The sequence below is a fragment of the Heterocephalus glaber genome, unplaced genomic scaffold (assembly GCF_053883595.1).
Source record: "Heterocephalus glaber isolate CG9 unplaced genomic scaffold, H.glaber_assembly_v1.0 deba00001531, whole genome shotgun sequence".
NCBI classification, from domain to species: Eukaryota; Metazoa; Chordata; class Mammalia; order Rodentia; family Bathyergidae; genus Heterocephalus; species Heterocephalus glaber.
Genome location: NW_028258329.1, coordinates 9,771,997 through 9,916,175, shown reverse-complemented (window position 1 = coordinate 9,916,175; position 144,179 = coordinate 9,771,997). Strand labels below are relative to the sequence as shown.

The 144,179-nt window shown below is 41.7% G+C and overlaps 2 protein-coding genes and 1 long non-coding RNA gene across 48 annotated transcripts; 2 read left to right on the top strand and 1 right to left on the bottom strand.

Annotated features, from left to right (window-relative positions):
* Positions 1 to 51,994: 51,994 nt before the first annotated feature.
* Positions 51,995 to 130,129, bottom strand: LOC101712748 (uncharacterized). 43 transcript variants are annotated; one of them, XM_087188323.1, is made up of 13 exons: positions 126,686 to 130,124; positions 92,189 to 92,288; positions 91,778 to 91,930; positions 86,338 to 86,445; positions 83,799 to 83,928; positions 82,357 to 82,487; positions 78,949 to 79,079; positions 67,983 to 68,136; positions 66,103 to 66,340; positions 64,180 to 64,288; positions 63,802 to 63,893; positions 60,055 to 60,217; positions 51,995 to 58,793 (listed from the first exon to the last, which is right to left on the bottom strand). In XM_087188323.1, the coding sequence occupies exons 1-6, from the start codon at positions 126,896 to 126,898 to the stop codon at positions 82,397 to 82,399; spliced, it is 795 nt and encodes a 264-aa protein (XP_087044449.1). In that variant the 5' UTR covers positions 126,899 to 130,124; the 3' UTR covers positions 51,995 to 58,793; positions 60,055 to 60,217; positions 63,802 to 63,893; positions 64,180 to 64,288; positions 66,103 to 66,340; positions 67,983 to 68,136; positions 78,949 to 79,079; positions 82,357 to 82,396. The 43 variants fall into 43 exon arrangements, 30 of the variants coding, with proteins under 30 accessions (XP_087044449.1, XP_087044453.1, XP_087044446.1 ...); XM_087188327.1 differs by having other exon boundaries at positions 64,167 to 66,340; XM_087188320.1 differs by having other exon boundaries at positions 60,055 to 63,893; positions 64,180 to 64,291.
* On the top strand, positions 117,011 to 121,728 carry LOC110350725 (uncharacterized). The gene is made up of 3 exons (XR_002397504.2): positions 117,011 to 117,294; positions 121,039 to 121,181; positions 121,312 to 121,728. It is a non-coding gene; the product is annotated as an uncharacterized LOC110350725 (long non-coding RNA).
* Nr2f2 (nuclear receptor subfamily 2 group F member 2) lies at positions 125,190 to 139,825 on the top strand. 4 transcript variants are annotated; one of them, XM_087188309.1, is made up of 4 exons: positions 125,190 to 125,316; positions 125,873 to 126,071; positions 133,758 to 134,285; positions 136,996 to 139,825. In XM_087188309.1, exons 2-4 carry the CDS (start codon positions 126,029 to 126,031, stop codon positions 137,268 to 137,270), a joined length of 846 nt encoding a protein of 281 aa, XP_087044435.1. In that variant the 5' UTR covers positions 125,190 to 125,316; positions 125,873 to 126,028; the 3' UTR covers positions 137,271 to 139,825. The 4 variants fall into 4 exon arrangements, with proteins under 4 accessions (XP_087044435.1, XP_004852766.1, XP_004852764.1 ...); XM_004852709.4 differs by lacking the exon at positions 125,190 to 125,316 and having other exon boundaries at positions 125,731 to 126,071; XM_004852707.3 differs by lacking the exons at positions 125,190 to 125,316; positions 125,873 to 126,071 and adding an exon at positions 131,734 to 132,298.
* The last annotated feature ends 4,354 nt before the right edge of the window (positions 139,826 to 144,179 follow it).

Genomic DNA, 144,179 nt, shown 5'->3' with positions numbered 1-144,179 from the left:
TCGTCTTCCTCCAGATGAAACAGGTGTGTGTGTTCAGAGCATTGGGAATCCAGCAGAAGAGGCCTGGAATTCTGTTCCCCTGCAGTTCTGCTGCTGCTTAACTTACCCAGGTACCGAGTCTCACCAAGTCTTACTTTTCTAATCTGTAAAACTGAGGATAAAAGAATCCCCCAGCACACAGCATCATTAAACATCCATAATTGGGAGCTCAGGTTGTGAGGATTTTCTTTTGCATGCTTAGTCCTCCAGCTTGCTTGGCCTCCCTGGCTGCTGATTGAGTGTCTCTGTATGTCAGTCACTGAAGGCTGCTAGGCTTGTTCAGAGATTCCCAACCTTGGTCCCTGACCATTCAGGAACTGTGCACAGAACAGGAAGTGAGCAGCCACAGCTGCAAGCTTCATCTCTATTTACAGCTGACTCCGTGGCTTACATTAGTGCCTGAGCTCCTCTACCTGGCAGATCAGCAGCAGCACAGACTCTCATAGGAACATGAACCCTACTGTGAACTGCACATGTGAGGAATCTGGGTTCCACACTCCTTTGATTCATTCCAAAATCCATACCTTTCCCTCATCTGTGGAAAAATTGTTTTCCACGAAACCCAACCGTGGTGCCAAAAAGGTTGGGGACAACTGATCTAGTTGGAGGAGAGACTCATGAGGAGATCTTTTGGTGCAATGTGAAAAGTGCTTCCTCTTTCCCCACAGCCCCGCCAGCATTTGTTATTGGTTGATTTCATGATAGCAGCCATTCTTTCTGGAGTGAAGTGGAATCTCAGCATGGGAGTGTACACTGATGCAACCACTGTGGAAATCAGTATGGAGATACCTCAAAGAACTAGGACTGGAAGTCCCATTTTACCCCACTATTCCATTGCTGGGGATCTTCCCCAAAGAATTAAAAGAATAATGCCATAGTGATATATGTGCACCCATGTTCATAGCAGCACAGTTTGTAATAGCTAAAACTTGGAAGCAGCCCAAATGCCCATCAACTGGAGACTGGATAAAAAAAAATGTGGGTTTTTTGTTTGTTTGTATTTTTGTTTTTATTTTTTTAAATGTGGTTTTTTTATAAAATGGAGTACTACTCAGCCATAAAAAATGAGAAATTAGAGACATTTATAGCTAAGTGGATGCACATTGAGGCGATACTCTTAAGTGAAATAAATAGGACACACATGAATAAATTCCAAATAGTTTCTCTGGTGTGAGAAACTGAAAGTGTAAATAAGGACTAAATGTATAATAGGTAATGTGAAATAGGAAGAAAAGGGGCAAAGGGGAAGGAAGTGGGAGGGCTAGAGGAAAGGATAGAAGGGAATGAGATGAACATGAGAAAATGGAAAAATAGGAAAAAAATCTTTGTAAATAGGGAGGAATGGAGGGGTGGAAGGGATGGCTGGGCAAGGGTGAAAAATAAGAACCAAGAGAGACTATGTAAAGGTGCAAATTTCCAATGATGAATGTCATTATATTGTATACCTAAAATGTAGCAATGATTAGAATGAATAATCAATACTGTAAAATAGGAAGAAATGGTCTAAAGGGGTAGGGGTAGTGGGAGGGGCAGGGGAAAGGAAAGAAGGGAAAGGAAAAATGCTGAGAGATGGAAAAAATGGAAATAAAGTCTTTGTAAATAGGGAAGGGTGGAGGGCATAAAGGGAGGGCTAGGAATGGGGAAAAAATAAGAACCAAGATGCATTATGTAAAGGTACAATTCCCAATGAGAAATGTAATTGTGTTGTATACCTACAATGTACCAATAAAAGAATTTAATAAAAAACAAAAAGAAAAGAAAAGTGCTTCAAATGGAATAATCCAGTGTCCCACAGTGCCCAGGGCAAGGGCTTTTAACCATACTGCATGGTGGGCACAAGGGCAGTTTTGCTGCAGAAGTTAATGGACCAAGTCTTTGCAAACAGCAGTCACCTCCACTTCACCGTGACAGGAGAGCTCAGGAATGGCTGCCTGGCCTAAGCCTACTCCTAACACTCCAGGAAATTTGAGGCTCTGAGCTACGCACAAGTTGCATCATTCTGGGCCCTGCACCAAGCCAGCAGAGGGGAAACAAAGAGCTCAGGGCTGCTGGCACATTCCCTAAACCCAAATTTCCAGTATTGCCTTCAGTGGGATGTGTAAAGGAAATTTTCCATGTGTCAGTTAAACTCACTGACCATGTGACATAAAAAGGAAATGTAAATGTGGGATTCTGATTGGCAAAGTTCAAAAGCCTCTGATTCCGATACCCAGATAGAGATCTGCAAGCCATTAAGAGTATATACTCAACTTCCAGAATCCAGGGGTTGTGAAGAAATGCCTTTTTGGCAACTTAAGGGAGAAAAAAAATACAGTGCTGAATAGCAGTCTTTGGAAAATACTTAGTTCCCGAAGCAAAACGTATACATTCCAAAAGACTGAGATGCCCCTCCACTGTTATGCTCCTGTATAATTCTAAAGTAGTCCCATAGTAATGTTCAGGTTTTAAAGAAAATGATGTAAAATCTGACTGTGTTTCCCCTAGATACACTAGACTGACATGTGCTTGTAATACCAAACTTGCCTTTGAATTGTTTCTTCAATTCTTCTCATGCTAAACTTAGCATAAAACCCCAGGCCCTGTATTTCCTTTCAAAGTGTGTATTCTGTTGCTGGCACAATGATCCGGTCTCTTCTAGGATGGGAGAGGATCTAGCTAAGTCAGAACAACTCACGTTTAACGCATATACTTATTTATTGCCAAATTCACTGGGAAAGACAAGCTGAGTTATCATTTAGCTGAAAAACCTGAGAGGCATTTATGTGCATGAAGAAGAGACACCGAGACAGGCTTGAAGGAAACACATTACACACACAGCTCCACAAATCCCCTCAACCACACAGGCAGCTAGAGAGGAATGAATGGCCCAGGTGAACCAGCAGCTCCAGAAGGCTTATCTGCAGCCCATCCTCCAGCCCAACCCTCAAAGATTAGGAATACAATCGCTTGTGACAGATTGCTCCCCGGTCTCCCGCCTTAAATTCTATATGATAAATTCAACGCGAAGTGACAGTCACAGCAAGTGTTCAGAGCGCTATCTAAAAAAACTAATTTTACTGAAGTTAGGACTCAATGAACGAGAAAATGTGAATGTACACCTAGGGCATATCTCAAAACTTGAATCTCTATGAGAGCCATAATGGTTATTTATGGCCCAGATGATATTAATATTTTAAAAGATTTCACTAAAGAAGCGCTGGGAGACTTTGAAATTGTACTGTTATGTAAAGATAATAATATTTCAATGGGTCCTTCCCTGTACTGGTACATTAATGAGGCAAGAAAAGGAAAAACCACTGCTTTTGTTACTTGAGTTGCAGCCAGAGATGACTGTCCTGTGGTTCATTTCTAAACAAACAGTTCTTCTTTTTTTTTTTTTTTTTTGGAGGGTGAAAAAATGTCTCAGGCTGCTATTGTCTGTTTAAATCAGACAAACGCAATTAAGAAGAGTCAAGTATCCACGGACTCCAGTGATGGGTAAAATTAAGGTCACCATTGCCCCTCTTATCCAGTTGCTTGGCTTAATCTTGGTTTTAGCCATTACGCCTGTGTGGGATGGAAATGTCTTACTGGTGCTGGGGTTAACGTAGACTGACTGGGTAACGAGATAAATCCTGCAGGCTTGCTTCAATGGCCATGTACTTAACACTGACCTTCTGGATCAGGACAGTTGAGTTCTACTCCCCAGGACAAGGTCAGAGTCCCTTCCTCATTCTTGCCAACCTCCTACACCTAAGGCCCAGAAGCAAAAGAAATTTTTTCTTGCCGATCGCCCCCCACCGAAGAGCCCTCCCCTTGCCATTTGTATACTCATTCCAAAAATAAAAGAAATTCTGTGTGTTGATCCTCTGAAAACAATAGTGCTTGTCTTCCTTCTCGCATATATAAAGGTTATATTTGTGTTGCTTGATATTATTTTAGTTTCTTAAGGAGTCATTTCAGGTACTCAGTAGATAGGAAGAAAACATTTAGTATATGAAAACAAAAAAGGTGACATTTACAGCCGGGAGCTAGGTATGCCACTGAAAATGTCATCAATGAGTAATCAGATATTAATGGTTAGCTGGATAACTGGTACATAAACAGGTCACATTAATAATTAACACCAGGAAAAACTAGCACTTTCAACAAAGCTCAGGAACGTCGGGGCTCGCAGAGCACACCTAAGAAAGGACAAGAAAAAGCCACGTAGTGATTTCTGGTTGTTAGAAAGTAGAAAACTCGGTGTTCTGCTTTTACATTACTCATACTCTTCATCCCCCAAAATACAGTTTATGTAAGTGGGACCCATCAGATAGTAAGTAAGTGGGATGATGGGGGAAAACTTCTGGGTTACCATTTCTTTGATAAATAATAACCTAATACTTATGGTTTTCTTGGCTTCTTTCTATAGCAACTTGTGAAAATTGCTCAGGAAAGTTATCTCTAATGTGCAAAGTCTCTCTAAAATATTATCTTTATCATCTCACAGTGATGCCTGTGATTCAGATATAAGCTTCTGAGCTGAGAGGATTTGCACACTGTGAATGGATTCATCTCAATTTTTTTAACTGAGAAAAGTCAAATCTTGAACTGTACATGTGGAGACAAAAGCTTTTAAATATACTCCTATAACTCTTTACAAGAATGTTTTAAAAAGAAAACCCAACACAACAGACCAACCAAAGAATCAGAATATCTACAAGGACCAAAAACTGATCCTTAGAATTGTGTGAATAAAATTAAGATAAAATATTTTACATGTGTGGCCTAATGGCTTGCAGATGTGTGAGTAGCACTGATTTCAAATATAATGTGAAGAAGTATTTTTAAAATAAATATGTAGTTTGGCTATCAAGCCCACAGGAGATATCATGATGTACCCAACCTGAAAATCAAATTATTTAAGGTTGGTTATACTAATAACAGCCTCTAACCAGCTGCTAAGATTGACTATAAAACTGGAGTAGCCAAAGGCAGCCAAAGAGATGGATTTGAGAGAAAACAAGAAGAAATAAGATGCAAGTCTTGCATACTAGGTAAATGTAGGGTGGACCTGAACATACATGAATGGCAGGGAGTGCGTGGGAATTCCTCTGATGCCATCAAAGTCCCTCTCGACTTCCTCACAGCCACATTCCCACCACATGGAATCTTTTCACAGTGGATCTGGTGACCCAGGCTTTCTCCTATTACCACTCTGGACATAAGGTTTTCTCCACATCGCCTTCTTTATTTTTTAATTTTTGTTTTTCGGTGCTGGAGATTGAATCTGGTACTTTCTGCATACATGGTAAACACACACTCTACCCGAAAGCACTGAGCTACACCTCCAGCCCACACCCTCACTTATGACCCAAGCAACTCCTTATTGGTCCCATAAAATTCACCTCAGCCCACATGTCTCCTCTTTTAGAAGGCCAGTCCCATGTGATCAGAGGACTCTCTCTTGTGTTTCACCAGGCACCTCTGCCAACCTCTGGGCTCACACCCACCTCTGAACTCAGTGATGTGGATTTATCTGCCTTCTCCTGACAGAACTCCACATTTCTTGCTAAAGGCAAAGCTACTCTTTTCATCCTTGAACCATGTGTCTTAGTTCATTCTCTGTTGCTATAGCCAAATTTCTGAGACCCGGTAATTTGTACAGAATGTAGGTTTATTTTGGCTCAAGTTTCTGAAGGCTGGAAAGCCCAAGATCAGGAGGCTGCATCTGGTGATGGTTCATGCTGCTTTGCTTCATGATGGAAAGCAGAGGGATATGTGAGCGTGTGCAGAAGAAAGAAAATGGGACTGAACACCAAGGATAGCTAACCCATTACTGGGAGACTTGCTAATCCATTCTTGAGGGTCCATTCCCAATACCTAAACACCTCCCACTGGGCCCCATCTCTCAACACTGCTGCCAAGGTTACCGAGCCTCAACATGATTTTTGATTTTGTTTGGAGGGAAGGGGAACAAACTCCATTCAAATCACAGCACTATTTTCTTGGAAAACAGTACATTAATGTCTAATGAATGCAGAAATGAATGAAATAAATGGATGCCCAAGCAATAATGTTTAGTAAAAAGACTCAATGAGTAAATTAATGAACTAATAATACCTTTATTAGTGAACTAATATCTTTTCTTCTAAATCTTTACACATGTTTACTACAACTGCATTTGTGGTAGCAAGTTTTACTTTGAATAGACCTAGCTAATAATAGTAATAAAACATATACCACTTCAGTCCTTCAGCTTCTACCCCTATAAAGGTGAGGTGGCAAGGCCTGACTTGTAGGCTCAGAAGTGGCTGAGGAGACAGGCTGAAAGGCTGGGTGAGAAGCATCATCCCATGCATGGAAAAATCCCAACTCCAATCTCAAGAGGGTGGTCAGCCTCCGTCAGTGCCACCTTCTCTGCTCATCTATAACTGTCTGACACTGTTAAAATTCCCTGCCTACAGTCTTTGACTCAGACCATGTAGAATCAGGGATTTGCTCCAGCCTCAGAATTCGTAGATGTAGCACAATACTCACCACACAGCAAATGCTCACTAAATGTTTACAATATTACAACAGACATGACAAGCATCATGATGACTATATTAGTCACCTTCCTGCTGCTGAGATAAAATACCTGACACCCACAATTTAAAGGGGGAAAGGTTTATTTTGACTCATGGTTTCAGTCCAGGATCAGCTTCCTCAAAGACAAAATGACTGAGAGAAATTTCAGAGGAAAGATGTTGAACCCATGGTAGCCAGGAAACAGAGAGAAAGAAAGGAGGAGCTAGGGACAAAAATACACCTTTCCAGGTAACACACACCCCATGACCCACCTCCAATAAGGCCCGACCTCCTAACAGCACATTCAGCTACTGAACTCACTGGTGGACAGATCCACTGATGAATATAGAACCCCACATAATGCAGTCACCTTCCAAACACGTGAGACTTTGTAGGAACATTTTCAATCTAAACCATAACATTCAGTCTCTGGCTCTCGAAACATTCTTGTCCATCTCATTATGTAAAATGCATTTAGTCCATCTCTAAAAGTTATCAAAGTCTGAACAGTTGCAGAATTACTGAAAAGCCCAAGTCCAAAGTCTCCTCTGAGACTTAAGGCAAACTCTTAGCTGTGAGCCCCTGTAAAAATCAAATAAAGTTGAGTACTTTCAACATACAACGGCACAGAGTAAACTTTCCCATTCCCAAATGAAGAAATAGAAGGACAGAAAGGGATGGGACCAATGCAAGAACCCCAGGAAGGCAACTTTGAACAACAAATGAGGATTCTAGCCTGGTATTGGTTAGAATTCTCAAGAGGGACAGAATCAATAGAAAATATATGTCTAATTATTACACAAGGGGACATATTTGGTAGGCTTACAGGATCAGAGTTGGGAGAGTCCACAATAGCCATCTATGAGATTAAAAGGGAAAGAGTTCACAGTAGCCACTTGGATGCTGAAGATCCAGAGCACCCAGCAACTGCTCAGCCCAAGAATAGAAAGTTGCAGGACAAGAAACATGAAGGATGCAGCCTCAGTCTACAGTTGGAAGCCTGGAAGCTCACAGGAGGGTCTCTAGTGTGCATCTGTACTGGAAGTCTGGAGAAACTTGAGATCAATGTCCAAAGGCAATGGTGAAGACTGGAGCTCTTCCAAGACAGGGACACTTCTCCTTTCCTTCTTTATTTCATCCAAACTACAAGCCTATTGATTAGCAGCACCCACATTACAGTGGGCTTTTGTCCCTCAGTCTGCTGGCCTCCATGCCAGTCATTCACAGCCACACACAGAACTTTGCTTTACCATTTTGCTAGGCATTTCTTAATCCACTCAAGATGACATGTCATGACTGATGGTCATAATATAGTAACTCTCCAATTTACAAAAGAGTTCTCTTTTGGGAGAATGCCGGTAAGTCAGATTTGTTCACAAGTCTGGCAAAGTGAGTCTTACATGCCTTTGACACAAATATATAATGCATATTGCTTTGCACTTCCTAGCCATCCCCTCCACCCCACCACTGCTTTTCCTCTTGCTTTTGGACATCCTGGTCCCTGATTGAGCCCTGTGCTACTGCACACTATCACATTATACAGCGAGCGCACAGCAGCACAACTGTGACAGTGTCCACAGATACATGAGCTGTTTCCATGATTTGTTTGTATCTGTGAAATATTTTTAATGCAAGGTCTGTTCGTATCTGTGAAGGTTCGCATCTTGAATGTAAGACGGGGACTCAGTGTAACTTCATTCAAATTCACTGGGCAAAAATAAACAGGACAGAACATGAAAGGAGAAAGGGAATAAACACTCCTGGGATCATGTTATTTACTTACAACTCTATATAATTAACTTTATTTCATAGTTGATTTTTTTAACCATATGAAGTGGCTGTGGTGGTCCACATAGCTGTGGTAATTTCACATAGAAGGAATCTGAGCTCAGTGAGTCAGGTATCATGTCAAAGACAGACAAAGCTGACACTTTCACCTCGTACACAGCCCTGGCTCCCTATGAAAAGACCCTGCACTCCAGGAGCTCAGTGTCCAGCACATATGACATCATAAAACCAGTGGTTTCTATAGGCGACCAAAGCTCAGGATCCATCTAGTCCAACCCCAAGATCACAGATGTGAAAACTGAGGTTCAGGAAGGTAAGTGGTCAAGGCTACTGACAGTAAAAAATTGTAAAAAAAGACAGGTAGTTTTAAAAGTACTTAATGTTCATTATAAACAAGATAATTGACCAAGGTATCCACTGAGATGAGTAGATAAAGAAAGCCTGGTGCACATAACAATGGAATATTATTCAGCCATTAAAAAGAATGAAATCTTGTCATTTGTGGCAACATGGATGGAACTGGAGCACATTATGTTAAGTATAATAAACAGGCACCAAAAGACAAACATCACATGATCTCACTCATGTAGAATCCTAAAAAGTTGATCTATAGAAGTAGTGAATAAAGGAGTTGTCACTATAGGCTGGGAAGGGGACAAGAGCATAGATGGAGAGTTGATCGATGAGTACAGAAGCGCAGTTGAAGAGATGAAATGACTTCCAATGTTCTATAGCACAGTAGCATAACTACATCTCAGCCAGCTTTCTGTCACTCTAACAAAATAACTAACATCCAAAGAGAAAAGGGTTGTTTGGGCTCACAGTTTAAGATGTTTTAGTTCATGACCAGGCCAATGTATTGCCTTTAATCCTCTGGAAGGATTGCCATATGGCCGTGACAGGAAGTGCAATATAGAGGAAGCAAGAGGAGAGCAGAAAAAGGGGGCCAGGGTTGCAACCCCACCTTCAAAGGCCATGTCCCCAGTGACCTAAGCGGCTCCCACCCAGGTGGATTCCATCATTGCCCAGTAGCACCAGGCCAGAGACAAAGGCTTCAGCACATGGAGATTCAGGGAACATTCAACATCCAGATTACAGCACTAAGGCTGACAACAAGTAATTTTGTATTTCCAAACAGCTCTTAGAGAAGATTTTGAATGGCCCCAACACAAAGAAGCAATAAGTGTTCCAGGTGATGCATTCTCTAATTACTGTGATATAATCATTACACATTGGAAATATATTTTGAAATATTACATTATAACCCATAAATACCAAGAATTATGTATCAGTTAAAAATTTTCAGATGCCTTCTTAAAGGCTCTAATGTTTTGCATTTACAAGTTATGTCATATTTATACACTATTTTCATTAAACTTACAAGTATATTTTATAGCTCATAATTGTTTAATAATTATAATTTTCATCAAAAACTGTACAGAAATAACGTACATTTCCAGTTCTCACAGAATTGTACTTTACATAACTAGTTTCCCTTTCCTCACAAAATACCAATGGCCATTCTCTTGGACAACAAGACATGATTATTGAACTAAACCCTGGCAGTGAAAGTAGCACTGGACAGAGAGAGGTTCCATAAACAATAATTAAAGTAATAATTAAATGTCAGAAAAAGGCAAAGGTATGTGCTCTTTTAAAACTCTACAGAAAGAATAAAATAAAAATAAGCCTCTGTGAAAATCACTTCAGACATCTTTAAAAGGTTCCCCAAATTTCCAATGCCTCCATTATTAGCAATTCTTAATGCATGAGGTAGTCATTTAAGAATAAATCTCTCAGTAATTCCAAACAAGGACTCTTCAGTAAATAGTCAAAATTAAGGGGGGAGTGAGAGTCATCTGGTTTCCATTAGGATGATAAAATAGTTCACTTGAAACCTTTTACAATACGCTTTGTTAAGGGGAGGCGTCCGAACATAGCACTCCATCACCAGCCATTTGACACTACATAAAAAGCATCAAAAGCCATGTTAGGCCTCTTAATCAAAGACTAATTGTAATAGATATCGGGGAGTGTTAACATGGTGACCGTTAGGTTGTACCGTGGTATGGAAGCGGCAGCGAACATTAACCACAACCCCTGGGTTGATAGGGCTTATCTAAGTTGCAGAGCTAAGTGCTAAGTACTAGAGGCCAGTATCTCCTTGCTGTTGCTTTGTATCACTTTTGGAGTTAATTGCCCCATAAGGCTCCGTCTTCTTAATGAAATTTATAACATTGTCAGAGAACTTGGAAGATAATGCTGCAGTTTCAGACTTTACAGAAAACAGAGACATAAACAGTGGAGAAAAGAAAATACATACTTGGAACCTAATGCATTCTGGTCAGGGCTGGTGCAAAACTCCCCAGCAGAGGGGAGGTATTTGTAGAGCATTAACTCCTTCAAGCCTGTAATGGAATAATTGCTGAGCTCACTCTAATGGAAAGGTAACAATTGGCATCATAGGGTTAGTGGTTGGCATTCAATGAAACCTTAATGATCAGCATTACAAGGTTAGAACTGCCAGGAAGCAAGGACCGGAGTCTTTGTTGTACGTGCTCCATGCTGAACGCAGCATCTAACATATGGCTGGTGCCCAAGAAATGTTTTCTCAACAATTAATGAATGAATAAATGATACTACCAGAATAAAGTACTTCAGAGTTTTCACAGTACCTTCACATCTGATCTCTATGACTCTCCACTTGACAAACCAAAGATTTCATTAATGACAGTCTGATCTCAAATGGGCACTTTGTAACACCCTCTCAAGTCTTCTTGGCTTCAGATGAACTACAGAGATACTTTGTATGACTGTGTTTGCTACATCTCACCATGGAAGACTTTAAAAGTCAAAGACCACAGGCGATTCTAGATCATGGGCTAGATCCTAGAAGAGAAGCAGGAGAAGAAGATGAAGAAAAACACAAAGAAGAGGAGGAGTACGAGGAGGAGGGGAAGAGGGAGGAAAGGAACACAGTGATATTTAATAAAGTCTGGAGTTCACATAATAGTATTGATTGTAGTTAAATTTCTCAGTATCATGATTTTATAAGAGGATAATACTAGGGCAAAGTGAGTGATGGATATATAGGAAATCTGCATAATTTTGAATTTTTTAACTCTAAAATTGTTTTAAAATAAAAAGCTGTTGAAATAACTAATTCAATTTTAAAATTATGTTATTGAATGCTAAGTTGGCATTCAATCATCTAAATAGTCTGGAGAATAGCAAATCATAATTTTTCAACTAACCAGTTGTCAACCAGTTAAAAGAACCATTCCCAACTGGATGAAGGTAACATAATTTCTCATTCATTTTATACGTTCTGGTTTATATCACACAAAAACTATAGAGTTTTTAGAGTTTTATAGAGTTTTTAATAGAGTTTTAGGTGGAATTATTTTCTAATCAATGCACAACTGTTTTCCTACTCATAAAATTAATAACATTAAATGTCATTTCAAATTATTTCATTTTTTAAAATGTTTTATTTACAAAAAAAATAAAAAGCACACAGGAAATTAAAGTAGGAGGCTAATCCTGATGATAAAATGACCTATGTGGTTCTGAAGTTTTAGGCCCTTCCTCCCAGTTCTTCAACCACTATGCCATGAATGGCATTGTGGTTGACTACATTTTCCTAAAGACTAGTCATACTGAGCATCTTTTCATGTGCTTGTTGGCCATTTACATGCTTTCTTCAGAGAAAAATGTCTACTGAAATCCTTCACCCATATTTAATTGGGTATTTGTCTTTTAATTTTTTCACTTGTAAGTGTACTGTTTTATAGTCTGCATACCAGTCCTTATTGGATATACGATATGAAAATATTTTCCTCTCATTCTGCTTTCCCTTTTCTGATGGTGTTTTCGAAGCACGAAAATTTCTTGCTCACTTTAATAAGGTCAACTTAACCTGTTTTTTTTCTTTACTTCTTTTTTGCTCTTTGTGTAACATCTAGGAAGCGATCCTCTAATTCAATTTCAGTTTCAACTCTATAATCCATTTTGAGGCTATTTTTTGACATGGTGTGTATCTTAGTCACTTTCTCATCACTAAGACACAAGATCTGAGTCCCACAACTTAAAAGAGAAGAGGTTTAGTTTGGTTCGTATTTCAGTGCAAGTTGGCTGGCTCCAAAGAAGAAACAGCATGGCAGAGGGGCGTGGCAGAGGAAACACTGCTCCATTATGGCGACCGGAAAGCAGAGTGAGAAGGGAGGAGCTGTGGAGCGATACATCCTTCCTGGTCACATGACCTGTGACCTCTCTCTTCCAGACAGACCCTGCCTCCTAACAGCTATATTGCCCGATCATCCAAAACTTTTCAAATACTCCACTTATGAGCACATGAGGCTCTTGGGAGACATCTAGATATAAATCATAATAGTGTAGGATGGCAGGTATCTAATTCTATTCTTGTGCAAGTGGACCAAGCACCATATTTTAATAGTGTTTTCTTCCTATGATGTGTCTTGTCAACCTTGTGAAAAATTAATTGACTTGCCAGCCTTAGTGGCACATGTCTGTAATCCTGGCTCTCTGAAAGGGTAAAGCAGAAGGATCACAAATCTGAGCCCAATCTAGGCAACTGAGCAACTTAGTGACCGTGTAAATAGAGGTAGTTTTATTTCTTTATAATAGCAATGTCTTTTTTATGGATTGACTTTTCTATTATTTTTTTTCTATTTCAATAATTTATTTGTGTTAATGACAGGAATATACTCAGTAAAATCAAATAATTTTATAATTGCAAATGGTAGGATAGAGCTAGATCCAGAATGACCTTTCTATTATTACAAAATGTCCTTTGTGTCAAATAACAACTTTTGTCTTAAAATCTATTTCACCTGAATAGAGCCACGCTGTTGGTTACTATTTGGCTGGCATACTTTTCTACTTTTTAATTTTCAATTTATTTGTGTCTTTGCCTCAAAAGTATGACTTCTATAAATAGCATAAAGTTGAATTAGGTTTTTAATCCATTTTACAAATCTCTGCCTTTTGACTGGAGTGATTAGTAGTTATAGCAATTACAAATAAGGTTAAATTTATACTTGCCATTTTGGTATATATTTTCTATATATTTTGTCTTTTTATGCTTCTTTACTCATCCATTACTGCTTCTTTTGTGGTAAGCAGATATTTTACAATTTGCTATTTTAATGACTTGGCTGTTTGCCTTACTATATTTTTATTATTTTCTTAATGGTTGCCCTGGGTATTAAGATCAACGTCCCAACTTAGAATAATCTGTTTGTATTAATAACAATCTAATTTTAATTTTAACAGTATACCAAAATTTTGTTCCAGCATAGTTCCATTTCTTCTCCTTTCTTGTGCAATTATTTTCACATAATCTATATATCTACACATAATAACAACATAAGTATAATTATTGCTTTATGCAATTGGCTTTTAAATAAATAAGAAAAGTGAAGATTTACAGACTGAAAATGACTTGCATTATCTTTTACATTTACTTATGCTCTTCATTAATCAGTTAGCCTCTACTGTCCTTTTGTTTCCGCATAAAGGTCTCACTTTAGTACTTCCTGTAGGGTAGCTACAATATTTTTTTCTCCAAGAATGATTATATTTCCCATCTATTTTAGAAGATAGTTTTGCTGGATATAGAACTCTTGATTTATCATCTTTCTGTCATGTGTCTGAATATGTGAACCATCGCCTTCAGCTCTTCATATTTTTGCGTAGGGAATCAGGTATCAATCTTACTGAAGCATGCATGATTCCCTTACTCCTGTCAAGATCCTCTTTTCTTCTTTGTCTTTTAATAGTTTGACAATGAAGAGATGGTCCTTTTTTCCAAAAGCAGGTTAAATTCACTCCTCACCCTCTTAGTGTGGACTTTGAACTTCAGCGGACAAATTTCTCATCCTAACTCTCCCTTAGCCTCAAAATTTTGGACAATATTCATTAGTTTATATGTGACATGTAAAATGGGAATAATAATATCTAACCTTAGGAATTAGATAAATGTTGAAATTAGCTGAGTCACATAAAACATTCTATATACACTTAATTCTTCTTTTCAAAGCATGAAGCCATTTAGTGGAATATCTCCAGAGGGAGGAGCATCAGCCTCATGGTTTTGTGGATACATGAAGACAGCTTTTAGATTCAAACTTTCCTAGACCACCCAAGAGAACCTGTCCACTGCTTACTCTTTCCCATTACAAATTGAGTGCCTTTTATCTGTGTGTTTGAGCCCAAAAATGTTTCAGATTTCTGACCTTTTTTGTATTTGGTAGTATTTGCATATACATAATAGGATTTTATAGATGGGACCCAAGTCTAAATGCAAAATTTAGTTTTGGTTTATATATACCTTATCCACATAAACTGAAGATAATATTATGCAGTATTTTCATGGACTTTCATTTTGCCTGTAACCTGTCATATGAGGTCAAGTGTGGAAATTTCTACTTGTGATATCATGTCAGTGATTCAAATGTTGAAGTTTTGGAGCATTGTGGATTTTAAGTTTTTCAGATTAGATTTGTCAACCTGTACTTGGATGACCACATACTCTAATTTGTCTGAACAGGGAGATTTCCTGAGGTACAGGATTTTGCATGCTATAACCAGGACAGTGGGAGGGGAGGCAAGAAAATTTGGTCATATACCGTCATCCTGGTTTATTTGTGCTTTTGTTTTTATAATACTATCACTGTCTGATATTCAATTTACTTTGTTTTCTCACTTTCTTTAAATGAAAATGTAAGCCCCATGAGGGTACACACAAGATTTTGTCTATGTGGTGTGCCACTGTGTTCAGATTCTGTATTACTACCTGGAACATCATTGGCATTAAATAACTGTTCAAAAACTGAAAGGATACTTGACTGATTGATCAATTTATTTTTTAAAATTCCCATCTCCCTATTCTTAAGTTTAACAACCTAAATACATAAGCAATACAAAGATATATACAACATTGCAATTAACAAAAGAGCATTTTATATGACAGTAATATCTGCATAAGGTATAAACAATTGTATCTATGTGGCACTGAGAAACTCAAATAGCTGAGTTCTTTTTTTCTGACCTGAAACATATAATGAAAATGAATCGTAGACATTTCTACCATTTACCTTGGAATGTTGGCTCTAACCAATATAAACCAGTCTGTAAATACAAGACTAGCATCTTGAAGGGAAAGACACTCTCCATCCACAAAAGTATATTCAAAAGGAAATCTCCATTTTTTCTTCCCCTAATAAAAGCAGAAGCATTACACGTATGACTCATAATCACTTTAAATATTCCACAAGGATGTAAGAATACAAATGTTAAAATACAATCTGAGACCACATCTTTGGACTCTAAAAGGACCCAGATGAAGATGATGCCCTTTCCCTCACTATCAGTTTACTATATAAATGAAAAGACATAAAATAGTTTTAGATTTAATTAAAGTAATTGACTGAATCACATTTTGTAGTCATGGTCGTCATTAACATTCTTGACCTCTCTGGCACATAGATGTGCCAGAGAATTTTTCCAGTGGATATTTATTATGAATAGTATCATCAATAAGCGCCATCAACATATTAAGATTAATTTTAACTTCTCTATGGAAGACTGAAAGCACAACCAGCTTTTGAAAACCATCCGTTCTAAATCATTTTTTATCAATTCAACATGGCTAAACCTCAAGTACAAGTAATAGGGGATTTTATGTGTGTAGGCAAGTTTCTATATTATATATATAATATTTAATTTTATTTCATATCTAAATCTGGTTACATTAATCACATAAGCATATTTTCCAGAGCCCAAGGATTCACTTGCTATTTTAAGAACTTACTGTGCAGTGCTGGAGCTGGTCTGTTTGGTGTCCACGTGGACATGCAGTGACACATGGGCATTTGGTCTTATTTTGACTGCTTGCAAAGAGCTTAATAAAAGGCAGGCTTTGGTGCATCCAAAGAACTTAGTCCACAGGTGTTCAGAGCTGGGCCAACTTGTATGTCGAACAAACAATTAAGCTCTGGAATTTGAGACCCTAAATTGTATCAGTTGAGCACCTGTCCCAAAGGGAGGGGGCAAAACACCTTTCATTACATTACCCCGGGGCATGACAGGCTTTGGGTGGTGTAAAGTTACAGCTGATGCTATTCAGACCTGCGAGCTGAGAGGTTGTTGCTCTGTCTCTGACTACTGACAGCCACGGGCTTCCAGGTGAATGTCTTTAAAGAATATTTCCATCTCTGTTTGCCTCCACAGCTATATGCCTCTGCAGATCCCTTCCCATATTTCCTACTTTACCCGATACTTACTACTGTAAGTCAGATCTATACTAAAGATTTCCAATATAACACTTCATCTAATCCCTCCCAACAACATAGCAATCCTTAGAAAGGTGAAAGTAATCTTCCTGAGGTCATGTAATCTCAAGTGATGGAGCCTGGATTCAAAGCCTGGCCCTCTGGACCCCAGAGCTTCATCTTGATCCCCCAGCTATCTTGTGTGCAGTATGCAGGCTCCCAAGCATCTTCTGCCCTCCATGCTGGCCCCTCATTCAGGCTGTTGAGCTTTAGGTTTGTCATGACTCTGTCCCCAGCCCTCTTTGTCACTCTGAGTGGTCTGATTGATCCCATCCATTCCCATTAAGGCTCCCATCACCATCCATGAGCCATTAGCCTTAAATCCTGTCTGTCCAGGAAAGCTTTCCTGCATTCCAGCACTAGAACTTCACCTGTTGCTTCCAGCTCCACTGGAGGGGGTGACATGGGCTGCCCCAGGCTGTGCTTCCAACTGATCCATGTGAGCAATGTTCTTCGCAACCTGCTTCTCCCCCAGTGACATTTGTCCAGTTTTCTCATAGGAAACGAGCCCAGTCCCCTGAGCTCCTCCCTTGTTCTCTTTCTTTTTTATTGTCATTCTGGTCACACCACCTCTCATTAACTCTGCTTTCTAGTGGTTAAGATCTGTCCTCTTCTGTCCTTCTCTACTAAAGTGTGGTCCAGTCCAACAATATTGGTCTAGAGTTGGTGTAACCAGAGGCAGGGGATGCTAGTGAAATTTAGTTGGTAGTGATCAGAAATACTGCAGTGTATAGGACAGCACCAAAACAAAGAATTATCCAGGTCCAAATGTCACTAGTGCTAAGGTTGACAAACCTGTTCTAGTCCAAGCTAGCATCATCTCTTACCTAAGATGTTGCTATAGCAACCAATTCATCGCTCCACCCCTTTCTTTCCTCCTCCACCCATGCTCCACTCTGTGATGACTAGAGATCTTTTAGAAACACAAATCTAATGGCTGGGCTTCTGCTTTTGAGTGTCCCATCAACAAGCACATAGTAAGCGCTCAAAAAGGACTTCTGGGTGAGCAGACAGATGGACCACTCATCCACTGGAAAAGATGAAGTGTAAGTTGGGATGTTTTCCAGTGGATCCTGTTAGCGTCCAGCACAATTCCCCAATATCAGGATTAGCACATTATAACATAAAACCTTTCTGCTTAACATGACCTCTTGTGTTTCTCTGAATCAGAGCCTCCAGCTGGCTCTGATCCTACTCGTCACTTCTAGCAGGGAGAACCCCAAAGGCCACAATACTTGGCTGCTTCTCCCTTTTTCCTCTTCACAGATCATCCCAAGGGAGGCATCACTTACAGTCTCCCTCAAGTTCATCTTCAGCATCTTGATTTACCTCCCTGACTCCCAACCCCTATTGAATTATGAAACAGTCCATTTCCACTCAGAATTCTTAACTTTACGCGGCTAAACTTTCAGGTTGCATTAGGTCAGGAAGGTCATATCAAACACCTTTGCCCACATCAGTATCTCGATGAATCAAGACCCCACTATGGAACTGCCATGGTGAAACTACACCCTCGGCTCTCCATATTTCAAAAGAATACTGCAAAGCCTTCTATATCTGGCCCTAAACCCCTTTTTCTTCTCACATCCCACAGTATTCCTCATTAAATGTACAGCTCAGCCACTCTGAGTTCTAACAAGTCTCAATATTTAGAATCTCTCATCTTTACTGCTGTTCACCCTTGCTCAAACTCTTTGCCATCTCATGGGGTCACTCGTGTGCTGTTTGTTTCTTCTTCCAGCCAGTCAACTCATGTTACAAACTCTCTAAAACATACTTGGGCCTTTTACGGGTCATTCTTCCTAAAATTCATGGACCCTGTGAGTCTCCTTCAGAAAAAAATCTCTCCTCGTTATGCCAGATAGAAGCCCAAGAACATAAGGGTCTTATTTTGTTGGTTTTGTCTTTGTGGTGCTGAAGACCAACCCAGTGTCTTGTGCATGCTAGGCAAGAGCTCACCACTGAGCTGTATCCCCAGACTTCTCCTAAGGCTTTGAAGACTTATCTGACCACTGTGCTGGGCCTGGAAACCCTTCCTTGCTTTGCTTCCAGAGGGTCACCTCCCCTGACATTCAGCCCCAGGCACACCCCGTGACTGTACTAAACCAGACATGGGAAAAGACTGTCATCAAACACCTTTGGCCATATGAGCTGTTCTCCAACTTGGCTTATGGAGCCTTGTCTTACAGGCTGTCTGAAACGAATGACCTATTTGGCTGCTTCTGCTTTCCTTCTGTCTCTCAGAAACATGTGGAAGGTTCTCTGAGCCTTCTGCAGGCAAATTCAAAGATCCACTCTTTTCTGTTTGCCACCTACTGGCACTCAGTCAAAGCAACACATACCTTTGGACACTACCAAGAGAAGTTATATTTGATCTAGTGACCTAAAGGTGAATTGTAGGTTGTATGTAATTATACTCATGAGGCAAGTGTGAGTAACAAACCTTCCTATTTCACTCTGAAATACCATGAAACCCCTTAAGGGAGTCCACTGATTATACTACAGAGGTTTGTACGAACCAGCTGGGGTAAATAATTAGACTGTATTTTTAATTAATATTGCAGTGCCTTCTAGCACGATATTTAAGATTATGAAAAGATTGGAGGTAAGTGGAGAAATAGTCTTACTCTTGATGAAGGCAGAATGAACAAAGAAAGTTTTGTTAGATTGACAAGAAATACTCTGCCATTTGGCCCTCTGATGTCAAAAGTTTCTAGTGTGCTTAAAGGAAGTTTTCAATTTAGCAAATGCTCTGTTTGCCAAGGTGAATGTTGGTCTTCAATACTAAAAATAAATCCAGAGAAAATGAAAGGCAGTTACTGTGCATTTCTAGTTGGCATAACTGCAAAACTTTTTTAAAATCATGTGAACTTTATGGGAATAATAACAATTAACACAAATTTCATAATGGGCACCGTTTCAATTTTTGTTTCATGAAGGTTCATAAAAGTATAGGCTCATGAAAAAAAGCCAGTTCAATTAAACATGAACTTTTCATTATTTTTAAACACATTTTACCTATTTTTAATTGATGGAAGTGTTACATATTTTACCATATGAAGAGTTTTTCACACTTTCTTAATTCAAAACAGCTGGATTTTTGCAATTCAAATATACAGGTTATTAGTTGGTCTGAACTGGAAGCCAAATAAAGTAATAGTGAAATGCATTAAATAGATCACAATGCATACATTATTCCCTAAAGAAATTTATTTTATACACTGAAAAGATGGAAAATTTTTTGTTTAACTCTGGCTGATCCTCACAATTCCCTAATGATGAAGATACTTATAGTCTACAAATAATATTCTATGAAGAATATTTTACAAATGAGAAATTCAAACTTTAAAAAGTTATGTCACTTGTCTCAGGTCAACACAGCAAGGGACAGGTCGGGACCCTAACACGGGTATTCTAATCACTTGTAATATCTTCTGCCAGGTTCAGTTAGAGGGTTTGTCTTTTTAAGTTTCTTTATTTGTTTGGTTGGGAAGATTTTGTTTGCTACTCCTTCTTGAGCTACTGTTGCCATACCAGGCATATATTAATAGCTCAATGAATATAGTTAATAAATCATTTATTTGTATTCAGCTTTCTATTCAGTGCAGCTCTCTGCAACCTACAAGTTTTTATATTTAGAGTCAAGCAATCCTTGATATTAATTATGATGACCTCTGAGACACTGCAAGACAATAAAGAGTCACCTGAAGCATCATAGAGAAATAAAATTTTGTTCATGTGTGTCCTGATAAGCAGTTTAGTATCGTCAATTGTTGGCTCTGAATCGACCAGCTCTGACCATCTTTCTTACAGACAGCTCAATTATAACATGTCCCAAATTAAATTAAACTTCTCATCTCCCCAACATTTCACTGTTCAAGCTTCCCAACTGGAAACTTGGGAATCCCCCTAAATCTTTTTTACTCATTCAACTTCCTTGTAGTTACAGAGCATCCATTCTGAATAGCTCTCAATTCCATCCTTGTACTGTTTTTACTGCCTTCATTCGAACTTCTTTTATTTTATGCAGAAGATTTTACCAGCCTCCTTATATGTTACCTTAGGTTTCCTTTCTCCTTACTAGCATTTTTCCTCCAGGTGCCCAAAGTTACCTTTCAGAAACAGAAATCATTCATGTGCTAATGACTGCTGGTACTGCCTCTACACAAAAGCAATATTTTCCACCATGAGATGCGTGCATACACTACACAAGGGACAAGAATTAGATCCAACTCTTGGAAATTTACTATGCAAAGTACATGTTATCACTTATCAAAGGCCCCTGAAAAGTCTTACAAGGAAGAACTGGTGTGATTGGTCTATCCCAGAGTTTTCTGCATTTTATTTGGCCCCCAAATCCCCTCCTCCATTGGACCCTACCTTCCGAAACCAAACATCCCATGTTTACATTGCTATTTCCAAAGCAATGTACTCTTGTTTTGTCAACATTAAGTTTCTTCAGAGTAGTGTATTCTTTCCCAAGTGCTCACTCTGAAGAATAGCTAAGAACTTTCAGATTCAACTCCAATGTGACTGCCTGGCTCAGGCTTTCCTCGGGTGGCTCCTTTGTTCTTGCTCTGCAGCAGATTGCCTCTCTGAGTGCGCAGGCATCCTAAGTTCAACCTTCCCTACAAGGTTACTATACCCTTCCACTTCGTCTAGAGCACTTAGCACAATACCCAGCAGGTAGTAGGCACTCCACAAATATTAGTAGAAGGTATATTTCACTGCTTTCTAACTCAATAACCTTCCACACAGTAGGTGTCAATGCACATTAATATACACTTCTTCCAGAGAGGTCGAAGTAACTTTCAAAAACATGTAACCATTCCCTCACTACAGCCCAGAGAAGGAAATTTCCTAAGGGAGAGTGAATCTGTATATTGTCATTGCTATAATAAAGCAAATTCTGAAGCAAGTATTTTAGTAATGAAATACTACTTTATAAAGAAGCTGTTTATTTTGACTCACAGTTCTGCAGGTGGAAGGCCTGGGGGCCTCATCTGGCCATGGCCTTGTTTTGGACACAATGCCCAAGGCAGCACAAAGTGTCACGTGGGAAGGGACGAGGAGCTGTTTACACCTGAAGCCTTGAGGCACACTCAGCCATGTGACAACTGTAGCAGAGATGGAGCGTATCCCTGCTGTATCTCAGGAGACTGGGTTCTCTGGGACGGTCTACCCAGTCGTGTGGCTATTCCTCCCCACCCTGGCTGGCTTCATGCATTTGTATCTCTAGGAGAAGATGACCTTCCCCAAGAGTGAAAGAGAAATTTTCAGGCACTTATCATGTGCTTACTCGTGAGTACCAGGTATGACTCTGGACACCGCCGAGGGGCTATCCTTGTCTAGGGATTTACTGTGGCCTCAAGAGTGACAGGAACTTCCTTGCTCCTGACTAGCAGAACAAGGTCCATAAGAAAGTCTTTAATTGTACATAGCTCCAAATAAGTTAATTTTCAAAGAGTTGCATGAAATATATTTTTAGTGGTGAGCCAGATCGGTAAATGACTCTGCCACTTTCCAGCTGGGCAAGCTATTTCACCCCTTCACACCTCCTTATTCTTGTCTGGAAGATGATGATAAATGAAGTAGCATTTGAAAACATTTAACACCTTGCTTGGCACATAGCAGGCCATCAATAAAAGGGGGTTGGGCTTGATTCTGCTTTCTCTTGAATTTCACAGTTTATAAAAATAAAAAGAGGAACCACTTACATAAAATTAATAACCAAGTCAAAAATCTGTTACTAAGTATATTTTGGACACTTCTGTTTGTCTCTGCCACTCTCTGTGTTAAATTTAAATGAAAACACACACTTTAAAAAAAAAAGTCCTCATTCAGCAGAATAGCATCCCACAATATGCATCTGAGCCACCCATTTTAATGCTGACTGACTCTATTTACCATTCAAAGTTTAGCAATTTGAGACCCCTAGTCGTTGAGGCAAGGTCTAGAAAAGCCATGTACACCCACGTATAGTTCTGTCCTAGGAGAGTTAGTCTGGTTCGCATTGAGCAAAATCCAAGTATTTCTATAAAATCAGGATTTTTCAGATTCTTCTCCCATTGTTTTGTCAGAGACTAAAATGCATGAGGCAATTTAAAGAGACCAGAGAGGAGACAATCCATAGCTTCCACAGGGGACTGGACTGAGCCACACACAAAGAAGTCCTGGGCCCCTGTAAGCCTAGGACACCAGCTCTACCAACGTGATTCCCCCAGCATAGGAGTTAATGAGGCCATTGGTTCATTTCTTTTCCTTCTCAGAGATTATCATGATCAATCTGCATGATCATTATGGAAAAAATTTAAACACTATTCCCAGAGATCGAGTTAATAAAGGCCTTTGAGACCTAGCACTTCCTGAAGGAAGGGGGTGTGTTTCTCTTCAAAAAGGCGTAAAGCATGTGAGACAAAGTTTGGTTCAATAAACCAAGAGTGAATGCCCCCGCTCATTTCCAGTGTTTTTTATTTGTAGTGTCTTACATCTCCATTAAACCCTTGAGAACCTTTCTCCCTTAAGAGTAGGTAATGAATTTGATACAATAAGGAAATAAAAGAACAAGGAGGAAAAATGCCAGAATGAAGCAGAGGAAACAGAAATCTATAGAATACACTTGGAGTTGAAAAGTGATGTGGTCCTCCTTCTGCCCATGTCAGAGTCCACATTTTCTAGATTCATGCTAGCAAACATTCTCCTTTGATACTTCAAGCCAGTCTAAGATAGAGATGTCTACCCCAAATCACCTTGCTCTTTTATAAATCTAATCTTTAGGACCTTACTAAAGGCAGCTGCAACTCCTCCTGAGATCATACTATATCGACTGCTTTCTTTTATGTAAAAGAAGTTCTACTTTCTCCCATGTACAGATATTAGAACTCTCCGCTCCCTAGAAAAACATGTAACTAATCTGGCAGTTGCTTTGCTGGATAATACCCTGGAAATGGTGTACAGGCCCCTCTCCTCTGTGTGGGAAGCAGTGGTCAAAAGTCCAGTATTTCAAGAGGGAATAATGTCAAGCAAATAAGCTCTACATCCTACTGATTGTTATTCATGATCCCACTCCAAAAAAGGATCAAAACAAAAGGATGTCTAGCTCTTCATTAAGAATTTGGGGGCTGAGGATTTAGCTCAGTGCTTTCGCTGCCTGTTGTGCAAGCGCAAGGACCCGAGTTCACTCCCTGGTACCAAAAAAAAAAAAAAAAAGAATTTTGCTTGCAGCATCTAACAAATTATTACAGAATAAACAAAAGATAGTTAAATCAACCAATATTCCCTATCACAACTCATGTTCCCTATGAGTTTTTCTTTCATCTTCCTTACCTAAAATGCTTTGCAAAGAATTGACTATAATAAGTGAAGTTTGAAAGCATTTACTGAGTATGGACATCAGGCCAATACTGTGTTCTTGCTGTCACAGTGCAGTCACCACAAACCAATGTGCAAGTTGTACCCAGCACCCAGGCACCCAGTAGCACCAGCAGCCCCAGCTCCTACGGAGCACCACACTCTGGTGCTGACCATGGCCACTGGAAGAAAGAGCAGGCTTCCCACAATCCGTCTGTCCTCAGGAGCAGTTTCCTGCTACCCGTATTTGACAGAAGATGCTCAGGATATAGGAACACAGAGCCTTATAATGTAATGGAAGATCGTTTCAGTGAAGGGTGATATGAAGTGCCTAAAAAGCACTATTTTTGAGATAAAAGTCAAACCGTTATTGCTTCTCCCTTTATACTTTCTATGTCAGGCCAACCTTTGGGTTTCCTTATTCTAAATAGGGCAATCTTTTTTCTCTGCCATCACCATTTCTGCCTCTTTGAAGTCAACTGGAATCAGAATTGTTGGACCTCATTCAACAGAAGGAGCGTATTCTGAGAACTGCATCATTAAGTGATTTTCTCCTTGTGTGAATGACATCCCATACTCCTGTGAACCCAGATGGTCAGGGTCACCACTCCCTGCAGCCTCCAGATGCAATCAAGATACATAAGCCCTGCCTCCTCGTGGTGACACTGCCGCCACGGTCTCTCTTTCTCCACACAGAAGAGCTATGGTCCAGGCATCTGTGCTGACAACTGTGCAGCAGCTTCATGAAGGAAAGAAACTGTTCAGTGACTGACAAAAACTCCCACAATGGAGGCCATTTTTCAGAGTTTTTTTGTTTGTGCCTGTTTTAATATCTCACAACCAAGAAAACCATAGAATAAATCCTCCTGTGTGTGTGTGCGCTAGTGTTTTCGCAGCCTTTTGAAAATAACAGTTCAAGTTTTACGAAAATGTTTTTAATTCCATTCAAAATATATTTTGGCATACTCTTCTACTCAGTCCTAAGACAAATACAATGCAAAGAAGAAGAAGAAAGAATTGTCTCGACCTGTTGTTACTTGAGTTTGAGAGGAAGTCATTTCTTACTACTCCTCTTGCTTTTGTGGGGAAAAATTTTCTCCCTCAGATGAATTAGTGGTGGAATGTTTAGCTCGTGGCTTAGATATAATGTATAGGCACAACCACTGCTTTTTCAAGTATTTGCCTAACAAAGGTTTTGTTTTATCGGTTTTCTCAGGTAGATGATACAGTGGACAACTGTAGTGACAAGGTAGGTGGCTGATTTGGTGGGAGCAGGTATACACGTAGAATGGCTGATATATTTTAGGGAATGGGATTCATTGGAGAGGAGGTCGAAGCGTACTGTGATGTGGAACTTGAATAGCACATATTCTCTGGTTTGCTCTAATAAGTTCCATTTCCATACACTGATGTATAAATTTCATTCTTGTCACTTAAAAGAGACTCCTAGGATTATTATGAAAGTCATCCCTGCCACATTTGTAAGATGGTGGTTTCATCCCTGCCCTGTCTTTAGGACCCTTGGGGTTTAAGAGCAGTAGACAGGAAAGAAGCTGCTGTGGAGGAGTTCCTCATGCCAGTGGATTGCAGACCTCCTGCTGATCAGCCGAAACCTCTGCCTTCCCCTCCAGCCTCAGTTATGCGGCCCAGCCCAGTCACATGGTGACTAAAGTTTCCCAGATTTGCTCTGAATTCAAGGTGGTAGCCTAAATAAATTGGAGCCAGAGCGGGTCGAGGAGGAAACTCTGTGGAAGATCTTTCTTCTGTCAAAGAGAAATACACACCCTAGCGCTGGCCCAACACCCTGGGTTTCTGATTTTTTTTTAAACATTGAATATGGTTTAGAAGAAGAATGAGATTAGATGACATTTGACTGGAAAAAATGTTTCTAAGCAAAAAACCTTGCCTTCTTACATTTTGGTATAAAGTTGTGAACTTCATAACTTTGTAAAGCAAGAGAAACAGTGAATACAAGAGGAAAATAAAGTACTTTTACTAAAAAAAAAAAAAAAGATATGTAAGCCTCCCTGGGTGTCTGGGGCTGGTGTCACCCATTCATACAGTTTACAATAAATCTTTTTTTAACTGAGCAGAACAATCTACAAGAAGAAGAAGAAGAAGAAGAAGAAGAAGAAGAAGAAGAAGAAGAAGAAGAAGAAGAAGAAGAATGGTATTGTAAATGCATAGACTAGTAACAGTCATTTATTATCAATTATTGCATACTATACATGATTATAGTGCTATCCTTTTATAGGACCAGTGGCACAGTATGTTATTTTACAGCATTTTACAGCATTGTCACAAATACATAAGCAACGATGTCACTATGGCTACAACCACACGGGACCATGGGAATTTTTTCAGCTCCATCATAAACTCATCGGACCACTGCTGAACATGTGGCCCACCACTGACCAAAATACTGTTATGTAGCTCATGACAGCATTGACTTCCCACAGCTCTGACAGTTGTGAGCAAGGACTGGAGGATCTACGAGAAGTGCTGTATGGGTGACAGGCAGTACAGATGTGGTCTGTCCCCTCCTTTCTAGTGCACACAGGAGGCCAAGCATAACATGCTGCTGGGTTCAGCCCTCTCAACTCTATGAAGCAGGAGTTCTCAGCCATTTCATCCACTCAAGGAAATGTGACTTGGAGAAGTGACCACATTCTACTCCATTCCACCCAGTAGCTAAAAAGTGATCCAAGAGCTCTTGCCCTCCAGTGTCCCTGAGTTAGCAGGACCTGGAGGGAAGGATCTGGGAGCTGGGGCAGGGGCTCTGCGGTACGCAGGACTAATTTCCAGTGTCCAGTACATCAGTGGGTGCATGGAGGACACTCAAGAAATATCTGTCACCCTGACCTCAGGAAGCAATGCTGGAGAACAAACATTTCTTGGGGTCCCAGGGACACGTAGGTGGAGCACCCAGGGAAGTGCACCCTGTAGGGGTGAGCTCCCTCGCTGAACACTGGTCCCCACACTGTTCTGTGCTCACTCCTCCCCTACAGTCTCCCGCCAGCCTTCTGAGAGTCAGGGCCTTTGTTTCCATCTCACCGGGAGACAGAGACTCAGACTGCTTTCCATAGTGTCCAAGTTCCCCTGCCCAGGGGCCTTTCAGGCTCTCTGCCACCCAGAGTCCGTACCTACACAGAGAGATGAGAAAAGCCTGGGAGAAAGCCCCTCATCCATCTTCCCGGTGGTCTTTCATTTCTTTGCCAATAAGGTGATCTGCTTCACAACACACTTCGATGTATTTGACATCTGTCATAAAACCCGGGTCAGGCAGATCTGTCTCCTGTTGAAATAAGCCATTTGCCAGAGACACTTCCTCTGTTGTTTGGCCCCACCAGAAATAATTATTGACATATTGTCTGCACATCTAGCCAACCCTCTTAATGGGAGCCATAAATTACCAGTTCTGGTTTCCCTGTTCCTATCAGAGAAGCAAGGTAACACTTGGAGAACCAGGAGGAGACCCTGCAGTATTAAAAACTGAATGGATGCAGTGGGGGCTCTAGCTGAACTGACTGGTTTCAAACAGACACCTTCCTTTAACATCCTTCCAAAGTTAATGACTGTAGCGATACACAGCTGTTTCTTTGTGATGAGGCATGAATTTTCTCAGAACACATTACTAAGATGAGTCTTATACTTCCACAGCACAGAAGGAAGCAGGAAATAGTTCTCTCCCCTCCAGACTTACAGTGGGCTCAGCGCTCTTAGGAGATGCGATATAGAGGAGAATTCTGAGCCCAAACACCCTCGGCCTAGCACACAAGTATAGGAGAGAAACACCCATCACTCCTTCTTTTCATTCTAACTCTATAGAACCCATTGGAAAATCAGATCTCAGTGCCCCAAGAACCTGCCAGTTGGGAGACTTATTACAAGATTACTAAAGTCACCACTATGCTGAAATGTGTTATAGCCCCTTTGAGCCTCCCTGGGTCAAATACATATTGCAAAGTACATATAACAAAAATAAGTAATGCTTCGCCCTCATGCAGAGAGTGTGGTTGCATGCAATTTTCCCTGTTGGTTGCAAAATAAGTGGCCTGTCTTTTTTTTTTTAAACTGCTTTGCAATACTGAGGATTAAATCTAGGGAATGATGAGCTCTATCCCCAGCTCTTTTTCATTTTTTATTTTGAGACAGTCTCACTGAGTTGCCATGGCTGACCCTGAACTTGCGATTCTCCTGCCTCAGCCTCCCAAGTAGCTGGAGTTTCAGGAGGGAACCACCATGCCCAGCTATGGGCTAACTTAAAGGAAGGAAACATTTAGAAACATGTGCTGACTTATCTCTATTTTTATTGGGGAAAGGGATAAGGTTTCCTTTCTGAAGACATTTGCAAATATTTCCACAGAAGTGACACTTTAGGAATTGAAATGTGCCACACTGGACAAAACATATTAGCTGAAAGAAGTGTTTTACTTAGGCAAAAGCAAACTTTGTTGGGATAGATGAAACTGGGAATGCTTTCTGGATTCAACAGCAGCTTACCCACACAGGTAGCTCTTTGGTGAGGCGGCTGGAAAGACAGATCAATTCATCATGAGTGAAGGCAAAGATGAGGAAGTAGTGATGTCCTTCAGTAGGGTTACCAGAATGAGCTGAGAATATTCAAGGACCACTGGTAAGAAAGTTCACTCTCTTGGGAGCTCCAAGCCCATAGCTTCTAAGCAGGACTTTTAAGAACAGAGATTTTGGCAGGGGATTTATCTCAGTGGTTCCACTGCCTGCCTCGCAAGTGCAAGGTCCCCAGTTCGATCTCCTTTAAGGACAACAAAAAAAGAACAGAGATTTTGCGGACAGTAGAGACGCTCCCAAATGTCAAATGGTGGGCACTAGGAAATACTATTTCTAGCTACACAATTCTTCCAAGATCCTTCTCTTCACCCAACTCTTGGATGGGCGCCAGGCATTTTTGTTTGCTCACACGTAACCCGCCGGCTCCATGTTTAGATGAGAAATGGTCTGTCTCTTTCAAACTGGGATAAATTGTTGAAAGAAATACAAGTGCTTAAGTGTCTTCTTCAGGACCGGGAAATCATCTATCATTTGGACTTTGAGTTGGAGCATTCTGAAGAAGAAACTTGTTTTTTGCCGTTATGCTGTTAAACTAGGGGAAAGAAGGCTGTTGAAAGATGCGTTAACAGTATCTGGAGGAGAGATTAACTCTACAAGAGGCAGAGGAAATCGTCTATTTCCCCTTGTCCAAGCCACTCAGCTCAAAGCACCCAAAACTGCCAGTGGATTTGAAATAAGAGGAAGCAGCTAATTTTATAACCAATAACAACATTGATGGCTAAGGGTGTTAAGATAAGGGTAATTTAGCTCATGTTTCTGACTATGAAGAGATCAGTAGCAAGGATCAGAAAAGTACCCGCAATGACAACTGACTAGAAATGCTCAATCTCAGATGTTCCAGACCACAAATTTTCAGAGAAGAGTAGTTCCTCTTTTCTCAAGTGGGCATCTATTTCACCATGAACTTGGTCTTGTGTTTTTTTTACCAAAGTTTGAGCTACACACATGTGTGAGTGCCGAACGAGTCTCGCCAGCCTTCTAAGAGAGGAACGGCCCTGGATCTCTGATCTCAGCAAAAGGGCTGCCTCCAGCTGGGTGAGGAGTGGCAGCACACAGAGTATCCCTTTCAGGGACTCTGAACAGCAGCCCCCAGCAAGCAACCTGGGATCCGGAGGAGCTCTGGCTTATGTGGGTTCCCTGTCCCTTGCACATGTAAGGTACCCCAACGGGGTGCCCTGTGACAGCGGAAGTCTCCCTGGGAAGGTGGGTCATTTGTGCTGGTAGCCACTGGATGATTGACATACTCTGGAACATTAAGTACTTTTCACATCTAGTCTTTGGTATGTTGCTTGCTTTAGAGGAGCTTCTATTCCGCTGAATGAATACACACATAGCAGATGTGCGGTGAGAGAATTAGCCCGACTTCTTGCCAGATTTTGACATGTTGCCTAATGGCCACATTCATTGGGAATTGGTGGCTCTTTTCATATGACTAAATATAAGGCAACCTTTGGTTTCTTCTTGAAAAATGGCTCACCTCCATTCCAGACAGGGAGCTGAGTTCTGGCCCCAGGGATTGCTCAGGTACTTGCTACCAATACGCAAAGAACAAAACAATCTCCTATCTAAAATGAAGTCTTCTCATTTAGCTGATATCACTTCCCCGTGCAGATCTGTAAAATCCTTGGCATCTCTTGGGGATGTTCAGTTCTGAAATTGCCGTGCTAATACTCCTACCCCTTGATTTGCAGGGACTTAAACATTCTAAGACCACACACCTCCACAGAGCTGTCTTCATCTGCTTAAGCCTACATTTGTGCCTGCAGGTGAATGACTGGATACTATTGCTTACTGGCCAGTGATAGTATTTCTACATCCATTGTTAAGCTTCTTATGTTTCTTCTTCACTTTAGGAGCGTTTAGCATATCATTTCCTGAAAACCGTGCTCACTGTGCCTTAGGTAAAGTAAGATTCAATACCATGTTCACAGGAGATTATCCAGGGCTAAGCTGCCAAGGGAGTATCTCAGCCACGCTTAGCCAGTCTCTTCACAAACACACCTTTAAAAACCTCTCAGGGCTAAAGTGGGTCACTTGGTGTTGTTTTAAAGCATCTGGCAAAGTCAGTGGGGGTGGGAGCGCTGTTAAAGCTCTCTGTGCTGAGACCCAGGGGAAGCAGTGCAAACATGGCTGTGACACATGCCAAGCACTTCCAACCCCTCCCCTTGTTAGAAGCCTCCAAACTCCTTGTTATCTGCTTGCTCTTGGAATAAGAAAGGCTCAGCCGGGACCCTGAGTTCACATGGATGTTACTGATCTCGCATGGCCCTCAAGTCCCTTGTCGGGTATTTTTGACAATCAGGAACCCAACTGTGGCTGAACTGAGGGTCCGTCTTACACCCCTCACCCAGGACAGTCCTGGAAGCCAAAAGCAAGCAGAGAAGCAGAGACAGGATGGTGGCTGCCAGGGGACAAAGACATAAAACGTTCAACTGTGTGACATGACGGAAAACCCTACCTTGCATGTCTTGGATACACAGTCATTATTTGTCAGTGACACCAATAAAACTGGGACTGGTAGGAAAGGGAGTAGAAGACAGAGCCACGGAAAACAGGAGCCCATGAGAGATCGCTAGCCTCCCACACGACGCAGGACGTAGTCTCCATTTGTAGCTATTCCCAGAAATACCAGAAAACCCTGTGTACATTTCGAGCACCCAGCAAGCTGCATGACCTTCCTAAACTTCTTCAGTCCTCAGCTTCAGCATTTTCCATTTGCAGAGTGTGGTGGCGCAGCACTGGGGAGGCTGAGGCAGGAGGATCACCACCAGTTCAAGGCAACCTGAACTACATAGTGAGACCCCAGCTCAAAACACCAAAAACATTTTTTTTCCTGTTTGTGTGAGACAAGATCTCACTGTCAAGCCCAAAATGACCAGGTCACTGAGATTACAGGTGTGCACCACCACATCCGGCCCGCAATACTTTTTATAGGCAGAGATTCAGACTCTTCAGGCATGAGAATTCCTTCCTTAAATGGTTTTACTTCCAAGCCATGGAACTTCTTAAGTAGTTGAGCAATATGCTCTATGGTTCTCATTTTCCTTAAAACATGAATTAAGAAAATGAGTGAGAGCTTTTCCTTGGGGGCGTAAGGAGAGTTAAATGGACTGGCCCTCCATGCTGGATATTTTATATTTTCCTTCTTGATTAGACTGAGTGTTCCTTCAAATTAAGACAATATGCGTACAGTAATGAGCACCTCAGCCATCTATCTTCCTGCTGCGATCTGGCTCTCATCGAGCTGAAATGAAGCCTTTTTTTCTGCCTGGGGCTGATTAAACACAGAGTAGGCCCCGTTCTCGAAAGAGGGCTCTAATGCTTCTTCACAGGGCACGTGTCAGCCCAGCACCTGCAGGCTCCGGCTTCTCAGCTTCCATCCTAAGTAAAACATCTGTTCCCGGGAGGTGATATCTTTTTATCACCCAGTGCATCGCTGGTCGGAGTAGATGCAGCTCATTTGGTACCCGAGGCTGCCATGCAACAAGTAATGAATGGTTGGTCATGGAGGAAATGTTCTGATCAGGGGTGAAAAGGGCACTACTTTGGGCAAAACTTGTGACTTTGGTAAAAGCCTTCGTGGATCTCATCGTATGTTCTTCTAACAAAAACAGATTAGGAAAGGTAAAGAGAAATCTTTGAAACAAGGCAATTATTTATTCATCAACTCATTTGTTCATTTATATATTCATCAATGAACACTCACTGAGTGCCCATTATTGATGCCCCATGCCAAGAGCCGTAGGTAAGACATGAATATGGCAAACACAGCTGCTGCCCTCCTTGTGGTTACCTGTTAGTGATAGAGACAAACATCAGACAACTAATGATTAGCTGAGTATGTGATTAGCACTGGCAGGAGTTTTCCAGATGGGAAGTTACTCTGTGCATATGAGATGGAGGTCTGATGTTTTCGGATTTCAGGTGTGTCTCCCTTGGGAAGCAACATTTAAGATGAGATCTTAAGGACAAGAAAGAATAGTAAGTTCATACATGGTTGAAATGGTATTTTTCAGCCAAAGAAACATGTTTAAAGATCCTGGGGCCGAAAGCTGACATTTGGGCCATGTGAGAAATAAGAAAGGGAGAACGGCTAAGACGGAGCTGGTGACATAAGCAAAGATCAACTCAGGCAAGGCCTGAGTTAGTTTCATTCCACAAGTATGGTGGGCACAGGTAGGTAGTAGGTAAGTTGGAAAGAAAGACTCACTGCTGCTGAAGTGTTTTGCTGTTATTTACCAAATAGAAGCCAATTAGCATATTCCTGGCATTGTACAGAGATCTGTGACTTTTGATCTCCCACTGCAGAGGAGAGTAGGGCTTAGAGAGGGTAAATGACAGGGACCTGCACACAGCTGCAGGCAGGGCCGCATCTAGCAGCTCCATTTCTGGCATCATAAAAATTAAAAATACAGTAGTACTTTGGCCCATGAACTTAATAAATTCCACAGTTCTGGGGGAGATGGCCATGGTCGTTCTCACCACTTGATGCAGAGTTCGCCGAAGGGAGCAAATTTTAGCTGAATGCTTATGTTCATGAACTGAATCGTTCACGAACAGAAGCCTTCATGAACCGAGGTATCACTCACTTTAGCGCACTCTCTTTGTCCCTCAGAAGGGAACCCTGGCAAGAAACTCTTAACCTAGTACTTTGTAGAAACTCACAGCGTGGGGTCTGGAATCAAACCCAGGCTTGTCCAGCTGCTGTGAGGCCCATTGCGAGGTGGGCATGAATGTGAAGAAAAAGTTTTGCCTCTATAAAAAGGTGTACATGAACATCTCCTTCTTGGCTGGTTGTGAGGATGAAATGGGGTAGTTATAGTCATGCAAACAAAGTCTCCAGTTTCCTGAGACACTCGGCACACAGGTTCCTACTACTGTCCTAACCCCTATGCCATTTTCATCTTCTCCATGGCTACTGCTATCGTGGTTACATTTTCATCACAGTTAGATAACTGGGTTGCCAGGTGAGTGACACAATGAACACCCCTCCCTTTCTCCTACTGTGTGTTTTCGAGCCCATTGCAAGTGGGTTCCCCAGCCTCTCACCATTGAAAATAATGTGGCTCAGCCCCTAGTAGATAACTAAAAACACCAAGTCCACCTAATAATGTTGCGCAGTAATTAAATCTGAGGACATGTGAAAATGTCACATGGGAATTTCAAAAATACTTAAATAACTCTGCAAAAGGAGTTACTTGAAGGAAAAGATTGGATGGGGCATTTAAAACTAACCCCACCTCACCTTTAAGTAAATAGCTACACAAGAGAGGTCTCTATGTTACTTTGACAACTATTTTTTGTGTCTTGGACTTTTTAGAGTTCTAAGATATTATTGGAGGCATTAAAATTGCTTGTTTGTAAATATGAACAAAAATTCATAAGCGCATATTATATAAATATAACAGAGATGTTTACACATAAGATTCAGGTTACCTTCAAAGAAAGAAAAAGATAGAAAATACCTCAATTGAGGAAATCACCAGAACGAGACCATCTGCTCCTTTGATGGTTTCTAGATTGAGCACCCTACCGACCACACCCTTCCCCTTTGCTGCTTGTAAGCCAGCGTACACAGAAGATTCACAAAAATCCTTTGTAAGTGAAAAAAGATGACTTTGAGAGCCCCTGTCCAGTGCTTGCCCCAATTCCAACCTCTGATCAATGTTCTCTACTGCAGTGATACAACTGCAAGCTTCGATCCCCCAGCTTGATGTCTGTGTTGCCTACATGACTCAACTATGATCACAAAAGGCCACAAAGACTTCACAACACTTCAGAACTACTACAACCAAAGCCTACCTGTAAGGGCAAGAAGTTCAAGTAATGTGAGATAACCGAACGTTCCAGAATGCTTAATCCTCTGGGGAAAATAAAACTATTCTTATCTCACAGGATTGTGTTCTCATCACGCTAATCCCACCGTCAGCCCTTTCTTCTCATCTTACATTGCTGCAAGGAGGCCTGGGCTCTGCCTTTGTCATTTTCTATCCCATTTCCTGCATCAGTGCAATCATATAGTATGCGCTCAATAAAATGTTTGCTGAATTGGATGAGAGTAGATCGCAGATAGCACAGCACCAAGGGACAAGCCAAACTGCTACAATGTCATCCCAGGTTACAAGGAAGACTTTGGATGAGCGTTACCCTTCCCACTATGTCTCCTAGGAAACTTCTGTCATATAAAAAGTTGCTGCCCAAAGACACAGGTAGCTTTGTCCCGTGGGTCCGATTTGCTGTAGTTTGTCCCTTTTCCATCCAGCTTCCCTTCTCTGTCTATAAGGAACAAGGTTGGGTAGAAAAGGTTCAGAAATTCAAGGCAGAGAGGGTCCAGAAACTCAAGGGCTGAGCCAGAATACAGTGTTGGAACTACTGCACACTGTAGGCAGGGTGGGGGCCACCCTCAGGCAGGAGTCCAGTTTCCACTGCTGTCCATCCTAGTTCACTCACCAAGGTCCGTCTGGTACATAGTTGGAAGAGTCTCAGCTGCCAGCCCCAGCTCCGATAGGGAAGTCTTGTGTCACCACAGGAAGACCTTACTGACAGTAACTAACCTGACCCTGGAATTCAAACACACCAATGATCAGTGCCATTTGGTCCTGCCAGCCTTGCGGGGTATGGCACCTTCTTAATGTAAAGTGTCCAGCTGTGGGCTGTAGGATATGGATCAAATGAAAGACAAGGAGGGAATTACCATCACTCCTTTCTCTGAGGCTCAGATTCAGCATCACTAAAAAAAAAAAAAAAAAAAAATGTAAAAGGGCTGGGGATGCAGCTCAGTGCCAAGGCCCTGGGTTTGATCCCCGGTAACACAGGAAAAAAAGACCCTGAGCATTGAGTCCCCCTTTAAGAATCTTACAGTAGGCTACACATGGAAACATGATGAATTAAAAATATATGGACAGGGCCGGGGATTTAGCTCAGTGGCTCCATAGCCTGCCTCACAAGCGCAAGGTCCCGAGTTCCATCCCCAGTACCAAAAAAACCATATAAACAAACCAAGGATAGATAAATATATATCCACAGAGTTGTTCTATTATAAACTGACCTTATAGGGAAATCCAATATTAAGAACACTAACACAGGCCAGGGATTTAGCTCAGTGGTTCCGCCGCCTGCCTCGCAAGCGGAAAGACCTGAGTTCAATCCCTGGTACTAAAAAAAAAAAAAAAAAAAAAAGAACATTAACACACTTAATATGATTTTTGTTTGATCAATTTTGAATACGACAGACAGTTTCAGTCAAATCATCATATAAAATTTTACATCTTTAAAAGAAAACAAATAATCAATAAGCAATCTTTTTATATGAAATTTATAAACCAGTATTGGATAGGTCCCCAAGATAGAAGGCTGCGTGGACAGATATCTCACATCTGCAACACAGTAAAAGATGTTGTGGGGTTTTTCCTTTATCAAAAAGCAAATATGCATATTATTTTGCCAAAACTACTTAAAGTAGATTATATCTACATTTGACTTTGCAGTAAATGCAGGAAAAAAAATCTCTGAAACTTATAAACAACAAAAAAGTATTGTTTAGGAGTTCAAGTGAAAGAAGAACTTTCACCAACTGTCAGACATATTCCAGCTTGAACATTACAGGAACATAAAATATATTTATTGTTGCTAGGCTCAAAATTTCCATCCCACTCCATTCGAACACTGATCTGGAGTTTTCCAAAATAGCATTGGTAGCATTGCCAAAGAGATCCTATGACCTTAACACAGAGTAAATATGAGCATAGGAAAGAAATGTCGCCTTTTTTAAAGTTCTCTGCATGCAAATATCATGCAGAAGTCACGACTAAATTCTCCCACACCTCTTCAACATCTGGATCATCCCCAAAGAACATCATGGCAATCTCATTTTGATCTTTCACAAACTTAAATTCTTACTTTTCATGACGATGTCTGCATTTATACCCATCAGCGATAGGTAGTAAATTTCTTAAAAGCCAAATAGAGTCAGAACCACAAAAACAAAAAATAAACTTCTCGGAAAACTTCGGGGTCTATTCTACCCATTGAGACCCAATCTTCACTCTGTTCTTAAGTCACACAAAGGATCCATTACAATGAAATATGCTAAGTCGTGAAACAAAGTGCTGGGACTTCAGGCTACAAACCCCCCTAACCGGCTACCTTCAAACCATTTATTTGCATGATTGCTGGGGTTTTGACAGGAGGAGGAGTTTGAAGTGGCACGGGGTTCTGGGGAAAAACTTGAGGCCAGATATTAGAGATGGAAGCAATTGCTGCTATGTGCTTCCAGGACAACAAACTGAGTCAATGAGATGATCTAAGAAGACAGAATCAGACAGATGAATGATTTTTTATGAAAGTCAGTATGATCCCCGCATCCAGAAGGTGCTGCCTGCATACTAACGTGATCAAGTTTGACACACAGACAGGAAGATCTGCCTCCCCTAGCCACCACAGAACTCACAGCAACTGGGACTCTTCCCCCGGGACAGCTGTAGAGAACTACTGGGCCCAGGGGAGCCCGGATGGAGCTATGGCAGGGACCAGAGCATGCGCAGGAGGGCCTGGTGATATCTCCAAGGGTCATCCATGCTTATTTGGTTTTACGTGTGCCCGCAGCTAAGCAAGGACTAGAAATATCCAGATGCCCTTTGTGTATGGAATACTGGGCTGAACGTACATCATTCCCAGGAGAACATGAACAGTATTGACTAAGTCTAAATTTAAAATTTGAGCGTTATTTCTGGAACACTGGATGGAAGTGAAACACACTGATAATGTGAAGTACAATGGAGCAGACGTACCTGTTCCTCTTCTTCCTAGAGCTGACCAGCCAGCAATATTTCCCTGGGAGACTGAACCAGAAGGGTCACAATTTTGAGACCCATCCTGGCAACTAACTTAGTGACTTAACGAGACCCTGTCTCAAAATAAAAAATTTTTAAAAGGCGAGGATGTAGATCAGTGCAAAGGCTCTGGGTTCCATCTCTAATACTTAAAAAACAAACAAACAAAAACTCTAACACATCTTTTCTGCATACTGTATTACTAAATGATTCGTGGTGTACCTTAATGCTGCTTCTAAGGATATCTGATTTGCTTATTTAGTGGAATTGCTTAAGCATTAGGAGAATATGACTCCCTGTCTTTTAAGTGCATTCAGTATTCACAAAACCTAAAACTTATGGTTCGCGTTCATGGAATAATTGCTATCCATAATCAAGAGTGTCAATATGCAAGTCTAGTATTTTTCATTTACCTGGATGTCTGCTAAAGAACAAAGATTAAGTAGTCTTAATGAACCAAAAAATTCTACTAAGGAAAATGATCAGTCAACCAATGATATAAAATGGGAAAAAAATTCTTTTTTTTTTTTAATGTTGCAGCATCAGAGGTCATTTAGTAAGAGTAATCTAAAAAGAAGAGAAAAATTTCAAAGTATTTCTTCCAGTTTCTAGCAGGAGCTCTGACCAGAAATAACCTAAATATCAAAGAAAGTTTTATTTAAAAATATTTTTGAAACAACAGAATATGTATTTTGGGCAAGTATTGGAACTTCTCCTTACACGCTATCATTTTTCTATGTTTGTTCTTTATTTTGTGATATTTGTGATATTTGAGCTTGTGTGTCTAACTTGATTCACTTAATATTGTGTTCTCAAGTTGAACCCATTTGCCTACAAATACCTTATTTATCTTTTTTATAGCAGAGTTGTATTCCACTATGTATAAATACTACATTTTTAAAATCTATTCATCAGTTGATGGACATATATGTTGTTTCCAAGATCTAGCTACTGTATTATAAGTTGTACTGCTATATACATGGGTTTGTATATATCCCTGTAATATGATGCTTTTCACTCTTTGGGGAAGATACCTAAAAGGAGATGACTGGGTCAAATGGAATGTCTATTTTTAGTTTAATGAGGAATCTCCACACTGATTTCCACAGTGGTTGTACTAATTTACATTCCCACCAGCAATATAGAAGAGTCCCTTTTTCCCCATGCGCTCACCAGGATTTGTTATTGTTGGATTTTTGTTTTGCTTATACTGCTAGTTTATCTTACTTTGTTGGAAAGAAACTTTAGTGTTATTATTTCTTTGTTTCGTTTTTGTAAGAATCATTTTGGTTTGTCTTTTATTCTGAGTAGCTAATTTGAAGATAGTAATAGTGTATTAACTTGTTAATTAATTATTTTGCTATGAAATATTTTTTAAAGTAAAAACAGAAAATTTTCTTTTACATGCTTTTGATTGGCTTTTACTTTTTGACAAAATATTGAAATTTATATTTGTGCAATTAAATGAATCATTCATTTCACACTATTTAGCTACCAATAAAGAGGATGTACTTTCCCAGAATTGGATGAAATAACATACAGATCCAAAATTTAAAAATACATTCCCAGAAAACTTCGATAAATTAATAAATCAAGTACTTTTCTTTTCTAAAATTTATGGAAAATCCAGAATGTACCATCCCCTTAAGCAATACTATTGAGAAATAACTTTTATTCCTTATTAATTCAAAACTATTTCCCTGTCCAAAAATGATCTGACCACAGACACATATTTTAGCCTTTTGAAATCATGTTTTTGTGGGGAAAAAAAATCCATAAACAAAGAAAACTTTTAGATGTGTCAAGTTCAACAAAGTGTGTATGTTACTAACATGAAACACACAAAATCTTTCGGGAGGTCCAACTTTAAAAACATTTTAAATGACCAATGACATAAAAAAGAGTTCACTTCAAACTTTTCTTTTTATACTCAGTGATATGTTAGGGAAATAAAAATAAGAAAGAAATTCTTGTCAAAACAACAGTTCATCTCTCGTGATTAGGTCTGTTTGCAAGTGTAACAGCTGTAACCAAAATTTTAAGTAGTTATACTTCCAATCTTGATTAAAGACATTCAAGACCAGACCACATTTGTGTTTAAAAAAAAATTCTTTTAATTCTTCTGGAGGAACGAATGTGTTTTCCAGTCACTCATACGTGATAGCAGATTCTGCAGATATTACCAAATGTGTAAACCTTTGGAAAAATAACTGCTCTTTTCAAACTGCAACAGCCAAAATGTGAAAGAATATTGCATGGCAGTATAGATTTACTGTATCAAATTGGGTGATGCAGGCAAATTATTCAAGCTACTAGTGAACATTTCTCCATGTTAATATAATACTATTTATAAAAATAATAGCATTAATGATAGCAAAGGCTATCATTCGCTGAGTGATTTTATTGTGTCAGCCACTACTCTAAGCACTTTATATAGGTTTGTTAATTTATTACATACAACCATCAATTGATACAGATATTATTATCTCTACAGATAAAAACTAAAGGCACAAAGAAATTAAGCAAATTGCCTAAAGTTACACAGATTATCAGCCTATGACCATTAAAATAATTCTTTGTTCCCTCACACAAATGTAGTCAGGAATGAAAGCATTGGCATAGAAGTCACTGATTACTGTCTCTATGTAGCATATATCCAGGTGATCTAAGATACAGCCAGTTTATTTTTTAGTCACTGGAGTAAAAGTGTGCATCCACACACACAGAAAAACATACAAACATGCACATACGAACACATATTCATACCAACTTTTTCAGATATCCGATGATATGGCAAATATCTTTGAACAAATACCTAGATTTCTTTCTTTGAAATGAGTCACATGATATTACTATGCACTAGCACTTCCTGCTATAAAGTAAACATGAACTAAATGTTTGATAAAGAATGTATGTTCCTCAGTGTGCCAGTATTTGTCTTCCTTGCTTGGCACATTACTCAGAAATCTTTGGTTTGTGAGTGACAAAAAGTGGACTCAAACCAGCTACAACCAAGCCAGGGAATAGATGAGTCCCCATTAGTGAAGAATGTAGTGACTTCGGACTTCAGGTACGGCTGAATCCAGGCAGGTGGGCAATGGCAATTACCCCCTCATCCTTGTTTCTGCCTTGCGCTCTTCTACCATCTGTCTTCACTGTCAGCCTTCTCGGCCAGGCTCTCTTCCTCACTAGTTACTGTTTTCTATGTGGCTGTTCTAGAAAAGAGAGCACATATTTCCTTATATCTCCAAGGGGACTTCATGAAAGCCTTGGGTTGGCATAGTCTGTGTCATATACCCATCCTGAAATCATTTATCTTCACATGGATAAGGCATTCAGTGGCCAACTAAGAAAGAGGAGGAATAGAAAAAGAAGAAAGAGGAAAAAATGTATAGAAAAAGAAGAAGATGGTGCCAGATGGAAGGGAAACCTAAGCACTGTCTCTTACCCTGGAAGCATCCAGGTGATTTTCATCTTCAGTGCTATCAAAAACAAAAAATTAGCTTCCTAAAGCAAGTAAAGTAGTGGCTCATGCCATGCTCTCTTCAGTTCTTTATTTGTGCTGGCCTAATTTATTATATTTAAAGGAAATGGACACAGAGCTGCAAACAAGGCAAGTCTTATATGAATGATGTCATTCAAGAGGAAAATTGTTTCTTTCTCTGCTTGGCTGTGCTTGGTGATGATTAAGATCAGTTCGACAGTGACAATGATATCATTTCAATAAATAGGCATTCCTATTTAAAAATGATAAGTTAACAAAACAATACTGCCAAGCGTGCACCAAAACGTGTTTGCCATTTCTCTCTCAGGCTCTAAGGAAATGATGGGAGTCCCCCTGTAGTCCTTTTGCACACAGGAATACCCTCTGCCTCACTGCACACGAAGGTCTCATTGACGACAAAGAGAGCCACGCTTACACACAGAGCCGAAGGGTTGGGAATCCAGGAAGTTCTCAACTGGTTTAACAAGAATGAGCATCGCACCCTCTGAAAGTTCCATGGTGACCAAGTCACAAAACGTGGGTCTTAAATGAGCAATGGGAAGAACTAGGCAAATGCCTTTCAGTTTCGGCAACTGACTTCAGAGAGATTGAGAGTTCAGACAGAAGCGAATGAATGCGGATCTGGGGCCATTCTGCTTGCTACCGGCCGAGAAAGGGAGAGAGAGAGAGAGAGAGAGAGGAGAGAGAGAGGAGAGAGAGAGGGATCATTCTATAGCCACATGAGTATTATTCCTCATGCCTTCACCCTAAAGCCCACAGAACTATGAATTAGATTGTCTTTTTCCTGGGATTTTTCTTTTATTGAGCTTTTATTATTTTTCTTTTAAGCCCAGAGACATAATGTTGAATAATGCTCAATGACTCAACTCATAGTGCACTATTATTATATGATTGCACCAGGCCCTTGTTCTACTTATTATTTTCTAGCCCCACCCCTTTCTACTTCCCTCCCTCAACCCATAAGCAGGGGCAGTGATATCCTTGAAATGTGTGTATTCTCATAGCACACAGAACTTCCTCATTTACAATGCTCATGCCCTTATTGTACACGTTTTAATTTATATAAAAGGCACCTATAGAGTACTCTGTCTTCTTTTCATGCCGTATAGCTGTGAAGTTCTGTCTGGCCTACTTCAAGCTTTTTGCATGGCATTGCCTGATCCGCCTCACTGACGTGATTATCCACCTGCTCGGTGGTGAAGACTCTCAAGACCACACGTGGCAGTGTGGTAGCCTGCACATAGTGTCCTCATCTGTCCCTGGGGGTACGTGTGTGAGAGCCTCTGTGGGCATTGCTCCCGAGTGGCTCAGCCGTGGCATAAGACTGAGGGATTCGTCTCCACCCAGCTTCCCCATCTGGGCAACTCTATGGAGCACCCATCAGAGCAAAGAAGCAGGTTCCTATCACCTGAGACTCAAAGGTAGTGGTTGCTTTGCCTTTCTTCGGAGAGCTTGTGGCTGTGCTTTGGATATATTTTGATTGGGTTTCCCAAGTGTTCATGTGTGGTGATGTTGGGAGGTCACAGACCTTTAAGAAGTGAGCCTTGTGGAAGGCTGGAACTGGCCTCTCCCCTTGCTCTGGCTTCCTGCCTCCCCTTCTTGAATACCCTCGGCCATCTGCCTGGAAGCCATGCAACCAGGAGGCCTTCAGTACAGCCGTCACAATGCTACTGGGACTTTCGGCTCCTAAACTGTGATCTAACTAAAACTTTTTTCTTGATAAGTACCCAGCCTCAGGTTTTTCATTATAGTAACAGGAAGAAGAAGAGTTAGAACTGAAGGCCAGGTTTTTCTGATTGCCGTGCTCACACATTTGCAGTCTACCACACTGCCATCCACAGGGATTTCATGTATGGTGGCCCAGGCCAGGGGCCAGAAGGACAGAATTAGGAATCCTTCTGGGAAGAAAGGTCAGGTGTTCTTCCTTCCCTTCATCGGGCATCCATTCCTTTTTCTCCACCCTGTGCTTTACGCCTGCTGGTAGAGGAGAGTAGATCCTGCCATGAGGCCATGTATAACCAGAGGAGAGAGCCAGCCCAGCTGGCTGGGGGCCAGGCAAGCTTAGCCCCCCCCTCACACCCCTGGAGCAAGCAGATTAACAGCCGCCATCTGGCAACCAGAGGCTCCCAGTGCTCACACTCCACCCCCTCCACAGGAGCCACTGATGTGTCCAGCACCAGTGAGACCCAATGAAACTTTGACGGCTCTATTAATGAATATGAAAATTCGAGATACACCAAATGCAGATTAAATGGGCTCTTGGTAACATGATTATCTCTGAATTACTAGCTACATAGCGAGGCAGTCAAGTGACTAATCCTGGGTGCTTCAGACAGAGGTGTCGCTAGTTCTGGCCACCCCAGCATCTTGTGCTACATCAGTGCCATCTTACTAACCGGAACATCCCAGTGTGACTTCCCCTGCTGCAGAAATCACTTTTCCAGAGAAGATTTGATTTCTTGAAGGTCTGGCATTCCAAAATCAGATTGGTCAGTGACAAAATGAGCAGGAAGTGTGTCAGACCAAAAAAGAAGAACAATCACGAGAATCTGGCAAATGTACGTGTGCATAAAACCGTTGATAAAATCAGCAGATAAGAATAATACATAGAAAAGTCAAAGAGCAGCAAGTTATATCATTTTCTCCAGCTTTCTTTCTACCTCTGAGTTTAGCCTAGTATTATTTACTAAGCTTCTCTTTTACTAAGCTAGATCTTTTAATACATCAGTGCATGTAATCTCTGTAAGGTTGACATTCTCATTTCTGTTTTTTTTTTTTTATGTGAGAAACTCTAAGATTTAAAAGAGTTAGTAACTTTTGTGAGGTTGAACATCTACTACCTGGTTAGGCTGAGAGTCAACCCCACTTGATTCTGTGACCAAGGTCAGTATCTTCTGGAGAAAATGCCATAGTTTGACTTCCCAGTTTTAGGAAATTACAGGAAAATTTGAGAAAGCTCCAAGAATTAATTCCAAAGCAGCTAGAAAGCCAGTTCAAAGGGGAAGTTTAAAAAAATTTCATCTTCCTTAAGGGAATTGTGAGGTGGTGATGGATTTGGAAGAGGGAAATTGTTAGTGAATATCTATAAATAATTTGAAGAATAAAATGTCTTGTAATTTAGCTGGAATTGTGTAAGAAAGTCTTTCTTTGGCAGCTATGGAATGGACTATGAAATCTCTAAGAATTGCATTTAGCTACTAAATGGCTAGAAATTATTTTAATAGTTTAGTCATGAGAGACCAAGGACAAGAATTGGAGGCATGGCACATGGACTAAGTTATGTGTCTTTTAAAGTTATCTAAATGCCTCTGCAGAAAGCCCTCAGTCTCCTTTTTCTTGAAGTACATTTCCACAGGCGAGATGGATGAACTAAACACGGTTCTAAGACTTTTGATGTGCTGTACCTGTTTCAATCAGATGCATAATTGTGGAAGAACTGTTATTGTTTACTTTTCACACTACGACTAGCAACTTTAATTTTCGGTTAAGCTCTTTAAATCCCTTGCTGGAAAAGCAAATGAGATCCTATTCTCCTGGTTAAGAGTGTCATTATCACTCTGCAGATTCTCAAACAATCAGCTAAATTCCATTGTCATTCTGAATCCCTTCTCTTTCTTTTGTGATGCGTTCACAAACTTATTCAATCTTCTGCCTTCTCAATGGGGAAAATTTTATAGAAACTACTATAAACAGTGCATAATTGTAAACGGCTCTAAAAAGCCATATGGAAGGATGAATAATCTTCCTTTTTGTTTCCATCTTTCCTAAATATTCTTTCACTTTGTGTTTTTGCAATACCTTTTGTATCCAGCTTTCGTCAAAATTGTTGTTGGCCATTTGCCAGTTTGAAATGTCCAACAAAATGAATTGCTTCTTTTGTAAATAAGAAAAATCTCGATAACTTTGGGAAGTATTGCTTTAAAGTACTGTGCTGGAGTTATAGCTAGCTGGGAACACTTTCTGTAGGGGCAGAGGAGTGCAGTGAGTTTATTGTCTGCTCAGCATGGATAAATCATGATCCAGGTAATATTTTGTGTTTGTCATCATATCTTCTAGTGGCTGTAGTTTGGAGCATGGCAAATATTCTTTCTGGAAAGAATCACATATTTCCTGTGTCAGGATGGCCTTTCATTTTGGGTTAAAGTCTCAAATAACACCAGTACCTGGCAGAAATTGGGACACATTTTTAACCACTGATTTCATGGCTGAAGCTTAATAAGGACAACATAATATTGAAGTGAATGTGTTTGCCCGCTTTTATTGACTCCTTTTTTTTATATTTTACTGTAAGAAGATAATTGATTTCTCTTATGATTTAAATTTAATCTCTTCTAGTATTATTCTGACAAGGGAACTTCTGATTTGGCCATGCAATTTTTCTAGAAATATCTTCTTTAGAAATATCTCTAAGTGGGCTACCAAGCCCAAAATTAGAGTTGTGAGATCATTCTCAAACCAAGTGCTTATCAAAATTACCTCAATAATGCATTGCAGGACAATTCAGCTAATGGAGACATTTTCATATAAGTAATAATGTTTGTAATTTTTAGAGAATTAGCAATGAAAATGGAAACATACTAAGAGTGTATTTTCAAAGAGCCCCATTTTTGGTACATAAGGATTAAACCTGGGGATCACCAAGCACCATCCCATCCCTTTTAACATTTTTCTTTTGAGACATTATCTTGCTAAGTTGCCCAGGCTGGCCTCACACTTGGGATGTTCCTACCTCAGCCTCTAAAGTAGCTGAGAATGATATATGCATATATACAATAAACAAACCACTATGTATTATTAAGATAAATCTCTTTCCAATACTTTTCTTTCCAATATGGAATTCTCTTTAAATAATATATGTTAGTATAATATATGAAATTATGACGATAAAATGAAAAAAAACTTGTTGAAAAGATGAACTATTTAAGGAAGAAATGGACTGAACGCCAATTAAAACAGCATCTCTACACTTCCATTCATGATATGAAATCCTTTTTTATTTTCACCCCTAAAAATTAACTAAAATAAGATATTTTATGCCCAGGAAATTACCACTAGGTGTGAATAAGAGGCATCCACTCTCTTTATTCTAATGAAAATGCAATCAGTCATATCTATACTCAGAAGAGAAGACAAGATATGCAAGGGCCTCGAATATTTCAAAACTTACCATTAAAAATCAGCTCATGCTCAACCTGTAATGAGAGGAACCCAACTAATCAATGAATGAGATGTAACAAGCATCAAGCCTTGTTGATTTTAAGTCTCTCCCACAGATTCTTTAATATCATCTTAAGACAAATCGGTATAAATGTCTATCTAAATTCAGAAGCAAAACATCTTGGCTGTCCTCAGACATGTTGGAAAGAATAGTGAGAGCTACTCAGAATCTCTACATGAAATGCTGCAAATGCTCCCCAACTCACTGGGCCAAAAGTAGGCAAGTGCTCCACAAAAACACAGTTATGAGGGCCTGGCAGAGAACAGAAGTGGCAATTGTTCATCTTCCTCTATCATCTATCGCAAGTTGCTTCGTCTGAGGAAAACCGCATTTTTTAAAGGCCATGACCCAATAGTACAGGATCTTATGTGAAACAAAGTATCCAGAGAGTCCAATTTTTGGTGGAAATTTTAACTAAACCAACATTTGCTGATGTCACTACAAACAAATGAAGCATCTCGAGGAATAAAGAACCAACTCATAGGCTTCACTGTTGCCTGAGTGTGTGCACATGTGTGTTCACGTGTGTGTGTGTGTGTGTGTGTGCACTAATCCAAGCATTTTCTGCAAAGGAACTTACTTGGCCACAAAGCCTCTGCCCCTTTAGAACCCATTGTATTTTGTTTTCATATGTGGCATTTCTGTACTTTGAACAACTACATTTGATTAAAATCTGTCAGATTTATCTTTTTAGCAGGAGAAAAGAAATATGTGTTTCTCCAGAAAGGAAATCAATGTGTCTTCATGATAGATGCAGAGTGGAAAGCTGGATGCTGTCGCTTTAAGTGATGAAACCCAAAGATGGGGCAGCTGTCACTGCTGTCTGCTGACATCACTGTGCTGGGGCAAAGCCCCTGTTTAAATCTTATAATCTTTGTTTATAGGATAGACTTACAGTCACTGACCTAATAGTTATTACTCCAACTTGTTAAGTAACAAAGTCTTGCATTTGAGGTGTCCAGAGTTCGCTTGGTTTAAATTTCCTTAACAACATCTTTCAACCAGACCTCTGCTCGGTTGCTTCTCTGCAGGATGGGAAAGATGACTCCCTTTCCATAGAAAGGCACCAGCTCTCAGGCCCTATAACCTTATCAGGACACCTCCTTCCTCAAGGCAAGCAGAAGAAGAAAACCTCGAGCGCCATTCGCAGGCTATGCCAGAGGAAAAAGAAGCAGGAAGCGTCCTCCAAAGACGATGAGAAGCCGCTTTACGACAAAATATGTCCAAAGGTCTTCTTCCTCCTGGAAAGCATTCACGTTCCCAGGATCCCAAGGACTCCACACAGAGCTGTTTTGAGTAGAAAAGTGCATCTACCCTGGCGTTGTGAGACAGAGACGGTCCTTCCAGCAGACATGCGTCCCGTTCAGACAGCCTGAGAAATGCAGGTGGGCACCTGTGTCTTGTGCCTCTGTGGGGTACATCCAGCAGAACCATTCTAATAAGCTTATTATCCAACAATGTCAAGACCTCAGACGTCACATATTAGTTTAACTTGCCATATTGCCTGTCTCATGAATAAAGTCTGTCAGGTTTTGAAGCGTTTATTTTTCCCTTTTTATTAGCATGCTTTAATACATAATAGCACATAATGAATGTATTTTTTCCTCAGGATGATGGGAATGGATGTGTATGCATATGGTGTCTTGATTCTTTTTACTCCTTTATCTTCCTTCCCTCCTGTGTCCTCCCATCCACATGTCCCCTTCCCATTTCTACACTGACTTCTATTTGCAACTAATTTCGATAATACATTTGCATGCAGAAGCCTTCCTAACTTCCTTTAAAATATGTTGGATGTTTCTCTTTAATCATTGAAAGTTTCTCGAAGGTATTCTGTAGATACAAGTGTGTGCATATGTTTGCTTGTTTGGGCACTGCATATCCATCCGGACTTGATGGAGCCATTAAATTCCATTGCATTCAGAGCACTTAGTGAGGAGTCTGGAACATAATAGGTGCTCAGCACAAATTCTTATCTTATTTCTCTCTCCTCTCTCCAACTTGCATGCTAGGAATTAAATGAATAAGCACTAATAACTAATGTCTTTGGCTAACAATAAATGACTCCCTTTCTCCTCCAGTGTTGCCCTCTTGTACCTCTAACCTGCAATCTCTTTGCTGTAAAAACTGAGTACAAAAACTCATTGAGCACCATGGATTATACATATTTTGTATGAGCTAATGTGTATAAAATTGTAAAGGCTGAGATGCATTGGTGCATTCTAGGAATAGGCCCTGCCTAGTGATGGTGTCATAGGCTTTCCATACACCAAAAGATTTCATTGGCTACAATGTTTCAGTGATTAATGGTAGCACATCTCCTGAGAAAGGCATTGTAAGGCTATTTCTTTGTTATATTAACATCATAGAGTACACTTACATATTTTTACCAGAAAATCTTCCATAACATATATTTCTGTACAGTAGCACATACCAGTCAATTTTTTTATTTTCACTATATGTATGTTTATATCTCCTTTATAATATTGTGTTTCTTTCATTTTCTATTTCTCACTAATCAGACTTCATAGGGTTTTATCTAGATATTCATCAATATTTTCAAAGAAACTCATTTTCATTCACATACTTTCTATATTTTTTCTTTTAGCTCTTATCTTTAATATCCTCCTTGTACATTCCTGTTTTATTTTGTTATTTTTGAACTTATTTTATTTTTAAATTTATTTTCAATTCTTATTTTTTAATGACAAAGGTTGACTCTTGTAAGTAGATAGCTAGATTTTGTTTTTTAACCTAATCATTTGATACAGAACTATACCCATTCATATTTCTTATAAAGCTGCTTTAATTGCTCCATTTTATATTTAATTTCTAGCATTTATATTTTGCTATTATTTCTTTTTATCTGTTTTTCTATTTTTTGGTAACTGAGTCAAGTTTCTCTTCATTTTTTTACTCTCCTTGGTAATTTGAAAAGTATTTCGGCTTGTTCTTCGTCCATAACTATTGAAGTTAACTATTCTTCCTGTTAGTATCATTATTGATGATTTCTCTCCTATAATGATGTCTGCTGCCCTACAACCTGCAGCTCTTCACATGCCTTAACTATAACATATCCTTTTCATTCCCTTTGTTCCAATAATCGATACTCATCATGAAAGTATAAAGTCCCACCAGTATCACTACCATGATGCCTTGTTTCCACTCCTTTTGGTCTTGAGATCTTTTTATTTAACTGCCATGGGGTTAGAGTACTTTCTGTAGTGCTTCCATCAGAAGGCTATCTGAGTAGCCACACTGAGTTCTCCATCCCAAATTGATTTTCTCTTGGACCAGATCAATAATATTTTACTGATCAAGTGCTTCTTCGGTCTTGGAACTTCTCACAATAGATGTATTACACCACCTTTACCTTTCAGCAGACTTTGCTCTGTGCACTTAATTTCACGCTCTTTCAGCTTTCAAAATTGGGAACAAGTATAGTGTGGGTCTAGCTTTTCTTTATACTCAACCTGATGGCTTTATAAGCAAATTTTATGAGATTTAAGAGGTTGGGGAGAGAGAATTCTGTTGCTTTGCTTTCATTTTTGAATGGTGGCTTTTTAAATTTTGTTTTGCTTTGTTCCATATGTAGAGTCCTAGGTCATGCTCCCCGGGGGACACTGTGAAATGGGATTTGTGGACAGGGATGGTACTGAGTTCTCTTGGGAACTGTGCCTGTAAGAGATGAAGAAGTGGGATAGTGAGAAGGGACGCAGTGAGCCATGGTATGGCCTTCAAGGAGGCCACAGCTGATCTTGCAGGAGCTGAGTGTGAATTAGAAAACTGGGACAAGAGGACTTGTCTTCCGCATTCCACATCAAGGAGCCATCAGAGATGGACTGCAGCAGGTAGAGGATTATGGTACGCAGCCCCATTGGGGGACCCAAGAAGGGCTCCACACCACTGCCTATGCTAAAAGCTCAGAATTCAATGGGGAGATGTCTAGTGCAGTGGTTTTATTTGGATTTGTTCATTTTGTGTGTGTGTTAATTCTTCCTTAGACTCAATTCTTGTAATCTGAAAGCTAACAACCTCTTTAGTTCAGGAAAATGTACTTCTCCACCTTTTCCCTTTCACCTTCTGGATCCCTCACTATTTGCATGTTAAATTTCCTAGTTTCTCTTAGTGCACTGAAAAAGTTTTGCACTGCTATCTCGTTGTTTCTTCTTTGTAAGACAGAATCTGTTTTGTATCTGAACAACTACTTTGAACATGATGCTGCATCATGTATTAACTGTTGTTATTCTTTTTATTATTTTGTTATGAAATTTTGTTTTATTTTTTCATAAAGATATTTCCCAGATCTGTGCTCTAATTCACTTATCTTTGTACTCATGGTTTGTTTGTTTTTTTCTCTATGGCATGTTCTACTTCCATTTACTTAATCTTCTAGATCTCTAATTCAATTGCCAGAACAAATTACGTATTTTTCTGATTCACAAAACATTAATGGCTTCATTCAGAAATCATTATTCTAAGTTCCCAAATCCCCTCATGGTGTCCCAGGGACATATTTTTGAGGACACTCTCCACCTTCATGTCATTCCGTTTATCTCCCCTCTTTGATTCACCTCCATGAGTCATTTGTCCATACCATTGGATTTCTCTCCCCTGATTCCAAATTCCATTAGAGGAACTGGGGTCTCTCTTGAAAGTCATGCTCTACTTCCTTGTATAAGTCAGATGCTTTTGGTGCTGAGCTTGGGGAAACTCAAAGGTGGTGGAAGGCATGGAAGTTTACATTCCCATCATCTGCTGAGGCCCTGGGAAGATGGGAGAGATGCTGCCTTCCAGGTGCAGAGTTTGTCTGATCCTCCTGAGCCACTCAGTGTGGGGCAGCAGATGCTCCTGCTGTGGACCACAGTGTGATGAAGACAGACTAGAGCTTTTCTCCTTCAGGGACATTAAAGTCTGCCACCTTCTTCTGGGCCTTGAGAAGAAACAAAGTGCCTCTTTCTCTCAAGGTTATTAATGTTTTAGGTCTTTCAGCTCTCACGTAATCTCAGTGTAGCCCTCAGCATCAAGATTCACTACGCTGCATGGCATGAAGGTGAAGGAAGGGAAGAGTCAGGCTGGATACTCCTTCACTCCCAGAATCCTCACAGAAGCCTCCCTCTGAGTTTTCCTTGGGCTCTTCTGCTGACCTGAGTAGTTCTAATCTTCCCATTCAAATGCTTTCTTGCAAGCAGCACTCACATCCTATGTGACTCTGCTTTTCTCTCTGCAGCTATCACATATGGTCCAGGGCATTGTAGATACTCATTAAGCAGGTGCTAGCCTTGGCAATAAGTCCTGTGATCTTATTTGATGCCTTTCATAATCTTCATGGCTTTAAAATCACATTCTAAATGGATGGAATTCCTTCTGCAAATCCCACCCAGGTATCTAATTCAGGGAAGCCATGCATATCAACTCACTTACAGCCCAAGAATCAGATAAATCAAATCCACTGAATCCTCAGTAGGGGGAGGAAGGGATGTGCTGTGTTGGATTTAAGAAAGATAGATCTGGGCTCTAATTCCAACCTTTCTACTCACCAACCAAACCTTCTCTGAGGCTCAGCTTCTTCATCTACTGAGTCATTTAGTTCTTTCGGTACAAAGTTGTTGTAAGAATTAAATGAGATATGGGGGCCGGGGTGTAGCTCAGTGGCAATGAGCCTGCCTGGCAAGCAGGAGGTCCTGAGTTCGATCCCCAGTACCAAAAAACAAAAGAAGAATTAAATGAGATAATGCATTAATGTACCTGGCATACAATAAGAGTTCATTACTATGAGCTAACAGCATGATTTTTAAATTAAATTTATTTTTAAATTGACATAATATGTATAGGTATTTATGGGTTACAGTGCTACAAACCAGTGCATACGTACAATGTAGAATGATTGACTCAAAGTCGCCAGGACCTCCATCTTCTCAGATATTATCATTTCCGTGCGTGGAGAGACTTCCCGCTGCTCTGTTCTGATCATTAGCATTATTGTCATCATAATTGTTGTCACGGTGTACGGACAGCGATGGGTGCTCAGGAGCTGAGGGACACAAGCAAGCAAAGAAGACCTGGGAGGAAGATAAGGAAGGAAGGGCCTTACCTCTGAGTCTTAATCCAGCAATCCTGAATGCACTGAGTGTGAAGGTTTGAAATCCTTCTCTGGTTGTAGTGACAGGTCTGCAAGCTCAGCCTGCATTTTGTTTCTATTTTGCTAAATGACATCACACCAAACCTCTTACAGGAGCATCCCTTTCACACGGTCACCTCGCAGGCAGAAGCAGACACACCTTGCCCACTGCTCTGCAGGTGAAGTCAGGACAGGAGGAGCTGCAGCTGAATCACCATCCCGGTACACCGCAGAAAGCTCAGAGGAAGTGTCGGCTCCAGGGCCAGATAACCAGGTTCTCACCCACTTCTGCCACTTAGAAGCTGTGTGGCCTCAGGCAAGGTGCAAGACTATTCTGTGCCTCTGTGAAAGAGGACTTTCAACAAATATTTAGATATCACTACATAAGCACTTTAAAAATATTGATGCATTTGATCTTTTCAACAGCCATGGACAGGAGGTAGGTCAGATAGGGTGGGCAAAGATTACATGGTTCATACATGTAACATGATGGGAGGGCCTGGCTTGGCATGTAGTAAATGCTGTGCAAGTGAGATTGTGAGCTGCTGTTGCCGTTATTGGGAGTGTTGTCCGTTAGCTGCAAGTGTCACTGCCATCCTCTTCATCTTCTGGGTTCCACTCCAGCACCCAGTGGCAATTTTTCTCTACTCATCTCACCATCAAGCTCTCTCCCATTTCTTAGGCTCACAGTCCTTCTGGTATTTCCCATCCTATTCTTTCCCACTCCCTCTCCCACTGCTGGCTTTGATTGTCCTCATGTTCTGAGCCATTCAGTTCTTCCAGCCAATTCCCTTGGTACCAACTCTCCTCAGACCCTCAATATGCCAAGCACAGATCTGGGTCTCCTTTCCTGTGTGGTCGAGGGCTTAGAGGATGATGGGCAGCCCGAGACAGAAGGATGGGACTCCAAAGACCTTCCATGTGTGTCCACAGCTCAGTATATTTGGTACAGTAGAATGAGACTCTTCTACTCTACTATACCAAATCCCTCTAAAGTAGCCCACCTTCCAAACATTTTTTACACACCTCATTGAAACACTGAACTTATTTGTTTACTAAGCACATCATCTAATTATTTAAACATCAAAGCATGCTAACTAGATGTATTTATACATTATTCTCAGTTGTGTATGTTTTATATTTAAAAAGAATATATAAGCTGGTTTGTAACATATGGAATGCCTTCTTGACAAACAATTATTTCATATTCAGGCACATAAAGCTAAATAGGACCAATAATAAGGATATGTTTAATGGCTTGTTAAGTATAAAAGATTGATACAAGGTGTATGTAGAATATAATATCATTTTTAATATACTTGAAACTAGAGGGCAAGACCCATGGCGAAAATTGGCATTGTAGGGTAAAGCCCAGACCACATCACCAAAGGTCCTTTCTTGTAATCCATGTTAAAAAGTTTGAGGTTCATCTCCAAGGTAATTGTAGAACATTTTCAGTAAGGGCTTTCTACAGAGAATTGACATAATCCTCCAAGCATTTTAATGTCTAAAATATCATCCTGGCATCGGTACAGGGGATAGATTGGTTAAGAAAGTAATACTGGATGCGGTCACAATATTCCAGGCCAAAAAGAAAAATTACTGGGATTGAAAGCTGAGGCCAATGGAGAGAACAATGGAGAGTCAAGTGATGAGCAGCCAGCTGTGACAGAACTTGTGATTTACTTTATGAAGGGGCTCCTGTAGTGGACCCTCCATCACTGGGTAGATGGTGGCATACTTTGCCAAAACAGACAATTCGGGAGGAGATAGAGGTTGGGGAGGGGCTTGTCAGGAGAATATAATCCATTTGGGTTTTTACTTGCTGAGTTTGTGCTATCTCTAAGAGGTCCAGAGAGACAGCTGTATTTGCTAGAATGTAAGAGATCAGGGGCATCGATGGTTCGGACCAGTACATCTGAGGTCTAACACAACACCAGGCAAATGCTAAGTGCTCAGTACATTTCAGATGATTATGTGTTCCTAGCCAAGTTTACGGATTTGGATATGATGACTCTGCTCTGGGCAATTGTCTTAGTTACTTTTCTCATTGCTGAGACAAGATATCTAACACCCAGAGTTGAAGGAAAAAAGGTTTATTTCAACACCCAGTTTGTAGAGGTTTTAGTCCATAGTTTGCTCCTTCCAAGGCAAAGCAAAATGGCAAAGTCCATGGTGGAGGAGAAAGAGTTCATGGTGTGACAGGCAAGAAGCAGCAACAGCAAGCAACAGCCTTCTTTTCCCTTTTATCCCATGCAAAATACAAGCCTTTTGGGTGGTGCCACCCATACCCAGGGTGCGTCTTCTGTCTTCAGTAAATCCATTCAGCCACACCCAGAACTATGATAAACCAATCAGTGGAGTATTCCAGTTATCACACACCCTTAATCTCAGTGTCAGACATTCTAGATCCAGCCAACTCCAAACAGCCTCACCTATGAGCACATGATATGTTGGGGAAACATCTAGATACAAGTCATGACCACAATACTCAATGCTTTCTGGTTTTCTTACACAGAAAATCCTATAATTTCCTTGGGTGTCTACCATGGCCATATTACTTTCAGAAATGTGGAACTTCTGTTCCATGCCCAAAGGGGTATGTTACAAAAATCATACTAAGATTCTTAATGCTACTATGACTTTTTGTTAAAGAATAGAAACAAAGTTGGTAAATTGTTTACTGACAAAAGAGCTAAAGGTGCAATAATAAATTTTCAAAGTGGTCAGACTGAGTAGAATGAATAAAATCAAAACATGGGAGTGAGTTACTAGGATTTTTTAATCCGACATTTGGCTATCAAGTTGCCATCCAAATGATTAAGAGAGCCAGGTACAATTGCTTGAGGCCGATTGTGAGCAGCATGCACATCAAAAAGTCTACAAGGGATCTTTGCATTAGAATGAGCAGCACGGAAAGGTGCAGACCTCAAGGAGAAATCTGGAAAAGACTTTATGGAAAAAGGGGAAAAATGTACTAAACAGCTCTGCTACTTGGAGGAGTTGGAACAAATCGTCCTTTCCTGAGAAGCTTGAATTACCTGCCTATCCCTTTAAGCATTTTCATGTACAAATCAAACACAGATGGCCCATTACGTTTATGACCTCACTGTCAATTACTCTAGATGGAGCATGCATTAATTATTGAAATATTTTCATAGTATACAAGTTTTTAGTGGTTACATTGCCACAGATAATTTCAACTTTCTGATTAGAAGCTGGTATAAACAATTTTATTTATGAGAATTAATCTCTTGAATGTAGTGAAGATTACAAATACAGTAGTGGATTTTTTTCCCCCACTTATCAAAGCCAAAGTGGAAATCCTGGCCTCCATACTTGGAAGTCAGTGTTATGTTCGCTCCACATAAAATACATAAACTCTGCCAAAATCTATTACAATTGTAGTAAATTTTGATTACTGGAGTTGTTTATTATTTATGTTGAGAAGATAAAGATAATATTTGGAATAGTCCTCTTCTATTCAATGTATAAATTAAGTCATAAAATATCTTGTTTTGTAAACTGTAAAAAGAAAAAAAAAGGCTAAACTTGGTTGAAGCTTCACATTGTTGCATCTGCTTCTGTTCAAGGCAATGAATACTTTTAGAGGATGACAGTCCAAGGACTTATTTAGGCTTTTAACTGTGCAACTAGATTTGAGTACAGGGGACATGGTGAACAAAATGCTAGAGTGTGAGAGGTGAGCTCATGTACCTAAGGTGACCCCCACATAAGGCAGGAGAGGCAGAATAAGGATCAGCCCCCTGGCCCCAGAGCCCACACTCCTAATCTACCAGCCACTTTCACCATTTCCAATTCACCTTTTTCTAGCTCAAGATTTTTTTAATCTGGGTCCTTCAGACTTTGTATTTAAATGGAGTCGGCCAGAGTTTTTCCAGGAGAAGCCTTCAGCTGGATAGACTACTCTTCTATTTACTTATCTGTATTCCTTCTCTCCGAACTTTACTGTAGCAAAGAATATTCAGGCAAGGAATGGCACAAATGAGACAGGCATTAAAGGAATGCAGATTTCACAGCCCAATGGGATAAAGTGGTCCCTCAAGCCAGGCAATGTCAACATGCAATCATGGGCTTCTTTCTCTGGCCAAAGCAAAACAGGTATGGAAAATTATACCTCTAGCAAGGCACACACAGAGTGCTGAGGGCACTCTGGTTTCACAATGGGCTTTGCACAACACAGAAGTGAGAAATTCCCACGTAACTCGGGACATTTAAGGCTCCCTCTCTGGCCAGAATCATGCAAGAAGATGGAAATGTAGCATCTGTGTCCAGAAAAAATCATCCATCAGTGAGCACTGCTTATATAGTAGACGTTTACAGCAGACATTAGTAAGACACACTGCTAGTGGGGAGAATCCATGTAAAAATTAAATGACATATCAATTAATTAAATATTCTTCAATTAATTTCAGATATTAATTTCACTAAATTAAAAGTGATATATTCCCCTACTGCTAATAATGGAACTCTCCCAAGGCTTTTTAAGCACTTCATACTTTTTAAAACTCTTTTGCTATTGGTATGACAGAGGGGACTGCAGACCTCAGCTGACTTTTTCTGTGGTTGTAACAAATTGACAGAGAACAGCCTAGAACCTAGAGTGATGGTGTGACAATGGTCAGTCTCTGGACATTCTTTCCAGTTATTTTGTACGTGGTCCCACCCAAGGTAGAATGGGAAAATACCCTCATGTCCACTGACCAGATGAGAACTGGAGTTCAAAGACAAAGAACAAGTCAACACTGAATCCCATTCAAAAACTGGTATAGCCAGGAAGCAGAAGGGAAGAGAGGGAAGAGGGTTGGGAAAAAAAGAATTAAGATGCTAATGTACATGTACCAACTCCCCATGAGGTGGGTAGTCATTATGTACTATAAATATGTACCAATACAATTTTTTAAATTAAAAATTCTTTATCCTGGAAGTGACAACATGTCAGGAAGATCTTAATAAATGTATACCTAAAAAAACAAACAGTAACCAAGCACACAAAGTCCGCTGAGGTATGTTATGAGTGTACGGGTGAACAGGAGGGTGTGGCTACTATTAGGATAAGAGTAGAAAATGAAATACACAGTAGTGTGCAAGGTGAAACAGTTGTACAGAGGTGGAAGTAATTTCTTTTATATAAGATTGAGAAAACATCCACCCAGTTACAAATAGAACTGTGTTTAAAAATTAACTGGAAGAACAATATCACAGGAGGTTAAGCAATTTCTAATTCTGTAATTTATTATGGGATTGGGCCACAGTATCATCTCAAATGCTTGAAAAACTAGTCTTGTGGTTTACTCAGAAGTTTGGACAAGCCAAGTGTAGTGGTGCAGGCCTGTGATCCCCACACCCTCAGAGGCTGACACGGATGGGATTGCCAAGTTCGAGCCAGTCTAAAGCAACTTAGCAAAACCGTGTCTCAAAATAGAAAATAAAAATGAGCTGGAAAGTAGCTCAATGCAAAGATGCTGGGTTCAATCCCAAGGACAGTGAAGGAGAAGAAAAGGAGGAAGAGGAGGAGGAGAAAACAAAGAGGAGGAGGAAGAGGAGGCAGGGGAATCAGCTTTGAACACGGAGCACTAAAATCTGGTTTTTAAAAAGTTCTATTTTGATCCACAGACTAATACCTCCATAAGACAAAATGTAGTCCATGGGGCAGGAGCAGCCTCTCCAGGAAGCCTTTTGGGAAAGTCGTCTCAGGCCCCATCCCAGGCCTATTGGGTCACAATGTCTGCACTTTAGCGAGATCCCAAGGCAGCTTCTCTATGCCTCACAGCTACAGTTTATAGCATCCCTCTCCTGCTATGCATTCACCTAGGACGGGAGTCACATGACCCGAGCCACTCATAGTGAGCCAGTGAGAAACCTAAGAGCTCTGTTTCTGTCTGCAGTTTCCTTCCTAGTCTCATGTTGTAGATTTCCATCAAGCTCTGATGAAGAATAACAAAAATATTTAATTCTAAATGTCTCCTAACAGTTTATTGAGGCTCACCATCTTATGCATGGGCTCTCAGGTATTTCAAGCGCTTCCAAAATTCACCTTCAAAATATTTTGATTAGGAAAACATGATTCCCTATCCCTACATTTCCAATAATTCTCCATAATTCATAATTTTGCAGAGACAAGCATTTGAAAATCCTGTTTGCTAGCTGTCTTTGCCCCACTAAGAAAATCAATCTATGAAGGTCAAGACACTCAGGTGTCCAGTGGGAAAGCTACACTGAATCACTCTGTCCTTGTGCTAAAGTTTCAGGCCCTCCTTATGAGTCTGTTTAAACCAGTTTCCCCACTTGGAATTGGGGTTGCTTCACATTTTTCCCATCTCTGGCTCCTTGCTTCCAAGACCATTGTATACTTACTCTTCCCTAATTAGAAGGAACTCTTCCATCCACCTTTCTGGGGTTCGGGAAGAAAAAATCTTCCTTCTGTCCAACTCTCACCACACACCTAGGCACAATACAGTTAGAATAATATTATAACATAAAATATTTTTTCATACAAAGAAATTTTGAAGAAAAAAATAACTTTCAAACCTACCAACCTGACAAGTTCATGATCCAGTACATAGAAAGTTAGGTTCATATACAAGTTTGTACTTCATCTTTCCTTAACATTACCTCAAAAAATTTTAATATTATTATAGGCTTCATAACATTTGAATGTTCATATGATATTTCAATATGGATTGGTTATAAGTATGTAATCAATCTGCTTTCTTGGCTATATAATTGACTTCTAATTTTTCATTCTTAGAAATAACTTCCAAAACCTAATTTTAAAGATTGCAAGATTGGATCCCAGTATTTGATAATTATTGTCAAAGAGAGGAATACTGGCCAGTGGCCAGGATTACATTGCTAACTTCCTTCCGTTAAGCTACTGGTAAGTATGTACCAGGAATCACAAAGGGGGACAGGCAGAAAAAGTGTTTAAAAAAAAAACAACCCTAATTATTCTTATCTTAGAAATCAGTTAAAAGCACATGTTCTATTAATTGACTCAAATTATCACTTTCATCTTGGAGTCAGTATACAAGGTATAATCAAAATATATGGTAAAGATTTAAATTTTTAAAATGTATCACAGTGAAAAATACATTGCTACTAATTCCCCTCAAAATAGCCCTCCTGCTTCAAACACACTCATCCTATCATCCTTGCCACTTTCGCAAGCACTTCTAGAAGTCCTCTTTCTTGAGTACCTTTCCTTAGCAACCTAGATTTCTTAAATGTATTCAAAATGTAACCATTTCTGTCACATAAAAGCATTATGGTATGTCCTCATCCACCTTATTCATGGGTCTCTCACTGTGCAAGTTCTGGCTCTTCCCTAAAGTCAAAATAGCAATGAAAGGGTGATGTTTTGAATTGATTCTTATAATGTAATTTTTTAAAATTTAAACATTCACTGCATTTTTTGATCGCACCTAATGTGGTGTTAATTATGTGTGAGGTTCACTTCATTTCACTTAAAGTTGCTCAGTTACAAACCATTCCTGGGTTATAGAATTGCCCATTTCCTGCCTATGGCTACATTGGAGTAGAACTGAACATACTTAGCCATAAGCATAACATTTTAGTGCTGCTATAATTCGATTACATTCTCACATTCTGTTCTGCAGTATAGAATCAAAAATGTAGCCAACACTTAGAATTTGCTTAGCCTTTATTTAAATCACACTTTAGTCCACCATTTCCATTAGACCTACCTCAACAGCTGCTTTCTGTGTCTCCTACCCTGTTCAAATTACTATTGTTGTCCAAAGAATAAAGGTCACACTCATTTTTTGTGGTGCATGAGAGAGATGGTAGAAGCCTCACTGAATGGCCCAACTTTGAAGGTAGTCTTCTGAGAAAAGGACACTCCAGGCCCTGGGGAGAGCAAAGAGGCAGAAAACCTGGGGGAAGCACGACCAGTTTTGTTTTGCTAAATAAAATAAATATAAAGGAAATGGAAAGAATAATTTTTAAAGATGAATTGGGGAAGAAATCATGGAAGACTTTGAAGACCAGGACAAAGAGTCTGGAAAAGAAGCTATTTCAGGTTATACGAAACTAAAACCAAATTTGTGCCCCACGATGACTTAGGAGGGCAAACTGATGGAAGAGACAAGACCCAGACTGAGGCACTAGTAGTACAGAGCCATTGGGGTGGAAAGGAGCTGAAGCCTGAGGGAAGAGACAAAAGAATAGAGGAAAGACAAAGGAAGGTCCTGCAGAGGAGCAGAAACACACCACAAGACAGGGACAAGGAAAGCTGCTCTTGGCCGGTGATTACCAGGACAATCCCCTTCTTGAACTTCAAGCCCAAAATAGACTTCTTTATCAGAATACTTTCTGTCTCTCTGCTCACAAGGCTACCTGCAAAAGCAGGAACAGGGCTGGGAGTGTAGATCGGTGGTAGTGTTCAGGACAAGAAAGAACGAAAGAAGAAAAGAAAGAGAGGAGGGGGGAGAGAGAGAGAAAGAGAGAGAGAAAGAGCTTAGAAAAATATGCAGGCCTGGGCCGGGGATTTAGCTCAGTGGTTCCAGTGCCTGCCTCGAAAGCACAAGGTCCCGAATTCGATCCCCGGTACCAAAACACACACACACACACACACACACACACACACAAACAAAAATATGCAGGCCTAGGATAAAGCAAGCTGAAGCAGTTGTTTGAGACACTGAAGCTACGATGGAAATGGCAGTGTGTCACTGCCTCTATTCATGCACACTGAAAAGATGAATGTGTTTTGTTTGGTTTCATTTTTGGACCAGAGGCTTTCCAGCTTCTGAATGTGGCCACCGGAGTTTGTAAACATCTGGCCAGGCTCCAATGATGAGGCTACCTGTCCCCACCTTTCCCAAGAGGAGGGAGAAACCCAGTAGGGAAGGAACATGAGGTAATCTCCACCTTCTTCGAGAAACAAAGTTATCACAGAGCATAAGAGTGACTGAGCTTATTGTCGGTGTAAGTTGAGACAAAAAGGTGATATCGGAGATGATGGTAGTGCCTTTGTTTAAAATTAAAACTACTGGATAATTTAGAAATAACAAGTAAAACATAAAATATACACACTTATGACCTAGAAACTTCATTTTAAGTGTTTATGGTAGAGCAGTGCACACTATATATTAGTGATATATATACATATATATATAAATATATAAGTATATAAGAATATACTTGAGTATATAAGACATATTTTTAAATGTCTATAAAGATATCCACAAAAGTACAATTTATAATAACCGAAAGATGGGAAGAACCCAGATGTACATTATACAGAGTAACTCATTGAGCACTGATCTAGCTAGGCCAAGCAAAAGTCTTAAAGGAGTTGGAAAGAATGAGCTGTACCTGTTTCTACTAACAAGGGAAGATTTACAACACTTAAATGAAAGAATTATCGAATGCACAAAAATATGCAAAATAAAACACTTGTTTTTGAGATTTACTGGGATGGGGAAAGGACTGGCCATGTGCACAATTCTGATAACAGGTCACCTCAAGAGAATTAAAGAAAATAAATGGAAGTTGGAAATAGTCTCAGGGAGAACTGTAGCTGTAGCATATATGCGTGCGTGTGTGTGTGTGTGTGTGTGTGTGTGTGTGTCTGATGAACCCAGGGGCTTGTGTGTGCCAGTCTAGTGCTCTACCACTGAGCTACTTCCCAAGCACCCTCCCCATTCCTTTATTTTGAAACACAGTCTCACTAATTTGCCCGGGCTGGCCTTAAACTTTTGATCTTTCTGCCGCTGCCTCCTGAATAGCTGTCACCATGCCTAGTCTTCTGTTTTATATTTACAAGGAGACTAAGTATCTGACAATTGCTTTGTGTTTCAAATTTGTTTCAATTTTTATTTGAAAATTTTAAATTTATTAGTCCTAATGAGTTGATGCTGGGTGAGAGGGTCTTACTAGGGATTGAAGCCAGGGCCTTCCTACTGAGCTACATACCTACCTCTTTTTTTTTTTTCCTTCTTTTTTTTTTTTAATTTTGAGACAGGATCATGCTGAGTTGCTAAATTACCCAGACTGGGCTCAAACTTCTAATCTTCCTGCTTCATCCTCCCAAAGTGCTGGGATTACAGTTATGTACCACAATACTCAGCTTGATTTTTCAACTTATTGGATTTTATACCAAAGACATCTTTCCTCCAAATTGATTGTTTATTTTTTAAGTGCTGGAGATATACCTCAGTGACTTGCCCAGAATATGTGAGACCCTAAGTTTGACCCTCAGAACTGAAAAAAAACATAAAAACACACAGAAAAGTCAATGACCTATTGGTTTAATCCAAAAGTTAATGGTTGGATAACAGATGCACAGATAGAAACAGAGAAAGACTAACTAACCTCTTTCAACCAATCTCCAGAAGAGCTGCCAATTTTGTATAGGATATCAAGGCAATTCTGCCCAGTAGAATCATGGTGGCCCCATTACCAACATAGTGTGGCGACATAAATACCAAAGGGCACAACGCTGAATTGCCAATTCAGGAAAAGCCATGGGTGCTACATATTTGGAAATGAGTGTGAAGTATCAACAGACTTAGATGAGAACCATGAACAAAACTGGTTTAAAATCAGAACTAAACTAATCTAGAGTGCAATTTATTCACTGAAATACTTTTCTAGGTTCAGAAATCAGTGAAAACACATTATTTTCTAAATTAGAAACTATGTGTATAGTACCTTTATATCAGTTTCAATTTTAGAGGACAAGGTAGAGCTAATGCAATTTTAATACAGATTAGCAGATAATGATTATCAGGAAGATGTCTTTTGCTCCCTCTGGACTTTTTCACTTAAGAACTTGATGATGTTTGGGGGTAAAGAGTCATAAGAGGGATTCTAGCACGTGACAGCAAAGAAAATATTAACCTGCTGTGTTGCCGAGTGCTGGATTGATCCTTCAAGCAATTTAAAAGACAATCAGAACAGGAAGACTCAAGGACAGTTTAAATATTCTGAAAAGTATTAAAGTAGCTCTACCTGTATGTAACATGCACTTTTGGTGGATTTCAGTGATTCTGGTCACATTGCTTGGGCTCCTGGACTTAGAAGGAGTTGGGTTTTAATATGTCACTTTATTTTTCCATGTGTCAAAGGTAGTGATAACCACTAAAACTGGTTTCGAAAGTGTTTCTCTGGAGCCTAAGCTCCTGTACAGTGTGCGTGGCTGAGCTCGTGAGAGTGTGCTGAGAAAAGGGTGTTTCAGCTCTTTTTTGAGATTTCCAGTGGGTCGTGCTGTAATGCTCTGTATGACAGACAGGTCTCAATTTGAAGAAGAGTGACAACCCACATCCTCTGCTTTGATGGGCTTAATGATATGGCCTGGCTTGGTGACTACCTTGGGGTGTGGGGAGCTTTTGGAAGCCCCTCTGGGTGTTCTGTGAAGACCCTGTAGGGGTCTGGATGGTCCTTTCATATTGCTGATAGTGAGTGAATGGATATGGAAGCACCTGTACCTGGTGAGCTGCTGCATGGATGTTATGCTTCTCGTTGATAATCTTTTGATTCCTCCATGTGGCAGGATCGATTCCAAAACCAGTTTAGCACACTGTGGGTGTGATTAAGCCACATTTTAGAAATAGAAGGTTTTTTATCTATTAAAAAACAGTAAAACTTCTAAATCTCTAGCACAACTAAGATAAAAATTTTTAAAATACAGATCATCGATGTGATTAAATAAACAGGAACTAGCACTAGAAAAAAAGAAAAAAGAAAAGGGTGTTTAATGAGTAACTTTCCAGTAGAAGGCCTTGAGAACTTCCTCTAAACATTAGACTGGGCTCTCCTTCTGAAATACATTAACAGCCTACAGAAGGCTCACAGGCGCCGGTTACCATGCGAAGCAGATGTAGGACGTGTCCACTCCCACGCAGGGAAAGGTCGGGGCACCCTCAGCACCCTCCCCAACTGGGGCTGTGTTTGGAGATCCCATTGACTGGAATTCTGCTGGAGAGAAAGATTGATAAAGCCAAGCAATCGGAGTTATTTCCTATGCATGAAATTGATTAAATGCTTCACTAAATGGCTTATAAATTTGCTTCTCATATTTCTGTCACCCACTGAAAAGATTACAGAAACTCTGCATATAACCATGTTGTATACAATACCAAATTACAAAAGGTTGTAAAAACTAATGTTTTGTTTAAAGTTTTGAGCAGGACCATATGCCTTCAGTGACCTTGAGTAAGCTATTTTAATTCAAAACATTTCAAAGAATATAAAGGGGAGAAATATTCAACAACATAACAAACCAGACAAGCGGTGGGTATACCTCTGCCAGCTCTGGTGAGCTCCTTTCTACAGGGTGGAGAGTGACTTCCCTCAAGCACCTTGTGCCTGGAAAGCCGAGAAGTACACATGGTTCTACAAGGATATGTTTGCAAAGGAGATGAGAAAAAGGCCAGGAAGACCTCCCAAAGTTGAGTCTACTCTATCATTTTTTAGTTCAGAAAGAAATATCCCAATGAGTTCTGAGTCTTGGATAGACTTGCGTGTAGAAAAGACGATGATTATTATCATGGGTGGGTGGGATTGTTTTATTTGGGGGTCCTGTTTTGTTTTATCTTTGCACATCTTTGCAATGTCACTTACATTCCATCCTTTCTTCTGTGTGAGAATTCCTTCTAACTATTGTGTAACAAAAGGCTGGGGGAAGCCCACGAGCGATTTATAGGCAAGCAGGTGACCTGCAGATGTTACTTGGGAAACTAACCTCTTTCTTAACATGGCCTTCACTTCTACAGGGAAAATGATATTCCTTCATAGCATTTATAAGACATTATGTCCTTGGCAAGAATTAGCATTTGGCATTAATGCACATTTTCAGGAGTAACTTCAAGAGAAGAAATTTTATAACCAGCTATGTGCTTCAAATCTCTACTGGCCTGAACTCCACTCTCCATCACTTTCACAGATAGTCACTATGGAGAGAAAAGATGGGCTGTCACAGCCCATGACCATCTGCAAGCCTGGAGGTAGCAATGACATGAGCTTTCCCGGCATGGAAGGAGCAGGCATCCCTTCTATCATGAGGCCTGGCCTGGGGCATATGCAATTCTGCCTGCAGTTTGTGGGTGCTTCTAAGGAGTCATGATGGAATTATCCCTTGTGTATGAAAACACAAAGTGATCTCACTTGTAAAACCCAAATAATTTTTTTTTCAAATGAATATCTATTCTGGGAGACATGCCAACACTTCAGGGATGATTTAACCAGACCATCAACAGCTAGACAACTTATTTAACTCCTCGGTGATGGTTACATGAACCCTCTTTTTGGCATTAAGCCACCGCATAAGAAATACTGATGCCAGATACAGTGTTTCATAAATTATAATAAATTGGCTCCTCACTGTATAGCACATAGAGCTCACCTCTACCCACAAGTATGTGTCATCTTAAAGGTTTGAACCCTTGACTTCTGAAAGTTGACACTAATTCTATGAGGTTGTCCTTTATAAAAGGGTTTTGGTGATCAAATTCACGTGAGGACGCCTTCCCTGGAGATTGCACAGTGGACAGTAGGGTGTTAGTGGCTTCGGGGAACTCTGCTGCAAACAGTCCTACTCATTTTGATCCACTGTTTCTCACTGGACTCCAGACATTTTAGCAACTTACAATTGTTCTTTCAAACATACTCTGTGGAACACTGATTAAATCTCTTGCATATTTGGCAGACTAATCCAACTTTGGGAAAATCCAGCAACTCTGGGCTGCTTCAGAAGGAAGACTCTTGGCCAGAAAAAAAAAGTCTCTCACCCTGCTACAAGAAGATCATTGCCAGTTGCCTTCTCCTTGTGTTTTGTGGACCAGAGTCCATCCACATTCTCATCTCCTGATTAAGCCGTGTTGTGCATTCTGTGGCAAACAGTTCTTGTTTTCTTTTAAGATTATTTACAAATCCACCCTGCTTTTCTCCTTTAATAGACAGAATCTATGTTTATTCTTCCCTTGCCTTAATCAAAGTCATTCATACATCAAGATCACTCAAGAAAACCTGGCAGGGAAGAGATAAATGAAAATGACATGATTACAAATATAATATTGGATCTACTCTAATCTCTTAAAGTAAATCATTTGGAAACTTCAGCATACTAACTAGTAGGAGTAACAGATTCCCCATGAGGGACCTCAGAGATGACCATGGACGGTGCTATGCTGTCGCCTTCATTGGGATCTTTGCTCTAAGCCATGGGTCTCCAACTGGAAAGAGTGTCTGACCCACCTGCAGGCTAATTCAGCAGAGTTAGGGAAGAACCTGAGAGCCTGCATTTCTAAACCTCTCCCTGGTGATGCCTGGGGCCAGCACTTTGGTAATTACAGCTTACAGCAGTGGCCTAACCTGTCTGATTAGCATTACCTGGAATCTTTGATTAAAAACATCAAGCCCCAGCCCTATTCCCAGACTCCTGAGATTGGACTCTCTGGGAAGATGATTCCATCTTTTTAATCAACTCCCCTATGGTTCAGATCATTCAGGGATGAACTTCTGCAGTCTGAGATGCAGTCAGATCTTGGACCCCCACCTGCCTCTGAGCCCAGGCCCTCTCCCGGTTAGAGGTCTCTTCAAAGTGCAAGAACTCTGCAGACACGTGAATGCCTCATCCAATAACTTGTCCAGTAATTGGTATATTGATTGCTAGTGTCATCATGTTTTAGTATATATAAACCCCTCACTCTTTTACACAGCCCCCAACAACCCAAAAAGTCATTGTTTATTCATTGTGGCTCCCAAACTGCCCCTTGTCAGCTCCTGCTGGAGGGCTTGCTGATAAAAATCAGCAGATGATTGGACACACACATTCTTAACATGACTGACCCATGGCGTCTCAGAGGGCAGGCTGAGAGCCTGTCATTACAGTACAATGCTTTTCTTTCTTCCTCCTTATCTAGCCCAGATGATTTTGAGATTTTTATTAACTCATTATTGACTGAAGATGTCATTAAAGCCAATGGGAAAGCTTTCTTTTTTCTTTCTTTTTTATTTTAAGTGGGAATAAATGTACAGTTTTCTGGGAGGAGAGGATGGGTTAGCTGATGAAATAGCTAAGACAAACCAAGTGGAGAAACTTACTTTGTGAGAACTTAAAATCTGATTCATGGGTACTGGGATTGAAAATCTGCACAAAGTAATACCACTGACTTCAGAAACATGTTGGGGAAGAATAGGGCAATTTGATCAAGGAAATAGTGGCCCATAAAATTCAGCAATTTCTGTTGTGTTGTGGACTCAATCTTTCAAAGTTACAAACTAAATTAAAAAAAAAATTTTTTTTTGGTGTAACTCTACTAAAACCTCTAAATGTTTCTTAACCTAAATAGTCATTAAACCATATCTTGTTTCTTCATGCTTTTAATTTTCACATCTGCAGAATTGCTTTTAAAAATCAAATTAGATCTTTTGAAGGCACTTAAATTGCAACAACCTTATGTTTTTTTATATGCTCTGGGGCTTCAGCCTTTTCATCTGGATTGTGTGTCCAATTAATGGGCCATCTCAAGGAGGCACTAATCATTTCAAAAACTTGAGACTATAAAAAGCAAGCAGACCATTTCCATTATAACTGATTGGATTGAGAATACGCTACAGAGGAAATGTTCAATAATTATGATAACTTCTTAGATGAGATCACACTCACAAACTGATGCCAGTCGCGTAAGGTGCTTTTCATTGTGCAGAAGTTTTTCGAGTTCAGTTTCAGACATTCCCCTTTGGGGTTCTGCCTTCGCAATGCCAGAAGGAAGTAGCAAGAGTGGGTTTACACTGATTTTTAGCAGTTCTGGATAATTCATCTGGCAAAGAAAATGTCCATTACTAGCTGTATCTTGTTACCAAGTGTTTACTAAATTTTCATATTTTCAAACAGCATTGTAAATTAACAGACCCTCCTAATACATGGCAAAACTATTCCCCAAGAGGCAAAATGGTTGTCTGAGAACTTTTAAAAGATTTTGGCCCAGGGAAACTGATGTCAGTAAACTATGACCAATATTTAAATATGTTTAAGCAAAGTCTTGTTCTGAAATCACCTAATTGGGTCTTTTTTCCTGTATTTATTTGCCTGATGGAGAATTTCATTCACTATGTTATGTTAAATAGAATAATTACTATTTGCAAATTAACTTCATACAACCACTTTATCTAATTTAGTAATAACAGTACTGAGTCTTCTTTTCACCTTTCTGTACATAATGTTGAAGCCTCAGTGAAAGTTGGGGTGGGGAGAGTTAAAAACTCAGATGTTTTTAAAGATCCAGATGTACAGTGTCAAATAAACAAAACATTAAGGTTCTTTACTTTTTTTTCCTTTCTCATCCAGATGTTTAATATCATATAGACACTCTCTTAGTCTATTCAGTCACAACTGGTCTTTTTAAATAGCATTTACCAATATTTGAATTCTTTCTTTACAAAATTATCTCTAAAAATCCTATTTAAGACATTCATAGGGAAAACACAAAGCAATTTTCTTCAGAAACAAAATAGAGTACCTGGTAGATTTAGAATACAAGAAAACCACACAGAATTGTGCCTGAATCTTTACACTGAAAAATATTTCATTTGTTAAGTTTTAAATGATGAAATATACTTCAACCCGAAAGATTGGAATGGCAACTTAATTTTAATTGGCATGTGTGTGTTAATTTCCATTCTAGTAAGTAGCTTTGGAGAGTCAGAGGCAGGCTCCAGAGTGTAAATGATGGGCATCTTTTCTTTGGGCTCCTTTCCCAACTTATTTGCTTTTTATTAAATCCTAAAATGCATTACCATTGGCCCTTCATATCTACTTTTACAGATTTAACCAATCGCACAACATTTGCACTGAATACATACAGACCTTTTATCTTGCTGTTATTCCCTGAATAATACAGTATATCTATTCACTTAATATTTGCATTGTGTGAGATGTTCTAAGTCACCCAGAGATGGTCAGAAGTATACAGGAGCTTGTGCACAGGTTAATACTACATTAATTTATACGTGGGATTGACCACACACAGATTTTGTTATCCATGAGGGATCCTGGAACCTGTGGATATGAAAGGAAAAGTCAACCTAATGTTTTACAAACAAACCTCTGTAAGTTTGAGTGCATGAAAACATAGACATGAGGATCTAAAGAATGTCCTGATGGTGAGGCCTGGCACTCGTGCGTTCTATGTGACCTTGAGTCAGTCTGTTTACCACTTAGTCTCAATATTCTCTTCTTTAAAATAGAAATAGAGCTGGGAGCATGGCACAGCTGTAGAGCTCTTGCCTGGCATGTGAAAACCATGTGAAAAGCCCTGGGTTCCAACTCTAGCCCTGCAAAGAAAACATTTCAAAAAGGAAATAACCCTCATTCCAGTTAGCATGAGGCTGTATTGAAAGAATTTTGCATGATCAGAGTACTTTGTAAATACTTCTGCTTTATGAAATTAGTAGTGTACAAAATAGTTTATTGTCCATATTACATCCATTACACAAATAATATCACTATATAAAAGAGCCATTACTAATAATATGGAGTCCAAGGGGACACAGTGAAGGTAGTAACACAGAGAAGATCTGGAAAACTACTGTTTCTGAATTATATCCAGAAATGACTATACTTCCTGGCTGGGCAAAATAACATGAGATTCTAGCTCAACTGTGCTTCTACACTTTGCTTAGCTGAATAGAAAACCAAGTTTCCCATTGCTCTTTCTACTTCAAGTAAATAGACTAGTTGTGAAACTAAGTGTGTCTCTGACTGCAACAGGGCATTTATGCCCACCTAGGACCCGCTTTTTGTGTGACTGGTTACCTTAATTTTGATGGACTTATACTCCCACTCTCTCCTGACCGATGGCACAACGCTTACCTTTGCATATGGCAGTTGTGTGGGTGCGGGTTGACCAGACCTCTGGTGTCTCTGTATCATGAGGTATTGCTTTTGTTTCTTTCTTTCTTTTTTCCTATTAATAAGTTTTCATCAAGATCAAGTTTTGGCCAACCTTCCTTTCCACAGTATATCAGGGTTACTAAGTAAGAAGTCAACTCGTGCACTTATAAAAAAGGTAACCACTAAATTTCTCTCAAACATTTTAATCTTACTTTTTTTTATAATGACTACAGGATTTTTGGAAAAGTTATCAAAACTTTGGAGCTGTATGTTTAAGATAGTGAAAGATTTGTGAAGTACAAAAAAGAATACAAAAGAAATGAAAGGAAAATAGCTTAGTCCATTTTAATTTTTTTTTAAAGCCAGAGTGTCAGAATGCTACAAGAAAGAAAAAGAAAAAAAAACCTCATCCACTGGGACATTTCTTTCAAAGTTTAGCCCAACTTTTTCTCCATTACATGACTATCATCAAGATGGGATGAATGAATAATCAACTTTTAGTTCTTCAACTCTGAAGTCACAAATCACTCATTAGCATGTTACTATATTTGAACACTGGCTTTGAAGAGCTGGAAATCAATACAAAAGGAAACAATAATAATAAAAGGGAAGATTTCTGCTGCCATAACAGGGAAAGGTGTGTGTGCTGGAGGAAAGCAGGGTACAGAAGCCCATGACAAGTCATGATAAATGGGTCGTTATAAAATTCATGTTTAGGCAGCACCAGGCCGCGGATAATGCCATTCGTCATGGCAACACTAGGCTGCTAATGAGCTCTCATTGCATATTCATGTCTGTGTGGCTCTTCTCTCCCTCCCACCCGGAACTAGTGCCTGGAAATATCTCTACCTCAAGCTGAAGCTCTGCTTAGACCTTCTTCTTCTTCCTCTTCTTCTTCTTTCCTTTTTTTTTTTTATGTTGCAGCATTTACACTGTTAAAGTGCTGCCCAAGATTGATTGCTCTGATCTGTAGTTCAATTGTAAATTAGAATACACATCCCCCCAGGGACACACGGCCCCTATTTGTGATTAAGAAAAAAGCCCCATAATAGACTAATAGCTAAAGTTCTCTCTCTTTTACTTTCAGGCAATTAGCTTGATGAAATGGCCTCTTTTTGTGTACCCTGGAAGTGTAAACCGATATCATAATGAAGTATATGATGTTTATTCTATTATTTTCACCTTGCTGGGTATGCAGGAATGCATAAGTAATGGCTGCTTTGTCTCCTACGTTTACTGGTTCACAAGTAAACTATTTCTTAAAGAAGCAGTGTGTGCTTTCTGAGGCTTGAGTTAAGCAACCCCTCACTGCGGTGTTACCTCCATGCAAAGGACTCTCTAGTCAGGAGGAAGAAAATAAATTTGCAAGGTGGCCATGAGAGCAGGAGTCTGATATTCTAGGGGCTTCTGGCCACTGGGACCATTTGGGGTGTCTGGGGTGCAAAGTGCAAATGGCATGCAGAAGCAGTGAGGGTAATCAGGGTGCTTAGGAGAAGTGTCATGGGATGACTGTGCCCAGTGAGTCTCCAGCTAACTATCTCCCATAGTTGTGGGTCACCTACCTAGTTTCTAAGCTTGGGTGGAGAAAGCTCTTCCTGCACACGTTATTTAATTATTTTTAATGGACTGTACCCCTCACCTCAGAAAGGAGTCTAGTCTTTTTGAAATCTAAACTTTGATTTCATAAGTTTCTCAAGTCCTCTTTCATGACTATCTTTAGTAGCACTGTCATGGCTGCCTTAATGTCCTGAATTAACTTAAAATCTGTACCTTTTATGGTCATTTTGACTTTGGGGAAAAGCCAGAAGTTGCACAGTGTCAAATCCAGTGAATATAGTGTATGAGCTCATACCAATTTTATGTGCCTACATTTCTATTAGCACTCAGCAGCAGCATTCACCATATTTTTATCACAGCTCATAAAGTCATTCATGAAAGAAGACTTCCAGAACTGCTGCTGAAAGTGGCAAGAATGATGGGATAAGTATTTTCAAAGCAAGGATGAGTATTTAGAGGGGAATTAAGGGCAATGTGTCCTTTAGGTATAATATTTTTTTTAATTTCAATATTCTTCATATATTTTGATCACCCCTTGTAAACTAAAATCTAACTTGCTCTAAAATGATATAAGATGATGTCAGTTACCTTGTTATGACTTGTGTCTTGATGTCCCCCACCGAAAGCCTCATGGAGTCATAGGTGGGGCTTTTTCTGAGGTGCCTGGATCTGAAGTATGTGACATTGGAATTGATTCATGGTGCAATGCTAGGATCAAGGGCACTAGAATTAAGGGTGTGAGTGCTACCTGCTCAAAGTAGCCTGGATAAGATATAAGGGGTATAAAGAGCTGTGGTCGCCCCTTGTTGCTTTGCTGCCTTCAGCCCACTATGCACTGTTTCTCCTCTCTGATGCCTGTCTGCTATGCCAGCCTGACATTGAGCCAGTCAATTTGGGACTGAAATCTTTACAGAATGTGATCTAAATAAACCTTTCCTCCTTTAACTTTGGGTGTTGGGTATTTTGTCTCAGCAACAAACAAAGTAACTAAGACATTACTGTTCTGAGTCTACAATTCAATTTTCTGCCAAGCATCAATGATCCAGTTTGTTGTGTTCACCAAATGCTTCCTAGATTTGTATTATCTGAAAAAAATCCATCCCTATTTATTTTAATATGCATCCTATTTAAGTTTCTAGAAAATAATTTTCTAGCAAAAGAATCTTAATAAATTTTAATACTGAATTTGATGTGCATGTTTAAATTTGTTATATTCATAAATTAATATTTTATATAAATTAATTTTTGATCTAGTGTTTGGTTACATATAAAATGTGCCTGCATTTCCCCACATTACTCTAGTTGCTTCCAGGCTACATAAAATATTTTAAGAAAAGTTTGTTTCTGTATTCCGGAAAGTCTTTCTAATCCTACATAATTTCCAAAAATACCACAAAATAATCTCTCAAGAAATATTTATTGAAAATTCACTTTATAACTTCCTTTCTAAAAATCAAAACATTTGTATCAATCTTTATTTTTTGAAGGCTAATATAATCTTCATCTTTTACAACATTAAACTGCAATATAACATTATAAACCTGTAATGTGAGTATAAGTTTTCATTGTTTTTGGCAATTTTTGAACATCATGACATATTATATTTGAAATATTCTATTCTAAACTTTCAAATGATACTGCATTTGAGGTCACCTCCCATCACTTACATAACCTGTCACATTTTTTCAGGGTATATTTATTCTATGAGGTTACTAAAACTGTTGATCTCACAGGAATGGAGAGCAGAATAGTGGTTACCAGAGGCTGCTAAGAGCAGAAGGAAGTAGTAGGAAGAGTTTACATGGATAAAACTGTGAGGCCACACAGGAGTTACACATTCTGTTGTTCTATTGCATAGTAGGTTGACTACTTATAACAAAAAATTGGATATTTCAAAATACCTGAAAGGAAGATTTTTCAATGTTCTCACCACAAAGCAATGATAAATATTTGAGGGACTAGATAAATGAATTACCCTGACTTGATCACTGCATAATGTATATATGTTTCAAAACATTGCTTTGTGCACTATAACCATGTACTCTTATTAAATGTCAATTAAAAATGAAATGAGTATACTTATCCTATAATATTAATGCTTCATCTTTCTAATGCTTCAAATTCTTTGACACAAACTACTTTATATAATTAATCCTATAAGATCAATGAACTAAACAATTTTAGTATTATCTCAAGGTTAGTGGGAGAAATGTCAGACTCAGAGAAGTTGCATGACATGCCTGGTGTCACACATTAATAACTGCAAAGTTGAGACTTGTCCCCCAAGCTTTAACTCCAAAATCTGAGCTCCCTGTGCATGCTGTGCTGCCTCTCCTCTAACTACACACTCATGACCAACAGTGACTCTCCAGAATACCACAGCTCTGAGCACAAATCAGCTTTGTAATCTTCATTTTTACCTGGGCAAGGTTAACAAATGAGTTAAAACACACACACACACACACACACACACACACACACACACATGTAACTCGCCACTAAAGCAGATTCAGCCCAAAGATTACTTCTCTTCAGAGATGGTCCCTAGCTTCTATCCGTTTACCCTGATGCAAATACCTCTTTGATTTTGTCCCCTCAAATGAGCCTCTTTTATCCAAGTAATGACTCCTCCCTTCTTCAGGCCAGTGAGGACAGGATTTGAATCTAGAATCTGGATGATAGACTTTTTCAAGGGTGCAGTGGTCTTGCCTGCCCAGGTACATCCGAGCTCAAGGCCTGGTGTACAATTAAACTCTGCTTATGGCTCATAAGAAAGCAGTTCTGGGCTGTTTATATTAGAGAATGACCACCACCACCCCAGGAATGGGCACCTGACAGATGGTTTGTCCTTTGTTCCATTAGCCTAGAGATTATCCCAAATGAGACATCCAAACAAAACCCCCAGGAGTAGACAACAGCAAAGACATAGCTTTGTCAGCCATGATCTCTTATGAGCAAATTCAGCTTCCTAAATGGAGAAAAAAAAACCAGAAATGGCCCCAAAATAAAATAGCCTTGAAGAACGTATAAGTACTTCTAAATCTCAATTGTACCATTAGTTAAACTTCTAGGGAAAATAAGTTTATATCATTATGCTTTTCACTCATTCCACAATTCAGTCAATAATTCACTCAGCGAGTACCTACTCAGAAAATAGACATCATCCTGCTCCTCATGCAACTTACAGTTTTACAGAGGAGATAAATACCTTATAATCACACCATGAAGGCAAAAGAGAATGCAGCAATATGTGCACAAATCACAAGTATAAAAAACTAGGATCCATAGTGTACGTGATGTGAACAAATGCTTCAAAGCAGAACAACTTATAAGACAAGGCTGAAGACTGAGGTTATAGGTTGAAGGTATGAAGAAGGGGGAAAGTATTTCTAGAAACACCATGTGCAAAGGCCCAGGAGTAAGAAACAGCTTGGCAAGTGAAGGGAGCACTGAACAGGCAGCATGACTGCAGCAATAGAACCTGATGGTAGAGCAGGATGTAGCTATGCTGAGGAAAGAGGATGTAAGTGTTCAGGCCCACCATGTGTGGGCCTTTGCAGACCACACCTTGGGCAGAAATCCAGGATTCCACTTTAAATCCAATGGAAAAGAGCCGAAAGTCCTAAGGAGCAGAGGCCTGTGATCGGATCTACAGCAACACAGAGGGTGACAGTGTTGCCCTATTTTAAATAAGGAACCTCGGGCCAGGATGTAGCTCAGTGGCACAGTGCCTGCCTGACAAGCGTGAGGTCCTGAGTTCAATCTCTGGTGCAAAAATAAATAAATAAATAATAAATAAATAAGGACCCTCACTTTGTCAGGACAGGAACACACAACAGTTTTTCCAAAGCCCATTACCAACTAGCTTCTAGGGCGGCACAGCCTCTCTACTGCTGGAAAGCAGACCCCTCTCCTATCCAGGAGCACTGTGGTCCCAGGCCTGTCAGCACGGAGTGGACAAGGTCTGACAGCAGACATATCAAAGAGCCCCTGAGTCAGTCTAAGAAACAATGACAGCTCCCGTGACTGAGCCACAGGCTAAAACACAGATACTAGAGGATGGAGACTTGTAATGTAGAGTTGGAGCTTGGCCTAGACAGCTCAGAAGTACTTATTCTCAACATTCTAAGATGCTGACTTGGCCATGTGACCTGCTCCGAGTCACCCGCCTGTATCCCTTGACCTAGTTAGAACCCACCACTCAGGAGCACAGCCCTCTGATGGATCACGTGGCTCTCATTGTTAAATCTTGTCTGCTCCACTTGGCAGTAAAGTCCACAGGACACAAAAAGCCTGCATCTTCGTCACTACTTTCTCCCCAACACCTAGGTAACACGGGGTACTTGTAGATGCTTTCAGTGTTGGATGGCTTTGAGTGGGTGATAGTACACAACACTAGGTGTTGTAATTGTGGATTTTTTTTTTCTATTGCCTCCTGTGGGCTCTTGGAGAGCAGAGTGGCTGTTTCAATCTATGCATCTCCAGTTTATTAAAGCTGGCATATGCTATAGTGTTGATTCATTGATTAGTTCTTTAATATATAGATGAATCAATTAAGTAGGATCTTCATGAATGCAGCCCACTCTACCTCTTCATTAGTCAACCACAAGGTGCATAAAATCACACCATCTAAGCGTCTTGTGTATCACTGATATTCACTGGTGAGATGCCCCCTTAAAATTGGTGTTCCACTCAATCCCACATATTAATACACACCCAGGAACATGTATGTGTAAAACCTCAAGAAATGTAAAGAAAGTCTCCCAGTCTTCAGAAGTCAACCAATTCCCTAATCTTGACAACTGTTAAATGAGACACTAGCCTATCTTTGGGGGGAACTGAGTGAAAAGTACAAAAGAGGTCTCTAATTAATTTTTACACCCTCTTGTGAGATTTAAATTACTTTAAGATAAAGTGCTGTAATTTTTTTAAATAAACACATTTTTAATTTTATACTCACATATCCTTATATATACTTTTCATATGTATTTTCAGAACACTTAGCACAATGGTAATGATTAAATGAGGTTATTATGTATTACACTGTGCATAGGAAAGGTAGTATCCTACTTGAGCACTGTTCCTTTTGTCTGGCTGAGCTGGCATTTAAAATATGCTGGGAGAGGAGAGAGAAACATTACTTTTGCATGATTCAAGCATATCCTCAAAATGATGTTTTCATAAACAAAGTGCCAATGGCTATAATCTTCTCTTTTCCTTTTATCCTAATTCAGGCCAATAACAAGCATTTCTGCTTCCTTCTGCAAGATTCCAGGCTTTGAAAGACAGGAAGCAATTATAAGTTGCAGGGATCTGTTAGCAAAAAATTCACAAGAAGTCAGAATGCCTTTAAATTTCTCTCTCCTTAGTGTTATCCTTTGAAAATGATGCTAATTTTGGATAAAGATATTTAAAATAAATACTGTTGATGAGCTGGGACTGTAGGTTAGTGGTAGAGCATTTACCTAGCATATGACCTGGGATTCTACCCCAATACCCCAAAAAGAAATAAATGAATAAATAAGGTCGATGTTCACACTTCAACACTATACTGGCATTTTTTTTTTTTTTTAGTTCTTTTATTAGTACATTTTAGGTATGCAATTCGTTTACATTTATCATTGGGTGTTTGTACCTCTACATGAGGTATCTTGGTTCTTATTTTTTTCCCCATTACCTGTGCACCCTTCACCCCCTCTGCCCTTCCCTATTTACATAAATTTCATTTCCTTTTTTTTTTCTTTTCTCATAGTTTTTCCTTTCCCTCTTTTCCTTTCCCCTTCCCCTCCCTTCACTGCTTCGTCTTTGGACCTTTTTTCCTATTTCACATTATCAATTTTTCATTTTAATCATTTTAACCCTTGTTTACACTTTCAGTTTCTCACACTAGAGAAACTATTCGGTATTTACACATGCGTGTCCTATTTATTTCACTTAAGAGTATGGCCTCGATATGCATCCATTTAGCTATAAATGACTGTAGTTTTCCATTCTTTATGGCTGAGTAGTACTCCATTTTATAAAAAAAGCCACATTTTCTTTATCCAGTTTCCAGTTGATGGGCACTTGGGCTGCTCCCAAGCTTTCGCTATTACAAACTGCCACTATAAACATGGGTGCACATATATCGCTGTGGTATGATTCTTTTAATTCTTTGGGGAAGATACCCAGGAGGGGAATAGCTGGGTCAAATGGGACCTCTAGTCCTAGTTCTTTGAGGTATCTCCATACTGATTTCCACAGTGGTTGCACCAGTCTGCACTCCCACCAACAATGGAGAAGGGTTCCTTTCTCCCCACAACTCTGCCAGTATTTGTTATTTGTTGATTTCTTGATAGCAGTATACTGACATTTTTGAACCCTGTGTTTAAGAGCCCACGGTTAGTAACTTGGAAATCAATGCGGTTCATCACATCAAAACTCTGAACCCTAGTAAGCAACTGTCCTACTGCCTCGAAGATCCAAAACCACTAGCAAGTAGTCCATCTGCAGCCAGGAGGGGTGGTGCATTCTTCTAATCCCAGCTCTGGGGAAGCTGATGCAGGAGGATTGCAAGTTAGAGGCCAGCCTGGGCAACTTAATGGTATCCTGTCTCAAAATAAAAAATGGAAATATAGGCTGGGGCTTTTTTTTTTTTTTTTTTGGTACCAGGGATTGAACTCTGGTCCTTGTCCTTGTGGGGGTAGGTGGCAGAACCACTGAGCTAAATCCCCAGCCCAGGCCTGGGGCTTTTTGTCACTCAGTGGTAGAATTCCTGCCTAGCATGCATGAGACCCTGGGTTCAATCCCCAGCACTGCAAAACAAAAAACAAAACAAGACAAAACAAAATAAAACAGCAACAATAACAAAAATATGCATGTGGATCAAAGCAAAATTTCCCTACATCTTTCAGCAAGGCCTTTCCTTAGCATGAAGTGCTGCCGTTTCCAGTACTATTCAGTTAATAAGCTTCCTGGGATCAATAGGATGAAAATAATTTAAAAGCCTGTAAATACCATAAACATAAAGTTGAATTTGAAGATGAATGGCATTCAGCCACTTTCTTCCTTGTCTAGAAACTGCAGACCTTCAGGGGTACATCTAAGAAGTGAATGTGCTCAGGAATCCTTCAGTTTTATGGTAACCTGTGTCTTCTGAGTTCAGCTCAAGGAATGGCATGGCAGCTGCATCTTAGAGACTCACCAGCTTGTCCACAAGAAGTTTTGAAGGATACAGTGTGGTAACCAGGTGCAGGAAAAGTGCCTCTCTGCTGTCTAGAAAAGCTCCTTAAGGTAGGGCACCCAACTTTACTTCTTCCGGAAAGCACTCAGGAGCTGTAAAGACAAAGCATCACTTAGTAAAAGAAAGCAGGACTATAGCAAAAACTACTTTTACTGTTTGGCTTATTGATGCACTGAATCAAAGAGGGAGGAACTGTAACTACCGGTTCTGCCGGAACTGAGAGATTCCATCCACACAATCTTTTGTGCATCAAGAATATAGCTTGATTCCAAAGAAATCCCTCTTAAAAATATCCCAAAGGAGATAAAATGCCTTTAAGATCTTGCAGCTCTTTCATGCTTGCTGTGGGCCAAATCTTGCAATTAGAATCAGTCACTTTAAGTGCTGAAGTCATATAATGCTAATAGATGACTTTATAATGGGAGCAGTTTTTAAAAGTCATATTTAATTTTCCATTATTACTGTACTGAAGCCTGGTTGTATCTGTCTATTCCATTATAGATTCTGACGTCCAGGAAGGGACAGATTGCTGCTGGCTGAGGCATTGCTCGATTCTGGCTTTAATTCTCAGAGACCTGAATTCAAACTCGAAAATAGACCATATTTCGACTTTCTTCATAAATATGTTTTTTTTTAATGTCCACACCAAATGATAAGGGCTTCTTTTTGTTTCATAATTATTTTCTTTCAAAAAACTACAGATTGAGGCAAAAGCCACCATGATGTGTGTGTGCACATCTGAGTGTGTGTGTGTGTCCACACTCACACAAGTATGTGGTTTTCTTTAAGAAAATGAAATGAACCAGAAAATAAGCCCTTAACAGTAACCTAAGAAATAAAACAAAATCATTTACAGCACATGGGATTGTTGCAGAATATGCCAAGATTAGACGGTTTAAGGAAGCTATCCTGAATGTGGAAGTAATTATAATGAAATTCATGACTCATTAGCAAACATTGAGTATTGTGTTTCTCATTTCTGGGTCAATGTTACTAGCAAATATAGACTTCAGATTTAGATGTTTCATTGATTTCAGTGCTAGATTATAGGAAGTTGGGTCAGGCAATGACAGAAAGCAAAGACTTCAGGATTTTGAAGTTCATTTCTCAGATGTAGGCAATGAGGTCCTTATGATAAGTACTACAAAATACCTTCACAAATGTATCAGTGAGCATTGCGTTGGTGATAGAAGGTTGCCTGTAAATGTAAAGTAAGAATTACGTGGTGCAAATGTGTACTGGCAGATGTCAGTGGGGTTTTTGTGTGCACACTGCTTGGTATGCAAAATGCCTGGTGAACTCAAGTACCCAATACTGTGTGTAATGGGAACCAGATGTCTAACAGAGAGAGAAAAATATTTTATAGCAATAAATGTGACATTGACTCTTAAAGGGTTTGCTGCTTTTAAACAACTTCCCCATCTTACTTTTCCTTCTATTCTAAAATAGTTTCAAGTAGATTGTGTCAGGAAATTATTTTCATATTTTGAAAGGAAAAGTATTTAACTTGCCACTAACTTCTAAAGTGCATACATAAAGAGAAATGATCTGAGAAAGATAATTTTGGAATTCATTCATTTACCAAAACACTGTGCTCAGCAATGCAAAAAGATATATTAAGGCAAATAAAGCATAATTCCTCCTGCCCTTAAGGAATCAAAATATACTAGATGTGATAAGACACACACAGCTGCTTGGGGATATGGCAAAAGCAAGTCCTAGGAAAGAGGCACGAAGTGCTCTGAGAATTTGAAGGAAGAAGAGAAAGCCCCACAACAGGCAGGCTCAGAGAATGTGACCATCCCCAGCCTTTCCATAGCTGCCCCTCCTCTGCACCCCGCATGACCATGACGGCCCCCCTCCCTGAAACTCGTCTCTCTCAACCTCCCGGCACTCACTCCCAGTGCAGCCCTAACTTTGCTGCCAGGGTAGATGTTCTGAAGCCCTAGTCCTCTGGGAAGCAGAGCACCCTAGGGATGAAGTGACAACCTTTCTAGTTAGACCCCAAGGGTCCACTTCCAGCTTTGCCACTTACTGGCTGTGACTTTTTGGAAGTCATATAACAACACACCTGTCTCTACCTGCATGTTCTCATCTATAGCACTATGCATCTCAGGTGCTGGGAGTCAGGACTTAGTAGAGTTCTGCACACACAGTGCTCTCCCTGTCACTGGCATAGAATCAGGGTCTGGTTAGAAACTCTTCTCTGTTAGCCTCTATCAATCATCCAATCTACTTTATCTAGGACAAAATCTATCTTTAGTATGCCAAGCTGCTTATGTGCTGGCCCATGTACATGTCAGTTGTTTTGTTGAATTTCTTCCTTCAAATAGCAGACACCTTTGCATCCTGGTCTGCCTGTCATCGTCCAAGTAGAGCTCAAGCCCTACACCTTCACCCAAGCTGTTCCAAATGATTCTGTGTCCACCCATCCCCATGCAGATTTGCAGGTCTCCCCTCTTACAGATCTTTCTGAACCTCCTCTGATAGCCTGTGGAAGAACAGAAGCCTTCTCCCACCAAGCCATGGCTGTAAACTCACATGGCACACATAGCATAAGTAAGTGAAGAGGTGCAGGGTAAGATGGTACAGGTGGTAGGAACTTCAGCAAAAAGAAAAATTCCTTCCTTAGCTGAAAGGTGGACTATGGATTTAGAGTAAAAAACTCTTCAACATCATCAGAGTAAAATAAGGGCTCGGTATGTTCAATTCTTCCATTTTTCCAAGGTAAGACAGATCTGAAGATTTGCAGAATGTCCAGTAGTCCACTGTTGACAATTTAAAAAAAAACAAAATACCATAACTTTGACTCAAACAAAACAAACCTAGGGGCCAAATGGATAACTATGCAGACCTCAGCTCTTAAACTATTTAATTCTGAAATTTTTTACGGTGCACACTCTATTCTAGCAAACTTTACCTTTGCTCTTTAATTATTTACACACCTACTTTCCTATCATACTAAGCTTCTTGAGGACAAAGACCATGTTGAGTTCTCTTTTTCTTCCCAAATACCAGCACAGTGAGTGGCTCTGAAAACCATCCCACTGAATTCCATATTGATATTTTCCTAAGCTTTGAAGCCAGGGAAGGGTCTGCAGAGGAGAAGTCAAACAATAAAGATGTTCATGATACCAATGTCCCTACTTTTACAGAGGAAAGATTTTATAAAAGTAAGTCTTAGTTGATATCTACCTTCCTTTGAACCATGTGGAACTCTTTCTGCATTGGCTATAAAGCCCACACTATGATTAGCAACACTGGGGTCATCTCTCAAAATAAAAACCTGGTCCACAAACCTTGTCTATACATAAATGTGATCTACACATGGCACGTCAATGAATAGCTAAGTGGTGCAGTTAACTTTACCTGAAACAGCTCCATTGAAACTGTCAGATGTGACAGTGTTTTACTTTGTTGGAAAGTGAGTAGAGATCACATCTGGAACACAGAAGGAAACATTGTGTCTAAATCCACAGTCCAGATGAAGACAGGAAAGGCTGGGGTAGAGGACAATGGAGATCAGGAACAGCAATAACAATACATACTTTAGAAACTTTGTCAATGTTCATAGTCATTGATCCAATGTTGAAACTTCTGGGCAGTTAACTCAAGGAAAAATCATGCATCAATATTTAACTGTAAGACTTCTCACTGCAGTTCTGTTTATTCTGTTGAAAATGTGGGCTGTCTCACTTAAGCAATATAGAAGGTTGATTTATAATTATTAAGAATGGCAGCGGAAATCTACTGGTCAAGATCTGTTATATAATTTAGCTTTTGGTTACGCACATGTGACAGACGAAAAAACTGAACCATAGGGTGTTTAAATAATTTGTCCAAATCACATAACAAATATGTGTCAGGGAGAATATTTGAACTCAGCTCAAGCTTTATCCATTAATTGTACCTCTGTCAGTAATATCGGAATATCCGCAGTACTCATGGTAAAGACATCAACATTATAATCTTGGAGAATACACAATAAACAGAAATGTGCGATACACTGTTCATTAAAAAATCAGTTTATACAAAAATATCACTTTAGGCAGTTGTTGTTAGGTGGAAATATCAGAATTCTATAAATGCTGCTCCATTAAAGATGGATATAAAGGAAGAATACAAGGCCATGCCACAAAAATCCCAGCAGGCCAGGCATTAGGTCCAGGATGTAGGTCTCTGCCCCCCATAACTCCACCATCTTTCTCACCTTTTGTTCTGTCTCCTTCTCTTGAAAACCACCTTCCCCAGTAAAGCTTTAAGTCTCTAGATACAAATACTCATCCCATCTCTACGTGATAGGCCTGGTCTCACCGACTTACTTAATCTAAAGGAAAGAGCAGAGGCTACTGGCATAACTAGGGCCAGGGACTTTCCAGCTGATGTCTGCTCCTATTCCAATCACCAGAGGCCAGGGACAGGCTCTGGAGAACTGGTTCTATAAGCCAGCAAGGGGCCTGAAGGGAAGTACTAACCTTCTAAATGGTGGTACTATTTTTGTCTATAAAAACCATAAATATAGAGGGGGGAAAAGATAAGAAAGGCCCACATCAAGGTATTAAGAATGTTTCTATCTATAGTGTTTGTTTTATTTTTTTCTTCTCTTTGAGTTCTAAATTCTCTATCATGGATATATATCACTTTTGTACTAAGAGGAAAAAAGAAACCCAGCCCACATGAGGATCAAAGAGTGAATTCCACAGTGGGTGGTATTTGGAGACTAAAGGCTCAGATTAGAAGTATTTTTAGGGAGGATGGAATGTAGGAAATGCTTACTAAAGAAAGGTGAGCGACTGAACAGCAAACCTCACCTGAAAGTTCCTGGATTGGACGGGAGCAAGGCCTCCTCTGCAGGAAGATGTCCAAGCTGTGTCAGGTGGAGACGCTGGCAGGGTGTGCACCAGGGTTTCACGTCCTGGGCCCGTGCTGGGCAACTGGCTCCTGGGATGAGAAAGACCATTGCAGACGAGAAAGCCATGAGTCACATGGAACACAAGACAGGACCTCAGAAAGCACAAGACAGTGGCCAAGAAGGAAGAAACCAACATCAAATTATATATTTCAAGTAATCAACAAGTAATGAGACAAGAAAGGGGAAAAAGAAATTCCTTGGTCTGAAAAATGGCAATGGAGTAGCAAATCAACACGGAAGGGGAGGGAAGGGAACTTTAGTCTTTTCCAAGGGAAAAAAAAAAGATAAAGTGGTGACCACAGGATGTTAATGGATAGGGAAGCATTTTTAGGAACACAGTAGCATAATGGAGCTGAAAGAAAGAGCAGCTGGGGAAACCAAGGGAAGAAGACAGGTAAGGAGCAAGTATGTTATGGAGAACAGAGGCTGGTGGAGTAGCTCAATGGTAGAGCACTTGCCTAGCATGCCCAAGACTGTGGGTTCAATCTCCAACACTGCAGCAAAAAGTTATGGAGAGCAAATACATGAGTTTAAACAAAGCTAGCGAGAACTCCTGCTCCAGAGTTGGAGAACATTTGTCCCTGTGACAAGTAGTCCCTTAGCCTGTGACCTATAGACATTCATGTGTTCATCCCAGACCCTAGTTGAGGCCTACTCTTCTATCACCTCACTCCCTCGGAAAGTCAATATTTCATTATTTTCCTTGGATACTTAGTGAACTTTCATAGATCCAACTAGATGGAAACTCCCGGAGGTCAGAACTTGGGAGCAGCGGACATCATGATCAGACATGTAGAAGTTTTAGGCCATGTCCAAAAGTTCCTTACCTCTCCTCAATCCAGAGAAGATGTCTCTGTGCCTTCCCCTGGAACCTGATATAATCTTAGTGATGGGATGACAGAGTGTGCAACGTGGGTAGATAAAAAGAGCAATTCTGTTTTTACCTTATTCTCTTGGGACCTTCATCTTTGGAGCCCCAAGCTGCCATGTAGGCAGCACAGGATAAGAAGCTGGGAGGAGGCTCCCATGACATGGAATGACCATGTGTAGGTGTCCCAGCTGGCAGCAACGGCTGAGGGTGCACTGATAGCCAGCATTAGCGTCAGCCCTGTGAGGAAGGACACCTTGCAGTGACTCCAGCCCTCATCCTGCTGAAAGACGGCCCACCTGCAAGCCACCCTGCTGGCCCAGTTGACTCGCAGAACCATGGCAGATCAAGATACAGTGATTGCTACGGTTTTATGTGAACACATTTTAAGGTGCTCTTTCATTCAGAAAGATAACTGGAGCAGACATCATTGGATTTCAACAAATATCTATTAAATTTATTTCATACATAGATAAGGGAAGGCAACATTGTCTCTAGGTTTTTTTCTGCCTTTTTATATTGTGCTTCATCATTTTTTCTTGATCAGACTCTCCTTATATTCTAATCTCTCTTTCTCTCCCTCCCCCTTCCTCCCTCCTTCTTTCCTTCCCTCCCTCCCTTGCTCCCTCCTTTTCTCTGTCTCATTCTCTCCTTTTTCACAGCCAGGATAACCAGAAAGGAGAGAGCTACCATCCAGAGAGCTTCAGTCTATCCATGCCCATAAAAGACCTCTGTTTCTCTCTTTTGACATAAAGTAACTCAATTCCTTTTTGTCAACTGATCCCATTTCCCTTTCCTTTACTGTCTTCACCCCTCCTTCCTGAACAATCTCTGAGTCTTCCATGTACTTTTTAGGTTGTAAAACTAAGAATGAGATACCCTACCCCAGTGGTGATGCTGGCTCTAGCATGCCCCTCATCTGGAAAGCCCTGTTATTCTTGGCCTGTTTTGCATTTTCTTGTGGCTGCTCCGCCCTCTGCTGCAGGAGCTCCGACTCCCTTCCCCGGCAGTCCAGGAACTTGAGTGGGAAGATAGCAAGCAGGGTGGTCAGAAGGGCTCGGAGGCCTACAGTTTCCAGTGAGGCTGCAGAGACGGGAGGCCGAGGGCTGGAACCCGGGCTCAGAGAGGAGTGACTCATACAATGGCAGTTGAACAGCTGATAAAGCTGGAGGCTGAGGGCTATGCAGAAACTGGACCAGCACGTTTCCACCTCCTGTGTGCAGGGGATTCCAGTCCATCCATGCTACCCCCAGGTGTGTCCCAGGCTGCCACCTTGGTGTGTCAGCTGTGACAAGCCACCCATCAACTGATCTATGCCCTCGCACAAGTAGCGAGCATGCTAGATGACCACAGAACTTCATCGCAGAGAAATAAAGAAGGCGCCCCAGGAATGGCAAGCATGTCACTAAAAGGAGTGTGGCGTGCAGGGCTGGCGGGCCACACTAGCAGCAGGCAAAGCGGTATCATGTCAGGTCAAGGAGAAGGCCCCACTGCCAAAAATAGCTGCCCTTCCAGTTGCCGCAGCATCTAAAATTATACCATTGGAGAATTATTCCTTTGCACACCTCACCTTTGATGGGGATGGGCCTGGGAAGGACCCACAGAGTATCTTCCCACGAAGGTCCAAAAGGCCTGAGAGCCGCACAGAGGTATTTGGGGGCGGGCAAGGAGGGAGGTGCTGAAAAGGCAGGAACAGGGCAGAGAGAGTGCTGGTGAGCCATAGCAAAGGGCAACTTCTCCTGTTTCAGAGTTTTATCCAGAAGGAGCCTGGCTGGCAGCTCCATCATAAAACCGAGGCCCTAGCAATTTGCCAGTAAATTTGAACCATGCATGTAAACAATTCTAATAACTCATTCCTTGAAATGCCTTTATAATACATTATTATGCAGAGTGGCGCATGCTTCTACTTCAAATTGCCTAAATGGAAAGAAAAAGTACACGAAGAGGCAATTGAAAAGAACAAGAGGCACTGTGAGGAAATGGTTGGTGCCTGCCATGCCGCAACATCCAGGGACGTTCCATGCAGGGGATGTGGTCCCTGCCACCACAGTTGTGGTTTCTGGGGAAGATTCCTCAAAACTTCAAGCAAGGAGTTTGTCTTTGATAGAGAGAAGCTTGGTTAACCTGACCCCAGAAGATTAAGGAGTAAACAAAATCGAAGCAAACAATCACTATTTGAAATTCACATCCAGTTCACTGTATCAACAAGCAGTAGTCCATCCGGTTGCATTTTTAGAGTTCTTAAGAAACAGACAAGAATTTGGGGAGGATGAATTCACCCCGCTTAAGACAACTCTGGGGCAGAAAGATGAGTACCACAGAGGACACGGGCGGGCTTTCGGCAGAGGCAAAGATAGAATAGGAATCTGAGAAAACAAGGGAGAAAGGAAAGAATGAAAGACTGGAGGGACAAGTGCTGAGAGCAATTGATTTTTGCAAGAATAACCAACATCTCTACACCATTCAGCAGTGTAAAAAAAACTTCCGCATAACATTACCTCCAACCCTCCAACCCCCATCTGAGAAGGGAGCTGTACACCCATTTCTATAAAAGAGAATGTGCTAGATGAAAGCAATTAGGTGACTTTCCCAAGGTCACATGGCTGGTTAGTTGGAAACATGTTCAGTTCTTGAAACCAGAGTCTCACTAGCTCAATCCCCTCCTTTTTTTTTTTGGTACCAGGGATTGAACTCGGGTCCTTGAGCTTGCGCAGCAGGTGGCGAAACCACTGAGCTAAATCCCTGGCCCCAATCCCCTGCTTTTTTCTACTCCAACCATCTCTAGAGTTACAACAGGCATGCAAGAAATGTTCCTCCTGGATCTACTGAGTCACTTCCCAGGTGATTTCTGTCCCTAAGCCTTCCCTTCTCAACTTTGACGCATTCATGCATTCACAAATGAAGACTGAGCCTGAACTACTGCTGGGCACTGTTCTGAAACCTGGACTGGAGCTCACCTGTAGGGAGATTTCACACTGGTGGCTCTCTTTGCAGACAGCCACTCCCTGACCATGGGAGCTAAAGGAGCCCCAGAATCTTCTTCCAGTCACTCTTAATTTTCCCATAATGTAGTCGCCCCTCAATATCCACAGGAAGTTGATTCCAGGATGAATCGCTCTTTTTCATGGAGTTCAAGCTCCTTAGATAAAAGGACAGATTATGCACATAACCAATGCACACCCTCCTAAGTATTTAAAATCATCTCCGGGTGACTTGTAATACCTATTGGAATGTATATTACACAAAAATAATTATTCCACTGTCTTGTTGATAGAACAATCCAAGCAAAGTCTGATTGAATCTGAAGGTGTGGAGCCTACAGATGAATGGAGCTGATGGCACTGAAAACCACCAGAAACCACATAGTTCAAATATTTTTTCTTGATTTTACTGCTTGTCTCCCTTTCAAGAAAATTAGGTCCTTCCAAACAAGGACTCAGCCTTATTCAAGGGTGTCCCTCAAAATTAAGATAATTTCTACACAAATAAGTACTTGGTAAATATTTGTCCAATAAATGTCACAGGACAGCAAGGAGATCTTGGTTTCTAGCACCTCCTAGGTGTTCAAAATAGTGTGAATCCACTTATTATAATCATCTCATTTAATCAGAATAACAATAGCAAAATAGAAAACATACACAGAACAAAAGGATTGATAATCGTGAAGAAAGTGCTTGGAAGAATCAGAGCTCAATTTGCAATACCTTTATCCTGTGTCACTTTATGCAAAACCAAGAGCCATCTTGTGACGCTAAAAGGCAACAAATTTAAAATGACTGAAAGGAAATGCCTTTTCAAGCAGCATGTAATCTACCTGTGGAATTCATAGCCGCGGGATGTTATTGAGGCAAATAGTCTAGCAAGATTCAAGAAAGGATTAGACATTTATATGAATAGGAATAATATTGGCAGTTACACTAACTAGGTTAAAAAGTTACAAGGCATGTCTGTCCTGGGCTCCGGGGCATAACTGTTCACCAGCAGAAGTGAGGAAGGAATTTCCCCCTGTGGATAGAGCAGTGCATAATTGGTCAGCTGCACAGTGGCTTATATTTTTGCCGTCTTCTGTAACATAGGCAGAGACCGCTGCCCAGGGGAAGTTCCTGGCCTCGATGGTCCAGTGACCACTAAATATGACATTTCTGTCTCCTTGGCTCACAATCCTGAATAGGACACAGACACTGCCCAAGAAGTCTTTTGGGATTTGTGCCTGAGAATTTTTCAATTTTAGAAAACAGAAACAGTAAAAATAATTTCCCTCTTCTGGATGATGAAAATATTTCAGGGGATGAAATTATGCCCAGGCCATAATCTTCTTAGTGGCATAGACAACCACCCTGGGAGGCTGCCAGGCACTGCCAGATCTCAGTGTGTCAGGGCCATTGTCAAATCTCACTCTGGGGCATCATTCACCCATTTATGTGTGTCCATCTAACCCTATACCTTAAGGGTGGGATCAAACAACAATAAATATTCAAATTTTTAAAAATTTATTACAGCAAAAGACATTACCACTAGTCCTCCTCAATATACTCCCATTGCTCCAAACACATTTATCACATCATTTTTGGCACTTTCTGAAGCAGCTCTGGAAGTCCTCTTTCGTGAGCGTCTTTTCGTGGCTGCCTCAATGTCGTGAATCATTTAAAAATGTTAACGGCGATTCCCGTCGAATAACATTACAGGTGTGTCCTCGTTCATGTTATTCACCAAATCTGGCACTATGTGACCTCTGGCTCTTTCCCAAAGTCAAAATGACCCTAAAACCTCAGCATTTTGAATCGATTAAGGACATGGAGGCACCCTCAATGACACAACTAAAGACATTCATGAAAGAGGACTCCAGAGTTGCTTCCAAAAGTGGCAAGGATGGTGGAATAAGTGAGCTTGAAACAGGGAGGAGTGGTCTTTCGAGAGAGATTAATGGTAATGTCTCCTTTACTGTAACACATTTCTAAAAATTAAACATCCACCCGATTGTTTGATCACATTCCACGTGTGTGTAATGAAAGTACACTTCTGCAGGCATGGACGGGAAAGCTGCTCATAATACTGTGTATTCACCTTTCTGAGCTTTTCTGTCTGTCACACAGTCGACCACGCTACAGGTAAAGCCTTAGACTCTTGTTGAGGGTTACCATGCGGGGTTTTTTCACACTAACATGTAAAGCCCAAAAGGCAGTTTTTAACCGCGTATCTGAATATGAGCATCCACAATAAATGATATCATATTTTTTAGATGCTGAAATGAAATGATTGATTATAATTACTTACAGTCCTTAGTTATCCAGGTATGGATGACACTGTGAAGAAACTGCATCCATACTTGAAGGATTAGAAAAAGGCAGGCTCCGAACTTGGCTATAAAATAAATTCTGCAACCCAAAATAGAAACACATCTTAACTTAAATCCTCAGACCAGGAATGGATCTAAAAGAGTTCTCATAGACTCAGATCAAAGTAAAGAGATATACAGAGAGATGTTGTTAATAAATATGTTTTACTCCAGAGAGGAAGAGGCCACAGATTCTATTAATATTTTCAGAGAAACTCTTGCAAACTAAGTTAAAAACACTGATCTAGGCCTGAATCCAAAAGAAAACTCTCAAGTGAATCTTGATGAAGTCATTTCATTTCAAAGTCCTTGGACCTACATGTAAGACTTGTTCCTTTGGATCGTCCTTGAATTGGCAAAATATCAATGGGATTCCCCTAGCTAAAGATCATTCATATAGTGTTTAATTCTTATCCAGAGGCAAGACTTCAGAAAGTTGAAGTTTTGCTTCAGAGAGCTACCAGTTATTTTATTAACTTCTTGCAGACAACCTTGTTCAAATTTGGCAGTTTTGCCTCAGTCTAAGCTGTCCTGTTGATTTTTTCATGTCCTTCTCATAAGAACATAGCTTTTCACATGTGTGTTTGCTGGTGTGGAATATGGGTGATCACTGTTTTTTTTTTTTACATAAAGTTAACCACATATTATGAGGAATTACAAGTTATTAGAAGTTAAGAGTATAAGATCTATAGTCGAGATGGGGTTGAAATTTCACACTAGCAGTATGACTTCAGATAAACTAACCTTCTCATGTCTCTCCTTTCTCATCTGTGAATGGAGATACAATAATTTCTCCTACACAAAGACCCGTAAGATTAAATGAAGCAATGCCTATAAAGCACTGTCATATATTCAATAGACAAATGTTAATTATTATGATCATGTACATTTCGCCTATATGTTTATGAGCATTAGGAGTGCATCTCCTATCTCCCTATCACTGCATAGCTCTCATACATTTCTGTGGCTCTTTATGCAAACTGGCAGTGAGTCTCAAACATACCTTATCACAGCAATACGAGTGTCCATTTCACCATTCCTTGGAAGATAAAGAGCATAGAGATAATGGGAAGTACAGAGATAGATCTTTCTCTAATGGAAGGAGGTCAAGAGATGAAGGGGTGAAAAGGAAGGAAAGAGGACGTTAAGAAGAATTAAGATGTGCTCTGTAAGTGCCAACTCCACACGAGGAATGTAAACATTGTGTACTGCAAACATGTGCTGATGAAAAAGTGTTTGAAAAAAGAAAATAGAAAAGATCAAGGAAAAAAAGGAAGCAAGAAAAGGAAAGTGGGGTCCGGGGATGTAGCTCAGTGGTTCCGGCGCCTGCCTCGCATGCGCAAGGTCCCGAGTTCAATCCTCAGTACCAAAAAAAAAAAAAAAAAAAACAGGAAAGTTAAAATTTTTTAAGTATACAAGTGAGAATTTGCATTTTCATATCTACATGAAATTCTGTGGGGAGAAAGTCTGTGACTCATTTTTGTAGTGCCAGGGACCAAACGCATAACCTCAAATATGCTAGGCAAGTGCTCTACCACTGAGCTATACTCCAAGGCCCCCAAATTCTATGAATGGTGCAAATTTCTCTTCTGTCACCATGTACCAGAACCCTCCAAGTCCTTTCTCAAGGTATTGCACTTCACCTCGCAGAAATAGTTATCCTATATTCACAAACCTTGTCCTCCAGCAGCTGACTGAAGTCGCAGAGGGGAACAGTGACTTCGGGGTTCCTGCCAGATGCCCAGTTGTCCCATAAAAGCCAGCATCCAACTGCCCATCGCCAGTACGAAGATGGTATGGGCAAGATCATTCCCAGGGGAAATGGGACCTGTGGAGGCCAAATACAAATATTTCCCTGCAAAGTGGAATAAAGCCGAGCAACACAGCCCAGATCTGACCACGAGTCCTAGGAAATGTAACCCAATGAGCACAGCACCTGAGCTGCGAGAGGGATAATCTGTGGGGGAACAGTTGGTTTGTGCAGCTTTTGAAGAGACCTAATAATACCTGGTTTTGTGGGGAGAGGAAAAAAGAAAAGAAAAGAAAAGAAAAGAGGGAGAATTTGGGCCTTTGGTATGAAGCTTACCATGTGGGAAAGAGGAGAGGCTGACAATGCTGTGATGGAAATTTTCTTTCTGGAGGCAATGAAGTGAATGGTTCTCCTCACTTTTTCCATACCAGTGGCTCTAAAAACAAGTCATGAGGAGAGGCCCAAAAATTCATTTGAAGTCTAAACAGGCATTGTTTTTTGTTTTTGTTTTTGTTTTTTAGTGGTAATCAAACTCAGGACCTTGCGCTTTCCAGGTAGGCGTGATGCCACTGAGCTACCTCCCCAGTCCCCAGGCATTACGTTTTAAAGAAGATATCTGACCTCTCTGCTCATCCAAGCAAAAATGTGATGAAAATCTAAGTTGACGTGATGGATGAGATAGATCAGCTGCTTCCCTAACTCCATTACAATGGGGCACTCACTGAAAACACTCAAATCCTAGCTGTGCCCATTTGATTTTGCAGATGGTACAATACTTTCAGTCGATCCCAGAAGCCAAGACCAGCTAAGCAAGCTGAGAGGACGGGTTGCACCAAGGTGGGGACCATTGTGTCCTGGCTCCATGGATCTCTCCACACCTGGGTCTGAAGCAAACTCGGGCCAGGCGACGTGGTAGAAAGAACAGGGTTCCTTCACTTACTATCCATGTGGCTCTGTGCAGGACAGCATTGAGTCTCTCTACTCCTTTGCTGCTTGCACTATGAAACAGACAATAATGCCTGCTTTGCAGAGCTATTATTAGGAAGCAGCACCTCCTGGTACATGAGCAATTATATATATAAATATATATAATTATACAATATATATACAATATATATGGATATACAATATATGTATATATATAAATATATAGTGTATATACAAACATATGCATGTGTGCATGCATATACACATATATGCATTTGAATTTTTGAGAATCAGTTCCTCTTTATCTTTATAGCTCACCAGACAATTTTTGAAAAGTCAATCAAGAAAGGAAGGACAGAAACATATCTTTTTTTTTTCCAAGAAGAAAGACCAATTAAACATCAAATATTAACTGTTCCTGGGAGTAAATTTTTTTAATGGGTTAAAGGCTTGGCCATTATGCACCTCCGATATGTAATTTCTAAGAAAGGACCAGGTAATATATTTTTTTAAATTAAGTGGAAGATAAAATACTAGAACCAGTATATCCATTCGGAAAGCACTTTTTTATCCATTTTCAGTAGCCTCCCAATTGCATCACGGCTTTTAAGGGACCCAATTTGTTTAACAGCACTTTATTTTAAACCTTGTGAAAAGCATTGATTTATGATGGAGCTGATTAAAGCAATGGTGTCTTAAGCAATAATGATTTCAATTACAGGACTTCCACTGCTGTGCATTATTCTGATTTTCCCTCCATTCTTTCCACATTTTTATTCACTAAAGAAGGGAGTATGGGTAGATGATGTAATTTTGAAAAGTCCCTAGACAAATTTAATATCAGAAAGGAAGGTATAGACAGATGGACTGATGTAGCTTTTTTGATTATGTGAATGTATTGTATTTTAATACGCTCTGACAAACTCTTGAACAGCTCCCTGATGAGCTCCTACCCGATATCATTAGGGTTATTTAGTGCTTGAATTCTGCTCAGTTCCCACAGGAACCACAAAGATGGAGTAAGAATGTGCGTGCTAGAATCACTACAAGTCTAGTACTTCAGAGTCTTGCTCTTCTCTTTCAATTAAGTTCATACTAGATTCTTAACTCATTCAACTCCAACAGTCATAGAAACCCATACCAAATAGTGTCATCCAATCCGAAGGCCTGTGTTAGGCATATTTTGTTGCTAGGACAAAATATATAGAAAAATCATCTTTTAAAAGAGAAAATTTTAGTTTGGCTTATGGTTTCAGAGGTTTCAGTCCAAAATCTCTCAGCCCTGTTGCTTTGGCCTAGTGGCACCACAGTACAGCATTGCAGGAGTGCATGACAACAGACAGCTGGTCACCTCATAGCTGCTGGAAACCAAAATAGAGAGACATGAGAAAGCCAGGCTCCCAAATACCCCTTCAAGGGCACAAATTCAATAACCCAACTTCCTTCTACTGGGCAGCACCTCTTAAAGTTTCTACCTCCTCCCACTAGCACCACAGGCTAGGGACCAAGCCTTCAATTCCTAAGCCTTGGCCCAGACACATTTCATAATGGTGGAAGATAGTGAAGGACCCGGGTCTGATGGGGGAAGCTACTCCTAGGCCCCAGCTATTTGTCACCATGGAGATGTAGAAACCAAACAGTGCCACGACTTCAGACATTTCCAAGGAATCCAAAAATTCACATATGAGTGTGCAGTTGAAGTTTCTTAATTTTCAAAGTCTAGGGAAGCATTGGGATGATTCAGCCTGCAGCCTGTCTCTGCAGGGCTTCCCGTTTGATGTAGGACTGGCCAAGCCATGTAGTTATTAGAGATATGTGGACAATGGAGCACCATGGTCTATAATAATTTCAAAAACTAGTTCAGTAGCACCACACCTGCCTCGCAAGTGCAAGGTCCTGAGCTCGATTCCCAGTACTGGAAAAAAAATTAAAGTATTTTTATCCTATTTCACAAATATTTAATTATGTGGTAAGAAACATGTTAGGCACTAGTGATGCAAGATAAAGAACAATACTCATTAGTCACCTTCTTGGAACTAACAATCTAACATTCGTGTCTATGAAGGATTTCAGATTTTTAAAAAATAAGGATGAATGGAGTCTAATATTGAAGCTCAATTGATCACATTATTTACTCTTCAGGGAAATTAGCTCATCCCTATACTCTGACTTGAAGCTCCATTTTAATTTGAGAACTAATCCTCTGAATAATCACAGTCCATAAAGGATACATTCCCACTGAAATCCTCTCAAAAACTGGTAGGAGCAGTTCCAACCTCACCTTGATAAAGTTTTGCTCCATCCAATCAATGTTTTTGCTCTAACAAATTTCTTAGACACTGGTACTAACTGGGCCCTTCAATGATTTAAATCTAGCCCTTAATCTCAGCTGTTCTATGTTGCTATCATTTTTATAGGAGCTGACTATCTAAAGCAATATGCATTAATCTCTCTAGAAAATCGCCTTAATACTTTTTTAACTTTTTTGGAAGAAAAGAAACCCTGTGACACATACGAAGGCACTCAAGTTGAGTCATTGAATTTGTGGCTTAGTACTTGAAAAATGATGTACCAAATTGCTTTTCAGGAGAAAATAAGATCAAAGTTAAGATTCTTCCTTTGTCAACTTCATCATTATTTCTCAGACTCCTTGAAATCCTTTCAAAATATTTCCATTGATGTAGGTGGATGCTTTCTCTTCTCCTTTAAATATGCTATCACCTTCCATTTCCTTCTCTGATAGCACTGCCTGTAAGGAAAGTTATCAAACATCACTACCGTGGGCAGGATATGGAAAGAGGCAAAGCAGGTGGAGCACTGGACTAAGAACTTAGCATTGAAGTGATTTAAACACAGCATTTGATCCACTCTGTATCTTAATGACAGGCAATTATGGGAGACTTCATTTCCTTCTTTGCATATAATTTGAACCCAAACTTTAGCACACAGCTTCCTTGTCCTTCCTCTCTTTTCAGCCCATCCCTTTAGCCACCTTGTGAACTTCTTCCCAGCAAGCATTAGCTCACAGGCTAAACTCTCAACTCTCAGTTTTACAAATGAAGAAAATGAGGCCTGGGGAAGCCTAAAGCTGGTTCATGTTAGAGGAGGGTCTAGAACAAATGGTGTTGACTGTTGAGTCCCATGTTTTTCCTTTCAGTACTTTTATCTAATACAGCATCCAACCCTAGTGGGGGTGACAATCTGCCTTGAAGTTCTGCTTTAATTTGAGAACTAGTCCCTTGAATGCCAATGTGCACACAGGACATAGTCACATTAAAATCCTCATCAGCAATGGACAATGTGCCCTGGGTCCCAGAGTTTTGAGATGTTTGCAGCACCACAGGGCCTGGCATGGTATGCACGGCAGTAGCACAGACTCGGTGTGATAAGCTAATGTCAACAGAAACACTAGGGTTAGCATTTGCACACCATCGTGCTAGTGGAATGTTGAGACCCTCCACATATATTTTTAAAGACTAGCAAGAGTTTATATATATTTCCCATGACCTTGTAGATCAGCAGTGTTTGAAAATCTTAGCTGAAACTATAAATGGTAACTGGACCCATTAAAGAAGAAGTAAGTTAGATCTTTTATTTTTTTCTTTTTAAATGTGGTATTCCGGGAAGCTGCCTCTGGACATAACTACAGAAAATTAACACAATAAGAAAGCATTATAGAACAGCTATTAACTGATTATGCTAATAAAAACCAAATGGGGGCCTTAATTCTGCCCCTCTGGGAAAGCAGGACAGATAAAATAAACAATAGGAAAAAATATAGAATAAAGGATAATTGATTTTAAACAACTATAATACTGATCCGTCCCACCATGATAAAAAAAAAAAAAATACAGATCTCAGTTTTCACTTTGGGAATGACAGAAGAAAGTTCTAATTCCACCTCAAGACCTAATTTTGATGCTAACAGGGGTACTCTCCAAGCTAACAAATTGGAAAAACTAAGGCATGCTGGCAAGGCTCTTAAAAGCCAGGGACCTGGCTTCTTGATTCGATGTAGTGCATTAACTAGATGTTTCCCTCGGGGGAAGATAGAACCACAGCAGCCCAGCACCAGCCCCCGTGGAATGGAACAAGACGGGGTCCAAGGAAAATGGGCAGCCAAGTCAAGGCCAAGCCAGGTGAAGGAGAGAAAAGAAAACTGAGTACCCACTATCTTGAGCAGACGTTGGGGGCCCTCTAAAGCCACCCCCAGTATAGCATTTTCTGTTGGATAACTCCTAAGATTCTTGACTTTGCTTAGGTTTAGGCTAGAAAGTCATGGTGATAAAAGGGTCCTTGCTTTGCACTTGATAGGGAAAATCTGGCCAATATGCCTGCCTTTGAACCTAACAGACACAGAATAGATGCCCAGTAGGAGATTAGTGTCAGCTCAACTTGCATTAGCTCACATTTTGCAGGTGAGCATGCAGACATTCAGGGCAACACAAGACCTAATCAAGCCCCCAAAGGCACTGGCCACTCCACCTTGCTTTGCCAGCAGTATTGCTAACTTTTTGCTGTAATTTCTTGCCGTACTTTCTTGCCCTCCATCTCTTTTCTTATATTGTTTTTTTTTGGTTTTTGTTTTTTGTTTTTTTGGAGGTTTTTTGTTTTGTTTTGTTTTTTTGGTACCAGGGATTGAACTCGGGTCCTTGCGCTTGGACAGTAGGCGGCAGAACCACTGAGCTAAATCCCCGGCCCCTCTTATATTGTTTTAACCGTCTAACCCATGGAACCAATCACTTTTGCATGGCAAATGCAAAATCCCAGGTTATTTTTACTTCTCACTGGCAAAATGTCAACAAATTCAAATGAAATGATAATTTCTGTGTGAGAAAATAGGTTAGCATTTTCTTAAAACACTAAAGTAAAAATAATCTCATGCAAGACGCTTTTAAGTTGGCAAGAGATACCGGGGTAGTTCCATGTGACTTACTAAGTAAAATGAGGGCAACAGTGATTTTTAATGTGTCTAAGAATTATAGGAAAATTCTACAGTCAGTAAACAATTAAGGTTAGAGTTGAAGAAAAGAATCAACGCATATATATGGGGGTGTCTATAGAGGGAGAAAATATTCATGAGAATAAAAAGGGTAACACTTATTCAGTAACTGATAAAGGGGTCTGGGAGACACACAATACAAATAGAATGTTCGAGAAGGGAGTCAAACTCAAATACTATATCTAAAAGTGCAAACTAACCAAAAATACAATATATTCAGTCCTTCTTCATATTTAATAGTAAAATATTAGAGGCATTCCTAGTGAAGAATACCTTTATATGATTTGGGAACTCTAGACTTTTGTAATAAGACGGGAAAAAATAAAGAAATTACATAATTTTGGAAAGGGGCAGAAAAGATCATTATTTGCAAATGATAATGATATCAGCCTAGATGATTCAAAAAGAATCAAATTGGCAAATTATTTGAGCAAGAAACCAGACAAGGGACAAATACAAAGCAAGAAGTGAATAAATAACTAACTTTTCCCAATAAAGAGTTGTAAAATATAATAGGAAAATTGCATGCACAATAGCATTGAATAAATATGAGGCTACATTGAGAAATGATATGAAGAAACTCTAACTTACAGGCAATCACATGCAAAGAAAAATGAGAAGCCATGGTTTATTTTTGCATAAGAAAATCTAATAACAAAAGGCCTCAAGTTCACACACATTAATATATATATATATATATATATATATATATATGTATGTACTCTCCTATAGTTTGAACTTGATGGGTTCTTATGGAATAACAAGGAAGGAACATTACTCAAAAAACTAATTTTAATGAGGAAGAACTTGTATTACAAGATATGCAGACATATTCTTAAATTATAATAATAAAAATAGGACTCAGGGAAAAGCAACAGAGACAAAAAGATAATGAAATAAAATGTAAAAACACAAAATTGCACCTAATAACTTCAATATTTAGATCAGTAAGGAAAAAGAGTTTTATTAAATGTTTTGTAAACATTTTACCATATGAACCAAAATAAATTCCTGAGAAATGAGATCTAAATATTTTTAAAAATAAAGAGTCAAAAAAGAAAAGCACCAGTAGAAAATATAGGTTAATGTATATCTCACCCTGGAATGTTCAAAGCCTTTCTAAACACAAAAGGAGAAGAAGAAAGAATAAAGAAAACTATTTATATACTTAAATTTATAAACATATACAAATAATAACCAAAAACCAAATGACATAACAGAAATGTTTGCAAAATGTGATAATGAAAAAGGATTAATAAACTCAAGATACAAGAAACTTCTATAATTTAATAGAATAATCAGTGGACACTTCAATAAAACCACAGGCAAAAAGTTAAGTGAAGCTAAAAATAAATATGCAAATCACATATAGGAAAAACAGGACAAATTATCAAGAAAGGTGAAGAGGGCCAGGGATTTAGCTCAGTGGTGACGCTGCCTGCCTCCAAAGTGTAAGGTCCTGAGTTCAATCCCTGGTACCAAAAAAATTAAATTTGAAAAGAAAGGTGAAGAAAGTTTACATTGTAAATAATCAAAAGAATAAAAATTACAGTAGGATACCAAGTTTCTTATTTCGGAAAGAGTTAATATTATTTTGTAAAATCTGCCTTCTTGTTCACTGTGAATGGGAATATAAATTGGCATAAATAAATATTTTAGAGGGCAACTCTACAAAACATTGCAAAAAATAAAATAAAGGCTTTGAATAGGGATTTTCACTTATTGCAATTTATCCAGAGGAAATAGACAGATACACAAAGGTCTCATAAAAGCAAAGAGCTACAAATAAAACAACTACCTAATAAGAGATCAAACGAATCACAGTACCTACTATAGGGAGATACAATTTTGGCATAAAATCTGAATGGTTTTAACAGTATGACTCAAATATCTATGATGCCCTGTCGAATGGGAAAAGTAGCTTACAAAACAGTAGACCCCAGCAGGGCCTCAGTCATACTTTTCAAACACACAAATATATGTGTTTAAAAAAAAAATACTGAAGGAAAATATTAGGCAATGGTGGGATCAGAGCCCATTTTTATTCACTTCATCGTGCTTGTCCATCATTTCTAAATGTTCTACCATGGACATTTATTCATTTTGCAACCAAGGAAACAATATTTTCTTGTGTGTCTAAGTCCTAGTTCGCTAGAAGTGTGTCAGCAGAAGGTAAATTGCACAGAGAGGATGGTATCGGGGAGGAAAAGGGAGCCCAGGCCACCAGCCTTCTTAAGCTTGTGACTCTATCCCTTCACTTTATTCTACCTCTTATTTTTCCTCAGTTTTCATCAGTTCTCAGAAAGTTTGCAGCTTCCAACACAATTTTATTTGCTTCTCCTGTGAGTGACAGACCAGAGTGTCCCAAGAATCCTTAATGTACTTTATGTCAGGGCCCTGTGGGTCAGTAAGGTTATTAATAAACATCGCCTCTTGTTCCAATTTCGTTCCCTCCTCTCCTTCATGCCTCTCCTCCTGCCCTGTTTTTCCTTTCGGTTCTCTCTCTGTCTGACCCTTTTCCCCTCCTCCCTGATCTAAAGAACTCGCCCTTCATTTTAGCTCAACTTCTGGCACTTTTCCCATCACACTTTTTGGATGTAGCTGTTGGTCTTGTTAAGTGTTCGTGAGGAATTTAATTTTTAAGGAAATGCTCACTGTCCTAAATCAATTTGGCACAGCTGATGCGAAACTGTGGTCTGACAGTCACGGGAGAGTGGAGGGATAAGCATAATCAAGCAAAATGGGGATGAGTACCTTATTTTTAAAAAGAATTCCTGTTAGACAAGATTCCCTGACCACAAAATCAGCCAGATCGAGAGGCCAGTACTACATTGAGAGAAGTAAGGTTGGAAAGAAGAAAGTAAATTTCAATTTTATTTTTCTATTATCATTGATAAAAAAAACCCCAACAATTTATCACATGTAAAATCCTATACTTGGATACATGTACAACAAGGTAATGGATATTCATATTTGAATATATGCACATCCACTTTATTTCCCACTTGGAGTTTGATTTACCACCTCAACTTATGTCCAAGGTAAGCCTGTTCTATTTTTACAGGGTTTATTACACAAACAGAAATGACTATATTGTCATCATCAAATTCTCTCACACTTTTTGAAGCCCCTGAATTTTATACAAAACCTCTTCAATTTTTTTTACTTACATTTTCTAACTGCAACTTCACACCAAAGAAAATTACTTTAACTGAAAAAAGTGCATACCTTACTGACACTCACAGAAAAAAAGAACTGCATGTGCTCTTTCCAAATTTATTAAAATTCAGTTTTTACTTTTTTGTAAAAAAAAAAAAAATTGCATCTTTAAACTGGACTCTCAGGGAATTACATGTACCAAAGGATGTTTACTTAACAATGATAAAGCAACATTTTCATATGGGAAAATATGTAAAAAGAAACACATGATTCTGTGTTGAATTATTCATACTTTAAAAATTAACCTATCACACTTTTTCATATTCAAGAACACATTATTTCTTAAATGTAACCTAGACTACTAGACTGCTTTTGAAGAATAAGTGGAAGACTTTCAGAGTGATGTAGCTTTTTTTTTTTGTACCGGGGATCGAACTCAGGACCTTGGACTTTCAAAGCAGGCACAGTGCCACTGAGCTAAATTCCCGGCCCCTGATGTAGCTTTTTAACACATGATTGATCCGACTTCAAACTGGGGATCTTATATCATAAACTGCTAAAAAAAAAAGAGAGAGAGAGAGGAAGAAGAAATGACAAGAAGTCAAAGTTTATTTAGTTGTAAGATAGCTTTCAATATCCAGACTCATGATGGTGAACATACTGGTTTTATAGCATTAAAAGAACTGACCTGACTTGGTCTTTCTCAAACTGAGAAATAAAATCTACATGAACTTTGAAGGAATTATGCATTCAGTTTCTTTGCTTTTCTTTCTTTCTTTTTTTGGGATGCTGGGGACAGACCCTATGCCTCCCATATGCTAGGCAAGTGCTCTATCACTGAGCTACACCCTAGCCCTGCGTTAAGGGTCACCCATTACCACTGCACATCACAGGGAGGGAGGGATCCAAAACTTGGCTAAAATCTCCACTAGAAATAGCCACTAATCAGGCTTGATTGAATATCTAACTTGATCTTTGCCTACTCTTCATTTTTTAATTTTCTTTTTAAATATAGCATTCTTTCTGCCCTGTGTCAATAATCAAAGTACTAGTATAGCTTTAAATGCTTTTTTGCTTTTGTTTTTGTTTTTGTACTGAGGATCGAACTCAGGACCTTGTGCTTGTGAGGAAGACGGTGGCACCACTGAGCTAAATCCCCGGCTTTAAATGTATTTTAAATATGTGTTCATTTGTTAATTGTGGGATAGTATGTAATTAAATTATCTCTAAGGCAGCGTTTTTAATAACATTCATAAGTTTGCACGAGCATTAGTTTACTAGGGTATGGCGAGGAAAGGAGGAAGCCAACTGCCCACAAAAAGCCACGCAGGGGAACGGTGGCATGCATTCCCCGGAGCACGCGTGGGGTGCTCGGTGCTGTCTGATGTTCTCACAGCAGCCCTATGAGGAAGGCACTGCCCAACTCAAAGTACAGATGAGAAAAATGGGGCTCGCAGACGTTACACGCCATCCCCAAGATTCATGATTACTGTGACACAAAGCAGGGCTTTGAACCCGGATTCTGCTGCCAAGCCTCCTGAATAAACAGCCTCCACTGCTTACAACACCAAGGGCTGCGACTTCCAGGACTAAGGGCTCAATCTTGGTGTTCACTGCAACAGTTAACACCTGATCACTTAGCAAATGTGATTTGGGGATATCTTAGAGGCCCAGAAAGACTTCCCAAAGAATTCCTTTGGCGTGCATGCTAGAAAACACTGTTAAGACTCTAACGCAGCAATGACTATATTAACATGACAATACATATGCTACGCATTTCAATACCCATGACAACACAGGATACCAGCCAGAGAGGTCTGTGACTTTCAGAAGCTGAGCACCCATGCCCTTATTTTATGTATTTTAAATTTGCTCTATTTAAAGGAGGTGATTGGTTCCACAGTGTCCCTTTAAATTCTGATAAATAAAAAAAAAAATTCTAAAGATCATCTTCTGGGAATTTCTCCCTCACATAATAAGGTTGGATGCAAAGCACGGTTTTATGCCCTGTAGCAGACCTTTCTTTTTAATGCCCACTCTGTGTTAGCTGCTTCCAAGTCCTAGCCAGGGATCCGCAGGCTCTGGGACAAGCTTAAAGAGTGTGGTGAGTATCCAGCTACAGTGCTCAGTGCTCTAGGGATAAGATTTCTGATGAAAACTGGCAGCTTTTTTGTTCTTCTTCAGTCTTTTTAACACACAGCCAGGTCTCTCTGCTTAGCTGCGCCCGCTGTGGTTTTGACTGTACTCGGCTAAATTTATGCTGCTGATAACTGCTATTGAAGTGTCTCCGTGGCACCGTCAGTGGGAGTTGTGTGTATATAAGCAGAGCAGCCCTTGGCCTGCCAAGTGTAATAGCATATCTGCCTTGGGAGATTATGGGTATGATACGGGCGATGTGTAATGGATAGGGCAGTCTGTGTACAAATTTCAAATGACTTGCCGCTCCCCTTTCGGATGGTTGCTGTCAAAAGTATTAGCACATTACACGCACAACAACCGTGTATCTTGTTACCTGTGGCCCCTGTTCCTACAGAATGGCTCCTCCCTCAAGCTGTGCAGCAGGTAATTGCTTTGGGGTTACCTATTGAATACATACAAAGGCGAGCACACTGGTGAGTTTTAGTCTTTGAGCTCAACTGCACTACCACAGAAGGGAAATACTGAATGTTTTTAAATTAGCATAGATGGAAGTTCAGAGAATGGCCTGTAAAGGGTATTTCCAAAAGACTTCAATTCTCACCCAATGAGAACTTAATTTGCCAAAATGAAGTTGAGCCAGGGGGAACAAGATTGTCCAGTGCATTTGAGCGAGACCCACCCTGATGTCAACGGCTTCATTGTTGGTGTTAATGGAAAGGAAGGGAGATGCAGAGAATTTCACACAGTGGATGATGTTTAAGCATTTGATTTTCAGCATATATTTTTGAATGAGTCTGCAAATGGCCAAGAAATCCTGAAGATCCACTAAGAAACACTAACATTCTTGGTAAGCTCCTTTTCACACCCCAAATACACACAAATGCTGGTGCAAGCACAAACTAGGCAGAATATATTTATTCTCTCATTCTGAACTCAGATTGGACTTGGGTATGGGGTTTTTCTCATTCTCCATGCTAAACAAAGGCATGATAGATTTTCCTCAATAAAGACACCGATGTTATTATCGTTCATAGAAAGGTTAGCAGTAAAACAACCACCACAGAGATGGTCTGAGGTTGAATGTACACATCCTCTCTTTTCATGGGTCGAAGTTTCTTTATTATAATAGTATTGAAAAACTGTTTGTATTAGAAACCATAGTACTGGTTATACCATCTGCTTCTATCCAGTGTCTACAGCACTATGCAGACTTACCCATATTCTCAATAATGAGCACCAGATATATTCCTGTATCTCTCTGGAGATACACATATAAACAAGATTTCATCCCTAAAATAATGCATACTATATGCCAGGCTCTAGTCTGAGTGCTTGAAATACATTAATTCACTTAATCAGTAAAACAATCAAACCTGATAGGTTCATGATTATCTCTATTTTACAGATGAAGAAACAAGGGTACAAATAAATGAACATGCCCAGTGCCATACACTGGATATATTGGCAGACCTAGGATTTTAAACCCAAGCAAGTCTCATTCCAGAGACCCCTCTAATAACTATTACTTATGAGTTCACTGAAGAAATAAACACAGAACTATTTTCAATATAATCACTAGGGACACCAAAGACCCCAGGTACTCTAGAAACCCTGACATCTGCAAAACTTAGTTGAATCATTTACCAAAACCAGTTTTTAAAATGCTACTCAATTTGTAAAGTAGCAAAAGATGGAAGAGATAGATTCTAACCACCACCAAAAAGCCAACGCAAAATGAAATTTAATGAGGATAAATATGAGACATTCTTAAATCCATTAAATCCCCTCTACAAGGCACATAGGACTGAGATCTGACTCCAGAATATGATGATGACACTTCCTGATGAAGAGTCCTATTTACCACTAGTGACACAGCCTGGTGGGCAGACACTGTCCACAATGATTGTGGGGCTCCTGAGTATTTTACTTGCTTCAAGACATTTCCAAAACTTCTCTGGGGCAAACCAAGCCCAATTCAGCCAAGCCAGACCTGCTGAGTCTACATCACATGGGGAACTGAGAAATGCAGCCAGTAAAAAGAAAACAGGGGAGTGAGGAGTGTGACGGTGACCTTTAAGTCCTGGATGGTCTATCACTGGGAAAAAGGAACAAGATTCGGTTTCATTGTTCTGAGGAGAGACTCCAGCCCAATGGATAAATGACCTGGAGGTATGGATTTGTGCTCCCATACAAGGAACACAGCTGTGGTGTACAAAGCTTTCCCACAGTAGCAGGTTGGAGAGAGTGAACCCCTTCCCCTCCATTTCTGCCCTGGCCCCACTGGTGACTTTCTCCCCTACTTTCACACTTTTACGGTACCTGCCTTGAACTTGCAACTCCTGAAATCTTACAGTCTTCATCTGTTTGACCGCCTGTCCATCTCCAGAAATCTGGGCTTAGCAGGAAGTTGGACCCACGCCCTCCAACCTTGTTTCTGAGGTGTGATTCTATGCCTTCTTGATTCCATTATGGAGCCTTGAATTTTTTTTTTTTAAAGCACATTATCTCTGTTTTCTAGGCGAAGGAACATCAGAGTGCCAAGTAACCAGCCAGAATTAGGGATAGACATGTCGCTTCTCTCACATCTGCATTCCAGCTCACACTTGAATCCCTCCTTCTACCCAACCAACCTTAGCATTGTTACAGAGCAACCTAGTCCTAACCTTATTCTAGAAAATTGGTCTGGTCCCCTGTGGCCACTATGTCATTTAGCTAAGAGCTTACTATCATTTCTAAGTTAATTTGTGACTTAATTGTAAACGTAGGGAAGCTCTGACATTGCAGAAAATGGTAAATTGTTGAAATAAACCAGGGTCAGAAAAATCCAAAGCTGAATAAGGTTGTGCTTTGCTTTGTTTGTTTTTTATTTCAACCAGCTTTAATCAGAAAAAGATGTTGACGTGTGAAGGGTCTGGACTGGCATCAGCTCCGAGTTGCCTGAGAAGACAGCTCGTATTCGGGCCAGGCCAGATGACTCGATAAAGGTGCTTTCCAACTCAGATTCCTGCACTACTCTACCTCTGCAACTTCCAGTTGTCCAGCGGACCCAACCTCACAAAGAAGACCTCAGTCCCCGACTGTGGTTATTCCCAATTTGATGGTCTAATGGTGGTATGGTGTGTGGTTAAATTTTTAAACTCTTAACACATGCACTACAGCTATTGGTAAAATAATGGTTTCTCTTTTCAACACTGCTGCATTTGGCAGGCTACTCTTCAGGAATGGACTCCTCCCAAATCTTCTTAGTTCTTGACTTCTGTGGCCATTTTCCCCCTGGCAAGGTCAAGCCCTTAGCCTCAGGATTGTGTTAAAACAAAGACAAGCATCTTCAATAAATTCTGAAGTTATTGGGGTTATGAAAAGTGAAGATCATTCTCCTACATAGAAGGGAAAATCTATATCTCAGTCCCGAACAATTCAAATCCCTATCAACTTCTGAGTTTTAGTCAAATGTTCTAGATGTCTCTGTTTTGCCCAAAAAACCTGCATTTGCCACCAACGACAGCTAATCATTGTCAATAGCAGAGTTCTCCTGGTAATAACTTCACTATCTGTCATTTGTTACCAGCTAATCCACCGATGCATTCAAAAATGGAGTTAAACTGAAATGCTGTGGTAATTAAAAATAAATGGCAGGGAACCTTTATTTCCTAACTTCTTTTCTAAAAATTATTTTTGCAGAGTAGCAAACTGAAAAACTGTATCCTGACACATTATACACAGTTGCTTAGACTCTCCTCTGGGGGATAAAGCCCAGGCCTTCATGCAGGAGATCTGGGTGTTAAGCACTTACCAGGAAGACCATATTCATTCAGCTCATTCTTCACTGAAATTTTCAGGCAAGTCACAACAGAGCTGTTCTACCTGCTTTTCTCTGTGCTCAGACACGCAGGTCAAAAGGAAGTCAATGTGAGGCTGAAATTCCTGTAATTTACAATCTTCAGCTTGTGGACCAGAGCCAAAGGGCTCAGGGCTACAAAGTGTAAACAGACCACTGTTGCCTGTTAATCTGGGTAATTGGTCCCAAATGCTGTTGCCACTTTACAGATCGATGCTTTACATAGTTTTTGAAGAATCTGGAACTTTTCTCTATTGGCAGGAACAGTTTGGAGTGTTAATGCAGTCTTTCATCAGCACTAAGATTCCTATAAACAGCCAGGTGATACTACTCGGGGGCCTGCAGACCCAGGAGGCTCAGGGCATGAGGGATGTTCAGCATCCCTCATTTCATCCCCTAGCCAAGCTGACTGCTGTGTGTTTAATTAACATGCACAGTTTCGGAACAAGCTGAGCAGACTGGACCACCTCCTAGAGGATGACAGCCAGATTTCAGAAGCGGGACCTGTCTCATTCCAGCATAATTGTTCTCATCGCTACATTCTCGCTGGGTAACGTAGCACAAGGAAGCTGGCCAAGGGCCCTTGTTTTATGACACCATCTCCTGAGGAAAAATGTGGGGTCTCTGTATAAGAGAAGACCAGGCTGGGGAGGACTACAGGCTGTCTGAACCAGGGCAGGTCATGCAACCTCTCTGAGTCTCGTTTTCATATCTATACAGCACAGTTAATCATATATACCTTGCAAATTATCATGAGGATTAAATGAGACCAATAATATGAGGATAAGAAGTACTCACTTCAGTAGCACATATACTAAAATACAAGGATAAGAAGGCATTACACCTATTATATTATGCAAAGTATTTTTAATTCATATTTTTAGACCATTTTTCTATACAAGACCAGAAAAAATTTTCTTTCCTTGTGAGACCTTCAACTTGGACTTCGGTATTTTAAGAAAATATATGTTTTCTTATGGGCCTTTCAAGACAGACAAAATCTTAGAGTTCCTTGAATTTGTCCTTCTCTTAGATTTCCCTTTTTCCTTCTCTCCAACCTCCCTGGTGACATTTTTAGGCCCTCATTTTTCTTCTAAATATTTCTAGAGTGCCGTCGAGTTCTCAAATTCTGCTTCATTGTTTTGATCTTCCGTTCCAAGTCAGTCTCTCTTGCCTTGCCATTTGTTTCTTTAAATCCACTCAGTCTTTCTCCCTTGGCAGCCCCCACCACAATATATATGTATATCCTCGTAAGCATCCTACATGCAAGGTTTTCCGAGTGGAATTGCAGCAAAGATGTACAAGAGATTTAGGAAACTAACTCCCTTCCTAAATCTGAGATTAAAAGATTGGATAGGAATGAGCTTTCTCCACTTTGTCTTTTTCCAATAAAATTAATACTGTCCTCAGTAGTCAAAAAATGGGAATGTATCCCTCCTGTTCGTCATGCATAGAAGTTTGTTTTCAAATAACATCGTAATTGTATTTTCTCTGGACAGATAGTATATCACTGGACAAAAGTGCAGAGAACCCTAAGCAAGACACCTGGGATTCCAACCACTTTTACAAGCAGTGCAATCTTGGGAAAATCCTGTAGCTTCTTTGTGCTTTATCCCCCTCTGCTGCAGAATGGAAATGACAGTGTATGCCTGGTACCATTGCAGTAAACTGAGGTGAGTAAATATGACCAACGTGCTTGAAAAAACTTCTGTGTATCACAAGCATCTTCAAAATGCTTGTTAATAATATTTCCTCCATGTTCTCCTTTTTAAAAAATCTTACGTATATTTAACAATTCAGACTGTCGATTTCCTCTCTGTGTCTCTGACATGTGGTTATCTTTTCATGTATGTCCTTGAAGATTCGGTTCATATATTGTTCCTCCCTATTACAGAACATGATGGGAAACATAAAATAAAATAGCAAGTATTTCAGAAATACCTTTCAGTTCTGTCTGCCCTGATCCATCGTCTATACTTCAATAGCTAAAGTGGGATGAAAGTTTTATTATGAACCCAAAACAAAACCAGAGTTTCCCTCAAAGCTGATCAACATAGATTAGGTTTAGAAAAAAGCTGGTTTGAATCTTAGGTGAACCTCTTTTCTACTTTCAAATGCCATTAGAAGATTTATCGTTTCAGGTGGGTACCAAATGCAGTTTGGTACATTCCTCTGAATTTTACTTCGAGTTTGTCATTTGAATGAACTCAAATTTCAGACAGCTTCATCCTTGTATTTACAGTTTTTCTTCTACTTCTACCTCTGTTAATAAAAAGTATTATGTAAAAATTGAGACATGCTCTTCTGTCCGTGAGAAAAATGTAGTATTGTGAAATCCATGCATTTCTTTATCTCAATAGTGAATATAATGTCATATTTATTATTAGAAAAAATATATTTTGTAACATATGCTTTAATGAGTAAGCTATTTTTGCAGAACATCCCCCAATTGTACTGGGTGACATCCCAAATTGATTAGATAATGATTAGCAAAATTATCTATTTCTGTCAACATTTAAAGATCTGCATCACATCATCTTTTATCTCTGGCTGAGTTCAACTGACTTTAAAATCAAATTTGTATAATTTAAGCTTTCTCCTTTTTTGCACGTTATCCTCCAGAAGTCTGAAGCCCAGACTTTAAGCTAGCTAATTCCCTCAAATTATATGCTAGAGGTTTGGAAAGATTTAAGGGTAGATCCTTTATATTAAAATGATAGGTTCACAGTTCTTGATTGATGATCTTGTGCATATAAATGATATATGCCTATTAGATAAAAGGGCCTTCTGGGATGAGAAGATTAGGAAAAAGTGAGTTTAGAAAAATTTCTAAATCTTATGTTTGCAGAGATATGAAAAACATGTAGCCATCATCTGTGTTATTATAAGACAAAATAATCTTAAATAACATCTATGAAGCTTATAATATCAACAAGCTCTGTAAAGATTATTTGCCTAGAACTGCATTGTTTCACTCCAAAAGTAAAATGGAAGCTTTGCAGTTACATTGCATGGAATATCTATTTTTTTCCATTGAACTAAAAAAAGTTATTACAGGATAATTATTTTTCTGTTAGAAGTATACACTATATGAAATTCCCCCCAAATCCTACTGATAACTTTCCATAAACCAACTACATTTCATATTGTTTAGAAAATTAAAACCTGAAAACACAAAAAATAATGTCATGGGTTTTTCTTCTTCCAATTTGTAGTCCCCAAACTACTGCTTGTAAAAATAAACTTTACAACATCTTTGAGAATCCCAAAGAACCTCGGTCAAGATTTTTTTGGCTCAAAAAGAAAGCAGCTTTGATATCAAAAAATTTGGCCTCTCTTGATCAACTCCCAAAAGGGAAAAAATCAGCTAATCTTAGCAAGATGGTAAATTGAAAAGATTCTGTAATCTAAGTGCTCAATCATATTTTAAAATATGATTAAACAGAAGGGACTGGGAAAAAACATAGAAAGTTTCAAAAATAACTCAAAATAGAAAAGTGGAACATTTCTTTAGGAAGCATTTCTGTTTCTAAATTAGAGAGAGAATAGTATCTTACTGAAAAATAGCAGCAACATTTGTAATGGCATGTCCTAGTTAGTTAGTGATAACAATGATGACAAAAAAAGTCCACATAATATATTCTGTTATTGGATCATTTAAAACAATATTAAACATCGGACTTTTGTTGGTCAAGTATTTCAGATGTCACCTTAGAGAACAAGCCAGCTAAATACTGACACGTACACACAGGCACTAACACTCATACAACATGCAACCCCACACACATATATATGCACGCACATATGAACATACAAACACAAAACATGACTGGGCTCTGCTCTGGGTCTTTGATAACTCGGGCATATTGTAAGCCCTAGAAAGAATTTTAATCTACATGGTTTGAAAATAGGGGCCTTTTAAATATGCTGCATACAATTTGTGATGGTCATCTCTAAAATGCTGCTCCTTTATCCTTTTCCATTTGGAATGAATGAGGCTAATTAATTTCAGGCCATACTTGATGAGGTCAGCACCATACGAGGGGTGCGTGCTAGACATTGCTAATCTCTTTCAGCTGAGAGTGATGAATTAAAGATGAAGCATGCCTTTGCAGGCCTAATTTAGAATGTATATCAAAAAACCTACAGCAAATAATACTATACCCTACAACAAAGGAAAACTTGTTCTCTCAGGCTCCCTGAGTTGTGTTGATTTTAAAGACATTTTCAGTCCTATTTGGAATTCCAGCTGTAGATGGATGAACCATATCGAGACTATCAAGCCATCTCTTACCCACATGCCCATGTGGACAAAAAGTGCAATGAAAGGAAAGAAAGAAGAAAGAAAGAAAGAAAGAAAGAAAGAAAGAAAGAAAGAAAGAAAGAAAGAAAGAAAGAAAGAAAGAAAGAAAGAAAGAAAGAAAGAAAGAAAGAAGGAAGGAAGGAAGGAAGGAAGGAAGGAAGGAAGGAGAGGAGGAAGGAAGGGAAAGAAAGAGAGAGAGAAAGAAAGAAAGAAAGAAAGAAAGAAAGAAAGAAAGAAAGAAAGAAAGAAAGAAAGAAAGAAAGAAAGAAAGAAAGAAAGAAAGAAAGAAAGACAAAAACAAAATACAACAGTCAGGGTTTGATCCTTTGTGTCTTAAAATTTCACCACACATTAGGCATTTTTATTTTCTCAGAGATACCAGACTAACAATGATCCCAAATTAGCAGTACCTATAATTCAACTGATGACCACCCGGCTGTCTGGAACATTTCAAAGCAACATGCTAAATGAGGTGGCCTGTTGTTTTTAAAGCAGATATCCTAATGGGCCTTATTAGGTTTTTCCATGTCTATATTTTGAAAGCCAGTACAGATTGACCAGGTAGATAATGCGATACCTTTTATTAAGCCAAGAAAGAAATTGTAATACAGATGCCTCCGGGCCAAAATGTTCTTATGAAAGTTAATGCTAAGCCAACTTCCGAGTTGTGAAAAGGGAGGTACTTGCTGATCTAAACTACAAAGAGAAAAAGAAATTAGTCATAATTTCTCAAAGATGACTATTACAAGTCCCTAAGGGTGGCAAGGAAGGTGGTGTAGCACGAAGACAGAACTGTACTGTGCAAAAAAATGCTTCAGTATATCTAGCAAGAGAAACCTTGACAGGTTATTCGAATGTACTGGAATTTCTAACCGGTGGCAGCGACAGATCCTGACTTTGTATCCCAGTAGCTGTCATTAGAACAAAGCTGCTTCGAATTAGGTCCAATCTACGTGCTGAATCAATCTTTCATCCCTTTGATTGCTTCTGAAAATATTTATATTTCTTAATAATGCACATTTTGTCTTGCAATTTCTAATTAAACCCAGACAGGGTTCCCAAAGCCAGCAATGTATATGGAAGGATGATTTGGGACAGGAAAAGGAAGATAAAAAACTAAACCAAAAAAAAAAAAAAAAAAGTTTTTTTGCCATTGAGAAACTATTAGGGAATATAAATCTAGTAATTTTGGTTATGTAAGCCTCTGAAGGGGGTTGTAATGCATACAGATTGGAATATTATAGTGACCTAGTAGAGATTACCGAATATTCATACTGCGGTATGATTCTTCACTGCAGCTTTGACTATTTGGCTGGTTAGATCTATAGGTTTTATGAAAAATGATGGTAAGAGAGATTCAGGAAATTTTTTCATGTTACTACCAATAATAATCCATACATACTATCACACTATAAAATAGATAATTATAATAGGAACATGACCAGATGATTTGATGTATATTTTTGTTGAAGAAGGAGGATGGTGTAGGGAAGGTATTTTAAGGGGGGAAGATGAGGATTTCTATTTTGGGTCCCAGTAAGAAGGGGTAAAATTTCAATTGTATCACCAATTAGTTGGATGACCCTAAGTCCTTTAACCTCTATAGCCCATGGGGGTTTCTTCTTGCTTTTATCTGGAAAATGAGGTAAAGATTTTCTTTTCTTGAGAACCCTCTTGTTTGAAGTACAGTCAGCACTCTATCAACAAGTTCAGTAAAATGATGGTTGAAAATATGTATATATTTTTAATTGCCTCATACTGTACATATACTGACTACTTTCTTGTAATTATTCCTTAAATAATACAGAACAACTATTTACCTAGTGCTTACACTGTATGCAGTACCGTGAGTACTCTAGAGCTGATTTAATGACTACCAGGGTGTACATAGGTTACATGGAAATACTGCGGTGTTTTATTCAGGGACTTGAGTGAGCATCCTTGGATTCTGGTATCTGGTGGGGATCCTGGAACTCATCCCCATTGGATATTAAGGGACAAATGGATTCAGTGCTCTCTGGAGGCAAGAGAAAGAAAATGGAGATTTTTTAGTGCAGAGTGTCTTCAGTGCCAGTCTCATGGAAATGGGAACTATGCATTCTCCCCTAACTCCGAATGTCACTTGTTTCAACAGAGATGGTTATTGTGTGTCTGTTCCTCTTTTTCCCTCTTGGAGATCATAAGCAAGGAACAGCACCGGAAGGCAATGTTCATTTGGGCCAACTGCCCCAGTTTAGAGATGAGGAAAATAAAGGCCAGGGAGGTTGAGGTCACCTACTTAGTAACTAAGAAAGCCAAAATTTAAACCCAGCTCTTGAGGATGGAGGCATACTTCAGGGATACAACACTCTCCTAGCATAGCTGAAGCCCTGAGTTCGATTCCCAGCACTGCAAAGAATTAACTAATAAATAAACCTAGGTCTCCTTATCTCCAAACCAGGGCAGAGTCTACCACTACACACTGCCTTAGAGCTTGATTGACTTTTATATTCTGAAAACAAGTGAGATTAATTGTGGTCATTTGGTACAATACAAGGCTCCTTGCAATTGGAAACAGTAACAGGATAGGCTTTGAATTCAGACTTCCTGGATTAAAATAACATGTCCCCAGCTTCCTACCCATGTGAAATGTGGGCAAGTTTCTAAGCCTCCTAAGCCTCATTTGGTTTTCCTTTCATTTTTTTCTTAGGTAATGGAAAAAATAGTATCTATCTAAGAGAGTAGTACAGAGCTTAAGTAAAATAACATGTAATGCTCTGCACAGTTCATAGTAAATATTAACTGCAATCAGCATTATTATCTTTTAATTCCCCTTTACAGAATGACCAGAAATGACAAATTTCTAATGGAACTGAGAAAACAGAGCTTCATATTCTAACTGTCCTTCTGTGAGCTCATTGACTTCAGACAACTTTAAGCCTCAGTTTATTAACCAGCAAAATGGGAATTCAAAATATCTGCCTGGCCAAGATTTCAGCAGAAATCAAATAACTCCTGCATGTGATAGCACTATTTAAATAGGTAGAGAACTGTACAAATAGAAGAATTGCTAGTTGTATTAAAATAATATTGTCCCTGAGTTAGAAAGCCTTGAGATACTTAGATGGGTTAACAGATAATACAAAGAGATAATGGCTTTGTTTTCCTTCTCAAATCAATCAATTTAAAAAATGAGACACATTGGGCCAGGGATTTAGCTCAATGGTTCTGCCTCCTGCCTCGAAAGCCCAAGGTCCCGAGTTCAATCCCCAGAACCAAAAACAACCAAAACAAACAAACAAGAAATGAGATACAAAGCAGGCTTGGAGTGTAGCTCAGCCGTAAACTGCATGCCTAAAACAATCGAGGTCCTGGATTCGATCCTAGCACCTTATTCCCCCAAAATAAGATACATGAAGTATCACTGAATTGTAAAAAAGCACGTCCTCAACTATCATTGTCACCCATCTAACCTCTGTTCTACCATTCTACACTTGCAAGTCTCATAATTTTATCTTACCAGAGCATTGGACGACTTATTGAATCATAAAGTTTAAAACAGAAAACTTTCTTTTTTGCCTTCCCAGTAAAGGAGAGAAAAATATAAAGGCAAAAAGAACACATTTTGTGCAATATTAAATGATGACTTTCAGGAAGCCTTTACACCCTCCATAAAATTCTGTCAAACTTTACTATTTGACCAGCTGTCCATTGTACGTGAATTTAAAAACATATTCATTATTGAGATATATTCCCACTTAAGCTAAAAATAAAAGGCATCATGGGACAGGGAATTGTTTTGTGAGTAGGATTATTAAAGAGTTGAGGCTTAAAGGTGTATGTCTATTTTAAAAGGGAATTTTCTGATTGCAGATAACTTCTCAATTTGATTTAGTGTCGAACGATAGTGATGGGGTTGATAAGTGAGCATTCATCGGTAATTCATCTTGTGCTGGTAGAAATTTACAGCGAAGCAGTGCTTTCCCAACAGTGACAAGCCCTATTAATCTTCTTCAGACACATTTCACTAGGTGTCCCCATCTGTACCAAACATCTAAACACTCTGGCATCACTGGAGACTCAAAGCCACCTTCATTTCAAGTTACACTAGTGAAAATGTGATACTAGATCGTACTCCATTTTTTAACCTAATTCTCTCTCTTCATTCAATTAGCCTTTCTTGTCTGGATTTTCTGCTCATGTGTAACATCATTGCCCAGGGAGAGCTCTCAAAGATTTGGTCTCTTAGAGATGCACAATCCCCCTCAAGGTGAGCAACTAACAAATGTTTTTAATGAATTAAAATTGTGTAGATTCCGCTTCTGACAGTCATTGATTGCCCCCTGATTGTGAATGACCTTAGAAAGTAGAATCTACACAAAGAAGCCTGCCTGCACATGGAGAGGACTGGGAAAGAGGGAAAGGATGCCAAGTCCATTTGTAATCATATTGCAAATGCAGTTTATTATTCTGAACTATGATGCTAAATTTTAGTGTAACGGTGCTGGAAAAAGAAGAAGCAATTAGGAGAACAAGGTGGTGGAAAGAACACCCATGTTCAAATAATCATGTGTACCCAACATGGTTGGTCCAGAATGTGAAATCTCTCATATTTCTGCCTCTTCTGGAGGTCCTTCCTTTAAAAGGGGAAATAAAATAATATTTTAAAGGATCAACTATTTCAATTAAGTTGCCTTGTTCTTCACCACCAACAAACTTCCTCTAGCCACATGCAAATTTAGCATAGATGAAGGGGTCAGGGATTTAGCTCAGTGGTTTCATCGCCTGCTACGCAAGCGCAAGGACCTGAGTTCAATCCCCGGTACCAAAAAAAAAAAAAAATTTAGCATAGGTGAAAGTTGTGGAGAGGGTGTTTGATTTTGTATTCCACCCAGGTCTTTTTGGTGCCATGTTCAACCTGATAAGGGGTCTGGTCTTGCAAAGAAAGTGAATTTGAAAATCATTTTTCTGATGCACTTCAGAAATCTTTCAAAAGAAAAAAACTAGCTGACACATTCTTAGTTTGGAAAGGTTAGATACATCTGCATAATGGATGGAATTTTTTAACTTCCCTGACTTTTTTTGCCTTATGACATCTTAGATACAGGTACATGTGTAATGTGTATGTACATATGTGTGTGTGTGTGCACAGCCCTACGTCTCTCTATGTTACTAGGGTGTATGTGTGTGTGTGTGTATATGGAAAAGATACTCATTCTCAAAAATGTCTCCCTCCCTCACAAACTAATTTTTACAATGATCATTTGAGTTTGTTTAGATCTTAATAGCCTTATTGTAGGTGGCAGGCTTAAATGTGCCATATTAATAACTTATTATCCAAGACAAATTAAGTCCTTATGTGTCGAAAGCACTAGGCACTGGATTACCTACAAGACAAGTATTTATTGAATAAATGTTGAGTCCAATTTCATTTTAATGTGACTGACTGTTTCAGCCTCTTAGGCAGAGACAAAAACACTCAAACCTATAACAGTGTTGCAACATTACACCTAACTTGTCTATTTCCATTATAATCTCTTAATTTAGGATGTGGAATGAAGGCCCTTTTCTTGCCTCCTTTCTCTTTCCTTTTTGTTTTTTTCTTTTTTGGTGGTGGTTGTTGTTCTGAAGAGCAAGGGGAGAGATAGAAAAACGGCTGGCATTCAGCCTAAAGAGAAATCATTGAAACAAATTAATCCTATGCCGTTTAAATTGACATGGTAATCCATCATCAGAGAAGGCAACCTCTGAAAGCAATCTAGAATCTGCCCTGCTCTTTCCCTGGCCCTGGAGGCACAAAGACAGATAGTAAAAGAAGGAGGGGGAAAAATCATAGAAGTTAGAAAATAAAATTGTCTGTATCAGCTCTCACTGTCCAGCCCCTGCAAGTCTCCTTTGGAAAGGAGAGGTTAACTTTCAGCAGTCGCTCTCCCAAGTCTACCTCTCAGTGGCAGCTCTCTGGAGCCAAGCTCCAATAGCAGAGCGGGCCTGCTCTCTAGACTGCTAACCACTGTCTGACCACTGCCTCAGAATGAGAAAGTTGACCATCTGACAGCTCTGGCAGCACTCACAGTTACACAGAAACTCCCCAAGTGGTAAGGGTCTTTGGGGGGATTTAGGAACTGGATTTTGTTTTGCTTTGTTTTGTTTGCTGTTGTTTGAGGGACTTTGATGGGAAAGAGTAAGGGAAATCTTTTTCTCCTTTTTCTTTCCCCTTACCATCTCATTCTGCACTCTGAAAAAAGCTTGCTATTGCAATCCTTAAAAGACTCCTGTAGCATCCCTAAAAACTGAGGCAAGCCATCGTGCCCTGCCACTTATGTCTGTCTTTTATTTTGGAGGCTTATTTCAAATCTCCTTTCACTTCAGAAAACCTACAAGGTTGGTAGTTAAAATTTGATTTAAAATTCAAAATTATCTCTAAAGTGAAAGTATTCCATCTTAGTAGACAGTTAAGGGAAAATAAAACCTAGTTAAGAGTTCAGTTTGAAAAATAATGTGCCTGTGTGTCCAACATATTGGATTTCCAAAATCCTAAGAAATTTTTTTTCTCTTAGTTTAGCTATGTAATGTTTTTTATTGTTAGGGGAGAGTACATTTACAGGACATGACCTTCTCATTACTGCCTGGACATGTAAATTTGAATACAAAAGTGAATATTATTTTTCAATATAATAATGTATTCACCTATAAAACCAAAATTGTTTATGTGTATATATATATATATATATATAATTCACTCCATTAACAGGAGTGTGTGAAGGTAAAAACTCAAATACCTTAGCAGAAGAGGGCAAAAGGACATGAATTTTTTAAAAAAATAAACAACACCCAACAGCTGCCTTGTTTTGATTTATCCAGGGTAGAGTGCTTCTGGTTTGTGAAGAAAACTTTGTCCCTGAAACGTTAGAATAAAGATCACACCTCTTTTCTATAATTAGAATTTTTATTCACTGGCTTTTAAAAGAGGGTGGATAATTCTTGCACATTGACTAATGGTTTTTTAAGTACATCAACAGAAAAGAAAAATTTAAAAATTTCCAGGGAACATGGGAAAAGAGAGTTAAAGGCTCTGATATTCAATATTCATCCACATTCATACTAGCTGCAATTTTAAAGCTTGTTAGAAAAGAAGAAAAGTTTTGGGTGTTTGTTTTTAATAGAACCTGGGAGTGGAAATAGTAGCTCTTCAGTAGCTGCACATTGAATTGCACTTCTTGAAAAAAAAACTTCTGATGTCTTTGAATTTGTTCTCAATTTTTGTGCAATGTAGGTTTCTGTAACATAGCATGTGATTTCAAAAGCTATTAAATTACCCAAAACCATATGAAAAAAATCAATGCATAAATAAGCATAGATCTAACTATGAAGAAAAATAACTTTTTTAAACCTCTGCTGCTTATGTTTCACAACACCAGCTTCTTTTTAATTACCAAGTAACGTGGTAACAAAGAATAAATGGAAAGCTGTAATATCCCTTTGGGAGGAAGTAAGTTACGAACATGCACTCTGCAAAGAAATAGTGTTCCCTAATTCTTAAACTTCTTCTCCTTGACATGTGAGGTGATGTAGCCCTGTCATGAAATACCCAATGTGACATTCATCATGAAATCAGTACACCCTTTCTTTAATGTGTTCAGTTTTGCTTTAACTATTTAAAATGACATCATCTCAATCAATTTACCATAGACAAGTATGTAGAAATCTCTTGGATAAGCTTGATTTATTTATAATAAATTATAAGGGATAGATCTACCCTGTACTCAAAATTAAAATACCAACATAAATTTTCTCCACACAGTTCACTTTGTAAACTCTCAAGCAACTACTTCCTATGGCCAAGACACTGAATATGCTATTAAATAGCCTCCTCTTCATTTTGCATAGAATTTCTTTATTTTTAACACCTACTTTCAGTTTTTTAAGAAATAAGCTTTTTAAGGGGAGAAATGAAAAAGACAATGTAATTAATGAAATGCTTTCTAAATTCGTGCATGTCTCTCTGCTGTGGTTATCTCTGGCCATCTACTTATTCTCAAATAGTATGCTTTATATTGAACCTGGCTTTTTACAACTTTCAAAAAAAATCCCTAAAAGCCAATAAAACAGAAAATACTCCTTCAGTTATATTTCTCCTTCTGAAATTCACCTCAAGTTTATGGTTCAAAAAATTAAATTAAATAAATCATGTGTTGTTTAGCTTGTACTTTATTGAAGTACACTGATGTGGCTAATTAATGGTATTAATTTATCTGGATATTTGCCGACCACCTTCACATTTAAGTGACTGGCACTTGATTCCATTTGATTAATGCTTTTTTTTGACATACCAAAAATTAACTGCCATTTTATTGATTTCATTACCAGGCTCTTAAAAAAGAGGAAAAATTACAGAATTAGACCATCATCTCTTACTTTGTCTAGTTCTGAATAAGAATGGATCAGGCCAAGGATTTAGCTCAGTGGTTCCGCCGCCTGCCTGGCAAGTGCAAGGTCCCGAGTTCAATCCCCAGTACCAAAAAAAAAAAAAAAAGAGAGAGAGAGAACTGATGCCCACATGGCTCAAGATGTCTTTGGAACTTTCTCAGCAAGAGTCGCCTTGCAGTTTAATATTAATATTGAAAGCATCTATTGCCCACATCAGACTCGGTTAAGTGGGCAGAATTCCTTGTGCCACCATCCTTAGTTTATTCTCCTTTAACTCTTCAATCCATTGAAAAGTGGGGGAAAAAAGGTAGAATGGAATATCCCTGCATTTTAAAATGAATCAGTTATGCAAAAGATGTTCACCTTTTGTTTAAATGCCCTGGCAAAGCTACCAAACTGGAAATCTGATATTTTTACTTTGAAGTGTCTTTCTATGATTTTGCAAGCCACGACGGCTTTACCATTGCTAAGTTGCTTCAGCTTGTGTTTTAACAATAGCGATTCCAAGGAGCTCATTCAAAACTCTCTTTGCACTGCCTTCTGCCAGACTGCCGGAATGTACAAATGAGTGACAACTTCTATCTAGTGCTTGAGTGCATGAACCTTTAATCCACCCACAAACTTCTAACACCATACGAATATATACACATCCCTCTGAACACATCTTCACGCACATGACTGTCCTCTCGTGACCCATTCAGATGCCAACTTTGAAGCCAGTGGAATATATTTCCTACTCTCATCCAGATTTTATGGCTATAATTTGGCTACTGACAAGATTCTAAATTTGTTTTGACTTAAATGGAAGGTAAACTATGCGTTGGGTTTTTGTTTGGGTTTTGCTCTTCCACCTCCTTCACCCAATAACCGGATCTATACCTGTTAGAAATATTTTTAAAGTGAACTGGGTGGTCGGTTAAATAGAAGGAAATATTCCATCACATTCTGTGTTCTTGTTCTCTAGAGCCCATCCTCGGGGAGGGTTCTGGTGTTGATGGGGGTCTCCTTGGTCTCTGAATCCAGGAAGGTGGAGGTGGGGCACCAGGAGAGGCCACAGAGCTGGCTCTACCATCCTTGCAACTGGAATGCATTAGGTCCTTCCTCCTTCTCTCCCTCCCCCTCCTTCCTTCTTCTTTCCTTCACTCCTTTCCACCCTTCTGTTCTTCCTTCCTTTCTACGACAGCCCCATTTGGTAGATTAGCCGAGTTAACCTCCTCGCTCTGGCCAAGCCCAAGAAGGGTTAATAGAGACCGGGCTCCTGACAGCCCTCCAGGCCAGCCACGCCTGCGAGCCTGCTCCGCAGGCATCCGAGTACCAGGGGAAGGAGTCCGAGCCACTGATCCCCTCACACCTGAACACATCTCTCCAACCCACTGGGATTCCTACTTTAAAACGGTTCATTGCATGTGCAGCTACATTTCCTGTTGCATCGAAGAGCCAAGCTGGGCAGCCTGAACTGACTCCCTCAAGCTGCCAAGGAAACCGAGCAAGAGGGTGGGCTGGGAGGGCCACCCTCCTCATGCATGCCTGCGTACATATCTACATGCATGCATCGGTATGTACAAGCAGCCACCAGTTTCTTCAAGAAGGGCAGATTTCTGGGGAAAGGGCAGAAGCGGGAAGGGGAAGAAGAAACCGAAAAAGATTCTGCTCTGTCCTCACCTTCCACCTTTTCTTTTCCCCAGAAATTAGTGCCTACTTGATTGTTTGCAGCTGCTTGGAACCTCAAGGTTTGTTCCCAGTAGCAAGGGAGACTCGCGCTTCCAGAACTGAAAAGCCATTCTAGCGCCAGGACGTTCCTGCTTCGAGTTTGGGGGAAAGGTATTTCCCTCCCTTCCAGCAGATCGCCAGCCCTCCACCCCGGGCTCAAAGCCTTGTGAACCTCGGTGCCACACGTGTTTACACCCCGGCCCTTCGGCTCTCCGCACGGTGCCCCGTGCGGAGTGTGGCCCTGACATCCCAAAGCCGATCTCCCGCCTGGGAGAGACCTGAAAGGTCCCGGGGCCTCACTGGAGCTCCTCGCCTTCCCTCCTGCAGTCCCACTGGGCCTTACACTTCCTGCCACCTGCCCGCGCCACGCGCCGTCCCCAGCGGCTCCCGCCACCCGGCGGGCGCCCCCGACACAGGGAGGGTGGGTGGGGACGCACTTAGCAGGGCTGGGCCAAGGGGTCCTCTTGAGATACACTCAAGGAGAGGACAAGCAAGGCGGACCCCGGGGAAAGTTCAGGAAGCTTTGGGTGCCGGCTGGGGGAAGCCTCAAGTGCCAGAGGGAGCCCGGCAGCGGTTTAGGCCACACCTTTGAACGGCAGGCGGCCCGGAGACCTCGCGGGTGGGAAACGCGTCCGGGTCCCCGCGCCACGACCGCCATCCGCTCCCGCGGCCACCTGGCCACTGCGGCTCGCGGCTCACTGGGGCCCCGGTCCTCGGCCCCGCGGCGGCCCGCGCATCGCTCGCGGGCGGCGGCCCCAAGCCGTGTGGGACGCGCGTCTCCCGTCGAGGCGAGCGCCCCCCTCGACGCTGGCTGCCCTCCCACTCGCCACCGCCGACTCCCAGGCGGCCCCGTCCCCCTTTGTCACTCGGGGGCGTCTAATCACTCCGCATCGATTGCCCTAACTCTCTTCATCCCGTTGAAGACACATCTTAAAACACTCCAGCCCGGAGTGTGCTCTGGGCTTTATCCACACTAATCAAATGATTTACCCTTCTCTCTGCGCTCTCCTCACAGAGGAAAATCGTTCGAGGCCCGGCTATTTGTGTGTGATCAGTAAATATTTAGTGCGGTGACATCCTCGGCGAGGCTGTGGATCGATGCGGGGCCCACCGGGAGGTGCGCAAGGCCGGGGGGGGGGCGTCCAGCCCACCCGCCCGCTCAGTGGCACCCCGGGCTCCTCCCGCCCTCTCCGCCGCGCTGATTTACGGCCTCGGCCGGCGCTGGGGCGGGGGGGGGGGCAGCGCGCCTGGAAAATTGGCTTTTCAACCTTTCTCCTCCTGCCATTCCGCCTCCTCCCTGGGCTCCAATTGTCGCCCCTTGGCCGAGGGCGCCCCGCGCGCCCCAGCGTCCTTCCCGAGCCGCGCGGGGCCCGCAGCCCACCTATCCCAGCCCGGCTCGGTCACCTCCTCCGGGCAGGCTGCTCTCCACCCGCCCACACCTCGAGGGCGGAGAGGGATGCCGGAGCCCAAGCCGCCTCTGCCTGCGGAAGGAGTGGCCGCTGGCTCTGCTGCCCCTTCCCCGACCCCCGGCCTCTCCCCTGCCACGGCAGCGTCTCGTCCTCGACTCCCCTGGGCCGGATGGCGTCGGGCGGGAACTGCCCTTCCCTGTGCTAGACACTTGTCCTTCCTTAGAAGCCAAAAGTCGCTGTGGCTGGAGGTCTGGACAGGGGCTTCGGCCCTGCTCCTGACTGTCAGAGGGCGACGCCCGCGGCCCTGGGGCCCACCCGGCCTGTCCTGGGTGGGCACGTACTATGTCAGCATCACAGGGCCGCCCCCTGGACCTGGCACATCAGGCAGGGGACCCGATCCACCGTGGGGCATCGCGCGGTCCCACCGTGTCGCATGAGACCCGCCACCTCAGGATGGTACTTCGCCAGACCCGTACTGAGGACACGGAGCCCTCGGGTTCCACCGCTCTCAGGCCAGGAGCGCCAGCCTGAAAGTCTCCGGCATTGTGCCCACCTGTTAGCCGGCCGCTCCTGTCTCACCTGGGCCCTCGGCCTTTGCAGTTCCCCTGCAGCCCGCAAAGGAAGGTGCTCGACCCCACTGTGTGCATGTTCCCTGCCCAAACGCTAGCACCCTCCCTTTGTCCCGCACATGGTTTTCTAAATCGCCTTATCTGCAGACTATATCTTTATACTAATGCATACTTAATTGGTCCGTCCTGACTGTCCATATAAAACAATTTAATTAGGGTGCTTTCTTGCTTTGCAGAGAAAAGAAAAAAAAAATCTGCCCAATGCTTATTGTATTTAGCACCAATACAGGCAGAAAATGTAGCACAAGTTTTTGGTTGAAAGAGCACCTCTGTGCCCATTGAAGGGCGTTGATCCGAAAAGACAGAAAGGACAAGTAAAATCGATTTGAAGCGACCCTCTCTGTCCTTTTCACACCATTCAGAAACTCCATTCCTTCTAAGACAAAGACCAGCGCCTTGGGAATTCTCAGGGAAAAAGAAGACTCCAGTCCCACAAGCCTAGGGCACTTTTAAAAAAATCGTCAATATTGCACTTTAAACCTGCACTGGGTGCCATGGCCCTCGGATGGGAGTTTCACAAGCACCCTCTCCGAAGAGCCAGGCAGTCTGGCCTGGCCGGCAACCCCCCATCCCCGGCTTTCTTGGCCTTCCGGCCAGCTCAGGAAGCCGGCCTTTAGGGTTAGTGCAACCCTCACCTTTGACCCTCAAGACTGGAGTGACTGCCAGTGCTACCACTCTGGCCAAAGGGAGAAGAAAACAACAGCAACAAAAATCTCTCCTGAACCCAAGGAAACCAGCTGTGGTTCAGCTGCCTGAGCCACCTTACCCAACAGCCACCTCCATCCCCAACTTTCCGCCCTCTTCTTTGGCCAGGAACTGCTCTAGCCACCTTGAAGGGGTGGACTCAGGTGGGCAGGGCAGCATCCCTGGGGTGGGGCGCTTGCTAGGTCTAATTGGTCCTCCCTTAGGAATCCCGAATGACAGGCTGTGCCACTGACGACCAGGCTGGGAAGGTGGTCCTCCGTCAGACCTGGCAAAACAGGGAGGAGGGCCAGGAGGAGGGAGGGAGGATGGGGAGAGGCCACCCTGGGATCACCTTCACCTCCGCTGAGCCTGGCCTGCCTGCTCCACCATCCCTCGACCTTCAGCTCGGGTCAAGAGGGGCGGGACAAAAGGGAGGGGGGCATCCCTGAGTTACACAAGTGGCCTCCTTCTTCTAACGGAACGAGTTCACCACCTCCCCAGAGAGCCTCACACCCAGCCACTCAGTGGAACTGAGGAGACAAACCGCAAGGAAAAACTTCTGCAGCCCATATTTATGGTATTAATGAATAGTTTAAAAAAGATTTACACTTCTTATGATCAATATTCTCAGTTATTTCCCTCAAAGTATATAATTACAGTGTCCTCGGAGTTTTCAGCATTGTTTGAGGTGGCAAAACCATTTGTAATTTTCATTAGCCAGTAAACATGTAATTAACATTCAGCACTGTGTTTAACTTAATTCCTGTTTAAGACAAGGACAAGAAGCAGCCGAAGAGCGTTAGTTCCATTTGTCAAGTCTGACATACATCTTACCATCACAGTTTCCTAAAATAAAAGGTGCATGTTTCCCCATTATTCTTCTCTTAAAACAAAACAAAAAATCCATTAGTTAAAACTGCATTAAACTAGGAGAGGCAGCATAATTTACTTTCCATTTTTGCTAGTGGTTGTAGTCCTGCTTCTTTTATTCATTTTTGGGGGAGTGAAGAAGGGAGGGGTGAATTAAGCATTCATCCTAGGAAGGCTTGAAATGGGGAACCCCTCCCCCCAAAAGAAATAGATTTCCTGTTCAGGAAAGTTCTAGAATGGGCACCAGAAAGGGGAGGGAGGCACTAATCCACAGGGGAGAGGGAAAAATCACTTAGGGGGACTTGAGTTAAAAGTAGAAAATGAGGGTTCCAGCAGATTCCTAGGAAAAATGTTGCCCTCCTGTTTCAAGTTCTATCTTTGATCCAGGGTAAGAGGAGCATGTCTGCCAGTCTGCTAGGCTGCTGCTTTTTCCCCCTCCTCTCCCACCTCTGTTATTTCCCAACTCGCTTTAGGATCAGCCTCCATCCCTCTCGACCCCAAACAGTGGAATTTGGCTGTGCCTCGGGTTGTCCTGCTTTGCAATATCGGCTGTAGTTGTTGGCGGTTTTCTGCTGAGCCTGAGCCGTTTGCTGCAGCCTCCGACTAAACTCATTAAGTTGGGAGATTTTTTTCAATTGGACGGGTGTTTTTAAAGTCTCGTCTTTCCAGCCCCAAACAAGGTGTAACAACGCACTCTTCCTTCTAAGGAATGAGATGAGAGACAAGGATCACTCCAGACATCTCCTACCTACGGTTTGGGGTTTTTTTTCTTAAAGGCGAGGCTTGCATTCCTCAGCAGCTATGTACAAAGCTCCCTGAAACCTTGTCTCTCTAAAGTTAGTGTGCAGGGCTTTCCTAGGCTGAGAGCGAACGCCTAATACATGGGGAAGCACTCCCCGGAGGTGGAAGATCTCTCCCTTCACCTTTCCTCTTTTTCCCTGCAGGCTAGTGCCTACTTTTTATCAGTTTGCACAATCGCTTAGATAAACATCGAGGAGGAGAGTCTCTTTAATTATCAAAGACACATCTTTTCAGGGGGCCAACAAAGCGTTTATTTCACCCGCCAAACTAAAGGAGAGTTATTCCAGTTTAGAAGGAAGATGCAAGCGGTTTGGGATCTTGAACAAGGAAAATATGGTTTTGGTATGTTTACTTACAGTATTTTTTTTTCCTCTCTCTCTCCTTTCTCACTGTTCTCCTTGTGCTGTGTGGGGTTGGGGATGACTTGGGGCTTTGCAGATGATGGGTTTGCTAATGTGTATGAAATGCCTAGGACTGTGGTGGAAAGGGGGCTTGGGGAAGGGGGGACAGAGTCATTTCAGTGCACTGGCATATTTTATTACATGTGTGTGGTAGGAGAGGTGGCAGAGGGAAGAGAGGGGGAAAATACAATTGCAAAGCTGCCAAAATATGATTAAACCGAAGCATAAAGACTGCGCAGTGCCTCCCATCTCCTCGTCCTGTCTCCTCAAACTCATGTCCTTCTAAAGAGCAAACTGAAAACCAGTCCTATAAGCCTGGTTTTCCAAGCAGCAGACGACTCGGTTTTCTAGAAAGGGGGCTGCTAGGCTCGCGCCGAGTATCAGAATTTACTGTTCGCTTTGCCTCTGCGCTTCATTTTGCAACCTTGTGCAACTGACAGCCAGGCAGGCAGGCAGGGAGGAAGGCAAGGCTCGCTCGGCGCCCTCTCGGCCGCGTCTCGGGAAGGGAGCGCTCGGCTAAGCTAGGAGGAGGACCGCGATGAGGAGGGTACTCACCGTCGGGCGGGATGGCGGAGCTGGCGTGCGGGTTTCGGGCAAACGTTTACCTTTTTGCTGTCTATCGCAACCGCGCCGCGCTGAATTTAAGAAGCAATTCTGTGCTCCGTCCAAAACGTTCAAGGAACGGTTCCTCATTTTTAAAAAGCCAGCGAGAGAGACGACAGAGACAGAGAGAAAGAAAAAGAGAGGAGGGGTGAGAGGGACGCACATAAACCCAGTTCAAAAAAAAAAAAAATCATCACCTCTTCACCAGTGACTCTGGGAGCGCAGAGGCGGCGAGATCCGAGTACAGTCCAAGCAAGCCAGAGCCAATTAATTTTAAATCCTGAAGAATTATTCAGATTAAAATATACAGAAGTTTCATTCTCCTATGTCTACGTGAGCCCAAAGTCGTTTCCCTTTAAGAGAGCCTTTTCTTTTAAAGTTGAATTTTAGGCAGCGAGGACTCTTACACTAGGGGGCAGACAGATACTGTACTTGCTCCAATCTTTAGCAATTTTTTCCCTCCCGGCATATGCTCTGATTTAGCACTGTAAATTTTTCAGAGGACCCAACTCTGACAGCCCCTGGTGATTTTCAAAGTACCACAAGCCAGTGGTTAAAAATTGCATTGACTTGGAAGTTCAGAGGGGCACAATGGAAGCCCCTTTCCCTATTCATGGAGCTCTAGTGTGGTGGAAGAGAAAAACACACACGGACCAGACTGAGGGAAAGGAGGAATTCAATGAATCCTGGTGGACAGAACTGGTTTCTGCTGAGTTGAGAGTTACACTAGGCTTGTGCTGGGGTCTGCATTCGTGTTGTGATTTAATATGTAAAGAAATCCAGACCCTCCAGCCACTTTTTGCAAGAAAATCATATTCCTGGTTGATTTCCTTAAAGATCAAAACAATTTCTTCCAACTTTTACCAGTCAAATTAAAGCTTGTCATTCCTCTCATTAAAATAAATTTACATCTGCAATAAAAGACTGGGCTGGATTTAAAAGAAAAACAATAACCATGTAGCGATATTTATCTTTTAGTCTGAGAGCTACTTAATCTTAAAGCAAATGAGCATATCTGAAGGAGACATTTTTAAATATTTTCACCTCTTTTTTGTTGTTGTTGTTCTTCCCAGTCTGTTGTCCTGTTTCTTCTTCCATGCACTAAAATTGACTTCATTTTTTTTTACAATGATGTCTCCCTACTTCTAAACAGCATTTCCATAAGGGAATGAGTCCTAAAACAATGAAATGCTCTGACTTCATGGAAGCCCTGTGGTCTTGTGCCCTGCAGGCTTTTAACTCTATGGGAGAGATAGTTGGGAAATAGTTCCACTGCAATCTGTGGCCTAGAAATTGCAACAATCTTTACATTTTTTAAGAATGAAAGTCTTCTTCCCCAAAATCATTCCTTCACAAGTATGCAAAAAAAGTGGTATTTGCTATGGACGTCTCTGCGCTCAAGAGGCAAGAATAAGCTTTCCTATAATCAATTATTCTCATCTTCTATTAAATTGAGATGGGAATACCCATTAGATTACCTATCTGAACCTCAGCCTCAGTATTGCTGAACTTGTCCCTAACCTTGTGACATTTGTAGCACTAGGCAAGTCCCTGAATCACACAAGTTGAAAGGGGGAGAAAAAACCAAAGCCCTCTTTGAAATTATTTCTTTCCCATCCTTCAGGTTTCTCTGTAGGAAAAAGTTACATTGCCTCTCTAATCAACCTAAAATTCTCACCCTGGCTTCACTGTGTGGCAGTCTTATAGCCAGTCAGGTTTATGAAAGTTCTGTGCTCATTATAGGTCATTATTTCTTAAAACACTCAAATAATTCCAGCACCTGCGGCTTTAGTGAAATATGTGATTTCGGTGAAGAATGAGAGGGCTAGGAGGGATTCAGGAATGAAGTTTAAAGAGAGATTTTTCTTTCCCTAAAAACCAACCCCTATCTGCCCACTTGGTCCTTATTTTGTATTCTGCCTATTTGTGTAAAAGGAAGTGAATGCAGACTGCAATCTACATGTGTCAATTATATGTGTGGTTTATTTTTAAACACCTTTATCTCATCATTTTTTGAGCCACCAAATATATTTTTCTGAAGTCATCAATTTACCCCTTATAGCGTTACTCTTTTTCATCTGGAGCTCAGCATCTTTTGTGTTAAATATTACAATTGTTCATAAACCTTGTTAGCTTATGGGCTTACAGGTTTTCTTGGTGCCAAGTGTCCTTGATGGGGACACAATTCTCTTGTCTACATGTGGAATAGTCATAATCCATTGACTGGTTGTAATCAAACAGCAAGGTTAGTGCAATGGGATATAGTGTGTGTGGGGGGGGGCAATTCTACACTTTTGATGTTTAAATCAAGCACCCTGGAATTCAAAGCCACAACCATATCAATGATTTTAGCATACTGAGAAGAATGGTATAAGCTATGAAGTTGTTCTTTTTGCAGTAACTCGGGGGCAAATATGGCTTGTGTGTGTTTTTGTGAGTTGTCTTGGTATTATTTTCAATTTGGGGCCAAATCTCTGGATGTGTTTTAAGGACTATATGAATGCTTAAAAGGAACTTGAAGAACAATGAAGTCTGTGCTCAACTGTTCTGTGACCTAGAAGCATAGTCTCAGAAGTCTTTGTCTGTGTACATAGACAAATGTGCATCTGATACATGTGTGACTACATGTCTGCACCGAGGGTCTGCTCGGGAGGCTAAGCGGGTGCCTCCGCCTGTCCATCAGCGGGCAGAATGGTCTTTTCCCTCTTACCACGACTGCCACGAGTGTGTCAGGACGTTGGCTTGCGAGTTAGCTAAAACCAACCAGGGAGGATAAAGTCGAGGAAATTTTATTTTACTTGCGTCATGACAGTGAGATGAAGTCTACTTCTGCTTCTCAGCATCCGAGATGCTTTATTTGAGCAATTAAAATGTCAGGCCACAAACCTAGGAAATGTTAACCCTACAAGGAAAAGATAGACAGCGAGCGGCCCTTTTCAACATGAAAAATAAATAAATACCTAAGAACGAGCTCCCAAACCGAGCAAGTGATCAGAGTTGATTAGGAGAAGGGGTTTCCATCACCCTGATTCGGCCGAATCTTTCGCATGGAAAACGCATGAAAGCTCAGTTCGAGGCACCTTCCCCCTTTACTCCCTGCCCCTCTGCAAAGAAACCGGGGAACTTTTCTCTGTCTTGGGCTCCTTGAGTACCGAGACGCGCCGGGGCTCCGCCGGTGGTGCGCGCGCGGCGGGTTTCGTGGCATCGCCAAGTTGCGAGAGGCGAAGTCCTCGATTCCATCCCAGCCTCTCGCGGAGCCTTTAAGAGGCGTTGTGTGTGCGCGCCGCGCTCCTCTCCCCGCCGGGGCGGAAGCCTCGGGTGCAGGGCGCGGAGAGAACCGGGGGCCGCGCTCCCGGGGCCGGCGCGGGCCCATCCCCCGCTCGGCGGCCGGGGCGGCGCGGCCACCGGGTCCCCGCCCCCCTCCGTGCCCCCGCGCGCCCCGCGCCGCGAAAGCAACGCCGCTCGCGCTAGGACCAGGCTGCGCCCGCGGTCGCCATGGCGGGGCCGCCGCGCTCCGGCCAATGACGGCGAGGGGGCGGCGCGCGCGCGCCTGGCCAGGCCAACCCCGGCTGCTGCCTTATAAGGCGCGCCGTCGCCATGGCAACGTGCGCTAAGTTGCAGCAGTCGTGTCAAAGTTCACTATATAGAGAGCTCAGTGAGCTGATCGCGGAGAAGCCACTTCTGCCAGCCCCGGCGCCTATAAATCGCATTCCCTCCCGCGCCCCCCTTTTTAGCATATTTGATCACTTTGATTCTCTGTTCTTTTCTCTCCGCGGTGTGTGTGTGCGTGCGCGCGTGTGTGTTTTCCTCTCCTCCTCCTCCTCTCCCCGAGTTGCCTCCTTTCTCCGGGTGCCGTGCTGCCTCTCTCCCCTTTCATTCTTCCTCTCCATCTTCCTCTCCCCCTGCGCACGGAGGATGTGCTTCTAGGTGGTGATCTGCCCTCCTTTCTCTCTTTTATCATTTCTCCCCCGCCGCCGGCGAGTTGACTCTTTCCCTATGTGTGTGAGGCGGCGGCGGCAGCAGCAGAAGCAGCGGCTCCGGCGGCGACAGCAGCGACTTCACCGGCGGCGGCGGCGCTAGACGCGGCGGCTCCGGGCCCAACCCGGCGGCTTCAGCGGCGGCTCCGGCGGCGGCGGCCGGGGCGGCCCGCGGGGAGCGGCGAGCGGCCTCCACCGAGCGGCGCGGAGCGGAGCGGGCAGCGGCGCCGGACGAGCGGGCGGGCGAGGAGCGCTGCGCGCGCCAGGCGCCCGGGGCAGGCGGCGGCGGCGGCCCAGCGCCAGGACGACGCCGCGCAGCGCCGGACGCGGACCACTTTCATGCTGATTCCCCCGGACCCGGGCAGCGCTCCGGCCACTCCACGGGCCGCCGGCCTCCGCCCCGGCCTGCCTGGCTCCCAGGGTGCGCCCGCGCCCGGCGCCTCGGCTCTCCCAGTCCTCCAGATTTCCATGGCTTTCCTGAATGGCTGACTGTGGGCTGCCCTGGACTTGGCCCCCGGACAGTCGCCTCTCCTCCTCCTCCTCCTCCTGCTCCTTCTCCTCCTCCTCCTCCTCCTCCTCCTCTTCCTCCTCTCCCTCCTCCGTCTCTTCCTCCTCCTCCTCCTTCTCCTCCTCCTCCTCTTCCAACTCCTCGGCTGCACACCAGATCTGAGAGCGAGAGAGTGAAGGAGAGGGAGGGAGGGAGTGAGAGCGAGACCTTTGGAGATTTTTTTGCCTCCTACTTCTGTCTTGAAGCCAGACAATCGACTTGCAGCTCTCCCTCCCCTCCCTCTCTCTCTCCCTCTCTCTCTCCCCACGTTCTGCTCCCACTCGCTCTCTCTCCCGCATCCCCTTCCCCTCCCCTCCCAACGGAAAGCCCCCCGAAACCAACAAAGCTGAGCCGAAGGAAACAAACAAAACAAACACACCGGGCCAGACAAGCCATCGACAAAACTTTGCAAAAAACAAAAACAAAAAAGGAAAAACTAGCCAACCTCAACCAGCTAGCGCTGAGCCACCCGGGGCACCCTCCCGCGCCCTCGCACACACAAAAGGCGGCGCGCCGGAGCCCGAGACCCGGGAGCCGCCGCCGCCCCGCCGCCGCCCGCAGCCAGGGGAGCAGGAAGTCCGGACGCGGCCCCCATAGATATGGCAATGGTAGTCAGCACGTGGCGCGACCCCCAGGACGAGGTGCCCGGCTCTCAGGGCAGCCAGGCCTCGCAGGCGCCGCCCGTGCCGGGCCCGCCGCCTGGCGCCCCGCACACGCCGCAGACGCCGGGCCAAGGGGGCCCGGCCAGCACGCCGGCCCAGACAGCGGCTGGCGGCCAGGGCGGCCCAGGCGGCCCAGGCGGCGACAAACAACAACAGCAGCAGCACATCGAGTGCGTGGTGTGCGGGGACAAGTCGAGCGGCAAGCACTACGGCCAGTTCACGTGCGAGGGCTGCAAGAGCTTCTTCAAGCGCAGCGTGCGGAGGAACCTGAGCTACACGTGCCGCGCCAACCGGAACTGTCCCATCGACCAGCACCACCGCAACCAGTGCCAGTACTGCCGCCTCAAAAAGTGCCTCAAAGTGGGCATGAGGCGGGAAGGTATCGGCCTCTCATTTCTCCCCTTCGCCCGGGGTCCCGGGGCACTGGGTGCGTTTGGCTAGCCTGCTCTGGGTAAGCACTAGCGGCCTCAGCCCTGCTCTGCTCTTCGCATTGCCGCCGAAAGGGCTTGTATGCTAGAAGGAGTTCTGCACTGGAGCCCAGACCTCCAACTCCGCATGCTTTGGCGGACTCAGTCCCTTCTCTGCGAGCCGTTTTCATTTTCTTTTCATTGACTGAGAGTTCATTCCAGTTCACCTTTCTTCGGGGGATGGAGTGTTGTTGTTTTAAAGCCTGCTCTCCTGTTCTTTCTCTCTCTCTCCTTGTTTTCCCTGCATGTTCAACATATGTCCCTCCTCCCCACCCCTCTCCCCAGCCCCCACCCTCTGAAAAAAAAAAAAAACCACCTGAGATTGTACTTTTGTACGGGAGGTTCAAATTACAAATGGCAATTTTATGCACTTCGCCGTATTAACGCTGCCGCCCGGGCAGCGCTCATGTGACCCTCCGTGGATTAACATTCTGCTAAAAGAAATACCTCTGTTTTCTTTTCTTTTTTTCCCTTTCCCTTTTGAAACCGGGAGAGCGCTATAGGGAGCAGGAAAGGGTGGGCGAGGGGCCTCGGGCTGCTGCTTTCGCCCCGCGCGAGTTGGGTCTTTGTGAGAGGAAATTCGCCCTGCGCGGCGCTGGCTCTGCCAATGGCGCGCGGCGCGCGGCGCGCAGGGCGCGGGCTCCGGCTCGGGCAGAGCCAGCGCCGGGCTTCCTTTGTGTTTCTGCGAGAGCGACTCTCCCGGTCCGGAGTCAGATAACAGCCCCAGCCCGAGCCTGGCCGGCTTCCCCGGCCCTCTCCCTGGCTGCCTTAAGCTTCAGCCGGCCTCTGTCGCTCCGCCCTCTCCTGTCTCCTTCCGAGCTCACTGATCCGGCAGACGCCAGACCTCGACTTTCTCCCTCTCTCTCGCCGCGGGGCTCCCGGGCCGGCTGGGGCTGGGGCTGAGAGGTTTGGGGAGAGTAGTCCTGGGTGGCTGCAGGCCCTCTGGGGTAGTCCCTTGTGTCGTGCAAAAGCGTCTCACCCTCCTCCTAGACTCGCCCCTCCCGCTCCTTCTCCTCCAATCAATAAGAAATATCAGCTGTTTAGCAGTAAAGAAGAAAGATGCCCCCAGAAGGCTACATCCCGCCCAAGGCGCGGGCCCCCCCACCCCCAGGCAAAGCCGCCAATTCTGAGTCCTTGGCCGACCAGCCCTGAGAGGGCCTCAGAGGCCGGGGCTCTGGTGTGGCCGTCAGAGCCTGCCTGGGTGGCTGCTTCAGAGGAGTGCTGGTGCTTCCAGGTCTGTGGCAGACCTGTGTGACTCTGGCGTGGCTCAGGGCCTGGGCAGGTGGAGGTCGGGCAGGCCAGGGCAGGTCCCGCGGGGGAGCCGGGATCAAGGCTCGGCATTAACTGTGGAGTGTCTCTTTTCCTCCCCAGCGGTGCAGAGGGGCAGGATGCCGCCCACCCAGCCGACCCACGGGCAGTTCGCGCTGACCAACGGGGACCCCCTCAACTGCCACTCGTACCTGTCCGGATATATTTCCCTGCTGCTGCGCGCCGAGCCCTACCCCACGTCCCGCTTCGGCAGCCAGTGCATGCAGCCCAACAACATCATGGGCATCGAGAACATTTGCGAACTGGCCGCGCGGATGCTCTTCAGCGCCGTCGAGTGGGCCCGGAACATCCCTTTCTTCCCTGACCTGCAGATCACGGACCAGGTGGCCCTGCTGCGCCTCACCTGGAGCGAGCTGTTCGTGTTGAATGCAGCGCAGTGCTCCATGCCCCTCCACGTAGCCCCGCTCCTGGCCGCCGCTGGCCTGCACGCTTCGCCCATGTCCGCCGACCGGGTGGTCGCCTTTATGGACCACATACGGATCTTCCAAGAGCAAGTGGAGAAGCTCAAGGCGCTGCACGTCGACTCTGCCGAGTACAGCTGCCTCAAGGCCATAGTCCTGTTCACCTCAGGTAGGAAGGAGCCCTGTCCTCTCATGCCCTGGTGCAGAGTTAGGACCCAGAGAGGTTGGGACAGGCCAGGGCAAACCCAGCCTTTCCCTCCTGGAAAGGCCAAACTGTGGATGCAATTGGAAGTGGGAATTCTGTGTAGCTGCTGGGCACCACCAGGCAACTTGGCCTGGCCAAAGGCAGGGCTGCTGAAAAGATGCTCAGACATGCTTCCAACGTGGGACCTAGGGCAGGCTCCCAGACCTCTTCCTCCTCTGCAGTGCCCAAACTGGGTGCCCTCTCCTGCTTCCTGCCTGAGCCCGGGCCCTTGGGCCTACTTGGCCTCCAGGGAAGCTCTTCAAGGCCCTGGCTTTCTCTGGCATGCTGGCTGGGCCTCTAAGAGATGCTCTTGGGCACAGGCACAACCCTGGCATCTTCCCTGCAGGAGAAAGTTTGCCCCTGCAGGGGAAAAGTTTGCCTTGTAACTCAGTAAAGAGTTTGAGATACAGGCAAATCCAACCTGAAGGAAGCAATTTTCTAACTCATATTCTTATTAAAATAATGCAGGAGATGGGAAAAGAGCTGTCAGAAAGGGCCAAGAAGGGGGAGGGACCAGCATAGCCTCAGGATGTCTGCAGGGGGTTGAAGACTCTGGGCGCTTGCTTCCCCCACCCAGCCAAACCATGAAGACAACTTTCAAACAATCCAAAGTGTATGCCAACTGGGGCTGGATATGAGTGTTGCTGGAGATATAAAACCATCATCAACTGTATTATGAAATCTAATTAGTTTGCATGTAGTTTAACCTGTGTGAGTAATAGATCTGATATTAATTAACTCTTGAGGCCAAATCATTTTTGAAAGTGTCTGGCTTTCCATTTCGGGCCACACCTACTGAGGCTTTCGGCTGCCTGCAGGCTGGGTTCAGCGTAGCCCAGGTGGGTGGAAATAACCCCTCCCTTCACATTCTTGTACTAAGTTGTCAGCTGATCCCTTTGTCGGGGCTGAGAGGGGAGAGGGGTTCCAGACTAAGAATAACAAACATTTTCACGTTGGCTTGCAACCTAGTCACCCACGGCAGCTTTTTAAACTTGTAAGCAGGAAAGTAGAAAAGATGTATAGTTTAGGTGACAAACAAAACAGATATCCACAGTTTCTCCCTTATTGTTCGACAGAAGCCTGAGAAAACAAGTCGTTAGCTGAATCTGTCCCAGGGTCCAAGTCCTCCACCATCTTCTATACAGTGCTGCTCCTCACGTACATTCTCCCCCGACACCCACCCCAAATGCAGCCTTTGGAAGTCATTAGGAATCAGTTAGAGGGCAGCCCGTGGACAGGGAAGAGCTGGGAGGCTGGGATCTGGTTCTTTTTCTCACGAGCCTGTCACATCTCCAATATGTGCCTGATGCTACTGTAGAAGCAAGATAGTCCCCTACCCTGCAGCTACCTCTTCCCACAGCCTGACCCCCAGCCCGAGTCCTCGGACCACAGCGGTGGTTGTTAATTTCTTGATGTCATTGTTATTTCTTCCCCTTACCCTTGGTCTTTCAAGGAAAGAAATGACTGATACTGTCGCAACAGTGTAATTTATTACTGTTTGCAAAATGTGGAGAATGCCGATCGCCTCACAAAGAGATAAAGGTGCCTGTTATCTGATGCAGAAGGAGCCTCACAGAGCAGATGCGAGGGAAGGAGTCCTAGACCAACAGATCTTGAAATTCCTCTCCACAGACACCTATGCATTCTGTAGACATGTAGAGTCCTAGACACGGATTCGAGGAGGCTGGCTGGCCCTGCTCGGAGGGGAGGAGGTGGTGGGGCTGTTTTGGAATATCTGTTTTAATGACTCACAATATGCATGTGCTAACCCCAGTCTTGTCTGGGGAGCCCGGAAAGGTCAGGTCACCACCTGAACCGCCTTCCCCAAGAAGCCTCTCATTTCAAAGGCACTTATTGTATTTTCACGTATCAGAAAGAGAAAAGTGTTTTCCTGAAGATAACAGGGAGGGGAGTGCTTCTCAGAGGGACCTGGGTCTAAAAAAAATTTTTTTTTTAATAAAATAAAGGGAGGTGGGAGAAAAAGGGAGAGAGAAGAAAAGGGGGAAAAGAAACAGCTCAAATGAACAGAGGTCACAGTTTGCATGGCTGCCCCTCAATAGGCTAAACTGACAAGATCAGTTTTAAAGGGCCACTTAAATCAGTTTCAAAGACTGGAGAAGAATGAGTCGCCCTCTTTGGGGAGAATCTGAGGCTGGGTTGTGGACGCCATTACTTGAGCCTGGGCCAGGTTGTCCCCCACCCCCCAGCCACTCTATAATTATAATCCAAACTATTATTTACTGAGGATGGGGGGAGCGCTTTGGGGCAGTTTTGGTTTCGTCTGTTGGTCTGTCTGAGTACTGACTTGGGCCAGATTCACCCAGTGCACTTCTGTCTGAGTCTCCCAGAGATCCATTCTAAGGACTGGGCAGGCAAAGCTGGAGCTCCTTGGGCTGGGTCATATTTTACAGCAACACTCCAGGACCACCTCATGCTGCTGCCACCCGACCCCAGGTTTCCACTGCATAGACTTCCGCCCCAACTCTGAGCTTGACAGAGCCCTATGAGAACACCTCGTGTGACCATTTCAAGCCTCCTAATCTGATGACTGAATTGGTCTCCTTCTCTCTCTCTCTCTCTCTCTCTCTCTCTCTCTCTCTCTCTCTCTCTCTCTCTCTCTCTCCTTTTCTTCCAGATGCCTGTGGTCTCTCTGATGTAGCCCATGTGGAAAGCTTGCAGGAAAAGTCCCAGTGTGCTTTGGAAGAGTACGTTAGAAGCCAGTACCCCAACCAGCCAACACGATTCGGAAAGCTTTTGCTTCGCCTGCCTTCCCTCCGCACCGTGTCCTCCTCAGTCATAGAGCAATTGTTTTTCGTCCGTTTGGTAGGTAAAACCCCCATCGAAACCCTCATCCGGGATATGTTACTGTCCGGCAGCAGTTTTAACTGGCCGTATATGGCAATTCAATAAATAAATAAATCAAAATAATAAGGGAGAGTGAAACAGAGAAAGAAAAGGCAAAAGACTGGCTTGTTTGCTTAATTTCCTTCTGTTAAGAAAGGATATAAAAGGATGTTACACGTTTGCTAAAAGAAGAGAGGGGAAGAATTTAATGGACTGTGAATTTTAAAAAAAGACTGTCAAATGAACTTTTACAGAATGCATTAAAAAAACTCCTGTGTTGGTCAGAAAAACTTGCTACTTATCATTTTTGTATAAAAAGGAAATTAGTCTTTTTCTTTTTTTGGTAATTTTTTGAAAAATATTGCTAAAAGTGCATTTCAGGAGATTGGGAGAAAATTAGCAGAATGGAGAAAGTAAGTCTTTTTTTTTTTCCAAATTATTAATTGTCCTGTGTCTATGTACCTCTAGCTGTTCTTTTTTGTACTTTTCTGGTTCCAAACCAGTTTATTCTGTGGTTCTATAATAAGTTTTGATATAATCTTGGCTTCTTAAAAACTGTGTATCATTAAAATATATGTTCTGCAAGAATTAAAACTGAGTCCATGAAAATATCATAGGAAGACATAAAACTTTAAAAAGCAACTCAGAGATGACGGAAACGCACTTACAAGTGGTGACCAAAAATTTTAGGTGAAGTTGAGCACTCTAATTAGAAAATGGGAGGAACCACATACAATACTTAACTTCCCTGCCCTTCCCTTGCCCCAAAAGACACCACGGCAAACCTAGCTTTTTAAAAATATTTTAAGAAAGAGAATGAACTGTGGAATTTATTGGCAGCCAAGGAATGTGTCCAAGACACGTGCTGAGGTTTTGAATAAAAAGTGAACTTTTGTAATTTGAATTGGGTTCCCGCTTAGTTCTTGAATTGTTACGAAAATCCTATATCTGTTTGTATATTTGCAAGCCCTTTGTATTATAATTGTTGATATTTTCCCTTTTTAAAAAATACCATTGAAATCAGCATGACAAAATAACACTGTTGGCACTTATAGGTAACGTGATTGATTCAGTATCTTAGAGTTTACAGTTTGTGTTTTAAAAAACTGAAGGTTTTTTTTAAGTGCAACATTTCTGTATACTGTAAAAGTTATAATAACTGAACTGTTTGGTCGAGTCTTTGTGTGTTATATTCCAAGGAAAATTGAAAGTATTCAGAAATTAAAATATTATTTGATATCTGAAATCTGTTTGGTAGTCCCCACTCACTGTCCATGGAGCAGAACCCCTGTGAGCTCTGGAGGGGGCCTGAGCTGGCTGGGGGGGGCTCATTTGTTTGCTGCCCTCAGTGAGTTTGTCCAAAGGTGGACTGGAATATTTGCCTGTTTAATTTGGGTGTGTGTTGGGGGGAAGCTGAAGTTAATGGTTTATGTATGGTTTAGGAAGTGCCACACTGACATAGTAAGCCACCCCCGTTCACCTGATCCTTTTAATTAAAAATGGATTTTCCAGGAAAAAAAAAAAAGGCCCTTATATTTGTCACACTTAAGTGCCTGCTTAGGAAAGGTATTGTGAAAAGTATTAGAAATCTTGAGATCACTATCTATTTTATGATCAGGAAAAATACTCTTTTGTACATTTCTGACAGTTAGGCAGAAGATCATTCAAGCAAGCTAATCACAGCATTGTAAATAGGGGGCAGTTGTTTGCAATGAGTTTTTCCTTAAGTGGGTGTGATTTTTAAAAAATATTCTGTGGTTCTCATCTAGCATGGTTGTTGAGAGGACTTCAAATTCAGTGGCACAGCTTAGAGCGCTAAAGGGTCTGCTGTTAATGTATATAGGATAACTTGCAGTTGGGGCCGCCTGTCCCCTCCCCCCTTTACCTTCTGTCTGACCACAGGTCAAGGGTGTCTTCTCCACTGGAGTTATGTACAGAAAAACACATCGACAGTTGGACATTTCAGATTGTATAGGTACAATCTGTGCTGCTCTGGGATCCTTTGTCCTCAGAAGTCAAATTAAGAAAAAAAGAAAAAAAAAGAGAAAGAAAGAAGAAAACTTTACAGGGTGTGCTGATTTGGAAGTAGTAACTATTTGTTTAAATCCCACCCCCACCCCCCCTTCTTTTTTTCCTGGTCCTGGGAGCTTGCAGTTTGTTCTTATTTAGACTTTTCAGGCTGCCCTCCCACAAATATACTTAACCATGTTGTGGTTTAATCTTAAAATGGGGAGGGGGCGTGGTGAGGTGAAAGAAAAGGGGTCATTTTGTAAAGTGTATTAAACTTTGATACTCAGTTCTAGCCAATACATGCAGACCAGAAAAATCTGATTTGTGCATTTGAGCAGACTTCTCCATCTGACTCTCAGCTTCTTTCTGTAGATATATACATATATAAATATAAGTATGTTCTTATGGCACAGTATCTTTGACCTTTAGATGGAGGTTTTCTCGGTTGTTTATTTTCTCCTCTTGCAAGTGCTATCCATGTGAGTGTGTGAAGTTTCCTAATAAGTAAAACCAGACCCTTTTCCTTGTTTGTTTTGTTAGTTTATTGTAAACAGCCATTGTTGTAAATTATTATTGGCATTAAATTATAATTTATGATTTTCAAAGCAAAAGACATTCCCTGTTTTATTATGCTTTGAGCATGTGTTCTAGGCGTTGCAAATCTCTCTCTTACTCTCTGTAAGTTTCAGCAATGAGCTTGGGGTCTGCGAGGCAAAAAAAAACCCAGAATTTTTCAACCGGTTAAGACAAAACCCCTTGTATGTGTTTCGAGTGGCCGGAGGAGGATCTGTTTAGAGTCTTGAGTTTGGGTTAAGTTTATTGCATTTAAAGAAAGTTTTTCTTTTCACGCTGAGTTAGAACAAAAGATCTTTGCTGCGACTGAATTGGACAAAACACGAGGGCTGGGACCCAGCTAGTGTGTTCTGTGTGAAATTGACGAGATCTTTTAAAAAAAGCTGCAAAACATGGCGACTCTTTCCCTTTAAGTGTCTCTTTTTCCTTGCCGGTTTTTTTTCCCCCTCCATCTGATCTGAGCTCGCTTTATTTCTTTTCCCAAGCCCGCTCCCCCTCCTCTTGGCGCTCGGGGGTGTGAGAGAACCCAGTTAGACGCGAAATGCAACAATAGTCCGAGGAGAGAAAGGGGCGATCGCTGCTTCTTGCCACTTTCAAACAAACCTGGGGGAGGCCCGAGCTGGCGGGGGGATGGCAGCCTGTTCGCTCGGCTCGCAGCCGCCCTGCCTCGGCCTTTCACCGTGAGCTCTCCCCGGGCCGCCAGGGGCTGGGGCTCAAACTTAGCGGGCGGGCGGCGCCCAGAGCTGGCTCGGCGGGGGCGGCTAGGTTAGCACCCGGCCAGCGGCAGGGCCCGGGGGCCCGGAGTTGGCGGCAGCTGCGGGAAAGTGCCTGCCCCCGGCCCCCGCCCCCACTTACGTGCGGCCGGGATCCGCCGGCGGCCCGGGAAGCTCGGTGCCGGGCGCGCGGAGCTGCTCTCCGGGATGTGCAGGGCGCGGGGGCGGGGCGGGGCGGGGCGGGGCGGGGCGGTCGGGGGCCGCGGCGTGTGAAACTCTGCCTGCGAGCTCGCTCGCTTTCGACTTGGTCCTGTGAGCCGAGCCAACATGGCGTCTCCCATGCACCGCGAGCGCCGGCTGCCAGGCGCTGCAGGGCTGGGTAATAGGAAACACATTGGTTACCAAAAAAAAGAGAGGAGGGGGTGTAGGGGGCTAAAGGCCATTCCGTCTGCAGGCAGAAAACGCTCTTTTAAACTCTTGCGTGGCGAGTGAGTGCGGTCCCCGATTATTCTGCAGTTAAAGCAACAATTCGCAGGGAACGCACCACCCTACCCCCCATCTCGCCCCCCCCCCCCCGTTATCCAAGAGAGTTGATTTCTCGTCCTCTCTCCTTCCAAGAACCAAATGAGAAAAAGAAAGAAAAAAACCCTGTATGCACAAATGATCTTAAATGTTTGAGTGGTACGGGGGGAGGGGGAGAGGCGAGTACCGACAGACCTGGGTCGGTTCTCAGCGATGCAGGGACAGCGCCGCTTGTGCCCGGCCCGGAGCCCAGCTAGGGAGGGGGGCCGGCTGCGAACCCCGCCGGACAGAGGCCGAACTTGCTGCTTGCACGTCCAAAGTTTTAGGAAAGGTGGCTTTCGGGCCCGAGGTTGGACTGGGGAGTGGGAGCGAACAGATGCCTAGGGCTGGTCCCGGAAGGGTGGTCGGAGACCCCAGGAAAATGTGCGCTGCTTGCATGGGCGCTCTGTGGCAGAGGATCCTCTTTTCCCACCAGGTCTGAGAGCCGGCGAGGGGGGCAGGGGATAGGCCTGGCCTCCCAGAGGCGGTGATCGCAGGACCTCTGTAGGGACAGCAGATTGGGGCCGGGCCTCGCTCTCCGCCGGCCGAAGGGGAGTCACCCCGTCGTCCTCTTCCAGCCCTAACCCCGGCCTGAGAACCCTATCTCCGCCGCCAGGGAGGGGAGCGAGGTACTCTGAATTCCAGGCCTCCTCAAGATTTATTGAAGTTGGGTTTTTAAAACGTGCTTCAGATGATGATTTTTCCCATTTTCTCAGATTTCAAAGGCTCCCTGCAGTGCGGCTGCCTAATTAATGGTGAAATTCAACTAAATCTAATTATGCAGTAATTTTAAAGCAGTTATTGCTGGGCGTTGGTTTGTAATAGGACCCCAGTTTTTAAAGTTTGCTTACTGTATTGGTTTAGGGCAAAGCTATCTTTTGTGTAGTAGAGAAAGATGGGGAAACAGTTTTGCTGCGCGAACCAGAGGGCTGAACCCCGTCCACTGCCCCTCATTGCATCTGCAAGTCTGTCTCCTGTTCTCCTCTTTCTTCTCTCCTTGCTCACGCTGAAGAGCTAGGGGAGGTGTTAACCCAGTCCAGTCAGGAGACAGGGTTTCGCGGTCCGCAAGGCAAGGGAGAATCTTTCCTATGGAGACACAAAGGGCTGGGGTCTGTCCTGCCCGGTGCATCCGTAAAATACCGGAAAACCGGGAAAAGGACTCAGATGTCCTAATAGAGATTTCCTCCCCTCAATATCCATTGTCATGAAGGCTCAGAGTTGACTCTTGGAGTTGTAAATCTTATTGTCCTTCTGATAACACCCTTATACTAAGTTAGCATCCTATTCGAGGTGAATTGTAAAGCTGTCTCATGCAACATGCCATCTGTGTTTTATTTATTTATTTCTTCTCCCTTGGAGTCTTGCAGGTCTGGCCTTCGGGCTAGTGCCTCTTGGGCCTCTAGGGTAGGGCCGATGAGAACCAAGGTGTGAGACATGACCTGCCTGCTTTGCCTCTGGATCTTAGGCTGGGGTGAGAGCCCTCTGGGTGGGGAGGGCCTGGGGGGTCGGTGTCCCCCTCTCCAGCTCCCCAGGTACCCCCTGGAAATGACGTTCCTTGAAAGAAACATGCTTGTGATTAGCTAAGCAAACACATCTGCTTTCGGAGTTGGGCCTTCGTTAATTAGCTGAACAAAGGGCCGTTTTGCTTTTTACCTTTTGCTGAGGGAGAGTGTTATTTCAGGAGTGTCTCGGGCCCTCCTCTTTTCAGTTGCAGCCACGACGTTCATTTTATTGGGATTACTGATGGGAAATGAGGTGGCACAGGCTTCCGAGAGGAAAAGCTTGATCACTACCCCCTTTGGAACTATATTTTTCCACCCAACCTCCTGCTCTGGGGTGGGGGGGGGGAGCGGACTGCGCTGCAAGTTCGGAGCAATTGGAATCAGGCTTGTGGTACGCTGATCTCGGTTGACAGAGTGTGTGTTGAAGCTGAACTCTGTAATTTGCGCTTCTGTTCCTTTATTAGGCCTGGACAACGAACTAATGAGCTTTGGCCCAGTACAATGTCACTTGTATTTATTTTCTTACGGCAACTTTGAGGTAGCGGAAGTGCTTCTTACTGAGAGCCTGGGCGGCCTGGAGTCCTTCAGGCTGCAGTCTGGCCCTGGTCCGTGGCTGCGTCCCCGGGGAGCCGAGCGAGAGGGAGCCCAGCCGAGAGCTCTCACAGAGCTGGCAGAGCAATGGATCAGGCCTGTGGGTGAGGCCCTTGGGACTCTCAGGCAGGCTCTTGGGGGGCCTGACAGCCCTTCAGGTGGGGTGGTCAGGGTGCAAAGGTTTCCTTTTGATGTCAAGCGGAGGAAGGATCCTGACACCGAGTTTGAGTTTGCTAGGCCAAGGAGCCCTCGGAGCTCGAGAGGCTGCCCTGCGGTGGCCTGGATATCTGTGGTATGGTGCAGGAGGCCTGGGTGGCCTGGTAGCTGTGTGACTGAAGGGTAGGGTGGAGAGGAAGCTTCAGAGGGCTTCTTGGGGCCCCGAAGTGAGGGCTTCCTTTCCCTCTCTTCCTAGTCTGGTTGCTCCAAAGAGTCGAAGTTGCAGAGACTGGAGTTAAATAGCAGGTGGGGATAGAATGGGTTGGCAGAGGCATTGCGGGGCCCTTGTTCCCTGACAGAATAGGAGCCCCTCCCTGCACGCACGTGTGCACACAGACACCTCACACTCACACTCACACGCATGCGGGAGTGCAGGGGGCTTTGGAAGGGAAACCCTGGAACTGGAGGGGAGCGGGTACTCCTCTCCACAGCCGGAGACTTCCCGCTGCTCTCGCCTCACACCCCACGGGCAGCCCTCGCTAAGGATGCCCGGGCATTGTGCCCCTCCGCCCCATCTCTCCTTCTTCATTCCTGTCTTCCCGCCCCTCCCCATCTCTTCCTTCCTTCCTGCAAATGGGTGTTAACGCGGGTCTTTATGTTCTGTCTATAACTAGGATGTAATCATGCGCCCCATGCCTCTCTCTAAAAGCATTTAATAAATGTCTATTAAAGCGCTACAAATGTAAGATGAATTTAGTGGCTCGGCTGCCTCCCTGAATCCAAACGGTAATGATGGATTTATCAACGGGGATTCGCCTTCAGCACAGCAAGGGAGGTTTACTCAGCAAATATGTCCGCAAGCACCCACC

What these genes read in the sequence shown, in the direction of transcription:
- LOC101712748 (XM_087188326.1), bottom strand. Translation starts at nt 126,898, where the DNA reads ATGTGCGTCCCTCTCACCCCTCCTCTCTTTTTCTTTCTCTCTGTCTCT. An exon ending in CCTCTCCTCTTTCCCACATG is followed by an intron (nt 91,931 to 92,188) that starts GTAAGCTTCATA and finishes TGGCCTCCACAG; the next exon opens with GTCCCATTTCCCCTGGGAAT. An exon ending in CAGGCCCATCCCCATCAAAG is followed by an intron (nt 83,929 to 86,337) that starts GTGAGGTGTGCA and finishes TTCTCATCCCAG; the next exon opens with GAGCCAGTTGCCCAGCACGG.
- Nr2f2 (XM_004852707.3), top strand. Translation starts at nt 131,857, where the DNA reads ATGGCAATGGTAGTCAGCACGTGGCGCGACCCCCAGGACGAGGTGCCC. An exon ending in AGTGGGCATGAGGCGGGAAG is followed by an intron (nt 132,299 to 133,757) that starts GTATCGGCCTCT and finishes TTTCCTCCCCAG; the next exon opens with CGGTGCAGAGGGGCAGGATG. An exon ending in CATAGTCCTGTTCACCTCAG is followed by an intron (nt 134,286 to 136,995) that starts GTAGGAAGGAGC and finishes CTTTTCTTCCAG; the next exon opens with ATGCCTGTGGTCTCTCTGAT.